Source organism: Varanus komodoensis, unplaced genomic scaffold, assembly GCF_004798865.1.
Source record: "Varanus komodoensis strain SLA01 unplaced genomic scaffold, ASM479886v1 scaffold40, whole genome shotgun sequence".
In the NCBI taxonomy this organism is placed as follows: domain Eukaryota; kingdom Metazoa; phylum Chordata; class Lepidosauria; order Squamata; family Varanidae; genus Varanus; species Varanus komodoensis.
In genome coordinates, this window is record NW_025335942.1 from 372,822 (window position 1) to 517,000 (window position 144,179).

Genomic DNA, 144,179 nt, shown 5'->3' on the forward strand with positions numbered 1-144,179 from the left:
AATTTTGTTCTGAAATGTGGCGTAGAATCATCCTGATGCCATGCTGAAATGAAACACGGAACTACTTGACCACTACTACACTGGGCCTGGCACTTTTTTCTGCATTGCGATTCCTCACTCAATGGTACTTCGCAGGTGCTTATACAACATTACTGTCCTCCAGGGCGTCTTCCATCCTTTGCAACCATCTCCATGGCATTTTTTTGGTCAAGGAAAGAGTTCATTTCTTGGGAAACAGCCTGGAATGATGACCTCATGCATTTGCGCAATTCTGCTATACTGCAATGCCATCTCCTGGCATGTAATGGAGCATACAGAAAGGTGGAGAAAGGAAAAACCCCCGGGAGGGTGTGTGTGTGTGGGGGGGGGGGGGGAAGCAAGACTGGGGCAAGTCTTCACTGCAAGAATCTGGATGAAGAGGACTTGCAAATTTAAGGCTTCTGGTGTCCTTGATTTATATGCAACCCCACAGAAGCCATTCTCTTGTTGAATAATCCCATACTTTCCCCAGAATGCATATAAAGGAATGGCCCCCTTCAGGGAAAGGGTTAAGTAGTAGCATAATAAAGCCTTAACAAATGTTCAGCACACTCTGGTTTTGAAACTGCACTAAGAAATACCAATGGTAGGGAAGCCACTAGCAAATTGAAGTTGGAGGGAAATTAAGATGTTAAAACCTGTAACATGGGAAAACACTACAAAAATACTATTAAATCAATTATCTTCTCCTTTGCTAGGGAATCTTTCTATGGAACCAAATGACTGTCTTTGCAACAGGTCTTTCCCCTGCCTAATATTCTAGCATTCAACACTGTTTCTGACTAAAATCTCTGATGAATTCGTGCCACCTGTCCACACCCCACACACATATTTACTGACCATCATCAGCAAATCTATGGTTGCTTACTGCATGACATAATTTCTGCTTTCAAATTACAAAATATCTTCCTTTTATTCCAGGGTTTTAAATAAATGCCCCCTCTAAATGCTTAAAGCAGCGAGGGAAAAAACCCTCCATTGTTCAGAGTTTGAAATGGATAACTCCTAATTAGGATTAGTCCAGATTTCCATTCAAGAAGGGCTTTTTAACAAGGTATTATTTAGCTTTAACTGGCAGCAAATGTAGTCGTCATTTCTTTTTTGCCTGTGAATCACTAAAATGATAATTTCCTTTAGGTTCTACATTTGTCTGGAAAGTAAAGCCGACCAATCCTGCAGTGCAGACGGGTTGGATTTGAGCTGCTTTAGGGCACTTACCCTAAGACTTCCGTAAAAGCACATGCATGTTTTGGATAAAGCAGACCAACAGCTTGAAAGCAAACAGGAACTCCCACGTCAGTGTTTCGCACTGGGGAATCTGCCTGCTGACATGATCATAGAACCCAGGGTCCTGTTTGTTACCAATTCTATTATTATGATGTTGTGCTTATATCCTGCCCTTTCCCCCTGTAAAGAACCCAAGGCAGCTCTCGTAGCTGCATTTTACTCACTCCAACCAACCTGTGAGGCAGGTTGGGCTGAGAGACAGTGGCTGGCCCAGTTACCCATCTGGACCCATGACTGGAGCCAGAGCTGCCAGGTCCCCACCAGGATGCCCTTACTACTGTACAACACTCACTCTCTTGCGCTGGACAGTGAGTCTGTAAAGGATGACAGGCAGAAGCATGGGCCTACGGAGTAGCCCTCTGCCTGGGAAGGAGCTTCCACAAAGCACTGGGATCCAAAAGAACTGCCCTGCATGGATCCACTAAGGTGCTGCAACCAAGCCACCAGAGTTTTGTTTCCTGGACCAAAACTTTTCTGGATGCAGCATCTCAACTTCACACGCTTGTTTAAAGACCTCCACAGTGAAGTGGTTCTCAGTACAAGAATCCTTATTTCTGAGCGAGCATGCGTCACCCTGAAAAGCCTCAACTAATTCTCTCACCCGTTTACATAAATCCTCTTGGCTTTAGCGTTCTCTCTCACTCTCTCTGTGTGTGTGTGTGAGAGAGAGAGAGGGAGGGAGAACCTCTTGAAGAATTTCTGGTCCCTTTCCTAGTCAAGGCCATTAATTGGGGCAAAGTCAGAAGGCTGCAAAAATAGACAGATTCTTCTTTGCCTATCAAGCCATCTAGAAGCTCATTAAAGAAAAAATATTATCTTACAAAGCCACAAATATTGATCAATCTTTAGGGCTTTTGTGCCTCTGCATATTGCATATTTGTACAGTATTTGCATATTGAAGGAGCAGAGGAAAACTACCTGCGTGCCTTAAGCATCTGACCCATCAAGGTGCAGCAAACTAACCATCCTGATCTATTTTTAATGTCTGAACATCACTTCAAGGCAAGCCTTGCAGAGGAGCTGCTGGGCCTACTAGAATTAAATTAGTCTTTCAAAGACAAAATAATCCAGAAGTCAATTGTATCTTTATATGAGCAGGTACTATATATTATTCTCTATATTACAGAAATGTATATAGCTGTGAAGGTACAAATTAGGGCCTTGATCCCAAATATGCCTGCATACATAAATAGGTGAAGTGCATACTTAAATGACTCTTGCTTGAGCTGTAGCAACTTCATGGATACTTTACAAATACTGTTTCTGGGTTCAGAAACAGGGAGAAGCCTTCTAGTCAGCCAGTATTTGGCTACAAAATGTCTGTATCACTGAAAAGCAGAATTAGCATCCTGTATTTGCAAGCTATAGCTAGTTCAGCACAAATGGAGCAAATTCAACAAGACTTGCCAGTGTCTGATGCAGCTTGGTCACTGTTCATTATCTTCAAAAATGAAGCTTCTCTTCCCCTGGAATTCAAGCACCTTTTTTCTTAAACAAGAACATGTCTGAATCACATTCACATGGACAAGACACAAAAACAGTATTTCATCATTTCAGCCAGCCGCATCACCAAGTTGCTTCCTTAGCCAAACATCCAGCTAGTGAATATATCTTCCAGTTTTTCCTGTTTTAAACCCAAAAGAATTACAGCATACATTTCTAATGACATACCAAAATGAACATCATGAGAAAGTGACTCTTCTCAATTTATTTCAAAAGAAATGGAAATAAAGAGTTTGACCATGCTAGAGAAATCAATATTGCCATAGTGCTGAAAAATTAGCAACATTTGTCAACATGTGAGTTTGCACATGTGCTCAGACACACAGAGAAAAGGATATATAATACATACATGACCACATGTATGTGTACACACACTGTAAATTACCCAGTATTGATTTCATCCAGTATATTTCTTTAAGGAACAGAAAGAGCCTTCTGTCTGAATCCATGACATCTTCCTTTGCTGCCGTTGTCATTTATCAGCTGCCTGTTTTAGCTGAGAGCCACTCAGAAGGAATATGAAGAGAGCCAAGGCTCCCTCATACCTCCTGCAGTAGGTTGCTGGCAAAATCCACTGTTACAACCATTGTTGCCTACACACACACACACACACACACACCTCTCTTGCCTTTTGGGTTGGCAACTGAGGGGCTTTTTTCTTCCACCAAAGGCCACATTGAGCCCTGCAAACTGCTCTTGCTGATCCCCATCCTAAATGGGTTCGCACAATCCTCACTGGTTACGAAAATACACCCCACCCCCCCACCCCCACACACACCATATTCCATCAGCATTTGTGCAAAACATGGCACTATCCTTGCAGAGCTGCCACACTGGCCAGTACAGTCCACTTCTTTGTAGCTATGTTTCGGCACCCAAGCAAACGTTTTTCGTATTAGAAATTCGTTCGTTTTTACTCAGCTTTGGAATAGAAAGAAACATATTGCAGCCTAAAATAAATTACACGTAATGTACAATATATATATTTATACACATTCACATGTATATACACACATATATTGATATAGGATTGCAATTTTAAAGATTTCATCTGATCTAAGCTATCTGCTCCCAAAATCTAGAAAATAGCTTTGTGCAAAATTAAATAAAATTATCTCACTGTTCTAAAGCTTGTAGAAAAATATATTCTGGCTAACGAAACCTTGCAATGTTTCCTTTCAAGACACTTCCTCTTATGATCAAGATGAGGTCATAGCGCATGGTCAAATTAAGCTTCTACATGGGCTCTGGGGGTCCACGCGCCTGCATGGAAAATGCTGGTACTCCCAATTCAGCACTGCAGCACAGAGTCAGGAAAGCAGGACAGAGCACCGCATGTCCGCGTCATCCGCAGGAAGCTGCTTTGCCAGTGTCCTGGTTGGTGCTTGTCCCTGCGGGGTATCTACCCGGGAAATCAGTGAGCGCTGAAGTCCTGGGCAAGCAGACTGTGGCATCAAGTGATGGTGCACAGGTGCATCCAGACACAAGGTGAGGCCGAGCGGCCGCAGCCAGCCCAGCTGGATGGACCAGGAGTCCCTTTCGTGACAGAGAGCCCCTCCTGCAGCACTGCGTGGTACTTGCTTCTGGGCAACCATCGTCCAGTGTAGGCGTGGACAGAGCATTCTGTGTTGGCAAAATGTTGAAGCGACATACCCTGCATGGAGTTATCTACGTTAAAGGAATATACCATGCTATTCTCTGCACATTGGCATGTATCTCGTAGAACAGATGATACAAACAGCTATATTTGTTTTTTAAAAATTGATTAGAACTTTGGTTTCAGTATCAGGTTTTTTTTTGTCATGATACAACCCTGGAAACAACTGTTTCCATCACAACTCAACCACAGTATCCTACACAGCACTGAACATGGCAACAAAAGCCTATCAAAGAAAGGGTTTACACTGGACACTAGTATTCTTTATAAAGCTTCTAATTTAAATATCCACCACTGGTTCAGAAAATAGTTGTAAGGTTAGTGTAGTACAGATAACAGTTCACAGTTGACCCACCAGAAAATAGAGAGAAGACTATTTTATCTCTTGGGGGACATAAGCAAGCTAAACAGAAGTCTTGTTCTGGATTTATCATGGTCTATTTAATATATTCCACATTTACTCTTTCTTGACCACTGTCTCAGTTTTTTCTTTTGTACACAATACATTACACTGAATGAACAAGAAAGGCGAAACTCAGGAATCCTTCATGAGACAGGTCAACTGAACCAAGTAGTTTTCAAGCACATAAAATAAAGCTAATGTTGTTTTTTTTTCAAATGTTGCATTTTTAATCTTTCATTAATAATAATAATAAAAAAGGAACTTGTGTGTGTGTGTGTGTGTGTTGGAGTAGGTGGGTGGGGGAGCAATGGAGGAGGTGAAAGGACGGCAGAAGAATCCATGAATAAACAGAGGACTTTGGGTTGACCCATGGAGATTGTCCGGAGACTGGAGGGTCCCTCTGCTGTGTAGCAGCCACATCTTCCAAGTTTGGAGTGAGAGAAGAAATTCAGTGGAAGAAAAACAAAAAGCAGAGAGTGTTCCTTAAGCTGCTGATCCGGGCCAGCATACTTAGTATGCTAGGGAATTCATTACCTGAAACCTTTGGAATCAAGGCCTCTTTATTAAAAATAAACAAGAAGGTATGAGAGAAGAAATTTGCTTTCAGTTGTCCCTGCAGCAGTCATCTCCCGCTTGTTAGTTATTCTCTTCTCTCATTTCTACGATGTCCGTCATTTCCTCTGTCTGAGGGATGTCAGTCATTGCGGAGTCTTCCCCTTCTGCTGCCGTCTCGTTGTCATTCCTCTTCTTTTTCTAGGTTGAAAAACAGAGCATTGTGGGAGACGGCCCGCAGTCCTCCTGGATCTCCTTAAAGCAAGCTGATGAAACACTCCAGAAATGCTCAGACCTAATCTCGCTGGACTAGGAAGCCTCTTCTGAGCTGCATCATTCCACAATCAGCCCACACATCGTGTTGTGTGAGCTCCCCCCGTCGTCTTTTGCATGAGACGGCCTCCTCCCTGGCAATCTAGATGCATTCATCTACGCCAGCTTCCTGTTTCCAGATCACCTTGCTGTGTTTGGCTCAGTGGGGGAAGAGATGAAGGAAACTGGGAGCTGCTTTAGGCAAGCAGACAAACTGTCGGGGGCACACGGATGTGATGAACTTCATGTGCTGTCTGACCCTCACACGACTGATTAGAATGCTCCAGTTCCACAAACAAATGTCGGGGAGAAGGCCAGACTAAAAAAGAAATCCCTTCTTCCTGATGGCAACTTACTTCTTTTACATGCCAGGGGATTACTATATGGAAAAATCTTCTGCATCTACACTTCCCCAATACGAGCAAGCAAGCAAGCAAGCAAGCAAGCAAGCAAACAAAAACACCAGCAACCAAGTTTCAAGCAGAATTCACATTAACAACGTTGGAATGCAAGCCTTATCTCCAATACCCAGTGCGTTTCTCCACACACACACCGATCTCTTTATAAATACTGTTTCTTACCTGTTTTTGATAGACGTAACACGCTGCAATCGCAACCATAGTTGATTCCCCTACAAAGCCTGCTAGAAGAGATCCTACTCCCAGGGTAGCTCCATGGACTCTACAACATCAGAAGGGGGAAAAAAACACACAACTGCTCTTTGATCCTCTCTTTCCTGTGCCCATACATAAACCTTAGCCCTCATGTGCTGCTACGTAAAGAGTATTAACATGATAAAGGCCAGATGTTCTTAGCATTGTAAACTAATGCTGTGCAGTGCAAGCTGAACTGCTTGGTCACCTGTGGCCATGCCCTCCCTGTGCCCTGTGGTGTCACAGAGCGCGGATTGTGAGCCACATGGCCGTGACAGTGAGAGGTTGCCTCATACTTACTCAAGACCTGGGCAAGCGGGGCCATGAAAGGAGAGGGAGCTGTGGGGGCAGGTGGCTCATCTGGGGACGCGAGTGGCCGCATTTGTGTCAGGCAGAAATTGCAGCCTTACTGTAGCCCAGGTAGATTACGGTACACAGCTGAGGTCCTATGCACCGGTTTTGTCCCTGCGTCACCTTTACACGTCAACTTCTGAGATGGGGGCCCCGAAACCTCTGCCTCCCCTCAAACCCACCCTCACAAAGCGCAAGGCTGCTTTGTAGGGATTGCACGTGGACAAGGAAGGCTGTGCTTCCATGCAAGGACAGTCGGTGCATCGCTGTCCCGCGGGTGGGTGGTGGCCTGAGACGATACGGGACGGGACAAAAAGTGTGACTCACCCCATGTAGGGCAGCACGATCAGGCTGGTGATGAGGACAATGATCCTCAGAACAGAGCTGGGCGCCAGCACGCAGGTCTTCTTCAGGGTCATCAGCCACCCTGTCAGGTGTGCCCTCACCGTGACTGTGAGAAGAGCACAGGAGGAGCGATCAGATACGGGCAGCGAGAGCCGGGATACAGTTCGGGAGCTGCCCAGGAAAACAAATAACTTCTGGCGGCTTTAGATATCACGTTGTGGCTCAGGGTCCGTGGCTTACATGAGCAAGTTCCCAGTGGGGGTATCACTAATAGTTACAGATAGTCCATGTAATTTATCAAATAACATTTCTGAGGTGTCCACACATTAGGTAAGCAACTGGCGGTGCCACCTCCCATTCACAGCAATGCCTGGTCATAATCCGAAAGACAGGCATGAACAAAGCCCATGTCCTTCTAATGCTGAACAGGACAATTAATCTCATTTGTCCCTCCCCCCACAAAAGGTCACCCAGGTCTTTTAAAACTGGCCTTCTTCAGTTTCCTTAGCCCTTGTGTGATTTATTGGCTTTATCTTTTTCTTTCTTGGCAGAAATATTATTCACTTCTGGGATTATATTTCAGTATATATTTTATTCAAATTTTGTGAGCCATTGAGAAAACTTACAAAGATACATCTAATAAGACAATAATTCCAAACAGTACTGTTTTAATGAACAGTAATTCATTAAAAATCCACTCATACAGAAGAATACACATCAGAGTCAAAAGCTTTGGCCTACTTCCTCCTTTTCTGGGACTTTTTCAGTGAGGCAACCCACCACCCACAAGCTGAACCATAAAGGAAGTTTCCTGCCCTGTCTGTCTTAACCAGGCCCAAGAGTTGTTTCTCGGTGAGGCTGCACCAGGTGTAGGAAAAGCACCAATTGGCAGCAGTATCGCTTTGTTCATACCTGTCTCCACCTGACCTTGGCCAGGTGTTCATACAGAGTGGATAAGGAGCCAACAGGGATACTTAGGATCAACGCACAGTTTGCTGGACTGTTCCCTCCCTCCCCTTTCTCCATACCTGGAACTGGGAAAAAGGAGAAGATACGAAGAGGGATGACACAGAGCTCTGCAAAGGCGAAGTCGACTCCAATTATGTCTACTAAAATCTTCTCCGACACATTAGGGGTCCAAAACATCACAAAACAGAGCTGGAAAAGGAGAACCGGAAAAGAAACATTAAAAACTGAGAACTGTTTCATACCCCTCATTTTAGCATAATTTGGAAAATCATGCGCTCCCCTTGATGGTTTGTCTAATGCCTGCCTAGAAGCCATTGCACACTTTAGACCCCCTCAAGGTGCCCTCCCTGCAGAATTCAGTCTTTTAGGACATCTCCCTGTTCCAGACAGCGCATTTTTCTTAGCTCCAAGGAACAGCAACCAGCTCCTGCCCCTTGCCTTGCCTTGCCTTGCCTTGCCAGCTCTGCCAAAACAACTGCTCCACACAGATCTCACAGCTTACTATAATCCCAATCCTAAACCATCTTAGCACCATATGGCCAGGGTGCTTATACTCATGGGGGAGGGGGCTATCTGTGGCTACGAGCCTTGCTGGCAGGGTGCCACCCCTTCCACCAGAAGTGGCATGCCTGCATGCAGCAGCTGCTGGCGACGCTGGGCAGGCAGAGGTCTTATACCCACCCTGTCAGAGAGATCCTGTGGAAAGCTAGTCTGCCACCACCTGGATGGGGCGCTGGACTAGACGGACCATCGGTTAGCTCTAGCGTGGCTCTTCTTGTGGTCTTATGCCAATTTTGTGCTTCTTGAACAAACTCCCCCTCTCCACACTGTCTTTTGGGAGGCAGCGTGAAACCCACGTGATGTGCAGAAGAAGTTTGCCGTGTGGCACGGGGTCTGCTGTTCAACCAGGAAGATGTTAGCACAAGCCACTGGGCTAACTGCCTAAGCTGGCACTTATTTCCAGGTGCCTTGCTGAACTGGAAAAGGGATTCCTTGATTTCTGGAAGACAGAAAGTTCCGCTTGGAACTGCTGGTCTGCAGTGAACTTTGTGGAGCTCCATAATTCAATGAAGGTTAACCCTTTGTTGCCATACACTCAGAAATGTATTCTGTAGATGAATCGTTAAGGCCAGCTCAGGGGATGGTGCCTCTCTCAGCCAACCTGCCCATTCAGTATTGGTGAAGTCCTACTGGATTGGCTTTTGTATGAAGTGGGTGACCAAATTCAAATGGAACCTGCTTAGCTTTTGTTAACGAAAATGTTGGCTTAAGCCCATCTACCAAGGTTAATGGTGTTCTGCCCAGAGAGGAGAGAAGCCATAAAACTGCAAAGCACAAGAAGAGCCCTGCTGGATCAGAACAAGGGTCTGTCTAGCTGCAATCTGCTTGCCCGGCAGCTCACAGGGTCCCACAAGCAGGGCATGGGCGTAGCAGCACCCTTTGCCACGTCCCCACAACCGGTTTCCACAGGCATAAACAAAGCAGTGATCTGGGCAGGGGCGCTTCGCAAAAACAGTGACAGGAGTTCCAGGTCGTACAACAACAACAATACAGCAGCAGCTTGGGCCCAGACTATGGCCTGAAGGCACCTCTGGCATCCACCAGGTTGAAGCCAAATGGGTCTGGGACACCAGCACATAGTCCCCTTGAGTTCCACAATGGGAGAACAATGGGATATAAACATAATAAATACATTAGAGCAACAGTAACTCTGTAAAATATTCCTGTAGAACTATACGTGACTTTAAACATTCGTTATGCACTTTGTTGGAACATCACACACATACTCACAAAAATAAATGTGGATGTTTAGACCCATCAGCACAGAGACGCTCACAAGTGAAAACGTGCCAGGTAAGTACTGCTGCGACTCATAAATGCTGCATGAGGAGAGAGTGTTTCTCCCATCGAGACCCCACTCTGCCTGCAAGAACCTCTGGGAAGCATGGGACAGTCTGGGGAGGCTGAGAAATACTGGGAATGTGTGGGTCAGTGACACGGCTGGGCCTTCCATGAGATGAGCTGAATCTCCTGCCCCAGGCAGAGTATCTGGAGGCCCAGTGGCTCCCATACACCCTGCTGCTGGGAGGGCCGTGGGCCCCCGATGCTGCCAGTGCAAACCGAGGCACAGGACAGGTGGCCACTTGGAGGGTCCTGCTGGCCACTGTCTTGCTATTGGACAGCAGCTATTGCCATTGTGGAGAGCAACTGCGACCACCCACGATATTCCTCAGCCTGAGTGAGGCATCGGTCGGAGTGAGGCATCGGTCGGTAGCCGCTGCCTCACAGCAGCAGGAGTGCCCAATCGGCTGCCTAGCTTAGACTGAAAAATAGGGCAGGGAGCAGCCTGGCCTCTCACTTGGAGGGGTCTTTCGTAAAGAGAGGAGTGGTGGCCTGGGAGACTGCCTCTGCTGCTTGACCACAGGCGGTTTCCGGGGCCACCTCCCCACCAAAGCTGCTCTCTCATGGAGGACTCCCTGGAGTGAGGGCTTGAGGGGAGGCAGGCAGAGGAGGCAGGTAGCCAAGGGGTGAAGGTGACTGTGGTTTACATCCGTCTTCTTCCCACCTCCCGCTGTGTGCCAGCTTGTGCTATCCCCTGTCCCCATTTGTGGTGACGGCGGCTCCCGTGTTGCACTCCATTCAGCCGTTCACCCTCACGAGCAGGTGGTCTTGTGTCAGCCCTGCCCAGTGAACTTCATGACCGGGAATTTGAACCCACTGATGAAATACACCATGCCAGCCAGATGTGCGCACGCGCACACACACACACAGACACACACACACAAATCCACTATTCTCTTTTTCATGAAGGATAAAGCTCTCAATGCATACCACATATTACCTCCGGCTTCCAAAGCACTGTTCCTTATCCTGTCCACTCTGGTTGCTGGGGAATATTGCCCGGAGGTGCTACAAAAGCACCCCTCTCCTGCCCGTGGGCTTCCTGCTGGACTCAGTCGGCTACTGTGCAAAGAACATGCAGAACCGGACAGGCCTTTGGCGTGAAACACCATGGCCCTGCTTCTGTTTTGCTACCACTTTCCCTTGACCATCCAACCCTTTAAACAAAGGCAGTGTACTTCTCCCTTATTGCAGGATGGATAACCTGAGACCTTAAAGCTGACCCTGCTTTTAAGAGCAGAAACTAAATTTCTGAGAACTTCAGCAGTTAATACAACTTGAGCTCATAAAGTCCTAATTAAAAGCTTCTTTGGAAAGGACTATCATTTTATTATGCTAGAAGTGATAAGTGATTAAAATAAGTTCAGGGTTTTATACAAAAGCTGGCCTTTTTATTGCTTTAATTCTTGGAAGTTATTTATTACGGCTGAAGACATCTTAGAGATTGCATTTTGGGGATGTCAAAAAGAGCTATGATTTTTGCAGAAATATTGCACAGAGATTAAAACGTACTATATGGGAGAATTAAGAAGAGTCTGCTTGCCATGAGAAGTTGACTTCTGTATCAAAGGCAATTCCCTGCCTGCATAAAGAGATGCATTCACACACCTGGATGGGATGGTGTAATGTGGTGTTCTGCAACAGCAGGGGGTTGGGCCCCCGTGGCCCCTTCCAACTCTACTATTCTATGATTCTATGACCTAGAGAGAACGGTACACTTTTTGTTTGATTGGGAGGGGATAATGTACTGTTCACCTCTCCTTTATATGTGTATCTGTTATCACTATATATTTGGAAGTGGCAAAACTCCACTGACTTTAATATCTTGCTACAAAAGCTCAAGCGGATCTATTGCCAAATGATGTCTACATTATTTGGGAAATCAGACTAAAATGGCTTTCTTCTTTCACGAAATATAAATGCCAGCTAATCTACACTATACAAATGTAGCTCCCAGTGAACTCGTCCCCTGTTCCTTATAAATACAACATATAACTCTGCTTATTGCATGTAACAGGAAGAAATGCACTGTCTTCTGCTTGAAATGTGGATCTGCATGTTTATCCTAAAATAATTTATTTATTTAGTAAAACATTTTTTAATATTAAACATTAAAACGTAATCTAACCAGTTTGTTGCTTTAAAGAAAACTGTGCACAGTAAACTGGCAGTTATGCAACTCAGCAAACCTACTGGCTGTAAACTTCAAAGCAGAGAGATTAGGAATATTTGGAAGTTGGCGGGCAGAACTGGATTATGGAAGTCTTGCATAAAGGTCAACAATCTGGAAGAACCACAGAGACAGTTTGCCACAAGAGTTTTCAGCACCGTCTGGTTCAGAAAGAAAAGGCCAAATGCACAATACTCTAAGCACGTATTTTTAAAAAGCCGTTGTCAAAAAAGTTAGAGGGGGCCACATCTGAATCCGATGTGAAGGAACGGGGTTCCCGCTTTGCTCCCCATGCATTTTCCCCACCAAGAATCCTCCCACAGTGGAAAACTGCTCCTGAAAATGCTATTTTGAGCAAGCTAGTTGTTTAGAGTAGACGTTAAAGAGAGGAGAAACGGTGTGAGGAGAATGGGATTAATTCCCGTTCAATGGGGCCCTGATCCAGACTGAGGCCTCACACGGCTCCTTTATCCAAAAAGTTAAAGGGGCCAGTGCTAAGCACACTTCCACTTGAGAATCTAATCCAGACAAAGACCTACCCTGCTGGGAATTCAGATCGTAATCCCAGACAGGTATTTGCACGTGTCTATAAGAAGGGGACAGCAGAGGTTGAGGTGGCTGGATGGAGTCACTGAAGCAGTCGGCGTGAGCTTGAGTGGACTCCGGGGGACGGTGGAGGACAAGAAGGCCTGGAGGAGTGTTGTCCATGGGGTCGCAATGGGTTGGACACGACTTCGCGACTAGCAACAACAACAACCAACAACAAATATACAATATAGCCAGCACTTCTCATTTGTGCATGGCCAAGTTAAGATCATCCGCATGCCCTTGCCTGTGCCTTCCCGTCTTTACAAGTCAGGTGGACAGACCAAGGGTGGCCTACCCCAATTCTACAGAATTTAAGAAACAGCCCCCTCCCCCTAATTAGTTAAGGCTGCAATCTTACATATGGTTAGAAAGGAAAATACAGCTGGCAGGGGAATGCTAGGGGCTGTAGCGCTTTTTTCGGCTGGAATAGGCATGGAATTGCGATCTTGCACCCCCACCCCGTACACCAGTTTCGTTCGGGGAGCTGCTGCTGCTTTCGCAGGAAGAAATCCAGATACAGAGCAACACACTGTCATCGCTATTATTAATTCCTTCAATTTAAAGAGAGTGACAGAATAACAGGGAGGCAGTCTTCCATTTCAAAGGTTAAAATAAACTAGTCAGATTTTTTAAAATGCATCCAGCACTGTCTTGCCCAGAGAACATAATGTACCGAACAAGCAATGCCAGAAGATGCCACAGGTGGCAACCTGTCCAGGACACATCCCTGTCAAGTCAACTTGTACATCTGCCTCAAACACAACATCACAAAAGGTCTTAAAGGCACTGGGCTGCCCAGTTCTGCTGCCTTCTATTTATATCTTTTCAGGATCAGAGTAAAGAAGGAACACAGGAAGCTGCCAAATATCAAGTTAGTTCACTGTCCATCAAGTGCAGGATGATTAAGAATTTCATGTAGGGGTGGGGGCGGGGGCGAAAACTCCACAAATTTCACTGGTTTGCCCCTGCAGATTTTGTTTTGCTTCAACACTTTGACAGCAACTTGATCTGTAGTGAGTCAGTCCCATATTCAGAGTCTGTATTATTTTATAATGGCAGCAAATTATAAAAAGGGGAAATCCTGACATTTATGGAAATAGGGTAACATAGATTTTTAGGGGGTTTTTTTAACAGAGTTTAAATAACCAAAAACCATTTTTCCATGTGTTTAGATTTGTGCAAATAGGTTCATAATTTTGTTTTCAGTATTTTTTAACTGCTGGTCTTTTTCAAGTCTGCCGGTCCACTATGTATTCCCATTGAAAAAGTCCTTGTCTGTTCCATCCTTTCCTCATCCGATCTCCTTTAGGCCAGGGGGGCCATGTTCTGCACTTGTCAAGGAACTTACCAATGTCATAGGTATGTGAGGGGCTGCCACGCAGAGGTGGCTAAAGGCCTGTTTTCCACTGCAGAGGAGGACAGGATGCGTTCTAATGGAGAAAGTTCAGGGAACCAAGATCTAGGGTGGATGCCAGGAAGTACTTCCTGATGGTTAGGACCCCGAGGGTATGGAATGGGCTTCCACGGGAGGTGACTGAAGCCCCATTGCTGAGGTTGTTCAAGGATAGGCTAGATGTGCACATGATAGGCTCCAGGGGTCAGACTAGATGGCCCAGGAGACCCCTTCTGACTCGCGCTGTTTATGCTTTCTCCACGTCTGGCCTCGACTTGCCAGTGGACTCTCCTGCCTTGCCTTGTGTGCGTGACTGCGCTCGCTTGGAAAATGCGGCAAGCCAGCCCTGCCACATGTTCGTTCTGCCCAGTGGGGGCCCCTGGCCCACCTGCGCTGCTGGCAGGGGGAAAAAGAAAGCCCCCCACAGAGAGCTGCTCCCATTCCGTTCAGATGCTCGGGGCAACAAAAAGCCAGAGGGATCCATGCATCTTTTAGTAAATCGCCGCTTCCTAATAAACATGCGGAACTTTCCTTGCGACTTAATTAGCCGCTGGTGCGTTCCATTTCTTCAGCAGCGAAACTGGGCTTGTGCTGTAGGTGGTCTCCCCCTAAAATGCCCAATGGAAGACGCACACATTAAAACGGCACTAACTTGTGTGAGTGTGCCCCTTTTCCACAGCTTAAGCCATTTCTGATCAAACGGCACTTAGAACTGTCGAAGATCGCGCAGTGCAATGGAGACGACTCGGGTTAGTCAATTAACTCACTGAAATGTACGCCAGACAACCCTCTGCAGGCAGCATTCGGATGCAGACCTCTAAGAGAAATAACCCGATCATATGTGGCAATGAAAACTTGAGATCTCAGGAACCGAGGCCGAGTGGCACCCCATGGCTGCTCCACACCCTCTCCTGCATTTTTGCTGGTGAAAAATGCAGGCCGCCTGAACTGTTCACAACAGGCCGCTTCCTCATTCAGCGTGTCTGGAAATTATTCAACAAAGGGGATTCTTTGGTGGGAACGTGAGGGGTGGGCCCACAGGAAGCATTTCAATGATCCCATCACCACACAAAAGCCAAAATTGCAGGATACTTCAATTATCTAAGCAGCAGGAGGAAGCTGAAATCTAATGTCAGGTGGGGGAGATACCCATGTGCCACAGTGCCCCCAACTTATCTGGGGCAGTTCCTGTATTATGGTACCTGTCCCTGAGGAATCACTGCCCCCCATTTTTCTGGGGGTGGGGGGTTCCTTTGTTAAAAATGCTTAGGTACGCCTACGTGCAGCCAAGCAAACTCCCTTCCCTTCTGACCTCACTCTACTGCCTATTCCAAAAAGTTAATGTTGTTGCAACCTTCTATACAGGCATCCCCAGGTTACGTACGAGAACTGTTTCTGGGAAAGCAGAAAATGGTCTTTAAGATGAATCCGTATGCAAGTCAGATTGTGTATAGTTGCCCCTCCACACTCAGCACAGGACCACCTGGAAGTGGAAAACCCATGAATATCTCTAGGTCTTCCCACCTGCAAGCTCACCAGTGCCTCCTCTTCGCAGCAGGAAAACGCTGGAGAAATTCCCCTCTCCAGATGGGCAGGGCTGGAAGGTGTGCTTTGGAGGTCTCCCTCTCTCCCCTTTTGCTTTCCCTCGCTCTGTGGTGATGAGAGGGGTGCCGTCTCTCACACAGTACAGTTTGCTCAGGTAGATAATCAGATGTTAAGGCTGGAGGACTTGGGAATTTCAAGGTTACCTGGTGAAGTTTATCAGGTGGAATGTGAGAACCAGCCTCTCTTGGAGAGAGAGGGAAATTTTTCAGAACTAGAATGGGTGGTGACATGGATGAGTTTCCTGACCCAATCAAATGATGGCAAAAGAAGGAAGAAGGGGAATTACGAAGTGTCTGGCATTCCTGCCGTTCCACCCACGGGCAGCAGCTGCCACCCTGAAGACGGAGCCAGAAGTTTTGTGGATAAGGAAAGGAGGAGGGGAAGTTTCGGTTTCCGCAATTCAACTCTTTACATGGGCAGATGCTTCTCCCACCACTCCAGCACTCTTGATTCATACTGCTCTGTAACCAGTTAAGTTTCAATAAAAGGAACTGCCCTTCTCAAGTTTCCTTTTGAGTCTGCTGAAACAAGGGGACAGAGGGACTTGGCGGGCCCACAATGGTCAGCGGGAGAAGAAAAACAGGAGAACAAGCTGGGATGCAGTGGACGCCCTTCTCGAGTTCCTCAAAGATTATAATGCCCAGCAGGATGCACAGGAGCGCTGCTGCTAGGAGGTGAAGGGGCCAGCCTCTTGCGCTATCGCTTGGCAGCATATAAAGGGCAGACTAAATAAAGAAGAGACGACATTCTTTTCCAGGCTTGTCTGGCTTGACTGCCAATGTTTGAGTGACCAGAGGTACAGACATTCGGGGCTCTGCAACGCCACTAGAAGGGTGGAACAGCTGCAAGACTGAAAACCACTGTGAGCCATTGGTCACGAAGGGGGGCGCCTTTGGCATCACGGCCTCTGCTCCCCAGCGATGCCTTCCCGTTCGGGAGCTTGGTCTGAGTGAGGACCTGCATTGCAGTGTGCCTGGCATGACGGTTACCCAGCCCTGGCTAAAGACTTATCTGGGGCCATCAGCATTCTGCTCTAGATCATTGATTCATGAGATTTCCCAGGAGAGCTAAGAATGGGTGTTCTTCACACTCCTTCAACAGATGAAGCTGTAACTGGTGAGAAAGCTTAGCGGGAAAAGTCGATGTATTAGCATATGCCTTCTTCCAAGGTTTTCTTGCACTAGCAGTTTCATTTAGAGGCCATAAAGACCTCAAGCAGATAAAAAGCAGCTGTTAGACTTAAGGATAAATGAAAGGCCCAACTAATTAATCAGATTAATGAGACTTTTGATTAAGAACATGCACCGACTCACTTTGAGCAATTTATTTTTAGAAGCGAGGCTCTGTACACAGCTGAGCCATCGTCACTCAACTTAAAGAGGAGGAAATGAAGAGATCAATGTTGTGAGAAAGGATTCAGCTGGTATCTTTTTAATAAGACATTTTGTGTTATTCAGCTATGCTATAACAAAGGCAGAGTCTCAGCAATCAATGCCTACAGCAGGAACGCGCAACTCTGCGGGTCCCTTTTAATACTGTTAAAATCTCAAGAGGGCTATTGCCGCTTTCCCCCAAAAGATTTCAGGGATCATGAACTTTTCTCTCTGGGCTGGATGCCACCCTCAGGGGCTACCCAGTTTGCAAGCTTCTTTTATGGTTATTTCTGATCAGTTATCCAAGATAAAGAGGGTATTTCAAGGCATTTGAACTTTAAATAGCCTACTCTGAGCTGAGCAGTGCTTTGCGGGCATGAAAGCTGCTGTCCTTGGGCTTATGGCTGAGTCAATGAGCACAGCGTTATGTTGCGGTCTTGGCAGGAAAAGTGCCCAAATTAGTAAGAATTACCTCTGGCTCTCTTCACTTTGCTTCCTCTGCCCTTGGCTCCACCTACAGCAGGAATGGAGTCCCCAAGATGAATCCTAAATTGGAATGTGGCCCCAGGGCTGAAAGGATCTCGTGGATCCCTACCCAGGATCTCAAGGTTGTGTACTGGAGACATATAGGACAGTACTAGAGATGTATGCAAACGCTGTCCTCAATGGCAGCACTCGTGTTTTGCGTGTGAATTGTCCCGGGCTGAATCCCTGCCTAGCCAGGTAGGGCTAGGAGAGGCTGTTTCCTGAAAGCACTGTAGGCAGCAGTGACGAATGGTCTGACTTGGTGTGAAGCAGTTTCCTAGACTGCAGCCTCAGCGCTTGCTAAGGGGAGGACACACAAGAATAAGCCAACCTGTATCCAAAGTCCGTGGGAGCTGAACGTTAGGTGCCGATGGCAAGTGGAAAGGAGGAAGGCCCCAGCCTGAAAAGAGGGAGCTCCAACAGCGACTCCTTGTTCCAACTGTTTGAGGAGACCCATCCCTTTCGGCATATCTGCAAGCTCTCCACCTTGCCAAACGCACCCTTCTTCTGTTACTTCTAACGGCCAAAGGAACAGGTTTCTTTCATGCCCAGCAATCTTACCTGCCAATCTCTGTCGTCCCAGAATTCATCCAGGTAATGAGATATCGCTTCCTCCACAATATTTCAGGTAAAACAGCAGGGCAACCTGAGTGCCACCCGGAGATCAGTTCCCAAGATCAGCTCCCATCTCTTTCATATTGCTGAATGCTGTTCTCCCCCTGCTGTACTGACTGGGGCCGTGCAGGGGCTCAGCCGAACCCCGAACAGGTGCAATTCGCTTTGGAGAGACTTGGCGCTTGTTCGGGGCAAAGCGGGTGTCCTCCAAAGTGGCCCAAACCAAAGCAAGCCCCTCCCTTCCTCCTCCTCAAAAGCTTCAGGACTGATTTGGAGGGAGTTTTTTAGGGGGGATGTAGGGAGACAATGTGTCTGCCACTATCAATGCATTTTTGCTTCCCACTCCAAGTTCTGCATGGAAGGACAACTCCAGGGGAGTGGAGGAAGAAAAGCAGCGTCAGCTCCTGGTGCCATGGCCTCCGAGCGCTATAGGATCTGAGCTCAGCTGGCTCCACATTTTCTTGCCGACTGCCTGGCACAGAGGAAGGGGGTGTCTGACAGCCACTCACAAGGGGTCACCCGCTATTTGGGTGGTGAGAAACGGGGGAAGGATACGCCCTCTCAGCTTGGAAAAAAAATATGGGGAAAGAACCTTTGGATAGGGTTTCATAGCAGCATGAAGCCTTACTCTAGGACAGTGTGTGTGTGAAACACAGTTGCACAATTCTCCAGAAAAGGGGGCATCCCTAACAGAAAACACACAAATTCGTCTCTCCCCACTTCTTCAAGGGCAGATTTGTATGTTCACGGACACCTACCGCTGGACCAAATACAAGGTGAGCTGCAGTGCGTGGCAGCCTCCCTAAATGAACAGCCAAACTGCTCCTGCAAATCAGCAGGGAGACATGGGAAGTCCCAGATCTACCAAAGGAAAACTCCCGACTTGGAACTGGATATCTTTCAAAGTGGATCAGCCAAACTGTCGTGCCGAGCGACTCAGAGGAATCGTTAGCACACATAAGAGAACAAGAAGCTCCCAGTGAGAGACAGGCTTTAGAGCAAGAAGTTTTCTACTTAGTGCCCAAGGCACAAACACCCCCCGCCCGCCACCTGACTCTGGTGAAGTTTTTATACAAGTTCCTCGTAACGTTCATGAGCCGGCCGTGGGAGAGTCCGTTGCCATGGAGAATGCCCAGCTGAGAAGACTTCGGGGCCTGGGCCAATTAGAAGAGAGGCAAAGTCCAAGAAGGAGGGAGAGGAGTTTATCTAGCCCCCAGGGGAAGGTCCGTTCCCGTCGGGTTAAGAGTACGTCATAAATCTGAGATAGGTCAGAAAGGAGGGGGCAACTGTGTTGCTGAGAACTACCATCAACTGCTCCTGTATTATCCATTGCCTGCTTATCTTTGGAGTATTTAGACTAAAAGGCTTTTAACCTTCATGGCCTGTACCTGTGTGAGTAATTAGAAAGAGTGCTCCGGCCTCACGACACAAACTGGGCTGCCTTCTCAAATGCCCAACTGGGCTTCTGTCTTGGGGACACGGGGCATCCCGGCCTGCAGCCACGTGTCCTTCCTATGTCTAGCATCCATCTGCAGCGAGCGGCAGCAAACTCCAGGACTAGAAAGCAGAAGGGCCAAAACCAGGAGTTTGAACAGGAGCAAACTCTCACTATGCTAGTTTCTTCCAGGCACATCAGACTCCTGGTGAATACACAGAAAATCTGCTTTCACCTCTCAAAACCCCAACATGTGACTCCACAATGAGCAAAAACAAACAGGGAAATGAGTGATGGCTGAACTAGGCACAGTCAGCAGATCCTCAGCAGTGATTCTGTGCAGGTCTTATGCAAACACCAACCATTCCTAGCACTGGGAGAGGAAAGAATACACGGATGCTGCCGCTCGGAGAGGCTCTCTCCAGGACCAAAACCGTCTGCACGTTAATACGCTCTGCTTCGCACCAGCTCAGTTACCATGGACTGAGGATGAAAAAGGCCCCGTGATTTCTGTGCTTTTGCAGTACCCAATATGTACACAGTGCTTTTGGAACGCTCAAAGTACTTTGTATAAACAATCTCTACAGCAGCCCTTTAAAGTGGGCTAGCACAGGAAAAACGTGTGGTGCAGCAGTTTGAGCGTGCGGCTGTGGTTTGGGAGATCTAGGTCTAATTGTTCACTTGGTCATGAGGGTTTGCACCTTGCAAGAGGAAAAAGGCAGGATATAAACATAATATGAATTATCATCACCACCACCACCACGGATGTCATTTTATTATAATTACGCTGCATTTATAGCCTGCCTCTTCTCCTCTTGTGAGGAGCCCACTGTGACCTAGAATGTTGGACTGGAAGACTGGGGTTCTCGTCCTCTCTTAGCATGAAGCTCATGGGGCGACTGTGCACCAATCAGATTCTCAGCCCAACCTACCTCACAGGGCTGTTGTGAGAATAAAATGGAGAGAAGCAGGAAGGATTATGTAAGCTACCTTGGTTTACTTGCAGGAAAAAGGGTGGGATATGAATGTAATCAATCTATCCATTCTTACCAGATCCAGGCATGGTCACTCTCTCCCTTCCTAATGGATATATACCCCGCAACACACACACACACACACACACACACACAACTCTGCACGCAAGCGTAAATACAGATACACTCATGTGCACATAGTGCCATTTTCCCAGTGTAAGTCCCGTGCTGATGCGATGAGGCAGCAGAACAATGGCCAGTGCTCTAGCTGACCCCAGCGTTCCGGGTCCATGGAGCCCACGATTGCAGTGCTGGGGCAGGGACTCTCTGGGCAACCACCGCCTCTCAGCCTAACCCACCTTACAGAGCTGCTCCAAGGGTAAACTGGGTGTGTGCAATGGGGGAGGCCAGGGGCAGAACCATGCAGGTCACTCTGTGCAACTCGGAGCAAGAGAAGAAAAAAAATAAATGCAATCAGTTCAGACATACAGCAGCATCGGCGGCAAGATGACGGACTCCTTACCGTTAGTGACAGCGCCATGCAGACAAAGGTGAACTTTTTGATATGTGTTGCACTGACGGTGCTGTTTGTGTTCACCATTTTATTGCTGGGATTATTCTAGGAAGAAAGAAGAACAGGGAAGCAGCATTAATTTCTTGAAGGGCAGCCATGTTCGTTTCCAGCAGCCAAAAAAAAAACCCATTAAATTGACTGCAATCCTATCTCCACTTCCCTGAGAACAAGCCCTGTCAACTTCAGTGGGATTCAGTGTGAACCATAAAGCTGTTCCACTGACAGGAATGGAAAGGAAGTACATCCTATATGCTCGCAGAAGTCTATTTGCCCTGTCCCACAGTGAGGGCCTTAAATGCATGCAGGCGGTTGGACCTCACAGCTAAAGGACAGATCAGAGACACTTAGCAGACCAAGAATTCAGGAGTTTTGCACTGAAACGCAAAGCACTTTACAGCATCAAAAGTGACAGCACTGAGGTTTGGGTGGCCATACACTGCCAGCTGAGTGCGACTTCTGATGAGAACTCATAAAGAGAAGGAAGATATTTTTCCATGTCAACAACCAGAGTACAGACTGACTCAGAGTTCATTAACCTGCTCTGTTTGTCCAAAGCCTGAACTCCCCAACCTCTTAACAGGAGTTTAAATAAGCAAAGACTGCAGCTTGAGGGAGGAAGATGCTGCTGCAGATGCTCGGCACACAACAAACGTGTGTTTGTTTTGCAACTCCTACTCCCAGAAATAGAAGGGTACAGCTGATCCAGATCACCAATTCCTGACTCATTACTTCTCCAATTAGCAAAGGAAGTAACTTGTGGAAAACTGAGCCCGGAACACCTGGTTTTTATTCAGTCTAATGATTTGTACACAAGCTAAGTGACTGGATGTTCTGTCCTGTGCAGAGATTCTGCTTATCGCTATGTAAGCATCAGCCTCCACCCCCGCTCCCCTGAACCATCCTCCATCTGTACGTATAAAAGGTAGAAAGCATGCAAAGAAGCAAGATGAAGTGGAATCTCCTATAGGAAATCTACGTACCGGAGCTGGTAAAGGCCAAAAACACATCTTTTAAACGATTTGCAATGGGTAGCCCAATTTAAAGCAGCAAATTGAACTCTTCCTTACTCACCACTGACTTAGAAAAAATGCATTATTTTTATCCAAATAATATGAGGTTGATAATGCAGGGCACAAAAGAGGTAAAAAGCTAACCACTTGGGTTCTTTGCTGGTAGAATGGGCCTCATGGGAAACTCACCTGTCCAGTGCTGGCTTCCATGGCCCCTTACAGACCAATCATCAATGGCATTGTGCAACCTCCTCTGATGATGTACAGGAGACAGACCCTCTGTTGCTCCCCATGACTGGCTAGTTTAAGCGAACGAAGAGGCTAGCTCTCAGGAACATACTTGGGGAGGTGTCTGTCAATCAGCACATGAGTGATAAAGGGCACAGAAAGGTGCTAAAGGACCAGCCTCTCTTCTCCATAGCTCAGTTTTCCATCTAATCTTCTACCATGGTTAGCACTGGCACAGGATTGCTTTGCTATCCTATTCCGGGCTGGGCAAGAATGCACCAGTACAAATTTAGCATTCCAGTAAGACTGCAGGACACAGTTTTCGCCTGCAATCACTCATGCAACAAACGGCTCCCTGAAGGGCAGACACCTGACATGCAAGATCAGAGGATTCCAGGAAGCCCTCCCAAGGAAGACCACACTGCTGGTGGCACCACGACAGTGTGGAGCTAGATGCCAACCTTCTGGCATGTGGCTTCCCTTGGACTGCTCAAGAGATGAAAAAGATGAACTGGAAGATAGGCGAAGTGGGGTAAACATCAGAAGGACACACTGTCTGTACAGCAGGGACTGCAAAACCTTGCAGGTTCATCTCATTTCTTGCAAATGTCACACTGTGATACAACCAGACTGTTCAGAGAACACACTTGGTGAGGATGCATTCGAAAGGGAATCTATGGGGTTGCTCGTCACAGAAAACAAACTCACCTTATCAAAAGCAGGATAAACAGCTCGAATCTCCGTCAACCAGCCATATGGCATGTGTCCCACTGGATATGTAGCTGTCAGAATTGCCACTGCCTAAGCCAGGAGGAGAAAAGAAAAATAACAGGTCAAACTCTCAGGGAAGCCCATTTGACTTGCCTCTTGCCCAGTGTTCTGGTAATCCCGCCGCAGTCACAGCAGCAGCATTTCTGCGAGTCAGGCAAGCAACTAGAATATGGCTAAGACTAGTAAGTCTTTTCCTTTCAGTTGCAGGAAGGGTCTGATGCAGGACTGGAGAGCACCTGGTCCACCTGTTGTTCCCGGACTGCAATTCTCATGAGTCCATCCAATATAGCGAATGCCAAGGAATGATGGATAGCTCAACAACTGGAGGCCGTTTCCCTCCACTTGCTCTGATGAAAACAGATCATTTCAAAAGAGGTATTAGGGTACATCTGGGTGTCCCCCCCCCCATTTTTCCAGTCATCTGATGAACCTTCCTGCTTTTGAGGACCACAGAGCACTGAAATATGCCACTGCTTCATTCACCAAGGAGCGATAAGCACCATCAGGTAATACAAAACTATTACTCAGTAAAAAGATTGTGCCTCGGCGAAGGGAGGGAACCACAGGAAAAGTGCCAAAGGCTGGTGCACAGTGGCCTCATTCAAAGCTAGGACTGAAGTGTGAGTTCAAGTGGAAGAATGAGCTACAGTGAACCTTGGACTCCCATGCACTGTAGGAACAAGGTAGCCACGGCTAGTGGAAATATGCCAACTTCAAACTAGGTTTTACAAAGCTGGCTTGTTTCAGCTACCCATAGTGAAGTTAACCACAGTTTAGATTTGCATGACACGCTAAGCTGTGATTTATCCAAAAAGACAATGGAAACTTCTGAACTCCCCCGGCACACAATAGAAGTTCACTTTCACGCAGCTCTAAGGCTAAATTCGGCCAGCAACTGTGTGTAGTGAGGACTGGAGCCCGTATGAACTGGAAAGGTACTGAATGTTTATTTCTTTATTTAAGCTTTTCTATCGTGTTCATGCAGTGAAAAAGCTCTCTGGACAAATGTTGCCCCACAGTATGGGGACAATGATGCCACAGCTGCTGCTTGCTTGGGATCATCCACAAAAACTACTTTTGCAGTCATGTGCAGCCCATGGCTGGAAACACACGGGATCTCTACCTGGGTCAAATAAGGGAGCTGCTCCGGCGATCAGGCAATGAGCCTAGGAACTTGGTGGGCAGAAGTGAGGACGCTACAGCGCCGCAACAACCCTGAGCAGTAAGATCCCCCACAGATGCCAGCGTGTGCACCTGCATCGCAGCAAGACTGTCAGGACTGGAAGCCCCAAGGTGCTTTCAAAATAGGGAACGTGTCCTCGGATGGAGGGGTCAAGAGGGCCAGCACCCGAGACATGCACCCACTCCTTTAGATTTTAGGGATACGCAAGAGACTCAGCCTTCTGGGTTCTGTCTTGCTTCTCCACACTTGTGCCAACCCAATCTGATGAGACTTGAAAATGCTCTCAAAACAGGCCGTGATTTGCACAGGTTGGTTGGTTATTAAAAGCTCAGGAAGCAGGGGCAAGTTGCGGAGCCTGAAATTTGCACAGATTTGTATAAATTTATCATTTATTTCCTGAGTTTAAAAAACAAACTAGGGCAAACCAGACTAAAAGTACTGGGAAATCCATCCAAGTCAAATGGAACTCATTTCCCAGCATCCCACATTCCTTTTAGGTATCCCTTCATTGTACTGAAATTGCTTTGACAACCATTCTGGATTGTCCTCCCACCTTGTGGTGGGGCGGGGAGGAGGTCAGTATCTTACTCTCCTCTTGCAAACGTGCTGGGGCGTTTCCAGTCTATGAATTTCTGTAGACTAGTTAAAAAAAAGCCACTCCTGAAAGAGCAGCACAGTCCTCCAAAGCAGTGGCAAAGCACCCTCCATGGGCCCCTTCTTTCCCTGAGCCTCTTTTCTCCCCACCATTGTCACTTGCTGCATTTCTTTCTTATCTTCGCTGCTTGACAAGGAGAGAAACCAGAGAAACTCTACTCTTTCCACAGCAAGAGTAGAGAGAACAGGTTGCAATGCAGAAGAGGAACAAGTCCCGGGTGGGGAGGGAGGGGGGGCTGCCTGTGGAGCTTAAGCAGGGGCCTGGTCCTGCCTATCCTTGACTCCAGGCCTTCAAGTAAACCTATTGACTCAGTGAAGATTACTCACCGGTATGTGTTTTTCCCCCTCTCTTACTGTTACTTTTTTTATTGCTCCCCTTCTACTGTAAAATGATTGTGGTTTTTTTATGGCATTTTAGGAATGACCATTATTGCATCTGTATGTTAAACAATGAAAAACAGTCGCTAAGACATGAAAAGAGTCTCAAAAAGGTTGAGAGATAACTTAATATTCTAGTTAGACACCCTGAAGCTAGAAAATAAACTGAAAGAAAAAGTGTTAGCCCACCATTAATGTTAGAGTTCACTTTAGATTAGAATTTGAACTCATGAATTTGAACAGATGCTGCATTGCAACACCTGGGTAAAACTATTTGTTTATTCTAAATATTTCCAAACCAACTGTCACTAAGGCTAGTTTGAGAACAATTTATGCAAGTAAAATGTCAAGCGACTGAACAGCAGAACAAGACAACTACGGATACCCTCTTGGCACCACACTACAGGTCGCTCCAAAAAGGGAAGGGGGCCCGAGGTGCAGGGGGGCCATGGCATACCTCCAATCGCCTGATCAAGGCAAGAACGTCAGAAGGGTCCCCTCTGCACTTGCAAACCTAAGCAAACTTGAGCCAACCTAACTGCCTGGCAAGAAAATGCAGGAACCGCGCAGAGCAGAGCAACTCATTGCTTTTCAGAGATGTCCTTTCTCCTCCTGCCAAGATCAAGGACTACTGGCAGCACCCTGCATGGGAATCTGCCGGCCTGCTTGCTGGAAACACTTCCCTGCCATTGGTGCAGGCAGCCAAAGCTTTCTTGTTCTGCAGCGATGCTTTCAGAAATGGAAGCAAAAACAACAAAAGAGCCACGGGCACGAATGAAGTCAGCTCTCAGCTGATAGCACGAGAAGCTTTCGCTTTCAAGGAAATATATTCTCTGCACCGAGCGGCTCGAACAGTGTTGGGGGGGTATGCATGGGCTGCACTCATCTTGGCCGAAAAGGGCAAACCATGCAATTAGGCCTTTCCAGAAGCCTGTCCTTTGAGGACAAGCTATGTGAGTCTTCTCTGTCCTTCTTCTGATGCTGCTTTCAAGTATACCCAAACACATACATTAACGCCCCCGCCCCCCCCGATCGCTGTCCCATTATCTCATCCATGCAACCTCCAGCACTACTCAGTCTTAACAGCAGTCCCATAATGGATCTGAGTTTTCACCAGAGAGAACCAACCACTCAACCTATTTCTCTGTGGGATGGATCACGTTTGTGAGGCCGCCTAGAGTTCCGGGAAGCAGCTGTGTGCAGGTCACTTCCTTCTAGCCACAGCCTGTTTTTAACCCTGATGCTTAATCACACGCATTTCAAGACTGGAAGCTCTGTCACCTTCCCAATTAAGATATCCCCACTATTAAGAAGTACATACTCCAGCAGGTGAGATTTTGTGTATCAGACCAAAATGCTCTTCAGGAGCGTTGCCTCGGCTAAGGGCAGGCCTACACAGTCCTTTCCCCTGTGTGTGCCCTACATTTGCTTTGCTGTCTTGGCCAATTTAATTTAAAATGGTTCACTCTGACAGAAACAAGCTTTCCGGAGGCTCAGGAAGAGATTTTTCACTGTCCTGTAATGAGATTCTTTCAGGCTGGAGATGCCAAGGACCGCAGCAACGATCTTTTGCATGAAAAGGTGTGTTCTGTGACAAGCGCAGCTCCCACGCATGCAAGGAGCACCTCGGGGCAGCCCGGCTGGTGTGGTGCTGCAGCCTCCCCCTCAGGTGGGCTGGTCACGTCAGCCGCCCACACGGGCCTTACACGTGCTGGAGGAAAGCACTGCATTTCCTGAGCTGACAGCACAGCGAATACCCAAAGAAACGGCAAGCTGAACCCACTGCAATGAGAGAGGAGATTGACTGAGACTGTATGGAGGGCCTTCTTTGAAAAAGAAAAGGTCTCCATCGAATCCCAGCAAAGCTCTGCAGCAAGAGAGGCAGGTGTGACCGTCCCAGGTTGGCTTCTGCAGAATCTGCATGGACTGAAGTGGGCTGGGATGCCCCGCTACTCCTGCCTGCATTAGATGTGAGACTGTCCCACCTTTTTGCAAAAGAGGCAACTGAGCTCAGTCTAGCTTGAAGCAACGCCAAGCAGAGGAAGAACTTCCCAATGCAATCACAACGGTGGTTGAAGAAGAACTGGGTCTCAGTGGGAGCCCTGTCCGCATGCTGGGAGTGCCTAGGGCCGGGCTCCCACCAAATACTAATTAATCCGCTTTGGAAAATTCCCGAATCAATTCCACGCATGTGCATGAAGGAGGACAATTTTGTTTTACAGGAGACTGGATCCAGGAATTCCTTCTGAGAGCTGTGGGCCGCTTCAGCTCAAGCAAGAGGAAGGGTTTGAGTCCTTCTGATTCCCTGCTCTACTGGCCTCTCTCCACACTGTTCTCTAGGGTGCGTGGGCCCCCAGAATCGCCTTTTTGGAGGGGGCAGTGGGGACTACGGCAGGGGAAAAGCCTGGCTTGCTCCCTAGCAGGAACACTGCTAGCCATTCTCTGACTCTCACACAGGAACATCACCCTGTTTTAATGGAGAATCAGACCCCAAATGAATATTGTGCATCTTCTATAGCGTCTGAGCTTATGAAATATTCTGTTCAAAACCTGAGAAACTGAAAAGTACAGTCATGCTCAGCAAAGGGCCAAACTAAGCATGAACAGCACTTCTGTCTCTTTTAATTGGCAGGCAACCTCACAGGGTGCAATCCACAGTAGCAGCAGGAGAGAGGAGAGGTTTGAAATTATACCTCTCAGTGGGCTTTCCAATTATGCGGAAAAGGATGTGGGGCTCCCTTTAGCTTTTCCCCATGGGAGAAAAGTAGATTGAGGAAAGAGTCTTTGAGGTGACCAATGACTGGAGAAGAAAGGATATTCTATCCTTCCTCCACTCAGCCTGGAAACCTGAGGAGGAGGTTTCCAATTTAAAAAATAGCACAGAAAAAGTAGCACAGGACTCAAAATACTGGACCAGTTTCCATGTCCAGACAGACTGCCATGGGTTAATTTACCCATGAAAACTGCTGCATTAAGCCAGATGCCCCCAGAAGCCAGGTTTGCACAGTGCCTGAAGGCACTTGGCTTGCTGCTGCCACGCGAACCAAGGTGGCAAGGGTTGTTTAAGCGCTAGACAACCCTCAGTGAACCCCTGCCAACTGGATTTGCACAATGCAACAAGCCAGGCCAAGCCGGGTGCTCATGCAAAAACAGCACAGGCAGGCACCCAGCACAGTGCAACACCCCTTGTGGGTAAATTAAGCCACGGGGCAGTCACTTGGCCGGTTTGGCCCTCGGTCACGGCAAGTACAAGAGAAGAGCTGCAATGACAAAAGCCAGCAGAAAACATGCTCAGGTTCCAAAACAATTCCATTCAAAATTCTGTAAGGGTCCTTTGGCGTATTCTAAAACCTTGGAGAAAAATAGGAGAAGATGCCCCTGTGAAGAAGCAGCTGGATGCGCTGTGTCTCTGAAGAAAATACAGGTGGGCAATCCGGTTTTCCCGGAGGGACTCATACCTCTGTGGCTGCAGAGCTGCCGCCCAGGTCCCGGGATACGAAGAGGTTGACGATCGGCCGGCTGATCCTCTGAGTGGCCAAAATCAAGGCCAAAGGCCACCAGAAGCTCAGCATCTTCCTTACTGTTGCATCTCCCTGAAAGTAGAGTGAAAACAGACCGCCCTTGTGAATGAACCTATCAGAGCACAGGCAACAGAATAGCTGAATCATGTCTTTTCCAGATGCTAGTGAAGGTGTGAGCGAGGCGGCAATCCAAGTGTGTACAAAAGCCCATCAAAAGCCGATTGGTCAGAATGGGGTTGAAGGTTCTCAACATAGTAAACTAAACATCTGGAGAAGGAGCATTAATTTATTAATTATATTTATGTCCCACCAAACAATGGCTTATACAATCCCCCTCTTCTCCATGTTGCCCTCACAACAACCCTGCAGGTGGGTTAGGCTGAAGCCACTCAGTGAGATTCATGGGCAAGAGGTGATTAGACCCTGGATCCCCCAAGCCCCAGTCCAACATTCGAGCCGCCACCACCATCTTCATCTCTATACTGCCTGCAGCCAAAGCTCTTTGGGCAGTGTACAACCACACATAAAAACAATAAAATACAATCGATAAAACCAGTAAGAATTAAAAATTAATTTAAAACAACATAAAAGAACATTAAAAGACAACTGTAATGCAATTAAAAAGACCTGCCCGACAGAGACAGATAGCTGGCTAATCATATCAGGCCCCTTGGAGGTCTTTAAAGGCCTCCGGAAAGAGGGCTGTCTCGACCCGGTGCCGAAAAGATGGCAAATTCGTCACCGTGAAGCTGCACTGGCTCTCACTGGGCATTTAAAGTAACAGGAAAACAGCTGACACAAGGCAGGGCGGCCACTGCGGATCCGTGCAGTGCTGGCAGAACTTAAAGAGCGAGCTGTTTCAGAGCCTAACCACTGTTCTGCCAGTCCCTCAAACATCTGTACGCACTTCTTTGTCTGCATCCTAGGGATGCCGGAGAATTCCGTCTGGGCAGGTTTTTCCGTTATGGCCAACCAAATAGTGTTAATTCCATTTGTTCCAAGCAGGGTCAGTACACGGATTTCTTTTCGGATTTTGTTTTAATGCCACTTTGCAATCTGTACATGTCCCTGTCCAAGTCTCAGGAAAGGGTGGGAAAAGTAGAAGACACAGCAGCCATCAGGCCCAGAAAAAAATTGCGAGGGTTTCATTGCAAAGGGAGAGGCATATTTATTTATTTCATTTCTATACTGCCTCAGAGCCAAAGCTCTCTGGGTGGTTTATAACAATCCTTTAAAAACTACAATAAAAATATAATAAAATACCTTAAAATCATAAAAAATAATTGTCTAAAACAGGTAAAAGAGACAACTGCAAAGAATGACTTTGCTATTATTATTATTATTTATTAATATTATGAGCCACGCCCCCTCCTTTCATAATCTGAAGGCTTTGTTTTCACTTTAGCAGCTTGCCTTCAGACAGCGCTCAAGTTAGCACACAGTAATACATTAACCTCTTTATCTTCTCTTGGTCAATGTTCACGGCTCACACCTACTGCACTCTGACAAACTTGGCAAGGATTTTAATTTTGGATGTTTATATGTATGTAAGTGTGTAAGGGAGTGTTATAGCTAATGGGGCAGACTAAAAATCTAATAAATCAATCAATAAGTGCAGACTTGCGAAAGACCATTAAAAAATACAATTTGGCAAATTATTATTTGTGCCCCCAAAAGCAAAAATCAACCCCCCCAAACACACACACACACACACACACAAATACACACACACAAATCACTGCTTATTCTGCTATGTGCCAGAATGGAAATAATGTGCTGAAATGAAACAGAGCTACACCTGAGGGAACTGTAGACTCTTTTGTCCTTCCCCACAAAAACTCAAGACTTTCTGCAGTAAGCAAAAAAGGCCAAAGACATCTTAGGAAAACCCAGAAGGATGACAAATAGATGACGACAACATGCGGGAGCTGCAGGAAACACAAATGAGTGGACTGGCCTCTGGAACCAGGCGCCTGGGCTAACCGACCGGCCTACGAGTCGCCTACAGGGCAGGTGGTTCCTTTCAGCTTTCCATGCACCATAAGTCACTTGCCTCCATGGATGAAGGCCAACTGGGCCAACAAGAGGGGCCAGCAAAATATCACTTCCTGGCTGAGAGCGCGAGGCTTTCTTGGCAAGGCTGACCTCTCGCCACATGTACCAATGCATGAAAACGTCATACCCCCATCTCCGGCCCACTGCTGTCTGGGATAATTTCGTGTATGTTTCTGTAGTAGCCCAGGCATAAGGTGGTGCATCGGACGAGTGCCCCCATGTACAAGGACAGGATGGGGATCAGGAGAGGCTCCCTGCACTCCAAGTGGCTGTGCAGCAGAATGGCGACAAAAACAACCTGGGGAGGAAAGAAAAGGGGCACTTTAGGGAAACAGCGGTCTGACTTACTGCTCTCAGAATCGAAACCGCTCCGGATCTAGTCGGTACTGAAAATTCGCTGTGCTTGCTGCTTTCTGACCAGCGCACCAGAAGCAATTTAGAGCAAAATGTAATAATGCATAACTATTCATATGATTACCTTCCATTTATATCCTTTATCCTTCTTGCGGGGACGAAAGACAGCTCACCCACCCACTCGATTTTAGACTGGGCCGAGTCCATGACTGGCCCAAAGTCACCCAGAGAGCTACACGGCTGGCTGGGGACGAGGACTCAGAACTCCTGAGGTCAGAGTCCAACACTCACCTCCCTGAAGTTTAGCACATAGCACAACATTCCTGATCTTGCATTATAAAAATGCAATTGAAGATTTTGATCCAGGTTGCTCAAACAAGTGTGTCAAAAAGTTGACACTTTATTTAGGGAAGATCTTGTGAGCTCATTCACCAGGAGCAAATTAAATTAAATTAAATTTAAAAAATTAAATTAAAAATTAAAAATTAAATTAAATTAAAAGTTAAATTAAAAATTAAAAATTAAACTAAATTATTGCTCACAGTGAGATTTCTGTGGGCCCAGAAGTCCTGGGGAGTCAATAGGAAAATAAAAAGAAGGAAACAAATGTATACACCAGCGCAAATCAACAGATCTCATCTTGTATGCATCCCTTTGAAATGTTGTAACTGCTGGCAAATGGCACTTCCAATACTGAACAAAATTCAGTGACAAATGTCAAAGGCAAGCATTAAATTAGGATGATTTAATGGCAAGAAACCCTCAAAACACAAGGAACAAGAGAGGTTTTTCTTTTGAATAATGCTTTTTTAGAGAATACCTGGTAACCAGTCCGTTAGTTTTGCATGTATCAATTTTTAATCTGTCTCCAAGCATAAATTGGACTGAAGTATCAACTACTTAAATTGGACTGAAGTATCATCATTATGATAAGAACAGAGAAATTGCTGATTAGGAATGTTTTCTCCAGAGAATTGAAATTGCTAAAACTGCCGTTTTAGGAGTCTGAAATTTAAAATGTTTTGAGAAAGGATTCACACAACTGTTTTCAAGATATTTGTCTTCCAAAATCTGGTAACTTACACTTCTGCCTCAAAGCTTTAACCTGACCTCTTAGAATAAGAGTGAGAAAAGGGGATGAGTGAAGAATCTGGTTTAGAGGTGGGAATCTGTTGGCTTTCCTCAGCTCGAACACTCCAGACTCTGGACCACTTTCTCTCTGCCCCTAGTCCAGCCAATGCCTGCCAATTGCATGGGTGTCCAGCAGGGAGCAAGTTCAACATATGTGACTTGTGAGCTTTACTTAATTATCAAATTTTGCCCAAAGAATTGCATACTTAGTGCAAAAAAGCCATTCATGCTGCTAAGTGTTCACGGACTTGTTCTCATCTCATCTGACTTCCTGGCCAAGGCCAAGCGTGGGAAGCAAGTCCGGTGAGCACAAGGGAGACGGAGTCCAGTCTGATCTCTGCATCCCTAAGACTCTCCTGTCATAACTTGTCCACCTAGAAACAGTTGTTTGAACTGGGAGAGGGGGCAAAATATACTCCAAAGAATAATGTTAAGTTTAGCATAGGAAGACAAAGTCCGCAGTGAATACAAAGACATCCATTCCATCTCCCTCACTACCCAACATTTATTTATCCAATCTTTGCTTATTATTAGATTTGTTTCCTGCTTTTTTCTTACAATGAGCTCAAAGCAGCTTACACAGTTCACTCATGTTTTGTTACGACAGAAAGAGAGAGGGTTTCAGAATCCTAGTTTCAACCCTATTTCAAGGGAGTCCCATATCTATGTATAAGTTTCTAAACACTGCAGCCTGGTTTACATGTAATGACAGCCACAATTTTTTAAATTTTAGGTTGTCATCGACAAGGCAACACACTTATCTCGACATGCAAACCAGTAATTCTGGTTTAATTAATTAATTAATTACATTTGTACCCTACCCATTGGCCAAATGACTCCAGGCGGCTTGTCTCTCCCTCAACAAGTCAGAGAAAGAACTCACGGTTTGTTCTCTGGCTTGTCAGGGCATGCAAGACGTGCCAAAATGCCTGATTCTTGCTTCATGCAAAACAAACCCCAACCAAAAGGTTGCTGGGTTGCTTAACTGCTCCCTCCTGCAGCAAAAGCCTGCCTTGTCCAAGACAGCCCACAGTTAAAAGAAAAGCTGCCATCAAATTGGCCAAAACATTCCAAGCACAGGTATGGTGCAGGTTTGGCTAAGCCCTTTCTCTGGTAGAAATAGTTGGAACTAGAATTAGTCTTACCTGAGCAATAACATCTGAGATGGAGGCACATCCCACCAGGAAACTGTATTTGTGTTTCAGAAGGATGCCCGCATGGGTCCAAGCCTGAAAGGACCAAAAAATAAAGTGCATGACAGTCTAAAAAACCAAGATACCTTTTAAACTTTAACATGCCTCTGAGAATAATGTAATTTGCAAAGGTCCAGTATTTGGTGGAATGGCCCTAGTGTTAGAAACCCATTTGAAGCCTCTTCTCCCACATCCAGCGCTTTTGACCCAAAGGAACCCAAACCTGGACCCAATTTATGTGTTATGAGTTTGGGGGGGTGGGACACAGGGCATAATGTGGCTTCTGAATCCAACATGTTTTCACAGACCAGGCACTGGTCCACAAAAGGTTCTTGGAATACAGTTCCCAACATTCCTTTCATGACCAGTGGTAAGGAACACTTACGTTGGGAAAGGATATGTGACAGGCAGAAGAAATTAGCCCTATGCCTGCTCTGATGCAAAGCAAACATGGAGAGGAGGGCCATGGGCTGGCACAAAAGTCATGAGTGAGACCCTTTGAAAGGGGCTCCAGAGTAGAAAAGGCCTTTGAATGCACTTGTGGAGCCTTTTTCAGACTTTTGCTCTCCTCACAGGAAGGTCTAATGGGCAGCCGCACATGCAGAGATGTTGGACTGCATTTTCTTGGGAAGCTCTCAAGCCTAATAACTACTTATTCAAGAAGTGACAGAAAGTGAGTTGTTTTTTAAATGAAAGACCTGACTGAACATTTTGTGGAACTGAGACAGCCTAGTCAGAGGCGCGGTTAAAATACGATTCTGAATGGAACATATGAAAGGGAGTTTGGCAGCAGGAGCCAGTGACGTGGCCTGCCTGGACCCATGCCTGGGCCAGAAGAGGCCATCGCTGAATGCAGGGCCCCAGTGCGCTTCCGCAGGTTTTCCAGCAGGAAGGGCAGCTAAGAAAGCGAAAAGCTCACCATGGCATCCATGAAAGGGAAGGCCGCAAGATAAAGGAAGGCCTTGCGCGTCTTGCTTCCCACTGAGTCATCCACATGATGTAACTTGTTAATAATGTAGTACCCCAAATCACTGTATGCTGCAGAAAGAAGAGGAAGAAGAGGAGTAACAAAGCAACAATAAAGACCGCAATTAAAAAGACAACTCTTTTTAAAAATCAAGTGGTTAATGCTAAGATTTTTATCATGAATAAAGAGATGGGAGTGACTCATAGCATCCCCTTGATGGCACAGCTTCCATGCTGAAATTACTTATAAGCAAGCCAACTTACTAATAAAATGAACTCATGTACTAGCATTAACTTGTTTTAAATGGCATCAACTTCAGCTATGCTGATTCAATTAATGTTAGTCGTTGCCTAGCAAAATTAATTTAAGGTGGAATCCCATGTTTGTTTGGAAGGGAAAGAGCCTCCCTGGGCATGCTGGGAGCCATAGGCCATGCCTCTTTCTAAAGACTGATCGGATTGCATCCTTCTGAATGCTAAGCCTTGGAATGCTTATTCCACGGCTATGTCCACCCAACCCCAACTCTCCCTCTCCCCCCTGCCCACCCCATTTGGAACAGTTTGTTTAAGACTGTGCTCACACCCGTCACTGCCCCACTCTTTCCCCCCTTGCTCCCTACGGCAGGATGTGGACTGCCCCACCTGCTTCTTTAGTCTCTTCTCAGCTCATTCCTCTCTCTAGCTCTCCTCCTCCTCCAGTGGCTCTTTCTCAGCCCTGCTTTTCAAGCCCTCCCCTTCGCTTTCTCCCACCACAACTCCCAGCCTGGTTCCTTCACGTCCTCCATTTCTAGCACGTTAAATCACCGAAACAGCAAAAAGGTAGAAAGCAATGGGGCTACATGGCCAGGTGGATTTTCCCAGATACTAGCATTCGACACATTATTGCGGGGCATTGGAACACCTGAGGAGTGAAAACAGCCCAGCGCTCAGTGTTTCTACCCTATTCCCTATGTAGACAGTGCTTGTCCTATGCACAAAAGGGTACATTTTCCTGGGAAATGTTGGTAGCTCCTTACAAGCACCAGAAAAGCCAAGAAACTGTGAATTGTCAGCTTGTTAGCTACCCTTACTAGAGATCCACAAAGGAAATGCACATTGCAACAGAAGCCGGAAGCCCCTGAATGACCCCACAGTGCCTGCCGTCCCACCCAGCCTCCTGTCCTTCTGAATTATCCAAGAACTGCAGCGGGGAGGGGGAAAGGAGGGCCCCTGGCTTTGTGCCTGGAGGGAAAGACAAAGCCTGCCCCTGCCCCAAGTCTGGGTTCTTCTCCTCTGTTTGCTGGGATTTGAAGGCGCTCATCATAAGCAGTAAAGCTCCTTCATGCAGCCTTGAGTGGCATCAAACTACCACACAAAGTGAAGGAATTACTCATTCTGCTGTGAAGGCGTTTTAAAGCACCAAGCTTACAGGATTCGTGTCCTGTAAGTACTAGAGATACACACACACGTGTCAAACAAAAGCTACACTGCTCTTGTTAACATCTACATCCTCATCCTCACTCCACGGACAGACCTTTCCCATGTCATGTCTGGAGAGAGGAGAGTCAATATTATGCAACAAGCTTTTTTTAATAAAGCTTTAGCCATTATATTAGAAAAAGGGGGAAATATTTTCTTGCTTCATCTCTTTTGCTATTTGATAATAAATTCAAAACAAAGGTCTTTGAGATTTGTTTGACTATTTCTTAAATAAACGCTTTTATAAACACAAAGGCAATTACAGCCTAAGAGTTCAAGGACTCTTTGAACCCAGGTGACTTTTGCTAATACATCATCAAAAGAAAGGCCTACTTAATAGGATATTATGTTTGCTTTCAAAGATCTTATCAAGTAATTCAATATTGATCCTATATTGACTCATCTCCACAAGCAACTGTGAGCAAAGGTTGCATTTTCATGCCTCATGTCCATACTCCAGGTGCTAATTTTTAAAATCAACCACTGAATGCTTACATAATGGAAAGCCAGGATTTCAAAAGCAGCACAAAGCCTAAGGGCTGCATTAGCTAATCTTCTTGAACTAATGCAACGTACAGTGTTCATGTACATGTTAGCTCCCAACTAATTTCACTGCATAATTTAAATAATGTTAAGGCTACAATCCTATACCCACTTCCCTGGGTATAGTAAGGTATACCTTCAGTGTACTGTACTGAACCCCACTGGATTTACATAGGGCTGCACCGAAAGGCATGCCAGGGCACAACACTGGAATCTTCTGATATGTGAGAGGTGCGCTTTCCTTCCCCCAAGCAACTTAGCACCACGTAAGGCTTGTGCACTATCTAAGAATACTATGATTATGCAAGAACGCGGCTTACAGCAAAGTTAGAAAGTATTAGCACAGCCATTTTAATGACATGGTACGTGGCTTGCATCATTCTGAGAAGAAGATGCAGACAGAGAATCTAATCACACACAACTTCATGTCGCCTTGGCACCTAAACTCAAAACTAGTATTTGGGACGTAAACCTACTTACAGGGCATTATGCTATTTATGAGCGCTTGGATATGAATGCCCACCCCAGAGAAGCGTGCCTGGCAGCAACTCTGCCCGCTTTTGGGGGTTGGGCAAATACCTTTTAAAAACATTCTTCCAAGCTGTATAGGGGATTTCATGCCCATTTTGTTTACAAGAGATAACAGGGCTGGCAGGTACAGAGTATTTTGGATAGCATTCATTTAGAAGGGTCGCCATAAGACAGAGACAACTTGATTGCATGGGCCAACAACAAGACTGTGCATTTTAATGTGAGTTACCGAGGGCAAGGACCATTACTGGTCTCTGGTTTGCAGAATGCTTACATTGTCTTGCTCCCAGGAAGAGAAACTTCAGAGTAGCCTCAAATGAATTTAAACAGTGTCATTTGAGGGCACTGAAGACCAAAACATTTGGAGATCTATCTTTTGCTTGCCTTAGACTGAAAGTCCAAATATACATCCTATATTTATATTTTATTATATGTACAATGTACAGTTACTGTAGCCACTCTAGAAATAATAAGATTACATTTTGATACTTCTGATGGATTAGCCCCATGTATGTACACACACATAGCCACCCACAAGACGAATTATTAGATATTAAAATCCTTTACTCCCTATAGGTGAGGAATGGCACAGCCATACAATTAATGTGTCCATATTATGCATTCATATTTTGAATTATTATTGAGATCACACTATGAGAAAAGGAAATTCTAAATTGATGACACTTCATCATAGCTTTCCTGAACTCATGACTGAAGAAAGAATGCAATCACTGTTCTAGCATTAAAATAAACTCATAATTTTTGTGTTATTTTAGTACAATGATCTGTTTCACGTCCTAGGGCAGGACAGAAATCCAAAACAAATAAGCAAACCCTACGTGTATTTAAGGTTGTGCTATCAATCTTTCACAAAGTTCTTTGGCAGTTGTGCTGCATGCTTACTGTTAAGGTTGGCTTGAGACTGGCTGTGGGGAAGTTTTGAAACCCTATCACAAGAGATGGGCTGGGTGCTTGTGTGGACTGCAGGTGCCATCAGTCAACAATCCAATCAAGTTCTAAAAGCCCAAAGAGGTCCACTCACCAGACCTTTCCCAGTTCCCTCGAAACTTACAATGATCGTGCCCAAAAGCAGGCAATTTTCAGAACACAGAGAAGAAATGGATCCCTGGGATACAGTTCCAACAGCAATGGGAAGGGATGCTTACCTATCAAGGTGTGAAATACAGCAGCCACCGCACCAGCCACCACCATGCACAAAACTGCCTTGGTTCTGTCTCTCTTACTGTTCACAAACACCAGCCCCACATTCTTGAAGTCACTCATTGGACCTGTGAAAAACTTCATGAGTGAGTACGCCAACCCATAGCTGGCTAGCATTTCTACGGCATCTTCCTTAACAGCTGCGATACCTCTGTTCAAGGCCTAAGGAGAAGAACAAGGCAAAACAAGAGAAAGGAAGAGAACTTAATATGTGCCGTGCATCTTTGACAACTCAAAATGACATTTTGACATAGTATATTATTTATCTGGCAGTAGAATTATTAACAGGCCACATTTAACCATAACTTGAGTATTCCTAATATATAGTAGTTGAATAGAGCTATCACAGAGAGCCAAGGTCCATATTAAAAGAAAAAATCAAAAGTAAACAAAAATACAAAAGGAACAAAGGCTAAAACTACTGAGCTTTAGGTATGAATATATATCAATTGATTCATTCACTCAGTATTTGATATGTAATTTTATAAAAAGTAAAAAATTGTAACATTTCAACTCTGTAAAAGAGCTCTATTCACAGCAGAAGGTTCTGTGCATGGAGCCAATATAGTTGCAGATTAATAGGTGCTCTTGCTGAACTAAGGGGTGATGATGTTCCACTCCCATGTGGCACCACTCAAAGTTGCAGGTGACTGGCCCTGGTCTGGAGCCTGTTAAGTCTGAAAAACAGAACTGCAGATATATCTGCAGATATATATAGTGGCTACACTATAGCCAAGCCCAGAAGCTGTAGTCCCTCCAGCATTCCTCCACCTGGTGCCCTCCAGAGGTTTTGGATTTCCACCGCCAGCAGGGCCGATGGTCCAGAATGCTGAGAGTCCAAACAACTGGAGGACACCAGGGTGGAGAAAGCTGATGTGAAATCACACCAGCCTATCGAAGTAGCCAGCTGGTCTGAAGTGAAATTGGTCTGTTGTCCCCTGAAAAATTTCCTGATCTACAAAATTAATGATTACCAAGTGTACCGCATATGGATCAATTTCTATCTAGTGTGCATCTTCTCTTTTGTTTTATCAGAGCATTTTAATTGCTGAAGTATGTCCATCATATTTTATTCTATTTTGTGAACTGCCTTGTTGATCTTAAAAGCAGAATATCAAATAAAGCATCAGTCAGTCAGTCTACAAGAACTGCAAAGCCAGTGTCTCCTTCCCTTAAGCTGTGTGTGTATGTGTTTTTGTGTGTGTGTTTCTCCTGGGAACCTCGCTAGACACACACATTCTTTGCCTTAAAACAAAAGAATCAGGGCATCCTTTATACTCCTAAGGGGCAATTTTGTATTCTTTCTCCCTTACATTTTCTGCTCGTATGAAGATTTTTCGTGGCCACAATTCCAAGCAGGGGAAATGATAGATTCAAAGCAACTTTTCTGTAGTCCGTGTCCTAAGACATCACTTGACACTTGCTAACAAAGCTATGTTACCTGTACTCACAAGCTGCCGGTACAGGCATTTCCACCCCTTCAGAAACATGATTCATCGTCAACGTATAAAGAGGGAAAGTGGATTTATTGCCAGCAGGGTGGCAGCTTGACACTGGATTCCATGTTCATCTGATACAGCCCCTTTCGCCTCAGTAGTAGCCTGACTGACGCACAAGACAGGAAGCACCAAAGCACCCAGGGCTTGAGGGAAAACTACCGATCCTAAAAACCATGTTTCGCCAACGGCTGCAAAAGGAGTGCCACTGCACAGGGAGAGGGAAACCCTGTGATGCAATGGAAGGAAGTAGCAAGCACTCATTCGACCATTTCTGTATAATGGCCACAGAAGAGTGGCTAGAGATGTTGCTTCTCTCACCTCGGACTGCCCCGAGTGTCAGAAAAGTTAGTCTGCGAACACTACGGCAATTGTCCTCCCTTGCTTACCAGGAGATTTCTTTTTCCCTTAAGGTATACCTGTTCTACATAGAAATGATAAACATTTGTAGTATTTTTTACTTTTAAAAACAGCATTTAAGCAGAATGGACATGCTTAAGTTTGAAAATGTTGAACGATAGGTAAGCATCTCTCTCTCCGTTTCTCACACACACTGTAAAATTACATAATTAAACTGTGCACTAAGGGGGTTTGGGACAGACACAAGAAAGTAAACACTAACATTCATGCAACTAATCACGCAGCTTTCATAATTTGATGAAACATGGCCAAGGAACACGTGTTTAGAGTTGGTTCTGAAATGCAGCTCATTTACAGTTCATGGAGGATGGGTCCATCAAAACAAATTAACTCTGGCAGCTGTATGGAACCTGCAACTTCTGAGTCATTACATGTGGAAACAAACAACACAGAAGGCTTCTTGCCTTCACCTTGCTTGTAAGCTTCTTCTAATGCATCTAGCTGACCACTGGGAATCTGTATATTATTCTAGCTGGACCCTCAGTTTGGTCTAGCAGAACCATCCTTAAGTTCTTTGGCTAAGCACTCATAATGAGAGTCTGTCTCAACTCAGTTGTTCCACTGAGGAGGAACAGCTGGTTGGATGAATTACTGGAGGGTTGGTACAGTAAAAACAATGACACCATGCAGATGTTGGTTTCCCAGTGGATGATCGCTGCAGAAAACATGAATGTCAGTTGCTTAGCTTAATTAACAACCCCCAGACAAACCAAATATTTTGACCGATGGGCTCAGCCTTTCCCTTTTTAAAGCCATAGAAGAGGGGCTAACAAATCAGAATTTCCAAATGGCCATTTGGTGGACCAACCCATTGTCTTAAATATATCATTCTACTACAGATTTTTACAAGCAACTAATAAAATCCTTTGCATGGAAGGATGCCCAAAGTACGAAGGTAATCCTTGTCAAAAGATGCATCCCTTAATGTCGTGTCTCTCAGACCAGCCACTGGATCATCAGTTCTTATACTGCACTGCTACTATAGTTCTGCCTTTAATGAGAAACCGCCTAAGGGAAAAACCAAGAGTCACTCAGCAACTTCCCTTTATTCAATAAACTTATCATACCGGTCAAAAGTTCAAGGAGGAAATTGTGCCAAAGCACCATACTGAAAGCCAAAACTCATTTCTGACTAGCTAACTACACTGAGTGAGAAAACAAAGACTCTTTCCAGTGCCTTTAAGCCCTGAACCAAGTTTGAAAGTGATATATATGGATGTGATGCCCTTTGCCTGATTCAGCAGGGGAGGTGGATGGGTGATAGACACACACTGCAGTGGAAAGGAAGTGGCGGATATCCACATCTGACAAAATGATGCAACCAGAGTGACTCACACGAATTTGGGACTTATTCTTGAGAGGCAAGGAAGGTATTACAGAATTAAAGTCAAACAAACAAACAGAAAAATAAATAAGAAATGTTATCTTGGATGGATACCAAGAGACTGGTAGATGCAGAAGATGAGTTAATACAGTCCAAAACAGGGAAGGAGCACATTTGTACATTTATTTGAGTGTTCATCAAAAAGCTCCAAAGTCCCGTTCTCAGCAACTCCACTTAACAGGCCCTCCAGGAGCCAAATTGGTCAAGGCATCCATCTGAAAGCACAATGGACCCCAGCGAAGGAGAACAAGATTTTATTTTTTTATTTTTGGCAGTGGGGGGAGATCTGGCAAATGAGAACTTCTGGGCAATGAAGAGAAATGCTGTACTCGGTGAAGCTCCCCTTTCACCAACTCCCCCATAAAGACGACTTTTAAAAAAGGAACATGTAAGATAACACACCATTTAATAGACTAAAGTCACTGCACACAGAAGAATAGATTTACAATTTCCTTTTCTGTTTCTTAATTTCACTGAAACTAGCAGAAACTTGCAGATCTGAATTCATGCTTCTGTGCTTTTCCATTTTTCTATACACACTAACTAAAAATAATTAAATTTTGGGACCCAGGTTGGATGACACAAACTCATTTGATGACACAGATTGAAGAAATTATGCAGTTATTGTCTGGGAAGAATGCCCAGCCAGCCAGCCAGGAAAAATACGTATGCCAGGAAAAATTAACGTGGCAAACATCTTCTTTTGCCATTGCCAAAAATAAAATATTGCCCCAACACAATGACTAAGTTTGAAGAATAGCCTTTTGACCCTAGCATAAACTGGAAATAAGGCTAACTTGTTATTTATGACAAAATTATCAGATAGGATTCCCACATATTTTGCTGTGAGACATTCAAATTGAAGAACCTTAATCCACCATGATGGAAAACTCTAGAAAACTTCACTATTCCCAGGAAGGGTCATGAAGACAGCATATAAAAGAATGGTCTGCTCTAAACCTTCTTTATGATACACTGCATTGGAACCATAATTATATCCACTTCTCTGATAACAGAACTTTGTTGCCTTCATGTTTTCCATTGTTAGGTGCAAACCTAAAACTTAAGTATAAACAAAATGTAATGAGCAAAGTACCCCCAGGAAAGCGGCTTTAAATGCAAATATGGCTCCATGCACTGCTATGAAGAAACAGGCCCAGCAACTGGCTATTTTCCTGCATTACTTTGGCACTGTAGTTTTATCTTTTCAGTGGCTGTGCTGTGAAAACCTTCCTCAGGCTCAACGTAAGTATCTAGTCTATAGCTGGCGAACTCTTCAAGTGTTCTAAATTCCCAGGAAATACAACCATTCTCACAGGACGATTCTCCTGGTGGAAAGAAAGGACAATGGACAGCATCAATGCATGTGGTGTTGCGTTAAGAGTGCAGGACTGGGGCTCAGGAGACCTGGGTTCGAGTCCCCGCTCAGCCACGGAGCCCACTGGGTGACTCTGGGCCGGTCACAGACTCTCAGACCAACCCACCACACAGGGTGGTTGTTGTGAGGATAACACTGAGAGGAGGAGAATGAATTAGCTATTTTGAGATCCTTGAAGAGAAAAGGGCAGGATATAGATCTAATTAATTAATTAATTAATTAATTAATATATGTTACTTTTTAAAACAATCCTAGATATGATTGGCAACTTCAAAATGAATTGCAAGTCTAGCAACATGCCATTTCCTGTATTTTAAGACTATTTTTATCAGCTGCGATCCCTTTTCTGTATACTTTTTCGAGCAGACGTCTCGAGTTTATTAAAGCTCCAGACTATTACTGAACTCCAAAAACCTTTTCCTACTGAGCACATTACACCCACAGGCTAGGCTGTGGTTTTCACGAAGAAGACGATTAAATAAAGTCTCCATAGGACACAGCAGGTGCCTTCAGCACAGTCAGACAGTGCATGATGCCTCCAGGCCAATCAACCAAAATGGGAAACTCTCTGACACAGATGTCTGGGTCCCTTCCTTCCTTCATTGTGAGTTCTACCACTCATACTCAGTCACGATCCACCAGATGTTCCGTCAATCTGGAAGAATCAAATGCAGGATGTGGATGGACGCCATGTGGTTTTAGATTATCCAATAATCTGTGTAGACACGACACTGTATATTTCATTTAGGCATATGCTCCTTATTGGAAAAAATGGATGGAAATGAATCACTTTTCTTGGGAATGGAATCGGCATGCACCACTTGAGTCCCATGAAGCAGAACACCAGGTACATATGGTGGCCCAGTTTGTGGCCCTCCTATTTCTCATGCATTTGGCTGTACATCCATGGCCTAACTTCACCTTTCTCAGCTTGGTGTCATCCAAATACTTTGCACTGTGACCACCAGCATGCCTGACTATTGACCACAGTGGCTGGGGCTGGTGGGAGAACATGTCCAGAACATCTGGAGGCCACCAGGTTGAGTATCGCTGGCACAGATGAACTGAACATGCTGGCCAGTACCTCAAAGGGCAGTGATCCACTGTATTCATTTTATGCATTGGTTCTGCAGTCTACAAGACGGACACCATACCCATCAGAAGGATGGGCACTCAGCTAGTAAACAGTAGCAGCACCGGGCTATAAATGGCACATTAGAGGCAGAGTGGTAAATGGCTCTTTCATTATAGTGGAAACCTACATAGGTTTCCTCAGAAGTAAATCCCACATTCAGCAGGACTTACTTATAATGGGTAGAAGAGAAGCCTTAAGCCATTTTATTAGTCACCCCTGTAGTTTCCTGTCATTAATCAGAGCACATCAACATAATCATAGCTTTCTGAACATTTAATTTAAAATTGTTCTTACCCAATAATTTTACAGGCATTTAGCAAAAAGCATTTAGCATCTGCATAAACAACCACAGCCTCTTCCTCAGAGACAAGATACAACCATACTCTGATTATCTTTCATCCCAAGGAAAACCATCTTCACTGCTTTATACTGCCCTTACACGGGGTCTTGTCTGCAGGGCTTGTGGGGATGGCTGGGGTGCCACACATGGAGGGTACAGGCCTTGCCTCCGCTCCATGAAACACAGAAACAGAGCGAGTCAGAAGGGGCCTCCCAGGCCATTTAGTCTGACCTCCGGCACCAGCCGGCTCCGCTCACGACATGCCCACCATGTGCATGTCCAGCCTATCATGCTTCAGGAGTGCCTGCCTTTCTGATCAACTCAGGGTACAATCCAACCTTGCAAACTTGGAGAATCTGAGGCACTTTAACCCTGGACAGGACAGGAGGAGCGCAGATCCGGTGACAGGTTGATTTTGGCCTTCTGGTGGCAGTGCTTCAGATGGGGAGGGAAGGAGGCCTGAGTACCACCAGGATACACCACATCCTGGCAGACGGAGTCTCTTCCCCTCCTGCAACACCCTCTTCATTCCTCATTCAAGGCTGCTCTTATAAGCTTGGGAAAGCATCTGGTGCAGTTCTTGCTGTACCAGCTTGTGCTTGCTTGCTCTCTCTCTCTCACTCTGTGTGTGTGTGTGCATGTGGCACCCTAGCTCTGAGGTTGGAGCCCTTTTCCAACCCTGGATCTGCGAATCCAAAGTGTCTGATGGTTCGCTAGATACGGCCCCCTAGCAGCCACAGAATTGCTCTGCCCCTGGTTCTCCCATGCACCAAGAAACTATTCTTACAAGGGTTTGGGGTAGGCATCCCAAAAGCAGACACCTGTTTGCTTTTTAAAATTATTTTAAAGACAAGTCAAAATTTGACCTGTAATGTACCAAGAACATTAGTTATTATGATATTCATAATATGCATAAGCTGCTTTTTCACACTTTAGTATTAAATATACAATAAATGCAAAAAGCAAAAGTCACCCTGCCAGACTCTAAAAAACACCTGTGAGAAGTCTCCTTATGAGATCCCTGAGAAAGAGAGAGCCAGTGTGGCGTAGTGGGTAAGAGCTGGGACTGGGACTCAGGCGATCCGGGTTCGAGTCCCCACTCGGCCATGGAGCCAATTGGGGGACTTTGGGCCAGTCACAGACTCTCAGCCCAACCTACCCCACAGGGTTGTTGTTGTGGGGAGAAGATGGAGGAGGAGAATGATGTAAGCTGCCTTGAGCCCTTTGTAGGAAAATGGCAGGCTATAAATCAGGGAAGAAAAAAAAAGATGTACAAGTTGGGTTGCCATCTTTTAATAGATGGAACTCTCTAGTCCAGGGGTCCTCAAACTTTTTCAACAGGGGGCCACTTGAAAGGCAGCAGCAGTGGGCGTGGGCCGGCGAGGCGGCGGTGGGCGCAGGCAGGAAAGGTGGGTGTGATCGCGGCCATCTCCCCCCAGCACGATCGTGATCGTGCCCGTCTTCCCTGCACGAGCATGACCATGATGGTGGTCCATCTGTGCCGGCTCAGAGCTTTTGGACTCGCTCAGAGATCGTTTTCTCTGAACGAGTCCAAAAGCTCTGAGGTGCGCCGGATAAATCAGCATGGTGGGCTGGATCCGGCCCACGGGCCGTAGTTTGAGGACCCATGCTCTAGTCCTTCACAGCACCTGAGCTCAACAGCATACAAAGGATCCACTGTGATCACAGAATCACCATGGATATACAGTTGCTTGGTTGGAGAATCAGGGCCATGAGGAAGGCTACCCTTGCACTACCTGGAATGATTCCAAGAGCAACCAATTCCTATTAGGCTAGAAGCTATTCCTGCAAACACAAGAATAGCCTTGGATCCTGCCTAATTCCTAGTGGCAATTGTCATCCTGTATTATATTGCACTGGAATTTTATGCACCTTCCATTGAACTATACACTCCACTGAAAAGAGCAGGATTTACTTCTGAATAAGCGGACATAAGAACAAACTGTGTGAGTTTACATGACCAAAAAGCTAGCCATTATGCATTGTCTGTCTTAGACGAACTCACCCTTGTTGCATTTTGTTTTTAAATGCATAATCGTTGCCCTTTCCAGAAGCGCCGTGCATGCATGTATCACAAATGTGCGCGCGAACGCACACACAAGCAAAAGACAAGACTGGTAAGAGCTGACCCAGCCACTCCCTTTTACCTTCATAAAAAATATGAACAGATTTCACTGATAAATACTGTGAGCACTCCTGAGATATGAACACTCAGTTAAAACTATGAACTGGTGGGAGAAACCCTTAATATAAAAGTCATATAACGTAACCATGACCAGCTTAGTTTACCAGCTTCAGTATATTCATTGCTGCATCCACCCATTCTAACCTTGCTTAGGCTGCAAGTACAATGAACCAATCTCTTTAATTGGCTCAGCGGTTTGTCCTGCCTCTTGGTTATTATTAAGCTTCTCCTAGAGATGGATTTTCCCCTCTGAGTCATCGCTAACACTCCAGTGTGTTTTTCCTGAAACACTTCTGCACTGTTCGATCCTTGTTTGGCTAGTGTGGGAAATGGGGGAAGGCAGCAGCTTATCCCTGATTGATTGTACAAAGAAGTTTTGTTAGGTGTGGAGCCACAAGTTTAGCTCATGTCTTCGTACTCTGCGGCAAGGATGAAAGGTCCCAGCTCATCATTTCCAAAAGCTCAACCCCTCAAGTGCATCAAAATACACAGAGGGGTGCACACACAAAATAAATTATCTCCTCAAATTCTTGGTTTCCAACACTGCCCCGCAGCCCTGCTTTCAATTTTTATTTTCCACTTTTACGTTTTTAAATCAGTCTTCCCCAGCTGGCACCCTCAGAGTGCTGGACTACAATTCCCATTATTGCCAGCCAGCATGGGCAATGTTGGTTGGGGGATAATAAGGAAGGCAGTTTTAAATTTGCAAAATACAAGATACAACTTCTGCACAGAAAATGGATATAATAAAAAGAAAAGCAGGCATGCCATACAGAAGCAAGAAACAATTTCTTAGATCCCACACAAATCAGGTGCAAGGGAAAGTCAGAGCACATGGTTTGGCAGCAAAAGTTTAATTCGTGGCATCTGCTGATGGGGTGCATGTTGTATCCAATGTTTGTTTTATTTAAATTCTGCCTATTTCAATGGGTCTCTTTAAGTACAGCTGCCCAGGGTGGGGAAAAACTTAAAAGTGATGCCAGTCTGCCCAGACAGGCCTTCCCACCCCCACTGCTCTTGTTATTTTCTACCCCCACTTTTAAGCTGATAGAATCTAAAATTGCACAGTAATGAATGGGACAGATCAATCTCATTCAGAAATTCTGCTCAGGCCTCTGTGGTTCTCCTGACATGATATCTTAGCACATCCACTGGCTGAGATGATGAAACCGATGCATGCAGCCTGCCTAGCTAATCTCTCCTGGCAATCTACTTCCATAAACCCGCCAGGAAATTAAACCTTTCTTTTCTACTCTTGGTATGAATTCTGCACCCACTCACAAGGAGTGCAGGTCGACCCAAAAATATTTGTTCTGAATAGTCTGAACTTCTGAAGGCCGTTGTACAATCGGTTTTAAGAAGACAAATGCCCAGCAAGTGGTGTGACAGTTGCATCCATAATTGGAATGTAGTTGAGGCGGTCTTTTTGCCCAGGTCAGAGTGGGATCAGAAGCAGAAGGTTATGCTTTCTGCCCTTATTATGGAAGAGAGGGGAACATTTCATCCTTGCTCATGCCACCCTAAAATTTCCAAAGCACCTCCCCCTTTTGCACCCTATTTACAGAGCAGCAAAATCATGGGGGTAGTGTGGATTCCAGCTTGGTGCCAGACTCAGCTAGCAAGTTTCTTTGGCCGAGTAGCAGTATGGATCTCAGATATTTATAGTAGCTTTTAAAAAATACTTAGGACCAACAGTTCATTCTACAAGGCACTTATTAAAGTCATTTTCATTTAAGCTCTAGGATTTTCATAATGACATTGTTTTAAACTTCCTGGATAATTGGTGGGTTTCCATCTTTTATTCATATCTTTGGAAGTGAGAAGAGCATCTGAGATGCTCTTGGCTAAGTGGTAGCTTCGGCTACATCAGATCTGCCCAACTGTGTAAGCCCCCAAATGGAATGCAGCTCCCAGACAAATATGGCAGACTCAAAAACCACCAGTCTTCCTGTCTGGGACCGTCTGGCACCTGGCAGCTGTACAGACCTGGTCTAGCTGAGGACAGGCTTTGCCATCTGGATCTTGATTACAGGTGCAGGCACCTTGGGTGCTTCCTTTCAATACTTCTATTCGCTTTGCATGCTCTTCTAAAAGCCAAGCTTATAACATGCATTGTTTTTAACTTCCTACATGCACAAGGTATGTTCTCTTAAGAGCTGACTGTTAAGAACATCCATCCATCATGCAGCTCAGAAGTTACACGTGTGAGGTCCTGGGAATAATCCAATTATTTATTAAATAAGTTATTTCTATTCTGCCTTTCTAGTACTTCCGCACTATTCAGAATGGCTTACAACAACTTCAAATCAGAAGGTTATAAAACACAATTAACTTCAGAGAAACAATGAAATACGATGAAATAAAGCCTGGGTGGAAAGCCCAGGTAGCACCAGCACTTGGAATATTGGTCTGAGACTCAGGAGACCTGGGTTCTAGTCCCTCCTTAGACATGCCGCTCACCGGGTGACTCTGGGCAAGTAAGTCTAGTTTTCAGCCTAATTTACCTTGCAGGGTTGTTGTGTGGAGAAAATGAAGTGGAAGACGGTTATCTAAGTCCTTGTAAAAAAGTGGTGGGATATAAATATTATTATTTATAATAATATTATACATATTATTTCCTCTGTAATAAATATTACAGAGGAAATAAAAAGGCTATCACCTTTACATAAACCAGTGGACAACTAGGATAGAAATCCCTGGCCATTCAGCAATGACACCCAGAGGTGGACCCACGTGTGATCAAGGAAAGTCACAGCGCTGGTGTAGCCACAGGGAAAGTCTCGCCTCAACCAGGCCTCCGCTCTGGGTGGAGAGCCAAGAACAGGCTCGCCTTCTGCTCTTCAGGAGTGAGCAAAATGGCATGTGAGCTCGATTTCACAAGCTCAGGCAGCAGGGTTAGGAAAGAGCAACTCTCAATAAGCACTGGTATTTCTGGCCAGACTGATGGATGTCTGCACTCAGGACTGGACAGTTTCATATGCTCCCAAGCTTTCTTTTCCTTTTGGGAAGTGCCTGATGAATTGACAGAGCACCCCCATCTGGTGTCTTTACTGGTTTCCAGGGACTGTCCACCCTACCCACTAACCATATTTGGTAGTGTATCAATTACCTGCAGTGATCTGGCTAACCATGGGAAGCGCTCAAAATGCTGCCTTTTCAGAGAGGATGGCACAGGTCCAGACCCTGGCAACTCTGGTCTGGAGCATCTGTGGGAGCAGGCCTGGAAGAGAGACCTCTGCCTCTGGTTTCCAGCAGCTGCTGCTGGCTATCAGTGGTCTGGATGCAGGTAAGGCGGAGGCAGGTCTGCGGGCACCATAATACGAAACACCAAGCCCTGGCTTGAAAGGCAGCGCTGCTCAAGCTGCATCACCACAGGGCCAGCTGCAGCCTGGCCTGTAACTCCACAGCCACTGCTGTGCAGGCCACTTTGATGCAACAAGGCCCTTTAATCCTCCTTTACTGCCCAGCCAGATCAGGTGGATGCACCTGAGTCAGAAATCCAAAAATAACAGCTTACTGAGGCGAGGCAGATGGTCGGTCCCTTTTAACTCTTGCACTGTTGAAGCAAGAATGTCTTGAAACATTTTTCTTCTCTGCATTTAATTTTTAAACAAGCATGAATATGAGCATGATTAATAAATAACAGATTAATTAGTCACTTGCAGAGTAACAATGTCACAGGATCAGACTGGGACATGTTCAGGAACCTAAATGGACTATAAAAGTTAAAGGTAAATCTAGTTAAAATGAGACACAGGAGAACATCACCCAGAATGCTGTTTGCATAGATACTAAATATCATTTCTGCTTCATTGAGCTGGAAAATATTTTTCTCACGAACAAACACACCGAACAACACATGAGTCCATCACAGGACAATGAACGATTCAATTTAAGCAAGGATAGCAACAAGTTACAGGTTAGTTCTCCTGTCCTGTGAAGAACTTCCAAAAGTGCTCCTCGTGTGCATGGTCTTTAAGAATTGCAGTCCCAGCACATGTGTCTCTTCTGGGAGCACAAATATCTCTAAAGCGCGGGTGGATTGCACAACTGCACTTGTGCCTAGTCAAAGAAAATCACCATTTATAGATAAGCAACCTGTTTTTGTTCTCTGCATTCCCACATACAGGGACCTGACTAGCTAATATACAAGGAAAGGAGTGAAGGTATCCCTCGGAAAACTAGTTGTGAAGGACAGCTTTGCGTGGTGCAGTCTTGCCCATGGGTTGAAGATGCAGCATTGGATGAAAATGAATGTGTGGGCCAAGCTGTAACTTGGTTACAAGCCGTAACTGTGTCCCAGAGTATGGTCTGAAGGCACAGAAGACACCCACCATGTTGCATGAAGCTAAGCAGGTCTGGTGCTGGCCTGAGCTTGGAGAGAGACCACCTGGGAACTGCATGTAGCCACCTGAAGCCCCACAGTGGGAGAACGGTGGGATATAAATTATACATAAATAAACATGCATAGATAGGTGATGGGTTTACCTGCTGAAGAAGCAAGCAATACAGCCATTCCTCTGAAAGAGTTACCCTTGATTTCTATTCGGACAAGTTCAGCTGACAGTTTCACAGAGAAGAGGCCAACTGTGACAGCAAGCCACAAAGTAAGATTTGAAGATCAACTGCCAGATCTTTCTTAATGCCTACAACTTCAATGTTCTTACAGAATTTTTCCTCAGGTAGAAGGTCAGTGCTTTATGTACATTTCAAGTTTGCCCTGAACTTGCAAGGGTCATCCTAAATATAGGAATGTGCAACACTGGGCATTCCCTTCTGTTTAAGGCTGATGGGATCTCACAGCATTTCCATTCTAGTGAGGAGTAATGCACTGGATCAGGGTTTTCTTTCCCAAATTCCAGGAAAAAGGTGACATTTTAGCCTTCAACCATTTGTGCAAATTATAATTTGTGCAAAATCAGAGTGCGGGGAGAGGAACCTTGAAAGCTACAAAAACATGGTTGTAACTGTTTAAAAATGAGCCTGATGAGAGGATGAAATTGACGCATTCTTTGCTAACCAGATTAGCTGGCTCTGCTAAGCTGAACAAGATAGCCGCAGTGGGGATGAAACTGATAGGCAAATTTACTAGAAAGGAATATCCCTTTGAAACACTGCATAACCGACAAGCAGGCCTTCAATTGTGTGGGCCTCCACAAGACCACCATTTTTTAAAGTATTTCTCCATTTATTTCTCCATTCTTCAAGCTCCTCTCCCCTCAAAATTGTTCATATTAGGCAAATGACAGAATCCACAAATTCGCTCCACTCACCACAGATCAAATTGATGCCAGCAGAGGAGAAACAAGACAAAATCCTCAGGGCCACACTGGAAAAATGCATCATGTTTTCACTTCCCAATTGGAATTATCATAAAACCCTCCCTGTGCACCAAGAGGAATGCCAAAGGAATGGTGCTCTATCAGAACTGGAAATCAGACACCATCCTCTGGAAAAAGCCAGGAGGAGCCCACACTAGAATCGTGCTCCTATGCAAACAAGCTGCCCGGAGACCTCTCTCTGTTGAGCGGTATAAAAATGAAACAAAATAAATGCATCCATACAAAGAAAAGTTCAATTGTGTTAGGAATGAAAAGGAAAGTTATTCCTGGCACACATTCTAAGGTCAGGCAGATGCAGAGTCTGCAAGTGACGTCTGGGAACGAGAATTCTCAGAGGCTGAAACCGAGGAAGGGCCACCCCACCCCCCACAAGCCGTTCAGGCGATTGCTGAAAGGGGCCAGGATTTACTGCTGCAGGATGGGGGCCAGAGAGAAAAATTCCTGCAGCCGGCTGAGCTTGGCATGCCTCTTGACCCCATGACGGGACGTCGGGAGAGACAGGCCAACTAACCATGTGGACAGCGACAGCAGAGAAGAGGCCTTTCTGTCTCCAAAAAGGGCACTCCAGAGGGAGGGTGCCCAGGGGAACGCAAAAGGAGGATGCTCCAAAGTAGTTGCAAACCGGGTTCAACAAACTGCTTTGTGCAGGCTGAGAGACTCCTCCTTCCTTGGTTGTGCTCACTGGAAGTACTTTGGAGAATAAAGAGCTTTTGCCACAGGACAGCCTGTGTTTGAGAAGTGCGAAGGAGGGGAACCTGGCTCACAACAGATAGTACGACAGTGCACACCTGCCTGATGCACTGGCTACATGCCAGTCTTTAATACGAGGTGGCAAAGATCACAGAAGGCCCTGGGCTCAAAGGTTTTGCACATAAGCTCAGAGGTAACCAAGAATAAAATCCAGGCTTATTGTGTGGTTTGATGAATATGCATTAAGAAGGCCCTTCAGTGAGGAAAAAACAGGCATCCCTCAACCAGAGGTTGAAAGGCAAAAATAGTTGCCCCATACGCATGCACTGAAAAAAGAATGACCCAACAGAATGAAAAGAACTCGAGTTACGCTGGTTGACATAAAGGGCAAAGCAAATCTGTGTACATGTTAAGAATTTCCTACAAGAGTAGCAGACTTTCTAGTGTTAAGAAGAACTGCCAAAAAGATTTGAAGATTGCTGTTAAGAGTTGGATTCCTTGTGTTTTGAATATATTTTGCAAATGTCAGGGCATAAGACCCTACTCTGGTGTTTCACAGGAAATCTGATTGGAAGGTAGATCCTTCTGAGGTCTGGTTGGGCTGCAGAAATCACAAATGGAATGTCTGATCATTGTTAGGGAGACCAAAGGAGCTCATTGGGGTGGCAGTGACAAGATCTGCCCCGAGGCTTCGGCGAATGGGGCAGCATAGAAGTTCCATCCGAAAGAAAGAAAGAAAGAAAGAAAGAAAGAAAGAAAGAAAGAAAGAAGGAAAGAAAGATCCCTTGGATAAGGTTCTCTCCTGTTTCTCACAAGAAGGCAGGTCAGACATCTTGGCTGATCTCCCCAAACACACTCAGAGATGTACCAGGAGTACCTTATGCCCTTATCCATGATCTACACAATACAATGTAGAACCCATTTGTTATTATGACAACACCACGACAACACCATCTGTCTTGTACATCCAGCCACTTGTGGGGACATCTCTTTGTCCAAGGAATTATGCAGCTCCCCCATCAATGCTTTACACCAAGAATATTTGAAGCATCCCTAATCTCAGCCTAAGGAAGTGTTGCTTGGGATGCACTTCCGGGCAATATGCCTTTTGCATTTAGTTTCTTTCCTATTTCAACTCATTACATTATTCTCCTAATTATTCTTGATGAAAAGCAGGAGGGAATGACAAAAGCCCGCAGCCTGTAAATCCCTGTTAAGAGGACTGTTTTGTGTTTCATGCACTGCTTCTTTCCTAGGCAAACTAACGATGCATCATGGAATACCACCAAGGCAGTGGGATGCCACGCTGCATTCAGCTAAGAGCAGTTCCAGTATTCGAAGCATCTCTTTCAGCCACCATGTGAGCGGGTTCCCAGAATCAATACTAAATTTGCATTCTGATGTGTTATATTTTCTTTACCCACATAAACAAGTTAGCAATTATACCTGTGCAGCAGTCTATTAAGGTGTGAAAACGGCAACAAAATGAGATGTCTCTAGTGGGAAAGATTCACATTTCAAAATTCTAGAAAAAGAAAACACCACAAATGTATTCCAGTGGAAAACAGCCTTCTCCCCTGACTGGGTAGCAAGAGAACTGCAGTACCTTTTTACTTCATCCATTCCCTCTCTCTATCACTACCATTTCCACAGAGAATAAAGCCTGCTGTAGTGCTTGCCTTCTTGACCTATTTTTCCCCCCACCCCCATTGGTAGGAGCAGTCAATATCTCCGTTGGAGGGATTCTTTTTCCAGTAACCATCAACTACCCTATAAGCACACTGTTTACTTCTTACCAACACTAATTTGTTCCCATAAAACAGCAGGGTCAAGCAGTGCATCTTGCAGCTTTCAGAGCATTATGGGTTTTTTGTTCAAGCAATGGTTTCCAGGTTTTCTTTTTATAGATGTTTATCTGTCTGTCTTGCTCTATATTATGGCTATGCCCTCCTCCTCCTCCTTGGCTTATGAGGTCTCAACACCCACACAGCAAGGGTCTGGCAGTGTGGCAGTCTTTCGGGTGAAACCCATTCAGAAAGGGAAAGATCTTAATTACACATCTTCCTTTTCCGATAATAGAGGAGCTTTGGGTCTAACCATACAGCTACAGCAGTGTGCTCTTATTCCCTCTCTTATGGAGACCTACTGTGCCTGTTCACAGCCCCTTCTACTGTACAATTAAATGTCCTTCTGCTTTTCTGTTCTGCCATTCACTCTTTTGCAAACAATCCTAATGCCCCAATGTACCAAACTGCCAATTACATAGTTATTCATACCAACAATACACACGTTTATCAGGAGGACACTACATCTTGATCTGCTTAAGATAAAGTATCATAGAATAGTAGAGCTGAAAGGAGCTATGAAGGCCATCAGGTCCAACCCCCTGCTGGTGCAGGACACCAAGTTACACCATCCCACTCAGATGGCTGTCCAGTTTCTTTTTGCATGTCTCCAGGGTGGGAGAGCCCACCACCTCTCCAGGCAGCTGGTTCCACTGTCCTATTGCTCTGACGTGTGTGTTTGGGCAAGTCACTGATGTATTGCTTTTATGCCTGGGTTGTAATTCTTGTTTCCGCTTAAGTGAAAGCATTTAGATGGATTCAAGCAAGCTAGCTGTGAAGCTCAGGCATAAGAAAAGGCTGGTAGCACTGGAAAACAAAGCCTATTATGACTTTCTCAAAAATTAGATCATGAGCTCCTTGGAGGATGGAGCAGTATCTATATTCAGGTCAGGGAAGGGTGGAACAGAATAAAATTATAAGTTGTTGGGTTTTTTTTAAATGGTGCAGCTTACATTCTTTGTCCTTAGGAACAATCTGGTGTGAGGACAAGAGGGAAGGGTCCAAATCGGGTTAAAAAAACCCCCAGGGGCAATGGCAACTACACAATGAGAAATGGCACTTCGGCAGCACAAGATGCTTTCCCCCCTCCACATAAGTGACTAATGTGACTGGTTCCTTCTCACAATTACATCATTGTCTCCCAAGGCTCAGGTCACCGGGGGGGGGGGGGGGATGGGATGGTTGGAGTGACAGAATCATGTGTCCCCAAGCTCTGAAAGACTAACATGAGTGAGTACTTACTCTCACTCCTCCTCATTAACATCCACACTGAATATAACCATAGCTACTTTACAGGGAGCCCATCGGGAGCAGAGATGGCTGTCAAGGTAGGAAGCTGATTCAGACTGTCGTACAGCATTCCCAATAGAGCTTAATAGCAAAACAACCTCAGTGCTCCAAAGGAAGGGTCTCCAAGTCTTTTCAGGGCACGTCTTTGAAGAAAGGAAATTAAATTCCGACTCCTAAACACTGCCAGACAGACAGTCTGCAAAGCAAACCTCTTTTCTTTTCCAGGATTAAATACCTAAATGGAGTTTCCTGCTAACTAAGAAGAAACATGGCCCAGAGTTGTTTCAAAATAATGCAGAGCTTGTCTGCACATTACAGTTGATAAACAAAGTATCCTTGGCATTGCTGTGAAATACGGAGCTTTTATATTGTCAAGTTTGGGGGTGTACAAAAGGGTTTACATGTGTTGTCTTTTTGGCTTTCTCATAACCATCCCATGAGGCAGGTCAATATTATTATTCCCATAGTTCAGAATGGAGTCTGAAAGCAAAACATACCGGCTTGTTTAAGCCACCACAGCAAGATCTGATCTTTGGCCTTTCAAGTTCACAGTTGAGTCTCCTGACTAGTGGCCATTCTGGCACACCAGATCTCATGCTCTGTTTCTAATCAAAAAATCAGTTAATTACCACATATCTCTTCTGAACAGCCACTAGTGTCAGTGGTGAGCTAAGCCTCCACTAGTTACCATGAGGTACCCATAGCTCATGGAAGGCGTAACAATACATGCTATGGCAAACAGTGGTAATATAAGTGATCAATACTGCAGTATTAAAACTGAGTTAGCCTTTTCCTTAATGCCGCATGCAGTGATTTCCCCAGCCAACTGAACCTGGAATGCCAAAAAGATGCCACTGCATTCTGCACCTTCTGGGATTGTCCAACTGTGTGCATGTCTTTCTGGGAATGTGGGTATAAAAAATGTCCTCTGAGCCCGGTGAAGTTTGAGAACAGGTGCAAATTTGTTTTGAGAAATCAGCCTGGGTTACTTCTGAATGCAGAGGTGCTAACTTAATTAAATCAACTACTTTTCCTAGAACATCATGCTCCTCAGTAATCAACCTCTTTTTAGACCGCAACAGTGTCCATGGTGACACTCAACCAGGTTTGAGTCAACCTGTCAAAGGGATACTGAACTACAAAAGACCACAGATGCTGGCTAGCATTGTTCTGAAGCCTAATTCAGCATTACTTTCTCCGATAAACTCTTTCTTGCAGATGCAAAAATCCTTGAGTGATTTAGCCACATGCCCTTCCATAATAATGGGTGGAAAGCCAATGCTCTTCTCCAGATGCCTCTGCTATCAGTTGGTGACCAAAGCTTGGACAATTTTGGTTGTGGTACCTATTCCTCATGAGGTCTAACTCATGACTTCTTTGTTATCCTTTAGGCACATGGTTAAAACCTTTCTGTTCAGCCAGTTAGAGACATTTGCTGATTTTTATTTGTTTTGACTTTTAACTCATTTTAACTTAAACATGCCATTGTCCTGAAATCCAGTTGACGTAGTAAGGCACCTACATTTTAAAAATACATAAATAAATGTAAATAAATAAGTGGCTCAGAAATGTAATTTTTCTACACAGTTTCTCTGTTCTGTTCCTTCCTTAAGTTACATCACAAACATCTGCATTGACACCACTCTACAGAAGATTTTTTTGGTCTCTATTAGGCATACATACTTCATAATTTTGTGGAATATGGCAGCCTTAGTTTTGTTTGCAGAACACTCTAACCTCAAAACCCTTCATACAGAAGTGGAGCTACATTAATGTGTTGGTTCGCTTGTTTTGAGGAGTTGGACAAAAAAAATAATAGTCTGATTACTTCTCTACTGTTTGAAGATAGCAAGAAATAATAGTAAGGGGAGTCACTCTTTTGATGAATGCAGGAGTAGAGGAACAAACTGAAAAACAAAATCAATCTTTTTATTTGGACTTGTGAGTAATCAACACTGAAGACAGGTTTTCCACAAAGGATGTTCTCTTGGTTTGTGTGGCCAGGATGTTTGCCACCAACACGAAGGTGGAGTTAAATAAGAATTTGCTCTGAGGCTTTTGTGGTAGATTAATGTGTTTTCTAATTTTAATTTTTTTTTACTGGGTAAAACGCTTCAGTTCCTCCAGACTTGGGCAAGCCAGCATTCATATTTTTCTGTTGTTTATGCCAACTCAGCCCAGACGGAAAGGATGCCTTCTTCTAAGAGTCTTTCATTGACCTTGCCTTATGAATCAAAGAGGTTCTGGCTTTGCCTCTTGCAAAGATGTTATGTGTCAGAGTGAACCACTAAAGCCACAGTGATTTTTTTTGTCAGGGCTGGGGCTTTATCTGTAAAATGAAGGACCTTGATTTAATAAGGAATTTTATTTTTTGTTATTATTTAACAAGAAATAAATTGAAGCACAGGTTTACAGAAATGTTATTTCTTCTCTGATGGGTTCCAGAAGAGCAACTTCAAGAATACACTCTCCAGAGAAGTTCACCTGGTGCTGACATTATATTCTTTTGGGCATCAGGTGAAAACCTTTTTATTTTCCTCTCATTTTAATGTTTACTTGATTTTAAATGGGGTTCTATTATCTTAAATTGTTGAATGCTGTGATGTTTTGTTTTATTCCATTCTTTTTTACTGTAAGCCATCCCGAGATGCTAGTGGTGGACAGGTTAGAAAAACTTTTAATAAAACAAACAAACTTAATATTCTTATTTTAGGGTTCAATCCACCCACCAACGTTAATTTTCAAGTGCCACCGATTTCAGTGATAGATACTGAAATAAATGAGGTTTAGGGTATTTCTGACAGCCAGAGGGAGTAAAAACATCTCCCCCAGAAAGCCCTTCTGTCTATAGAATATTCCACAAGCTTACAGCTGGCCAAAAGACCTGGCACAGGGTGACACAGCAACTGGGCAAAGGTAACTTGGGTTTTGCTAAACCCAAAACCCAACCACCCACTGTGAGGGCCTCGGATTGCCAGGCTAAAGGTCCAGTAAAAGTGTCCAGTAAAGTTGCTCCGGCTGGGGTGAGCTGCCCCACCATCTCATGACCCCGTTAGACTGTCCAGCCATGCAGTCCTATGGCCTCTTGCAATCATATGGGATGATGAGTCCTGGTTCTGAGGTCCCCCTTTCTTGGAGCTGGAACTCTGAAGGCCAAGTCCTGCCCCGCCCCCCACAGCCAGCACAGAAAGAACCACACCAGCTGCCTCCCCACTCGGTTACAAGTGGGCCTTAAAGGGGGTCAAAGGGGAGCACTGCGGAACAGGGAGGGGAGGAGTCTGGGGCCACCTGAGCTGATCCTAACCTGTGCCCCAGCCGCCTTTCCTCCCCCTGCCTGACACTAACCTAAATGGCCCAAAGCAGCCATCTAGAGAAGACATGACGCACAGCTGGTAGCAGAGACACCCACTGCCACACCTGGGCCCTGCCACTGGATATGTACAAGACTCCCATTTGGAAGGCCGTGAGTATCTCCGGGGTGGGGGATCTCCAGTTGCAAAGGTAAGCCCTACTGAATTCAGTGGAGCTTACTCTCAAGTAACTGGGTACATAACTACAACCTTAAAAGCACTCAGTGACCATGGATGTTGGCGACAACCCTGCCCACAGTTTAACAAAATCCTGCTGAAGTCAACTGGCCTCAAGCAACCCCATTGTCTTGTGTCCTTTAATGCAAACCATGAAGGTGGTTGTTGTAGGCATGGAAACAATTTAGACAAACAGAGAGGCAAATGATGCATAATTTGGAGGAAATTTCCTGCTAGCTGAATATCTGAGATTCCTGGATTTAAAAATAAAAACATGCACATGCACAGAGCATGACAGAAGGTAAGAAAAGTGGGTTTTCAAATGGCTTCTGAAAGCTGCTGGGAAAGTTAAAAATTCACTCTGAAACAAGAAATTGTGTTGTGCGGTGGGCTCTGATTCACGTTCACCTGGCCTTAGTCCAACTCAGGCCAGTGGTGTTTACTGCCACATAGGTATACGTGGGGCTGCTGCCCTAGACTTCCAAAATACAAGCATTTGCACACTCTAAGAACAGAAGGTCTGCATATCCTTCAACTTTTCACAAATGAAAATAGCAGCACCCTTCTCAACACCTCTTTTCATATTAACAAAAATTGCCTGATGCCCATTTCCAGGAAGTATTTTGGGTTTTACTAGAATCCTATCTGTAGCACACTTATATTTAAACAACTCTGAGAACAGAATCTGTTGAAGAAAGTAAGTTTAGTACACATGGGTACCCTGTAAGGACATTTTTAAAAAGAGGTATCTAAAAACTTTCCTAAATGCAACATGGTTAAAACTATGTGAATTTGCTGTATGTTCATTGTTTTCCTAAGGAAACTAAATGTGATAAACTTTAGGTCTCTGAGGAAGCCCTACTGAGAACTAGATTATAGATACCAACCCCAATCACAATGCTGCTAAGTCACTAATGAGTATGTTTTTTAAAGTGAGAAAGAATAAATCTCCAAAAACAACACCTCCTTAATTGGTTGAGAAAACAAAACTTCTAACACTCTCTAGAAAGACCCACATAACCTCTGTAAAGAACTGATAGGTATTCCTAACACGGTGCAGCAAGAGACACCATAAAATAAAGAGTTTAGCCATGATCTTAGGCATAAAATGATGCTCAGCCCACAGCCGCCTTACATTCTAAACTGTTTATGGAGATTGGAAATTCTATAAAGTTGGTCAGCTCTTGCTACAGGTCAGCTTTAAGCCACAAAGCAGGTCCTTCAAATGCACCAAACACTTAAAGAAATCAACCCTGACCCAGAATGAGCTGAAAAGTAGAGATCCGCTATTGAAGTCAAAGAAGTGCTGCTGGGTGGGGTGGAAAAGAGGGTCTTGACCGGCTCCCAGGGCGTATAATACAGATCTCTTACGAAGTTTCCTCTGTGCAGAACAAGCGATAGCCTCCGTCTACCCTATCTGTACCTCACCCTTTCCTCCAAGGAGCCTAAGGCAGCAAACATGGGCCTCCTTCTCTCCATTCTACTGATGTCGGAGCCATCATATAGAGGTAACCAGGTTACCTTTTAAAAGTTTAATATATTTCAAAAAAAAAAATTAAAAAACCCAGGAACTGGAAAGCTTTACACACCCCTATTCCTTGCTCAAGAGACATGAACATCTTCCAAGCACCAACCACAGGTCAAACTTTCATGTTGTCTCAAACACAACATTTTTCTTCAGCAGAAAAATGAATGGCATGGTCTTGGTTCATTCCCTGCCAACAGTTAGACATTTAAACAAACAAACAAATGAGCAAATCAACAATTCCAGGCCTGCTGCTTTGGGTAAAGGCGTAACAGTTTGAGCTGAAGTCCGGAAAAGCACCATCACTGATAGCACACGCCTGAGCTAGCTGATATACTAAGGGCATACCAAGGCAGTGGTTTTCAACCTTTCCACAGCTAGGAACCAGCGAAAACAGGAAAGCCACCTCGAGGCCCACTGAGGCAGAAACAAAAAGCACCATACACATAATACAACATTCTGTGTATTCGTTTCCAAACACAGAACCAGAAAAATGAAAAATCTCCAAAACAACCAGAAACTGAGCAACAAAAAATGACAACAAAAGACCAAAATCGGCACAGCGTGGCTCTCACTGAGTGGTCTCTGCTCTCCCCCCTGCCCCCGCCCCCACAGCACTGGTGCACCCTCTCGTAAATGCAATGCCAACTGAGGAAGAGGTGGTGGGGCGCAGCCAGCCCCTGAGCCAGTCTGCAGCAAGCGGGATGCAGCCTTCCCATGGACTGGCAGGAAAGCTGCAGACCAGCGCCAGTCCACGGACAGGTGGTTAAAAACCACTGCACTGAGACTCCAGGGCTCTCGAGCTGGGCTGTTTTCTGGCTTGTTATGTGGACCACAATGTATTGGCCCGTGGTCCTGCACCGCTCTCTGTTGGGGATCATGCCTACAGGCCTGCATGGCTCTTCCACTCTCATCCTTACCTGCCCAGCCCACCTTGTCTGTTAGCACCTAACACAGAAAGAAGCGGAGTACTGTCTTCTGTTTGGTCCGCCTCTGCCTTGCTGGCGCTGGCTGCCCCCCGATGGGCTTTGACTCCTTATGCCCTCCAACTTCTGCAACCTTTTACATCCTGCTCCATGGCAAGGCACTGGGGCCTCAATCTGGTCACAGGAAAATTACTCCCTGCAACATCCGAGAGCTCAGACAGATGCAATTCATTTGAGCTTTGTTGAGCTGCAATACCAGTTGGATCATGGTCAAATAAGGAACCCAAGGGGAACCCACGGCACAAACTGTTGGGTGGGCACAGGACAGGAATACCAACATCCCTGAGTGCCAACATTCTCTGCCTTGCTTAAGGTATACAAAACTGCCTCCCTTCTAGGCTTTCTGTAATGCTTGTGGCTTGGGGGATTCTGGGGAAAATGCCCTGGAGCTGCCTCTTTTTCAGACATGCAGAAATATTTACCTATCAGTTTTCCAACAATGAGCACGGTAAATACAACCCAGAGTTCAGTGGTAAACCACAAACCATCTCTCTCTACTTTTTCTGTTATAAACTGGATGGTTTTAAGTGTTTCGAGAAATTTTTAAGTTATCAAAAGTGCCTTAGCAGATTGGGACACAAATATGTTCCTCGCCTGAAGCTTTCACTATATAATCTGTCTTCTGCTTTGTGTCTGAAGTGCTCCTGCATTAAACCACATTCTTAATTTGCCCTCTGCCGCTTCTCCCGGCTCTGTGTCACCATAGCAACAGGAAGTCTGAACATATTCCTAGCACGTAAGGTAGGTGTTCAGCAGCTATCCCTCATCTTCTTCCTTCTTCGTCAAGAAAGGAATTCAGGCAGCATTGCGCAAGACCTATGATGTTGACCGTCCAACTCGAGGCATGACATTCTCCTATGTGGGAACACTGAAATGCCTTAGATCCCCAAACCCCTGCTTTTCCACTAGGAAGCCTACACTGGGCACAGACTGTCCTGTCAATCAGGAAAGCAACCACAAATGAATTGAAGAGGCAGCCAATTAATGTTTTTAATTCGGAAAACAGTGGACTTCTGTGAAACCCTGCCTTGGTGCACTTTTCTTGCTGTGCTAAGCAGGGCTGGTAAGCAACAGTGCCAAAGAGAGAGGCAAACACGGACCACGTTTTGGGTGGGGGAGCATTTCATGTGCAGGACTGTGGCTGACTCAGGAAACAACAGATGGGGAACTAAATGCTTTTGCTCTTTAGCAGCGGGCTGCAAAGCTTATTTGCTAATAACACAGGAGACCTAAGAACAGGATCACCTGTGTTAAAAAAAGACCCTCCCCCCTCCTAATTTTAACCAGATGGATGGGAAAGGAGGGTGGGTAACTTTTTGGCATGAGAAGTGTCCTCATACTGGTTTGCCCTCTAATCCCAGATGTTAAGGAACATCATGTTCCTCCAAGGGCTTTTGCAAGAAATTGACCCTGTTTAAGATCAACTATGGCTTTCAAGACATTCTTAAAGATGCTGTCTATAAGATTCGAGAAGTGTTTACTAGGATAACCATCACAAGGCATTTTGCTCCCTGAAGTGGAATCCAGACGGCATCTCTCATCAATGCTTTAAAAGTCTCGCTGCATCACTGGAGGAACTAATTCTTCCTTTCATCTATCCCCATCGCCACCTCACCATCTCCCAAGGCAGGTCACTTAGCCCTGATGAACAGCAGGCCCACCCTGATCGAAAGGATGCCCATGGGAGCCTGCAAGATTTTAAAAAGCAGCTTGCTTGGAGTATACAGAGCAGAAAGGTGGCTGACAGGGAAAGGCCGATATGTGCATAACCCTTCCCACCAATTCGCAAACAGCTTTTCGTTTAACATAAAACTGTTCAGGCTTTATCACACTTATCTGCATGGAGCATGCTGTTTGTCCCAGACTGATACCCAAAGCAGACTCGCTGCCATCTTTCCTTTCCGCTGAGTGTGAGCAAGTGTGGGGCAGACAGTGAGGTATGCATGCTGTGGGAAATGGCCTTCAGGAGGGGAAACGTCTGCATTCACACACATCATTGGGAAAAGGTGGCAACTCAAGCTTTAGAAGTGGGAGAAGGCTAAAGATGGCTCTGTAAAAGATGGGTTTTTGTTTCGCTTCCAATTCCATCTTCTCCAGGATGCTTTCTTTCCCGGGATCTCTAAAAAAGGTCTGAAACCCTCCTTCAAACCTTGTGCTTTTCCGGGGCTAGGCTTGCAGGATGGATCTTTTCCATACAGAGGATGCGGAACCAAGAAGAGTGAGGCTTGTGCAAAACTGAAGCCACCATCTGCTCTCAAATTCTGAATGTCACTTAGCAAAGCACAGCAAAAAACAGACGCTTTATAGATGGGTTGAAGAACAGATGCTGTTCGTTCTCATTTCAGCCTGCCCATGTTTGCATTAGATGGTTTCTTTTCTCTGCTCACAGCATCCCCCCCACCCCGCCAGTGTCCTCCACCCCTGAGCAAAGGTGTATGCCTTATTTTAGTGCCTGCGTCACCCAAATGCAAGAAAGGGGTGTGTGGTAGCATGACGCAGCAAAACAACATAAAAACAAGGCAAGATGGATGAGGCTAAGCCTACACAATGACAAAAATAACTTCTTTTTCTTTTACAGAAAATAATCACCTCTCCCACACCAGCTGAGAAAGCATAAAAACTGAGAGTCAATTCTGGCTTCTTGTGAAAAGGCTTCTTGTAAAAAAAAGAAGTATTTGTGTGTGTGCATGTGTGCCTTCCCACAGTTAAAGCTACATTGGGTGTATTGCAATGTACCCTTCAGAGTACAAGAGAAGTTACCATACTACAAGTCTCCTAAAGCTTTGCCCAAGTCCTTCCAAAGATGGCATAGCTCTGTTTTGGGCTGTACCATTTCACAATGCAAGTAGTGGATCATGTGCTGAACATTCCTTCTGAAATGAGAATGAATAAATGCCTACATGCAGGTAACTAGAGGCCTCCCAGATGCATTAACTTTTTTCCCATGGGACACCCCTTCTGCGGAATGAAGTGGTACAGCCCAAAGAGGAGTTTACAACCTCAGTGGGGAGCTCCCATGGTGTTGGGATTTGTTCTTCCTTTATTAATTTATGTTTTCGTTATTAGCAGTTGTAATTTGGGGTCTCTCCATGCTACATCAGGACCATTGCTCTAGAGGAGGGGGCTTATACTTTCCCCCTGTGCAGTTACTCATACGCCAATCAATGTTTTTCCCTGTGGGGCAAATTACAGCTTCACAAGTGGACAATTTGAATTATGGATTCTGCATGACAATATCTCTCTCCTAGCAGATCCCTCCTGTTTTCTGAAGGAGGTTAAAAAATATATCCAGTGCACATCTGACATTCACAATCAAATTTACATGCTGACTTCATGCTGATTCCGGCTGTAAAACCTACACCCTCCATGTGCAATATATGGCGGCTATAAAAATGTCAATTCCAGAATTAGCTCATGAATTAAAGAGGACTATGAACAGTGTTGTTAGCTGAACTCTATTCTACTAAGTGCACATGAAGAAAAGAGGGAAGTTAATTAGCATTTGCAGGGAAGAAACAAAAGGCACAAGGATGCTCCTAGACCAGGGGCGTTGCACATGCTGTCCAATATCTGGAGGGCCACTGCTACTCATATTCTAGACAGAGGGCTAGCTAGACTGTGTTACATTCATTCCATCTATGCTTCATGGATTATCAGATGCCTTTCAGTGCACTTGCTGACAGAATTGGATTTCTGAAAAGGATGCACAAGAATTTCATTCCACTTGTACTAATCCATATTACCACAAATCCCCCAAGCGCTCCCCCAAAATCAAAACTGATCCGTAAGTTCATAGAATCCATTCAGCTCAGAAATCCAAGCACATGTGAATCTGCTACAGATTTCTCCAACATCCCTATTCCCAGCAGCATCCTTTCTTTATTGTGAGACAGAAACTGGCGATTTCACATTAACAGACGGGATAACTAGAATGCTTACAGAAGGGCAGGGAATGCAGCAAAATCCACCAGCAAAAGAACAAAGCAGTATTATTGCCTTTGTTTTAGCTCAGTGTATGTCCAAAACCCCTCCATGCTCTCTCCTTACACAAACCCAAGAAATGCAGACTTGCAGAAAGGGGCCCATGTAACAAATGAGTTATTCATCTCCACGTGTTGTGTAGGAATTGCATTTGCTCCAGTTATACCGCTTACTGCAAGCACATCAAGCTGCCTCAGACGACAGGTCAACCCAGCATGGGCAACATGTATGAATAATGGGTAAGGTTTATAAAAATGTGACAATGCTCACTCCTACTGATCTGACACAGAAGCCCCACCTATGTCCTGGAGGGTACCTTCTATCAAAGAGCAGTATGTACCAACCCTGGATCTGACCCAAGGAAGGCCCAGATCCCCCCCTCCACTTTTCAAACATTGACCTGCCAAGGAAAAGCAAAGTTATGAGTTATCTTTGCATGCAAAATAAAAAAAGGGGGGGTCCTTGTTTTCCCCCTTCACAACAGGATCCTCAGGCTTTTGCTTGTTCCCCCTCACGATATGTCCCAATTCCCTCAAACTTTTGCACCCACTCCTTAGACTCTACATGGAAAGTGGGAAAGTACCCACTTTTTGCTCTGACAGCTGTCTAAATAGGTGGGGGGTTTGCTTTTTTGAAAGCAAACAGGCAAGGCAAAACAGCAGAGCTTGAGCAGGAAAGTATATACCTGAAATCTGAGATCTGGAGCATTTTTTAATGGGAAAGCACTTCTAGTGTGCCAGCAGAGCACTTTAGAGGAGCTGTCGTTGGCTGTCACTTTGGTGATCATGAAATGTGATCTCCAAATGTGATCTTTAGGGAAAGGGGGGAAAAACTTAAAAGGGAAAAGATCGGGTTTCAAATGGAGGGTGGGGGGAGACTTGCAGCAGAGGAGAAAGGGCAGCTCTAACCGTTGTGTCCCCTGGGAAAGGATATGGAGAACCAACAGAGAAGGGGGAAAACAACCTACAGTGAGCCCAACCATCCCCCAAGTGCACCATGGGTTGTTCTTCCAAGAGCCAACCCCATGGCCTGTTGCCATGGTGATGTCTGAGCCCAGCCATAGAGTTTCCAAGGTTTTGATCAGGCATTTTGCAAAGCAACATGTAACATCAGGCTGCCAAAACTGATTAAATGGCAGCACAATGAAGAGGATATTTCTGTGACTAACAAGCTAATTGTGATTAAAAAAAATTATGCTACGAAACTCTACTGATCAAGGCTTCCGTTGTTAATTATTGATAGGCCTTAACTGAAACTCAGTGCGGTGTAACACTCGGCACAGAGGAGGGAGTTCCAGGCTCAATTCACCACAGCCATGACGCTGTGACCTGAGACATCTTTGACTCAGCATATTCAGCCTCACAAGATTGCACTGCAAATACAAAAGGGAGAGCAATTCCCGCACACTCATCCAAGGTAATCCGGGGTAAAAGTATTTTTAAAACATACAACTCGCAACAGGCAGTTGCATCTAGATTGTCTTATCTCTAAGGTACTCTATGAAAACAACATGAGAGATGACATAGAATTTTGCTTCTTTGCAAATCACATAATGTATGGAGTTCACTGCCACGAGCTGGAAAAGGAAATAGCAAAGGGCCAGACAAATTCGAGGAGGGTAGGTCTATCAGCCCTATTACCCACATAGAATCTCCCTGCTCAGACAGCAAAGTGGCAGAGGCGACCACTCCCTCTGATGCATTTGTCCATTCAAACCTTGGACTGGAGGAACCTTTGGACAAGCAGAACTCTTCCTCAGCCTATCCCCTTCCATACCCATGCCATCACTGGGAGGAAGCGATTCCCAGAGTATGAGAGTGGGCCCCATAATGGACTGGTTATGCCCCTCCACATGCTGCATGGCAATTGCATTTGCTGCAGCCACAGCATTAATGGTATGCCACACTCACACACCCTCTCCTGGAAAATGAGCATCTCCTGGTACTGGGTGACATTGGAGAACGGACTAAGACGCTCACGCACACAGTCAGGGTATTCTGGGAGCCACTCCACCTTCCTTCCATGCTAGGTGAGCAGTGGCATAACAGTAGCTAGAACAAATACAATTGCCATGTAAAGTGTACAACAGCGTGTCGGTCTGCCTTATCACCACATGAAGACACACCCTGGATACAGAATGGGGCCAAGGGCCAAAGGAGAGGAAGAAGTGGGTTCTTAGGAACTGAAAGGGGAACTTGGATCAACCCAAGTTGATCATTCAAGCAGGGCAGAACTGACATTCTGTATTCCCCAAACATTCTCCTCAAACTCTGCACATGACGGCAGAGATAAGGAGGCACAAAGACTGGCACGTTGGACTTCACACCCCAAAAGGATGACCCTGAAAGACATGCAAGAGGTACCCAGTGAAGATGCACATATTTCTCATGGTACCAAGAAAGAATTCTAAAGATTTTTTCACTGATACCCAATGTGTTTTCTCACTTCTTTTCTATATAAAGGAACTCTGAACGTGGGGAAGACTTCCTAGGAAAGCTCTCACCAGAGGGTCTCTGGCGTTTTATGCCTCTGTTTAATCCCAGCCTCTGTTTCTCCTCCGTTTCTCCTCCGTTTCTCCTGACAGGTTACGGGTCACAGGTTCCTTTTGTATGCTTTCGTTTGCTCACAAGTATATTGTTACTTACTACTTTTATGCCATTGTTCACTCCTCTGCTGTTGAATGGATTAAATTAGAATTTGAGATCAATTCAGGTAAATAGACAGGCTTGATATATAGTTGGCTCTGGAAAGGCAAAGTGTCAGCTCTTTGGTTATGCAGAACCTAGAAGGGTGGCTGCTCCACCATTGAGCCCAGGCAAAAACACCAGAGGCTCTGAAATTCAGTGGCCTGGCCTCCATTTTTAAGTAAGTTCTAGCTAAACACAACTGCAGCTACTACTGTGAAGGCTAGGCCTGGACACAATTCCAGCCAGCTACTTCCAATTCCAAAAGGCTTGAATGGGAAATTCTTTGCTGTGAGGGTGGAAATGAAGCATTAGGCCAAATGTGGCCATATTCACCACCATCATGTTAGGGTGGCAGGTGAGCTACAGGGGACAATGTACCTGGAAAAAGGTGAAATGAGCCACTGTGCATACAGGCTAATCCTGAAACTCTCCAAAACAAAATACCCAGCGGGTAAGGAGAACCACCCTGGGCTGGTGCAGAATTCTCTTGAAGGAGTGGAAACAGCAGATAAAAAGGCAAAGAGCATAATATCCTTGTTTTGCAGGGAGTGAAAACATAGTCAAGCAAATTACATTTCTGTTACTTTGCTTCTTCATAGATAAGGGAATGCACAAACAAGATATATATGTTTATTGTTTCTCTGCTGGAGATAAAACTGGACAGAAGCACAAAAGGCCCAGTGTATTTGCTTCTTTGCTTCACGGTTGATAAAGAGCCAAGGCAAGCCACAAGGGGCTTTGGGAATGCAGGCAACCTTAAAAAATTAATAACAGTTCTGTAAACCAGGGGAAGAAAGAATATGGTCTGAGGCCAAAGAATGCTTAGTATTTCTGTTTGTGTCCAAATTTCAAATGACGGAGTGGTGAAATTATCACAGACTTCTTTAATTTAAAACAAAACAACAGGTTTTATTGAAACTACATCACTGTTATGCTTATAAGCATCCATAATGAGATCCCCTCAGATCCCAGAAGTTGTGGATCTGAATCCCGTTTGGTTTTTTCACTGAAATCTTGCCCATATTTCAATTCATCAGACTGAAATGGTCTATTGTGACTGAAAAGAGATTGTGCTTCCTTTTGAAGTAGAGAAATTGATACAGTTTGTTTAAATGAATGACCAGAAATTTTCATGACTATTCACTTTAACCAATGCCAATTGCAGAAGTAGAAAAAAGCTGCAGTTAAGGAAAGCACTGACACTTAGCTCACAAGTACCTCTAAAAAAATCCCTTTCTGTGCAATCAGCAAGTATCCTAAATTAAATTATGCAAGGCGAAGAAAAACATTTTGCACTTTTTGTTATCATACAAATTCACAATTAGATGAAATACGCAGGAAGAATTCTGCAAATTGTTTGGTCAAATCTTGTTCGGACATCCATTTTGAAGCTGGCATTATGGAAGCATGTTGTATCATAACTGCAACAACAAATGCATTTTAAGTCACCCCCTGACAAATAAGAGGGAACAACAACCTAAGTACTGTGTTAACTGACTTCCAGTTGCTCGTTCTAAAAAGAGAGCGGCATTTGTTTGTGCCAAGCATTCCTTCCATTTGTGCCAGGTACTCCAACTGAATTATGTAGCAGCAAACACCTGTCAGATTTAGCCAGGCCTAATTCAACAGCATTTGATGTGAAGTCAACAAAACCTATAACCTTATGTTCAAGGTTTATTTGTTTTGCCCAAATCTGTTTTAAAAAAACCAAAGGCAAAATGGTCATTGTCCTAGTTCCCTGGTTCCAAGCATTCTAATATTCCTCAGGCAGCATCACTGAAGGGGCAGCTCAGAGATGCGTGAAAGCAACAACTCTTGTGAGTATTTTCTATGTAGCATAACTCTAGTGCATTAAAATGCAGCCTAAAACTGATTCATCCAAAACATAATGAAAGGTTCAATGAGGTTATAACTCTATTGATAACTCTCAAACCACCATCTTGTAATTTCTTTCTTTTTTTTCCTAGCCCAACTAATACAAGATAAATGTAGCACATGAACAGGTGGGGGAGAGAGAGAAACAACTATTTTCTAATTGCAAAAAACATTCTTGCTAGCTCACCTTGAGAGAGCAGGAGTGGCTATTTACATGTCTGACTGCAAATACAAACAAACTCAACCCCGGATTTCTATGCCCCTCTCTATTCTTACAGCCCCAAAGCACTGCACTTTGCAAATTTCATTCTAACGTAAAATATACTGGTCCTATCATAAGATAATTTTGTTAACTACACAGAGACCTTCAGCTATTGGGTGGCATAAAAATGAAATAAATAAATAAATATTTATTGTGGCTAGCCCAAGGAGATGGTTATATATTGTAAATACAGAATTTAAAATACAATAATCCCATACAGAGCTTTGTAAGTCCCCTGCATATCTGGCAGGACACAATACTCTTAATCATTACATACAATGGCTATTTTCATGCACAAAAGGGAACCTCTAGATTGTGTGGAGTATTATGTATTTACTAGTATACTTACCGTATTTACACCCCACCTTTTTCTCACAAGGAACCCCAAGTGACTTACAACCAACCCTGAGAGAAGGGATGGGCCCAAGGTCATCCAGTGAGCGTCACAGCTGAGCAAGTACCAGAGCCCAGATCTCCCAAATCCCAAGCCAACACTCCAACCACTCATCGCACTGACTTTCCACTTCACAGAGTCCGGTTTTCCTGCAATTTAGGGATGCTCCATATACACATCCCCTTGAGCTACCCATCAAAATGCAGCAGAAAGATATTTTATTGTCCCCCACCCCCTTTTCTTTTGTGAAAAGAAAAAATACCAAGCAAAAGATGGCAAAATACAGGAAATTGCAAATGGGCACCCCCATAAAATTCCAATAATCAATAATCAGGCAGGGTTATGACAGAACAAAAGCCCTGTTCAAAAGAACCCTTGATAAGGTCACTCTCCTAAAGTGACCTTGTAGCTCTCCATGATCCTTTGTGGTGCAACTTTGTCTAAATCCACTGTTTAATAATCATTAATCAAAATGCAATACCATAAATTGAAATTCACTTTCTTACATGAGGGTATTTTCTATGCCGCTGCTTTGTTTATCATGATTTATTTTTAGAATATCAGCTAACATGAACACAGTCATCTCTAAAAGTTCTATCTGGGGATCTGGAAGTGGTAAGATTAGACAGTCTTTGAAAATAATGTAATCACGCTTGAATACATAAATATGAAACCTTATGCTACGTCCTCACTCCGGGTATGTCTCCAGTGCCAGCAGCCAACGGAATGAAGCCCGAAGCGGCAGGAAACAATCAGTGTGATGGCCTCAGAATCTGACATGCATTTCCCTGCATGTTTCAGGGTCTCACTCAACAAAAGATGCTGCCGGATGTGTATGCAGTTCCATTCTTACCTTACATTGCGCTGTATTAAAACACAGATTTTGCTTCTGTGATTTAATTCTACTGGCTTTGCATGACTTACAGAAAGCCTGATTGGAACGCTTTCCCTTTCATATCTGAACATTGCTGTTTTAAAGCTGCAAGTGTGCAATTAGGTTCTCACTTCACTGCCACAGTCAAATGCCATTAAAATTTCAAGATGTACTGCTATCTGCATGTTCATCAAGCAGTTCTTCTCCGATTAGTCTTCATTTGTCAGTTCATGCCAGAGCTTTTGAGTGCTTTTTTATGATGCTGAGTCACTTGCCTTTAAGATCCCCTGCAATGCAATGAATCAATTTAAGACTAATCCCATAGCAATAGAAAAAGTAAGTTATCATCAGGTTAATCCTAAACAGAATTCTTGTATTGCACAGAAATATAAAGACAGGTGCCTCATTAGTGAAAATGAGGGCTGATTCTTGCCTTCAGGCTGAAAAACACTGAGAAGTCCCTGTGGGTAATGCTACTATTTGAAAAGATTTACACATATCTGCTTGGAATGGATGTGAAATAAGGACAGTCAGATCACATGTGCTCAGAATCACATAGCAGCTGGGTTAGTAAAATGACTCCAGTGGAGCCTGGAGATGAAGACTGGAAAATGGATGCGTTCATTTCTGTTTTAGATTACTAAGAATTTAGCGTGGCTTTTGACAACCTGATGATGCCTTCCAGGTATTTCAGACCAACCCCCATCAGCCTGAGCAAGGGTGGCAAATGGGCAAGGAGTTTGAGAGTTCTCATCCAACAACAACAAGGGCATCAGGTTGGAGAAGGGTGATTCAGAATGTTACCTAAATCCTAAACTGTGATTAATCCAAATCCCACAAAGTACTAGTTTCACTCAACACTGGTTAGGCCTCACCTGGAACACTGTCCAATTCTGGGCACCACCATTTAACAAAGATGCAGAAAAGCTGGAAAGGGTTCAGAGGAGGGTAACAAGGATGACCCAGAGACTGGAAACAAAGCTCTATGAGGAGAGACTGAAAGAACTGAGCATGTTTAGCCTCGAGAAGGCTCAGGAGAGATATGATAGCGCTCTTCAAGCACTTGGAAGGCTGTCACAAAGGGGAAGGACAGGATCTCTTCTCAATCATGCCAGAGTGTAGGACACAGAATAATGGGCTCAAGTGATAATAGCCAGATAGGTATCTGGAAGAATCTATTGACAGTTAGAGCAGTACAACAATGGAACCAATTATCTAGGGAGTCTGTGGGCTCTCTCACACTAGAGGCATTCAAGATACATCTCAGAGGAATAGTTTACGTTGCAGTCCTGCACCAAGCAAGCAGGAGGTTGAACTTGATGGCCCTCTGGCCCCTTCCAACTCTACCATTCTGTGATTCTATGACCTTTACTATGGTTAAAACAAGCCAGCTCAATAAACTTATTCTGAAATTGGCCTGTCTCAGCAAACAATAATCAAGATTAATCGCAATCTGTTATTGTGTTCATACTGCATGTTAAACTGTGGTTAGTAATTTAGGGAGGAATTCTATGCATGTTTAGACAGGAAAAAAACTCCTTCAATTCCGATGTTGGCAGTGGTTTTGTCCAAACTTGTGTAAGACTGTATCCTGAAAGAAGGTCACACCCTAACACTTTCCAGTAAAAGAAAGGATATGCAATCTGACTATAACTTCAGCAGGGAGAACAAAACTGGCCTTCAATATTCAGGGAATAACAGACTTGTGTGAAATGTTATTCTCTCTCCAAAGGTTATTAATCAATGACCCTATTCTCTGTGTCACTGGAAAATCATCAAGTGAGAAACAAAGGGTTGTTCTCTTCGCTTGCTGCAGCACTTTGTCATGCTGAAATGGTGGCCACCTCTAAGCTGCCTTTCTGGAACTTCCCCCCAAATACATTTTTCTAGATGTTGTATCTGTTCAGCACATGATTCAAGTGGCTAAACTAAGGTGGGTTGTTTTCCCTCTGCAGTTACTTTGATGTCAGCCCTTCGTTTCCATTAGAGTCACTAGACTAGCAGGGCCTGTCATCTCTGCTTCCACCTTTAATGGTCCAGAATGGGCAATAAAGCACTTAAATCATATAAGCAATTTAATGATTAACAATAATAGTAATCATCAGCAGATTTCCCACATCACCACCGTTGGTGTGTCTGTCCTGCTGGAATACAAGGCTGGAATTTACTCCACCCCAGCACAGAAAATGTCAGGGCATGTTAATGTTATTTCTACTTAAGCTGCAGCACCTGTTTTCGACCACAGTATGGGATCATGAACATCTGATGAGAAATTAAGATGGATGGCCAGCCAGTTGCCAAGCATGAATTTCAGACATTTGAAGGGCATCTTCAAACTGAGTTAGGGCTTTGCATTAGTCTTCTTTACTTCACCAAGTAGCAGCTTCTCCAGCAATACCAAGAGATTCTTCTTCAGCAATATCAGGCACAATGTACAATTCAGGGTTTTTTTCAAAGTTTCAAAAGTTATTCTGAAATCAGGATTGGTTTCTCAAGATTACATGGCATCATTGCCTGCCCTCATGAAGATGAGAGGCATCTCTGAAGGCCATTCATAAAGGCCTTCAAAGATAAACATCACACAGGGAAAGATACCTGGCCTGTATTCTTAAGCCTCTCGGGAGAGCTGAGGGTTCTTCTGAGCTCTCATGGAACTCTCCTTCCAGGCTTCCTTAAATTGTATTAGGATCCAAGATACCATTACCCATCTATATCCCTGTAAAGTATGCAACACATCTTCGTTTCTAACCAGCCTTCTGACTACATGTATGACTTGCAGAGATTTTAACCAGCTAGTATTTGTTAACCCCAACAAGGGGTTTCCCTATAAATTAATTCAGCTATAAATTAATTCTTTGATTTTAGAGATGAACCCAGAGCCAACCTGTATAATACTCTTTAAAGCTTTTCCTGCAAATTCAAATTAAGAATCTAGCTGAATTCACTGGACTATTGAGTTGACTGGCAGTTTGGTTTCTCCAGTTTTCACACTGCACTGCAATTCCCTCCCAGCCAACAGGTGTATCCAACTGTTAAATGTATTGTGACATGCCACCTGAGGTAACAAAAAAGTATTTGGTTGGACGAATTAAACACATCGCATCGCATTGCAATGCAGAAAGATAGCAACAACAAAACAAAATAATGTGAAGTGATCTGATAAGGTCATTTTAGCGGCTGTCAGTGATTAAAAGGCATCTGTTCTCAATGCCTGCAAATTTTACATCCTTTATATAGGTAAGTATTTTACTGATACAGTATGTCACTGCCCACTGTCCACATGTCAAAAGTCTGCGAGCTTCTTGTGTTATCTTTTTGCCTTCTTTTTCTTTTCTACCTCTTTCAGGGGCTTGTCCAATATTATTCACCTTTCAATACAAGGAAGTAGCTATTGAGCACATCCTGTTTTCATATTTACACTTTTTCTTCACCTTAGAATCAGTCTGGGGCTTAATGATCTTGGCCGTGCTGGTGCATGACCGAGGCTGAGGGAGAGAGAAGGAAGAAGTGTACGCTTGCTGATTCTCCTTAACTGTTCAGCTGCTTTCATTACCACTGATTGTGGGATCCTTCTAGGTCACTGGGCATAAAGGGTACCACTTAATGCCGATTTCACTCCCACTAGTTGAGGAGGCATTCAAAGAAAGTGATGCTGAGCGGCTACCACTCTGCCTTATCTGATTTTTCCTGTGGTGCAACGCACAACCAGTGCAAAGTGGCAGAAGTGGCTCACATGGGTCAGAATTAGAGATGGGTGAGAAATACACCCTGTCAAGCTTGTTTAAATGGATCTACCCAATCTGGACCTCCCTGAAGCAAATGGGGAAACAGACGCAGTTGAGTTGTGTTTTTATACTTCTGTGATTTTCTGGACCAATGGTTGCCTTTTTTTAGGCCGCCGTGTCAGGATGCAGACGATATCACTAAATAACAAAAAGATACATTCTTTGCTGTTCAAGCATTGCTATTTCTTGATTCGCTATAGCTGCACCATGGCAAAACAGCAGGCACTACAGCCACGGGTCACAGTTACCGTGTCAAAAGAAACACAGACCTGCTGCAGCAGGTATTTCTGCAGACAGATCTTGGTGAAGCTTTTCCCTTCTTTTCCTGGGAATGTTTTGTTATCAGCAGAGCCCCTATCTTTGTCCAACTGCCTTCTTGGTCAAAAGCATCTGAGCTCTTCTGCAAAAACAGCAGTTAACTTCTTCTCTATAGTGATTATATAATCTTTTATAAACGTTCATGAAATGATGTGACTTGTTTTTAGAGCGCTTTACATTTGTTCAGCACCAGTTAATAACTCCACCCAGACCATCTTTGTTTCTCCTGGTCATCAAATTAGCTGAATAACTATTCAGCAATATCAAGCTCAGGGCCTGATGCAGTTAAACAAGCCCATTCTTGCAGTGCAATCTTCTACATATCTATTCTGAAATAAGCCCGATTGAAGTCAATGGCATTTGTTCCCAGGTAGATGGGTATGATTACAACCATCTAGGCATGTTTACTCAGAAGTAAGTCCTACTATGTTCAACGAGGACTTATTCCCAGGTAAGCATACACAGACTTGCACTAAGTTGTACTGCCTTCCACTGAATCTGAGGCTTTAAAACATGTTGAACTCTGGCAGGTTGATGCCCTTTATTTCTTGAAAAGGCAACTCAGAGTTTATACTCTAGATAACTAGTAACCACAGGTGAATTAATCGATTCCAAGATTACACCTCTGCAACCCTCCCTAAATTATGATGGAAAAATTGTGATGGAAAATCACTTGTTAGATAATTTTTATACACCAGTTATCTAAGCAGTACCTCCATTCTCAGAAGAGCTTGCTAGAATAGTCACATAATCACTGGATAAAATCCATGTAAGTCCTACCTTAGACCTGGAGTTGATCCATTACAATGAATAGGACTTAAGATAGCCCATTTATTTCAGTGCGTCTATGCTAAGTAGGGCTTATGTTGAATATTGCCTCCTGGTGTCACAGAATGATAATGCCAAGTTACCATATTTTTCGCTCTATAAGACGCATCTGACCATAAGACGCACCTAGTTTTTAGAGGAGGAAAACAAGAAAAAAATATTCTGAATCAAATGGTTTACTAAACTATTTAATAAACTATAACAGAATACAGTAAAACCGTATTTCAACCTTGTAAAGTGAACAGCAGTCAACAGTGGCATTAAGAACCATCATAACTGTCATTAACAAAAGAGAGACTTTAAAGTTCGAGTACTCTTCTAGTTTTCGTTGAACCCATAGAACTCATCATCACTAGAGTCAGAATTTATGAAGCTCTGTTGCTCACAATCACTGACATCACTTTCTTAGTCAGTAGTGGAATTATTGAAGAAATCCACAATCTACACCAGTTATACAAGAGCTGCTGCAGACAATTCAATAACAAATCTAAAAAAGCCAGTAATGTCCATGCTGCCCTACTAGTAAATAATAGAAAAAAAACTTCTGACAAAAAATGAGATATTGTACAGTAAATCAAATACACAGTGGACTAAGTAGCCTTTGAAGAATAAACTTCATACACGAAGGTAATGCTGTTCAAATATCCACTGATCCTAAAAAAAATGTGTCTGATCAACTAACAGGTAACTGATCCGTGGAAAGCTTCCTGATAATCACAGGCACATTCCCCATCACTTCCCCATGGGCTTCATTAAAAGACGGGCTGCCATTTGAAAACACACACTGACCTGTGATTAACAGCTCTCACCTGCGCCGGAGGAGGGGGGCGGAGCAGGGCGCGCCGAGCGTGTGCCGGCCAGGTGGTGCCACGTGGGGCCGGCAGCATGCCGGCAGTGGTCTTCCGGGTGGCATAGCAGTGGCAGGTGTTCAGGGGCGGTGGGGGTGAGCAATCCATCTCTCCGTGCGGCCAGCGGGTTAAAGCCCGCGGCTCCTCCTCCTCCGCATGCCTCCCCCTGAGCAGCACAGCTCTCACCTGTGCCGGGTGGGGGGGGGGCAGAGCAGCGTGCGCCGAGCGCGTGCCGGCCAGGTGGTGTCACTTGGTGCAGGCGGGCCGGCAGCGTCCTGGGCGTCAGGCACACACACATTCGATCTATAAGACGCACAGACATTTCCCCTTACTTTTGAGGGGGAAAAAAGTGTGTCTTATACAGCGAAAAATACGGTAAATCTTGCTTTATCAGAACATTTCTGTTCAAATAAATCGGTACTTCATTCCTGGCCATTTTGCATTCTGCAGTGGGAGAACCTGGATGTGGCAACTTAAGGAGTTTTCCCATTATTTCCAACCCTGACTGATCACAAGTCACTAAGCAAAATTCTTCCTCCAAAACCAACTTTTTGAAAGAAAGAGGATTTTCTTCTACTGGGGCAAAGACTGTCTCCTTACTGGATTCAGTGCACCTGCTGAAGGGACCTGGGACTGGGGTGGATCTTACACAGCCAAAGTAACACTAGAGTGGCTTAAAAACAAGAACCTGAGTGTCCAAGAATGACTGAGAAAGCCCAGGCCTCAATTCAACTGAGAGTCTGTGGCTGTTGCTGAAAGTGGCTGTTCACCAACGGTGACCACCCAGCCTGACCGAGAAGGAGCAGCTTTGCCAGGAAGAACGGACAAATGTTGCAGGATCCAGATGTGCAAAGCTGACAGGGACTTACCCAAGAAGGCTCACAGCTGAAATTTCTGCCAAACAAGATTCTACCAAATCTTGAGTGGAGGGAGGGGTAGAAACACAATGCAACCAACAAGTACCCGTTTCTTTTTGTTTGCTTTTGTGCCACAGTAGAAATATTTTGGACCTGGCCAGTGAACAGGATCATACGAACATCAAGTAGTCACAATGTCAATTAAATCAATTTCAGTTCCAGGTTTGTAAGTTTTCACAAAGTGTGAGGAAGTCAAAGGGCAGTGAATACTTCTGCAAGGCACTGTAACAAGATGTCCACGTTAAGCTACTGCCTTGAAAAGTGAGTGCAGTTGAAAAGATCTCACAGAGAGTCACAGATTTGCACCTAGGATGAGAGCAGTGTGGTGCAGTGGTTAGGAGTGCAGGACTATGACTCAAGAGCTCTGAATTCTAGTCCCTCCTTAGCCATGAGGTTCCCTGGGTGGCTTTGGGCCAGTCACAGACTCTCAGCCCAACCTACCTCACACTCTTGTTGCTGTAAGGATAAGACCAAGAGGAGGAGAATTACATACACTGCCTTGAGTGCCTTGAAAGAAAAAAAGTGGGATATAAATATAATGTAATAAATATTTAAAAATATACCACAGCACTCCCTCTATAGCCAATTTTTGCTGTAGATGGTCCTCACTGCAGAAATCTCAGCAGAAACATTTTAAGTCCAAACCTGCAAGACCTTGTAAAACCTCAAGCCACATGTGAACCAGCCCGTAATTCTTTCTTCGTGCACAGCTTCAGAAGGCCTTCAGAAAAGAGTTTCTCACACCCAGAACACATTTGATGACATGTTTATCTAGGTATTACTGCAGGTGTAACAACAGGATGATGCCTCCTTAATTGCATGTTTGCCTGATTGGGTGAGAGGCCTGACCAGAGGTGGAAGAGCAACACTGCTGAATTTGCTCCGGTCTTCCCCGTTCTTATGCTTCTTCTTCCTCACTGGCACATTCTATGTGCTTTCACTGTATTCTGCTCCCTACATAATAACCCCTTTGTTCTGCAAAGACTGTGATGACTACAGTATTCTTTTTTTTTTTAACAAACTCTGCACAAAGTTTGAGTAGCTTGAGTTAGTGACTCCTTTCCAATTCCAAGGTATCCTTTTCTCCTTTTTTTCCTGTCCTCTTTTTCAGTGAAAGGGTTTCCTCTTCAATTCAGCAAAGGAAATGGCACCTTTCCCTCTTATCTCACCAAGACAATTCTTGAGGGGGAAAACATGATTGAGAGGTGTAACTGGAGTACCTCATGTTGTGCTCTTGTTGAGTATCTTGAACAATTCGAGAAAAAGCAAACGTCTGTTCAGAGAAATGGATGGAGTTCTGTCAATGCAAGATACGCAATGCATTATCTGGACGTAGACCTATTTCTTTATACTTTGGAGTGACTGTCATGAAGTTTAGGTCTTGAAGCATCAGCATTAACCATCTGCTATGAATGGAAATTTTCCATGTGAAACACAACTATTATTTGTGGAGTTTCATGTCAATAACATCCCAAACTAACTGCTATTAATTTCCAAGCTCACCCTAAGATTTACATGCAGTTGTATGTAACCTTGATGTAGCTACCTAGTCCTCTGAATGGGGAACCTTGACTGACCAAACAGTTTTGAAAGTAGATTAACATCGCTGTGGAAGGGCAGAAAAGGACATGCAATGCAGAATTGAAGAGACCAAAGGCCTGCTAAAATTATTGGGAAACGCTATAGTTTCAGCAGTTTCCTTCTGGAACGTTAGCTGTTGCCTGCTGCTCTATCAAACCAAAACCCAAATCGACAGGAGGTGTCCCCATGGAATGCAAATATAAGTTTGGAGGACTAGAAGACTAAACATTAAACTCTCTCTCCTTGCGCTCTCAAAGCTGATAAGGTTTCCCAACCACTGATATTTGCACAACAAAAATGCATCATTAATTGCCTTCATGCATGTCTACTTCGGTCCTACAGCATCTTGACAGCAAAAAAGGGTTGCCTGCTACTGCTATAAGTCCAGCATAGGAGAAACTAAGGCAAGAAGTGAAGTGGAACGCAGGGCAGGGCAGGGCAGGGCAGGGCAGGGCAGATGGACGACCCCAGCTCTGTGTAATGAGCCATGGCCCTGCAGAGGTTTACAGCTATCACTGCTATGCCAGACAGGGCTATGGGAAGACGACCATCACGCTGAAACTGTTAATTTATTATTATTGTATTTATAGATTTGAATATATATAGCCGAGATGGTACCAGTTTTTAAATTATTAATTGTATTTTTTATGAATGTTGTGAGCTGCCCCGAGGCTTTGTTGCGATGGGGGCGGCATAGAAATGCTTTAAACAAATAAACAAACAAACAAACAAACTCTTTTAATTAAAGGTCAGTCAAAGATGAGGCTCTCAGGGCCTTGGATGGAATGCTTATGCAAGAGCAAGATGGGAGGATGAGGAGGAGAAGGTTGGAGACAAACAGCACACTGACATCTCACACTTATCTTGCGATCAGCCAATCCTCCAAAAATCCCTTTTCTCCAGAGCTGATAAACCCCTCAAGCACATAATAAAGGGCGATGTTTGTCCCCAGATGCACAGATCTTGCACAAATTGGATTACTGCACTGAAATAAGCTATGCCATTCCATTCCTATTCTCCAGGTCATGGGATGCATCCCGTTCATTCTGCATAATTGCTGCTTCTTTCTCTGCAATATAAATGCCTGGTAGCTTGGGGTCATCTCCCTATCATAGGTCTTGATTAAACTACTGAATAAAATAGGCCCTCTAGGCCTCCCCGAGGTGCTTCTCTCAACTAGAGTCTAAAGAAAGCCTGCATAGATTCTTTTAAAGATGCATTGCCTCCTGCAACTTACAGTATCTGCACTGATAGCTTTTCTGGGTCTTGTTTCTGATGCAATACCTGATGCATCAAGTGCTTTGCTAAAACCCAAATAGCATTTATCTGCTGCACATCCCCCGGGTCCAGAAATCTAATTATGCCCTCAGAAACTCCCAGCATTATTCTGTCATGCTGGCAACGAGACCACCAAGCAGCATGACAAAACAGGAAAAGTGAAAGAAAAGTTAAACACAACAGCAATGACACAGCAAACATTTGAAACTTGTTTTGGACACCCGATTAGCATGTGAACCTGAACAGATAAGGTAGGCTGTGATACAGGATTCAGTGGCATTCTCTGTGTCTCTCCTGTGTGATTGTCCTTCCACAGCTCTATCATTCGGCCAGCCAGGGGGAGGAAGCATTCTCCTTTGAATTTCAGCCACTGGCCTCATCCCCTTGCTGCCATCCAGGATGCCCCCCCCCCCCACCGCACACGCATTCCTGCTCCCACTCATTCTTCTCCCAAACTCTAACAGAGGTCCACTTGTCTCTCTTCTCCAGCATCAGCAGGGAGGGCGGCCTGCAGCAGGGGCCGAGCCAACCTCCCCAGTTCTGGGTGGGAGAACACGCTGCAGTTCAAGAGAGCGCCTGAGTGTTGCTGCCCAGCTCCCACATAACCCAAAACTGTAAGCAAACTTTTTGAAACCGATGGATTTGAAACACAATATATCATATTCTCATGACAAAGGGGTGGTGGACTTCCATGAATGGACAACTGAAGCCCCTAATGCAACTCACAATGCTTTTGCAGGTTTAAGCAGGCTGAAGAAAAGGTGCTTGGTGGCACTTCCGACGGACCATTACCTAGGGCTGATGGACCACTATTCCATGCTTCTATGAACTCTAGTTTCTCTGTGCAGAACGATCCTGCTGTCAGTATACAGCCAAGACTGCTCAATCATATTTGTTAATTTTCAATACATTTTTCTCCTGTGCCACCAGTTCTTCCTCTGTCTTCCTCTTTATTCTATTTTAGTATCTCCTTTTCTTTATCTTTAGTTTTCTTTTTTACCCTTCTGCTTCTGTACTTTTCTATGGCTTTAGATTTGATCGTTCTGTTGAAATATGCTGTCTCAAAATCTTTTCTTAAATATTAACATCTTTCTCCAGCAAAAGTGCAGAGTGGATGCTTCCCCTGCGCACCTGCTGGGAGGACTCTGCTGCTGCTCCTTCTCCAGCTGGGAAGTGAAGTGTCCACTGCCAGGTGGCTACAAAAGGAGCATACCAACTATCTGCCAGCTGATAGCTAGAACATCCATTTTAAATTTGTGGTTAGCAATGACATCTTTCCATGTTCAGTCTGAAGCATGCAAAGAGGCCCTGCTTCTCATCTTTAAAAATAACCCTAGCTGCACAGCAAAGTACCAATGCAGACTGACCCTCTTCACCTACTCTTCAGTAAACATGAAGAGCAAACGATGACTGCTAAAACAATGCCTGTTTTGGCCCGTAACACTCTCCTATGTTGCTGGAGGAGGCAGCAATAGTAGCAACCAGGTCAACGGGCAGGTGCAAAGGATTCATTTGTTTGGCACACAGCTACAAACATGAAAGCCAGGCTCACAGTGCAATGCAATCTCTTTTTAGATGGCTTGCTTCAACCCGGGGCTGATCAACTTTCCTTTGCAGCAGCACAAGCTGGGCTCCTTTCGGCTTCCTTTGGACAAAGAGGGCAGGTTGTACGTGCAAAGAAGGTGTATCCTTGGCCAGAAGTACCACGCACCACTGAGGCCTGCTCCTCTGCTGCATGGGGGGGAATCGGGTTCTTCAGACTAACTGGAACATACTCATTGCCCAGACAAGTGTAAAAAAGAAGGTGGCCTGATTATGGAGCGATTATTCCATGGCTGAAACAGGAGATGGAAGGCAGGAAGGATGATGCCCTATTTCTGACTGATGCTATCAAGCAATTTCAGTAACCCAATTAACCTCTCTGTACTACATCAGTTCTTACTGCTGCCATAAAGGTACAGAAGCCTCCATGAATCCCACAGGTTCCTGCAAAATATCTAATGCCTATAGGAGGACGGCAAATGAGGTTATAAATGGAAAAGCACTTTGAGCAAAAAGAATGGAAAACTCAAGCTCTGCTGTCTGAAAAGGGTCTGACCCATAAAAGGCTTTGAGGAGGGAGCAACCAATATACGTAAATGGCCAGAGAATACTTTTGGATATAATACTAAGAGTCTTGTTATTCCTCCTTGGGAGAAGTTTTAAAAAATATTTATGCTACAAACATACAGTCTCCCAACCAGCAAATATTCAAGTGGTCACAAATGTTATGGAGAGGAGAGGAGAGTTTTCCTGCCAGAACTCAGTGGGGTGACTGTGTGGAATAACCTGGTACTTAAGGCGCAGCCCTTTTGTACGCTTAGAAAGAAAAAAGGCCCCCAACTCTGGGCAGGGCATGCTGGGAGCTGCGTACCTTCTCTCTGCCTGAGCACTCAAATCACTGCACATGCACTGATTGTTCCTTAGGTGATGCAGGATATTTAGCCTGAGCGTGAGCATCGCTATTTTCCAAGCAGGGCCATCCAAGCACGGCGTCCATCATCAGTGTCTGAGCCACGAAGCAGGTGAATTGTGACAGCCCTGGGTCCTCGGATTGCGAAGGTCATTTTTCTCACCACTGACTGCGTGCTTTGCTCTACCTGCTGCGGAAAATTTGCCCAGTGCAGCCCATGTCGTACTTTCTCCCTCACCCACCGTTAGGTTTTCTCTCCAGCAGCTGTGCGATCTTCACCACAACCGGCTGACCAGTCACTCCTGGATGCCACGCCAGCCACGGTTCACTGGTGGATGTTTCCCACTCCTTCCTCTTCCCCACACCCTGAAGGAACCTTACAAGAGACAAGCGCCAGTCCCCGGGCACCTGAACCCCTCCGCCTCCTCCGGCAGCCCCGATCGCAGCAGCTGGCCCACTGCTGGAGCAGACTGCAAGGGGAAGGGTGCCCTGCAGAGAGGAAGGGGGCCAGCACCTGGCTCAGGGACACCCAGGAACCCCATATGGCTCCCCCCAAGCCCTGTAGCGGAAGGACTTGGAGAAGTATTACCTCAAGAGTCAGTGTGAAGTGGTGCTGAGCGCACTGGCCAGGAGAACGGGAAAATCCAGGTTCTAGTTCCCACTTTAGTTCTAGCCAGGTCGAGATTCTCAGCCTAGCCTGCCTCACAGGGCCATTGTTGTGAGGATAAAATTGGGGTGGACCATGTAAGCCCCCTTGGGTTCCTCGCAAGAGGAACAGAGGCAGGATAAAAATGTAATGCAATGATGAAGATTATAATAACATAAAAGAAATGGTTCATTCTTAAGCAGTCTCGTGAACAAGGGTAGAATTTTCTATATTTCCCACAGGGGTATATCTTCCCCTGAAGTTAAAAAAAGCAATTCGATCGAGAATTGCAGCTGATACAAGGGAATTATGATAGACAGATCATTATCTCACTAAATGTGAGAATATTTCAAAACTCTTGCACAAACTTTGGGCACAGCTGGAACTTAGGTTGGAAATACAAGCAATACTATGCATGCAGCCCCTAGTGATTGCTTGCTCTCTCTTCCGTTAAATTCTAGCTATTTTCCCCTAATGTTGACCTTAGTGACCTTTGCTTTGAAGGCTCAGATCTAGGTGATTAATTATTAGCAAGCGGGATTCAAACATGGCAGCTAACTAATTCCTTTGAGGATTCAACAGCTAATAACAACTATAGCAACTCAGCAAGTGAAATAAAGATTATCCTCTTGGGAAAATAACTATGAACAGTCCAATCCACATAAACACAACAAATAATGTATATGCCAGTAAGAGGCCTCCCTAATTAAACATTTACATTTCATTCATATATATATATTGACCTTCAGCAATTTTTCCAGGGCAGTTTACAAAGATAGGATGTTTTTAAGAATTTAAATAATTTAAATGGAACCAAAAAGATAGAAATGTTGGGTAAAGTTGGGAAGTAAATGTTGATAAATGTCCATACTAGGGAAGTGCCCATTTTCCAAGCTCTACTGGACACGGAAGATATGCAACTGCACTCAGAAACACAGTGGCATCTACTGTACTCTTTAAGTACGGCTGCAATGTGCTCAAACTGACCAGCCACCATTGGTGGCCTCGGAGTTATACTCTGAACTAAACTACCATTACCGAATAGTCTTGAAAGGCCAGCTCATGCATGATGTGTCACTGCAGTCAATCCTACATACTACCAGGCCCCCATCCCTGTTGCCAGTAAAGATGGGAAATCCTTGTTTCCCCACACTTGCTTTCTGTAGAGCTCAAGCAAAACCCTAACCAGCCCTCCCATTTTTTAAAATTCTTAGTCTCTGTTAAGCTAAGGCCTCAAGGCTGAAAAACTGTATCTGCGTTGAAAATATATTCTCCACAAACTCAACAAATCCAGTAAAGGCTCCTTGTTTCGACATGATCATGTGTCAGGCCATGAAAGCTAATGGATGCCCATCATGCCACTTCTGCCATTTTCAGGGAAGCATGCAACTCTCTCTTAAGTTTCCTTGTAAATCTGGAAGTAACAGAGGAAACGTGTGCTTTTCTCCAGCAATGAAAGACATGCCTTTTCTTTCCAGCCAAACCCAAGACCAGCCAGAACAAAGGTACCAGGGCCCACCAGCAGGTGCCCTTGCCTTAACTTAAAGAGGGATGGAGGACAACCATTACTGTCTGCCCCCAACCACTTTTCACCCATATCATTGCCCTGACATCCAGCTGCCAGTTTTCCCAGGGGCAGGTCCTCCCTATTCCATAGAAAGGCTAACTCCTCCAACTCAGCATTATGTGCTCTTTCTGAAAAGTCTAATATTTCAGCTCCGGCAGCAAATCCACACTTCAAATTTAAGCAAGGTTTCTGATTGGTTACCTGTAACAGAACTCAGCTAATAATCCATGGGAACTATAATTTTGCAGAAAAAAGAAGGTAAGAACCAACATTCATGCTTCTTAAGCCAGTTTGACACCTTGATCCCTGTGTTTGGCTCGGCACTGGGACAGATCATGTCTTAACGCTTTCCCTTTCGTTATGGCCTCTTTTTGTCCCAGTCCCACTAGAAACCCGCCAAAGAACATACATTGTGGTGCTTCCCAGAGACACATGACCTACAGGTATCAGTGAAGCGGCTGCCAATGATCTCCCTCCAGAAGTGCTGCCAAAGAAGGACCTCCTACTGTCTTGAAAAAGCTTGTTTGTAGAATAAACATCTTCATAGGGCTGGACAACCTCTCCTTGATGATATTTTAAGAGCACATTACAATGCTGGAATCAAGCCTAGGCACCAAGCATTATCTTACTAGCCTCTTGAAAGAAGCCAAGGATGCAAATAGAGAAAAGTCGTCATGCTTTAGTGGCTAGAAAGAAAAGGACTGCAATGAAATGAGAGCCCATCAATTCAACATGTATAAATCATATGATCTATGTGCTCATAACATGTTCATTGCAGGACACATTTTTTCAGGATGGAGGTGGGAGAAGCTGGAAGGCTATTCACACAATGGGTCATGCAAGAGAAATTCTATGATTCAAGCTCATTGCACACACTGGAATGGGCACTTTTATCTTGTGTTCCTAGTTTAACACACGTGTGCACTTGCAAGAATGACTTTCCATGCCTGAGCGACACCACATGATCGTTCCTCAACCTATCTTGCCAATATCAGCATGGAGATGGATTTCCACTGAGCCCGTCTATCGAGCAACCACTGTGGTGCACAGACCTCGCGGCCTCCTCCGTCAAGAGGAGCTCCTGTTGTGGGAACACCTCCTGTTGCAGGCAAAACCAAAGGAAAGGCCAGGATATCCCTCCGAGGCCACATGCACCGCCGCTTTGACGGCAAAGTGCTTCATGGTGGGAGCAGCGGAGACAGCTGGGCATGCCTTATCCCATTGCTCCTTTGATTTACTTTTATCACCCTGTTATTACAGAAAAGCCCTGACAGATCAGACTTATTTTACATGAGATATCTTTTATGAGACCGGTGCCCCCAGGTCACAGCAATTTTTGTGCAGCTGCTCTGGCTTGTTGCAAGGTGCTGTCGAAATAGTATTTTTAGATTCTTGATTTTTAATGGGTGTGCATACTTCTGCGTTACACTTGCCAATACTTTATATATTGTTTTATTGTATTTTATATTGGTCTCCTTTGTGCTGGTCCATCAGCAAAACACAATATGCGAGAATGGCCAGCTTTTGTGCAGCTGCTGTGGAGCCACATAAATGAGACTTAGGGTATCGGTGAATTGTAATAATTTCCTGTGTGGGAAAGCTGCACCAGGCAGCCTTTCTAAAAGAGGAGGGTGGGATCAACAACAGAAAGCACTACCAAAGCAATGCTATGCATTCCCAGTTTATGTCATGCTGATAAGACAACACAAACCTGTCACAACAAAAGCAAGCTGTGCAGGCCAGAAATCAAGGCACTTCCATGAAAATCAGCCAAAGGATAAATACATTGGGCACGCATGAGCTGATAGCTCTGCAAATCCCCAAGATAATATTTGAAACTTAGCCTGATAACCTACCCTCCCATGTCCTCAGAATCTTCACTGGATTTATCTTTCTGCCTTTGCCTCATTTTGAAAACTGTATCAACAGATCGACAGATAGCATGTATGGTTAAGGTTTCTCTGAATAATTGAATAATCTAAGCCATTGGAAAAGTGCCATCTTTCAGCTCTCTTACAGACAGTTCGCTTTTATTTCTGCTCGAAGTTCTGTTGTAGTTGGTAGGCATCCTGAGAGTTATGGGTAACAGAGGTGGTTGGCCTGAATAGCTTTGGTACATTCACTGAAAAAAAGGCTAAAGATCAAATGCTCTAAAACGGTTGAAACAACCTGTTATGCTAAAGATTATATTTGAGACTAAATTCATCCAGATTGGAGGCCAGGGCGCGCTGCAACCTCTGATGCAAGAAGCGACTGAGCCAGCTGTGAGACTGCAAAGGCAACAGCTGGTTTCTCTGACTTTCTTTATCAATACAGCACTAGCTGCAGTTCGAATGATGGAGGAGGCAACCCACCCAGGGAAATGAGAAGCTGGTAAGAAGAGATAGATTTTGCTAACACAGATCCATCTATCCATATTAGCTAACAAACATACTTAATTAATGGCTGGAAGTACAAGTGTCTCAGCCAACTCCAGCTTATTAAACCCCATCTAATCTTCTCCTCTACAAAATGGCATTAAGTGGTACGGTTTGCAGCACCGAAGGTGGGCGGGGGGGGGGGTTGCCTGACCCTGAAAAAACACTTCCAAGGTGGCTTTCACCCAGCTGGGATTGTGGGAAATACTGGTCCGGATCACTTCTTCTGGGGAAAGTGGCTGTGGAGAACTTCAGTGGGAAAGTTAAGCACCCCTCCTTTCTCCTTCCCGACGCTGCTTTACAGACCTGGGTTGAACCAGGAGAGTCCTCGATAATTAGAGAAAGGCAAACAACTGATCCCTGCCAAATTTCTTCTTGCTACAATCACATTCACCTGGGCTGAGCAGTACTTCATCATTTTAGCTAAAGCAACAAGAGCCTGGCAAATGTTTCAGTTTTATGGTGCCACAAAACTCTCTGTAGTTTTTCCTGTAAGGGACAAACATGGCCGGACGTAATTTTAGCTGCTGCCAGCAGTACTGACAAGAAAAGCCACCAGGGAGAAATACACAGTTCTACCCTGTGGCACAATTTCTTTCTTTTTTAAACTGACAGTGGGGAAACACTGAACCAGCCTGACAATAGATTTGAGACAGAAACAAGAACACACATCTTCATCCAATGCATGATGGCTCCAGTGCTGATGTCCACTGAAAGCTATGGTGAAACCTCAAGCTTTGGAAGCAGCTGGGAGCAACAGCAGGAGGGAACTATTGACCTCACATCCTGCATATGGGCATCCTACAGGCATCCGGATGGTGATCATAGGAAACAAGAATGCTGAGTCAGGCCTTTCAGCTGATTCAGCAGGGCTCTTCTTATGCAACCATCTGTGCAAATAAAGTTAGGCTTAGTCAGCATGCCCATGCATTCCTTTCAGCTGCACTATTTCAGGAGAGATTGGGGAATGTTTGGCAAAAATGCTCTTGGTATCCCACTCCACCCTTCTTTTTGCATTGCACTTCTACTTTGCAGGGATGAGGCCAAAGCACACACCCTAGCTGTGGCCAGTCCCTGAACTAATCCAGTCAAGCGAGTCCCAGGAAAACAAAGTGATTTCCAAGGAGGAACAACGTCATGTCTGGGCTCCCAAATCCAACAGCACACTGAAATCCTAATCCTGCACTCACAAAGCAGCAGCAACACAACATGACGTGGGTTGTCCCAAGAATGATGGGGGTGGGGGCAGATCTACTCTCCCAGCAAGAATAATCATTTTAGATGCATCACGTGGTTTAGGGGGTCTACTGGGAACTGGAACGGGGACAACTCCATTATGCACCATCCCAAACAAACTGTCATCACCACTCTGCTTGCTTGCTTGCTTGCACGGAGGTGGCGCCGCAAGTGGCCCCTGACAAAGGAAGGAGGACCGTTACTCCCGCAAACCACATGGTGAGCCACCAAAGCCGGACAGAGCTCCAAGCGTTCACAGCCTAGAGAAATAATCCAAGAAGATTCAATTCTTTCATTATTACATGCACTGCTAAGTAGTACAATTGTGCAATGCGCTGAGAATGGCCAAACAGTGCTTCTCTGTATCTACAGTAATGCACCTCACTGTTGGCAAAACACTTGTTTTATTTATAGAAACTCCTGCCACTGCAGGTTCATCAGGTGCCTGCTCTACTGCGTTTTAGGCACTTGAGGAAAACTTTTCTCTTTTGATACACCTATGGTACTACTTAAACTATTTATTGACAACACCAGCTTTAATTTAAATTTTATTTATTAATTTTACTAATTTGCATTTTGTTTGTATACACTGCATCTTTTCTAGTTTATTATACCTTTTAACTGCATTGTATTAATGTTATTATTGATTTTGATTGTAATGGCTGCCAAGAGAGCATAATGCTAATGAGGCAGCTTTTATAAAAATCGAATAAAAACAGGCAAGCAAGCGAGCATCTCCTCCATGGACATCTGGAGGGTCGGTTCTGGACATCTGGGGGGAGACAGGTTCCCAACCCAAGGTTTCCCTCAAAACACCAAGGAAGTGCCAACTTGTGAAACCCGGAGGTTCCATGTGCATTCATATCGGGTTTTTTCCTCTCATGTGGAGCTCAGCAAGGCTTTCCTTACTGCATGCTATCCTCACTGCATTAGCAGGTCAGTCTGAGAGCTGGGGAGTGGCTCAAAGTCCCCCAGTGAGCTACATGGCCAAGTGGGGACCAGCTCCTGGACCTCCCGGTCCAGCACCCCAAGCACCACACCAGGCAGGCTCTGCACAGTCATCAAGGTCAAGAGCTGTTCGCAGGTTATGGTTTTGTCTAATGCCGTGTTTCAATCCACGTGCACCCCTGCCCAATGCCACAGCTTTCATCTGATTTTTATAAGGCACCCCTTGAGGATTATTTATATTTATATCCCACCTTTCTCCCATTGTGGCACTCAAGGAGTTCTGTGTGGTTCCCTGGTGGTCTCCCCTCCAAGCTCAGGCCCGCCCCAGACCTGCTTAGCTTCAATATGGTAGATACCCTATGTGCCTTCAGGCCATACTCTGATGTCACTAACTGGACCAAGGTAGCCCTGTTGCCCAGGTGCCCAAAAGGATGTTGTGGCAGCTGAAAGCATCTCAGCAACGAGGTTTGGCTAGAGTTTACTGCAAAAGGTCTACCTTAGACAGAAGAGAGTCTTGAGACTCAGCCTAACCTACCTCACAGGGTCATTTTTGTAAGGATAAAAATGGGGTAGAGGAGAACTATTTACACCATCTTGGGGTCCTTGCAAGGAAAAAAGGCAGATAAGCATGCAATGCAATACTAAAGCTCTTGCTTCCTCAATGTAAGCTTCAGCAGGGGTATCACAACCTTTTCAAATGGACTGCTGGGATGGGGAGAACATATGAAAGCCAGAAAACCTCCAGATGATCGGGAGAAGAGAATGTGGCCAGGGAAAGAGGGCAAGGCCATGTGGAGAACCCCAAAAGGGAGATCGGGACTCCAGGAAAGCTAGTTTGGGCTCAAAGCGCTGAGGTGTGAAAGCACGGCCTACCCTATAGTCTTATGATTCAGAGTAAAAGCAAACGCCCAAGATGAGATTTAACTGGTGCTTACAAGATGAGAAAGGGGGGTCCCAAACCGAGCAAGATGTGAGAAAAGGTGAGTACAGCAAGAACTGGGCCAACTCCTAGTGCTGGCACAATTTACAGAGCCATCTCTTTTCCCACCCTTGGCCGAATTCCCCCTCCACCAGGCATTTTATCAGAAGACACAGCAACAGAGTGCGGCATTACAGCTCTCGAGTACAAGCAGGCCAAAGGAAATGTACGCTGGTGTCCTAGTTGCACATTAACAAAAAGCCCCATTCCACTATTTCAAAGGATAAGATGGCAAGGAACTCTTCACTCCTTAGAGGATTGCAATGAGCACCTGCAAAGTTCATTATCTTATTATTCCAAGTGACAAAGAAAGATTATTTTCCCAGCTTTAAGAAAGCCACAGGGGATGTTAAAAATATCAATAAGGCCGTGTAAGTGAAGTGACCTTAATTACAGCAAACAAGCATCACTGCAGCTGGCAGCTACTTCAGTTTAGCAGAGGGTTGGAGCAGCGCTTCCCCGACAGCAGGGGGCCGAATGAAAAATGGACACACATTTCTGATCCCAAAAGATGTACATGCAGAGGAGGAATGTCGCAGTCAGGCTTCTGGGCCAAATCCAGCCCTCCGGAGACTATCCCTACATCTTGGGGTAAAAATTCTATCGCATCACTAAGTGGTTCCTGTCCTGAATTTCCCACCATTCAACTTCCATGGATGACACCACATTCTAGCAGCCTGCAAGGAGAAAAAATGTTTCCCCATCCACCTTGTCCACAGCATATGCATTTTTAAACACATCTATCACATCCTCCTTTTCTGCAGCCCTCTCAGTGCCAAACCAGCCATCCTTTCAGCCCTGACAAGACAGTCTTTTATGCAAAAGGCCTTTAAAGATTTACCTGGTTACCAAGTGAAGCAATTATCCAGGTGATTCTCTTCCTTTGCAGGGTCTTTTTTTAACTATGCTTTTTTTAGTTATTTTGCATTAGTTTTAAATGAAATGTAATGTTGCTTTGTTTTTATGGTATTGGTGTTGTATTGTTTTTATGCATTATTGTAAACCCCCCAGAGAGCTTCAGCTATGGGGAGATAGAGAAATCTGCTGCTTCTTGGTCTAACCTAAAAAGCCCCAAATGTAATGCTTTCCTAAAGGAGGGCTGAGTCCAGCTGCTTAATTGTTTTAAGTGGTAATCTTATGCAAGTTTATTAAGAAGAAAGTTGTATTACTCCCAGCATTCCTCAGTCAGATGTGCTAAACATGCATAAACATGCATAAGACGACACTCTTAGTACCCATTTTCTGCACTCCACCAGCTCTACAAAAATCCTATTTCATTTTTATGTATTATAATAGCCAAGCTCTCTACCACAACCCCAGCATCTTTTTCTTGGGCAGTCACCAGCCCAGCACCCATCAGTATATATATAAAATCAGGGCTTTTTTGTCCCATGTGTATCATTTTAAAGTTTGCTTAAATTGAATTGCATTTGACATTTTAATGCCTATTTTATTAAAGGGGGAGATTATTTTAAATAAAATAAATAGTCCCTCATTTGGTCAGTATCCCAACTTTCTATTCTGTTTACCTGTGCCTGCTTCTTCACTTTCATTTACATTAGTCACAATAACTAATTTCTAAGTTTCTTTTCCTATTCAAAACTGTAGCTACTTTCCACAGTAGCTAATCCATCAATATTTCTGAGTACTCAAATACCAAACAGTTGAGTTCTGAGCAAAATACTAGGATTTCAGATGCTTACAGATTCATTCCATAATGCCTTCCTGAAAACTATTTCAATTCAAGAGGAAGAGAGCCATTCTTAGCTCTTTATTTATAGGTTTTATCACATAACTTCTTTTTCAGGTTTCACTCTCCAAATGAAGCTTATTTATAGCACTGATTAAACATTCTCAGAACAAATAATGATGAAGATGATGATGATGTTTCATTACGATAATGATCATCTCAAATATAAAATGTAATCCTTTGGATCCGTGATTCCCAAAGGGGGCGATACCACCCCCTGGGAGCAGTGGAAAGATCCAGAGAGGTGGAGACTGGTTGCTTTAAATTTGCATTAGAGCAACAGACCTAATAAAAGAAGGAGGAATGGGGACACTAGGCTTGTCACCCAAGAGGAAAGGGGGCAGCAGCCCGAAAAGATTGGGGACCACTGATCTAGGTGTTTTCAGTAACAACAGACACTAAGCAATTAGATTGGTACCTTTGTTAGCGCAGTATCTGGTGGCGAAAGAAACACGAAAGCCTCCAAGTTAACAGACATTATCCATCAGCCAAATCTAAAAGGTTACATGCCTTAAAGTTCAACTTTAAGGTAAAATGGAACCATCACTGATTGTAACCATGCTTAATTAGACATAAGCCTTACTTTAAGAAAAATATTTAGCACATTTGAATTCCTATTTAAACTAACTGCTGATAGTTTTATTCTTAAATCAGTTATGGCTACACTCCTAAGAATGGTTGCTTGGAAGCAGTCCTGAGTTTAACAGTAATTAAGTCATGATTTTTCAGAGGACTTGCTTCTAGGAAAGTATTTCTAGGAGTGTGGCCTTAATCAATCCAGATGCAAAAGAAACAGAGTGTTGTCCTTGAACTCAGGAGATCAGGAACTCTAGTCCCCATTCACTCCTGAAACAAACTGGATGGCTTTGGGCCAGTCACAGACTCAGCCTAGCCTACCTCACAGGGCTGCTCTTATGGGGATAAGATGGAGAAGAACTTGTAAGCCCCTTTGGCTCCTTGCAAGATGAAGAAAGGTGGGGTATAAATACAAAGTAACAATAACAACAGCCACAGTAAAATGTACCATTTGGGAATTTCTCTCTACTTTTCTGCAGGGCTTACACTGCCCCTTGACGTCCAAATACTGTTAAGCTGATGTGCCTTTGACCCTCCTGGCCCACTTCTTCCCTACTTGGTTTTACGGTGTCTTGAATATTCTGCCAGTCTTAATCTAACCATTTCCCTCCTTTTCCTTCCTCAAAGCCCGCCTGGGTCGTTCATTACAGGGCCCCTGCCTGCAGCCACCATCCTCGGCCAGCAACCCTCTTCTGTGGGCCTTGCACAGCAGTCATAAGCCACCCCCCAAGACCCTTCCCAGCGTCCTTCCCAGCGTTGCCACCAGAAGTTTAGGACTCCCAGGGCGGACTCCCTGCATGCAAGGGGGACCTCAAGAGGACACCATCCCAAGGTTAAAAATTACCCCTGATTTTAAAGCCCTAATATCAATGGAATCATCCAACCTCCAGTGTGTGAACCTACAACCAAGACTGAGCCAAATTACACAACTCAGACCCTCCAGGGGCTTTTTTCTTAATTATAATTCATCTGACATTTCAGGGCTATGGCATTACCAAATTTTGAAATTCAAGAAAAAAAATACGGTGGGTGGTGAAAAGTTTTGTGACAGAAAACATGGGCACAGTTTCGACACCCAAATGATAAAATATGTTTTGGCAGCTGTCAAGAAACACATCCTTTTTTAAATCAAGGAATATCACGCGACTTCTACAAGTGTTGCATTTGTGCCCCCACCAATGCTATGGTCTGGAGGCCCTGCTTTTGTTCCACTGCATGTATGGCTGACCACAGGCCACACGCTACCCTTTGCCAACGTCTTTATGGCTGTGGCGGAGCTCCTCCCTCCCTACTGGCCAGCCAAGTGGAGCTGAAGAGCATGGCACCCTTCTGCTGAAGCAGTGTCAGCAGCGTGTGTGCGCGTGTGTGTGTGTGTGTTTGGGGTGGGGAGCAGCTAACCCCATCTCGGGAACCCTATCGTGCAGCCCTACACTACCGCCCAGCTGAACGGCGCTGCAACTATTTCTCTAAACAGGAATAGCAGAATTGAGGGAGCAAGAAGTTGAAAAATAAACCTTGGATTGGTGAGTCATTGCACTTGCTGCCAGAGCAACTCAGGATGTATGTCTGCCTGTCTCACATGGAAAGTATTATCTACCTTAAGGATGATTGTTTTTGTAACCTGCTTCGCTTCCCTTTGAAGCATGTTTACAGTTGTTAGGTTGCAGCAGGAAAACAAAAAAATGTTTCAGTTCTGCCAAATGAGATTTAGGTGCACTTTTACAATGACAAGTGCCTAAATGACTTACATGAAGAAATACATATAAAAAATATTCTGGTATTTATTTTAAACACTGCTATTGCATTAACCCCTTCCTCCCCAGATGATGAACCCAGGAATGTGTACTTTGGTGCTATACAGTGTACCATTTTTAATCCCGCTGTTTCCTCCTCCTTCAAAATTACTCAAGATCTGTTCACACAAATCAGTTAGACAACTGTGCCTATTACCGATCATCTATCATTTTATAATCCCAACTGAGCAGGCAAACAGATGGATTTTCTCCACTTTCAATGCTTCCATTATATGTGAAGCGGTGATTCTAATCCACGTTAGAAACAAAGATTGCAAGCCTATACCCACTTATCTAGAGCTGCGCTTTGTTGGACTCAACAGGTCTTACTTCCACATAGAGAGGCAGAAAATTAAACTGTGAGACATGAAACCCACGAGGGCAGCGGCTATTGCTCTGGAGGGATTGATTTGCAGTACGACGTTGTGTTCTTGTGTGCTTCCTCATTCTCAATATGTGCGACAGCAGAGCTCAGTCCCACCGCACCTCCAAAACTCCATGCCTCCTAAGGACCCTGGTCTCTCCAACCATTCATTTTCAGGTGCTGACCAGCAACTGAATATGACCCACCTGGGAGGCACTGATAAGCCAGTTTGGCTTTGTTATGTCATGGATGCTCATTGCCCAGGAAGCAGTTTCCTGCAGCCTAGCTCAGTCTCTGTCTCTGTGTGTGTGTCTCTCTCTCTCACACACACACAATTTAGCAGGCACACACACAGGCTACACACCAACACAGCACTCTCACATTTTAAATAATGCAAATAACCAGGGGCCTCAGCAAATCTGAACGCTTTCAGTGAACACACTGGCCCACCAAGGAATAGAAGGCCGGCTTTGCTAGCCAGTATACCTGGAACAGAGGGGCAAACAGGTAAACAACCCAAGCACTTTGATGACCATATGATGTGCATGTTTTCAAACACGTGTCACCTTTGTACTTTACTTTGTGTGTGTGCGTGCACATGCACATATGCTAAAACTTTTAGAGGAATGTATACACATCTGCCCAATGGGAAGCCCCAGTAAGTTCAGTGAGGCTTACTCATGAGTAAGGTCTGCAGTGTTAGCTGTACTCTTTGAAGCACCTCTGAAAGGCTGACCTGGTGGATCCGTGGGCTGAGAGCACGGGGATCGCTCCCACTCCTGTGACTGCAGTGAATTCACTGGCTCTACTAAGAATATTCATCTTGGTCCTCAGCACAGGAACCAAAAGAGCTGACTGGTGTTGTCAAAGTTGTGCATTACTTCAGGCTACAAAAAAATGACTCTTCTACTGGAGGTACTAGATCTCAGCTTGCAGCTAGAAAAGCAGAGGCAGGGCAGACGTTAAAATTGGGGATTTTAAAGGACCAGCACGCTATTACAGTCCCCTCTGTGGATGACAGTGCACACACGTCCTAACAAGGCAGGCCTCACTCTTCAGAGATGGGCTTCAGCTGCATTATCCTTTCTGCAGGTTACTTCTCCACCCACCAACACACCCTTTCCTAATGTTACTATAGAGCATCTTCAGTCATCCAAGGGCAGCTGAACAGAAGCAGTAAGAGCAGGGACTGGCACCTTCCCACTGCTGCCCCTTCTTCTGCAGCTAAAAGGGTTTATATCATTGCCTTTTTTTCCTGTGATGACACAAGCAAGGTAGGGCATGAGTAGCAAAAATCTACATAGTGGGGAGGAAAGTTTGGAACCTTCTGTCCCGACCACCCACATCTTTCAGCTTGCTTCTGAGAAGATTCATGAAGTCTGAGCTGTGAGTGAATGTAATAAACTGTTTTTTCTGGGGGAGTGGCTCAGCAGCGTGAGAAGCCACCTCCCTACCAAGAATTACTTAGGCCAAAGAGTGATAATGCACCACCCCAGAAGCCCGGCCAAGCACAGGTGTTCCATTAAATGTCCGTATAGGCAAGCATTACTTAATGGCTTTCCAATTGCATAATCCTCCTGCACCCCGTAAGCGGCTTTCCTAGTCTCTACTGCATCCTCAACGGTGCTGCTACCTAGCATGGCGAGCACATACAAAAAAACCGAAAGAGGCATGGCTGCATCTTTACTCAAGACACAGCGAAGTGCATGGCTGGTTAGAGTGGGAATTTTCTGCTCTGAACAGTTTCCCCAGCGGGTCAGGGATGCTTCCTCCCACCGCCTAAGCACCTCAAGTCTCCCTGGCTGCCTCTTGCATTCTTCCCCAAAACTGGATCCCTGAAACCCATTCTGAGGACTAAGCCCGCTCGCCTAGCGCTGGCCTGCCCCTCGCCGCTTGCACGTTCTGGAAAAAGCAAGCCGGCTCCGCTCTGACATTCAAACGCCCAGCCGGTGCTTTGTACCTAAAAGCGGCCAGTGATTCCGGGCACCCTGGGAAAAGGAGCGCGCGGCGCGCTTTGTCATCACTCAGCATTAGGGAGCCTAAAAATAGCCCGGCACAGCAGCACCGTGGCAACCTTGTGGGCTACTTGCATCGCTCGGCGATGGCTTCCTTTCCGAGGGAGCACCTAGAAAAGAGTTTCAAAGGAAGAGAGAACGCGCGAGGGAGGCTGTCCGGCCCGGGACGGCCCCTTACCTGCTCCCCGAAGTCGATGGCTATGTTGGTGATGCCCAGAGGGACCAAGAAGCGGATCAGGGGCCAGTAGTTAGTGAGCGCCGGAAATTTCACCATAGTCCCAGCTCTGCGGTGACCCCAAGCGCATCTGCTGCAGCAGGCAGGCAGGCGGGGAGGCGGCGAGGGCGAAGAGAGGAACGGGAAGCGAGCCCCTTTATGCACGCGGCTTCGGGCTGTGCCGGCGGAGGAGGCGCTGCAGCAGGCGCGGGCGGCAGCTGGCGGCGGGCTCCTCTCGCGCCGGGCTCCTCTCCGGTCTGGCGCGTGCCGTGTTTGCGCTGCTGCCTTTAGCCAGAAATCCCAAAGACCAAGTCCATCCCTGCCGCCGCCGCTGTTCCTGCCCTCCTCCCACACAGCCCTGCTCTGCCGCTGGTGGAAAAAAAAAGAGGAGGGACGCCGGCACCACCACCATCGCCGCCGCCAGAAATTTCTAGGGGCGCGTCTTCCATCCTCGCAGCCCCGAGGGCAATCCGAGCGGCGGGGGGGGGGGCGCCCCAGACCCACAGCCCTGATCTGCGGGCGCCTTGGCCCGGTTCAGCCGAGGCTAGCCGGCCACAGGAAGACGGTGGGGGGGCGCAAAAACACAAACAAACCGCACATCCCCGGCGCGGAGAGGAGACAGGATCCGCCCTCCTCCGCCTCCTCTTCTTCCTCCGCCTCTTCTTTCCCGAGGATGTGGAGGCAGTGGGCGCGGGCGCGCGGAGCTGGCCGCCGGTGGACCGGCCGCCGGAGCCCAGGCTGGGAAAGCGGCCAGCAGGCCCGTTTCGCGATGCTGAAGTGCGAGGCTTGCTCTGCCGGCGGCGGCCCGGCGCGCACGTGGCCTGCCTGGACGCGGCCGCTTTCTGGCGGCCTTTCCCTCGGCCGGGCTTGCTTCGCCCTCCGCGGCAAGAGAAGCAGAGGAAGAGGAACGGGCAAGAGAGGCTGCTCCCCGCGCTGCTCCGCCTAACGCCCGAGCCGGGCACAGCAGCAGCCCCTAGCTGCGGGCTGGCTGGCTGGCTGGCTGGCGGCGGCCGCGACGCGCCCAGGCCGAGCCCTGCTGGAGAGGAGCCGGGCCGGGCCGGGCCGGGCCGAGCCGAGCGCGGGGCTGCCGCGTGGCCCTGGGAAAGCCGATAAGGAAGGCGCTGGCCCGGCCCGCTTTGGTCTCCGATGGCAGGGCTTGCACAAGCCTCGAACCTCGCGCACGCGGAGGCGCGCATTCGCGGAGGCCTCGTTCCCTCTGGTATATTCAAGAAAGTGCCCGAATCCCTTCCCCCGCAAGCGATGCTTTAGGGGCCTGGCATCGCATCTGATTATAAGTACGTACACTGCATTTATATCACACCTTTCTTCCTCTCGGGAGGGACCCAAAGCAGCATACATAGCTCCATTTTATTGTTAGGTAAAAAGACCCTGAGGTTCTTCCCCGAGAGGATCCAAGCCGTTAGAGGCTCTGGAGGAGGAGGCTGGACACGAGTTTAGGGACCACCCACCCAGTGAGATTCATGGCCTAGCGGGGGCTTTAACTCAGATCTCCCGGGTTCCCAGTCCAGCACTCTCACCACTACACCCGGTTATTAAGCCAAATGTAAAACGTGTTTTTAATATCACCTGTGCACCAGGCTCATTCTAGGTACACCCCAGGTTGGTAGATGCATTTGGAATATGCAACCCCTAGGGGGAGACTGTGCCGTGTTGTCTAAACCCACCAACTGGGAGTTACGCAAGGGTTGAACAACCCTCAGTTCGTTGTGCTGACTGGGTATCCTCTATTACAGGTTACTCTCAGGTATTCTCAGGCTGGTATTCTAATCTGACCCTGTGAGCTTGTCAATATCTCTTCCTGCAGTGCCATCACACCCTCCAGCTTCTGCAAAACATTTGGAGAAAACAATCTCGCCAGCAAGCCACCGCTGGGCACGAGCACGGCAAGGTGCCAGCTTGCTCACGAGGAGGTCATTTTGGACTCGATCTCCTCCCAAGCAAGCTGGCGCCTCACCCCCCCCCCCCCCCCCCCCATGTGCATCACTGGCACCTGTCAACTGCCCCCCTTGAGAAAAAGTCTGTGGGGCTTACTTCAGAAGTAACATTCTTAAGATCACGGTGCATGCTTTATCACTTTGAGATTATGAAGAGAACTTTAGGTTGGAGGACAACCTTTCAGGCTTGTAAATTAAGCGTTGGATATACATTTTATGTAAATAAACCAGGTGTATGATTCACTACCTTAATCTATTTGAGGAGTGAAACACAAATTGGAACAGAATTCTGATGACTGAAATTCTAGTGATTTCTATGCCACTTTCGGTTTTAGGACCATTTTGATGTTGGGCACTAGCTGTTCTCTCAGCAGTTACAGTTTCCTGGCAATTCTGCTTGCAAATGGAGGGTCGTTGCACTAATTCCCCACATTTTCAAGCACAGCACTTTGTTACAAAGCACAAAGAGAACACAGCTCTGTGCTTGCATGCCAGGACCAGAAAACACCAGTGCAATGGCTGGGGAAAACGTTTTCCGTCAGTGAGAATGGAGAACTTAACTCTTTTTCAGGGGTGGCCCAAGCCCAAGTAAATGCATTTTGCCCACCACTTTGCAAGTCAAGATACTTTGGCATCTGATACACCAAATCTGACAAGCTGGCTTTCCTACTGGTAAAAGCAACAATTTACTTCCCTTTGTGACATCAAATACCTGCCTGGGATAGCTTCATCACTGGCCAAATGGCAGAATTCGTCCCTGACCTTCTTCCCACCCACAGCTGTTTTAATTAATTATTTTCCCCTCCAGCTTTGGAACCAAAAGCAAGCCCACCTGAAGGGGAAAAACACTGGAATGGGAGCATTTGCAGAGGAAAATCTGCAAACACAAGGAGTAAGAATCCCTCCCACCTGCTAGTACTCCTAGTAAATACTCCCTCACCCTACCCCAGTTATCTCAGCAAACATGTTTTGGGAACGCCTAACAATCCACCAAAAATACCATGAAGGATTTTAGATATTCAACTAAAAATGTGATGGGTTGTGGGTAGTCCCTGGAAAGTGAAACAGGAACTATTGCAGCTCCATCTTATTTTTGCACAAGACAATTAAATAATTGTTGCTTTGCAAAAATGGTGCTGGTGGACTTACATGCAAAGAGATTAGGTTCCTCTTTTTCCACAGTAAAAGGGTGATAACATGATTAATTTATTTGTGTGGGGCTCAAAGGCAAGGACAGTTGCTAAACCAAAATACAACTGGTATTTGCATTTGAGTGTTGTCATTAGTCAATGTTCCAGACCTTGTTTGTTATAATATAGATAAGGTTGTTTTTGTAATCCTTTCTGTATTGGAATCTGAAAGTCTTATCTAAGGAATGAATAACCTGGATTGCTTTTAAAAAAGAAAAATCCCTCTAAATTCTCTAGAGGAATGTTTATTTCCTAATAGAAAGAGCACTGGACTTTTAATTTCAAAAGTGGGACAACATGGCCCAGCCCATAGCAAATAAGTTGTGCTTAAGTCCTTTAAATCAATGGATTGAGTTAAGTTGCAAACAACCTAAATTCTGCCAGTTTTCAAGGTACTTACACAAAGTTAACTTTCTCAGGACTGGGACCAAAGTATTGATTGATCCATGTGATAGTACTAACTGGAACCCAATTGAAATGTGTATGCAGAAGGAAGGTGTTTATAATAGTTTATACCAGAAAAATGTAATCATATGGAAGTTCAAGATGTTTCAGGATCTTTCGGAAGGAAGTTTCCCTGCTGGATGTATTTTCCATTTCTTAAGCAGGATGTCAAGAGACTGGGTCGATCCTTCCAGGCCTGGCCTTGTCCTGAGTCGTTCAGCTTTCCTGGGCCTGCCCTGGTTCCTCTGTGCACATTTCTTGGTGCACGTAGCTTTCGTATATACCAGACATCCATACACAGCTCATGGGGCCAGGAAACTGCAGAATATTACTCATGGTTCCTCTTCCAATCTTGGAGGCTGCTTCGCAGGAGTAAGGCATAAGCAAGGCTTGTAGGGCAGTGTGGGAAATGCTTTCTGCGTGGCCTGTTGGAACATGCAGATAGCATGAAGTGTCTTCCAGGTACTGCAACTGTGTTCTAAGAGGACTTGACTCTCAGGAACAGACAATATCAATGTTTAATCACCATCTCAGGAGAGCAAAGATCTGTTATTCCTTTCAACCAATTTATATAAGCATTTTAGCAGAGAAATGTGCATATTAATGGGTTGTGCTAAATCTGTAGCAAAATGACCATCTGAATGCACCATCTCAAAACCTTAACATGATTCATTGCATCCCTGTACGTTTAATAGGTAACCATGCTTTTGTTGTTACGTACGATCCAGTCAACTTGCAGGCCCTCCAAAATGTCCTATACATGATAGCCCTGTTCAGACACTGGCTTGCATTATGGAGTCAATCCAGGTAACTTCATAAAACAATCCTGTTTTGTCTTGTCAGAGACACTGCAAAACAGAAACTTTTCTGTTTACAGCTGTCAAAAAAGTGCTTGCATAAAAGATTTTGCATAGATCTTTCTGGAGTACCTAAGGGACTGGAGAAGTGTGGAAAAGGTGAGGGGGCATGAGATCATCAGAGCAATACTAAAAACTAGAGGATCACAAAGGGAAGATATATTTGCCATTTTTTTGTAAGTAAAGATCTCTTTGCAGCTTTGCTTTTCTCTTGACAGCTTGTTTTTTTGACAGCTATCAAATGAAAAGTAAAGTAACAGATTAACCTGTTGGTAGCCTCATTTTATCAATGTCCAGAGATGTTGCTTCTTGCACTTTGACAAAAAGTACTTACTAAGGTATTAACCAGACAAGACAGCATTTTGGTTGGTTCAAGGTATACTCTTGTATACCTCCAAAATACCAACTAGAAAATAATTAAACATTATGAGAATATTTGTGCATGTTTCTGGTATCTTAAAAAAGACAAATCAGTGATAGCTGCTCTAGTGTGCTACTTGGACACTTTAGTGGGGCTATCTTTGGTTGGCATCTCAAACGGGCTTCAGAAACTCTCTGGGCACAGTCTTCTGCCCTTGAAGACTGTTTGGAAGCTGCAGCTGGAGCAACACACTCCAGCCGGACTAACAACAAGAACCGGATGGTCTGAACCTTTCACACCAATTCTGGCCTGCTTCCATTGGCTGCCTATATGCTCCCAAGCTCAATTCAAGGTGCTGGTTTTAACAAATAAAGGCCCGCATGGCTTGGGACCTCAATTCCTGATGGAATGCCTCTCCCAATCTCATTTTTCCCGGGCCCTACAGTCTTCATCTGGAGCCTTCCCCTGATTGCCACCTCCACCTGGTGGCGCACCTGGTGCCAACTTTGTCATCTTTTTGGCATCAGGTTAAAACTGCCCTCTGTTCCCATGCGTTTAATGGTATGTGATGGTTTATGTCTCTTGTTCTAATCAGGTCCATTTTTAATGAAAATGTTTTAGGTATTAAACTGTTTTATAGTTTTTATATCGGGATTTTTAGCTGTTGTAAATCTGCACATTGCAATTTTATACCATGTTTGATTGTGTTCTATTTTTATTATAACTTTTGTACTTCTTTAATTGTGAACTGCCCAGAGAGCTTCTGCTACTGGGCACTATAGAACTGAAAATAAGTAAATAAACAGAAAAGGGAAGGGCGATGGTGGTGGCAGCTGCGAAAGGGTTGTGAAAGCCAGCTGGTGATGGCCTTGCCAAAGAACCGCTTGGGAATCAGTGGAGCCGCTCTCATTGGTACAGTTGCCATGCCATGAGGATCCAGTCGATGTGTTTTATCTCCCTGCCTCAATTACTCTGTGTGTAGAGCTGTTTTTCTGCGCCAAGGACTTCCTTCAAGATGATTCTGCAGGCTTTGGAGGACCATAGAAACTCAGCCCTGTGAACAGTGTATAATTATAATTATATAATTATAATCAAGCTTACCAGGTTATTGAGACATGCTAATCCTTCTAAACCCTCAAATTAATGAGGGTGGAATCCGGTACCAAACATGCGCTTTATATGGGCAATAACCCACCAGGCCTGTTTGATCAGCCAGCCTTGTGAGATCTATAGGGTTTCCAGAGGATTGCGTAGGAGTGTTTATATGCGCAGCAGCCTACAGTGCCTGATCTTCTGAAGGTTACCCACTATATTGCCTGGCAAACCCTTCCCTAATCTTAAGGGAACAGGCTGTGCTGCACAGCAAGGAGCCGTGGTCTGAAGCAAACGCCAGGGAACCCGTGCACACATATTAAAACACTTTCAAGTGCCACAGCAGCCTCTGGATTTTGTCAGGCTCTCCTGACCTGATCTACAAAAATGGACCTGAATGAAAAACTGGAAAGTACAAAAAGAAAGGGTGGGTACTGAGAGGAACGAAGGAGAGTATCATGCTCCACCCAAAATGTAGTCCTACCTCAGAAACAGCCCTGTGATAGAGCAAGACTGCAAAACTGGGGGTGTGCCAAGAAAAAAAGAGCTTGCCATTGGCCTAAGGCTGCCTGCCAGGGACTGCAAAAAGAAAGACAAAGGGGAATTACCTGGCAGGTCACAACACATGGCTGAGCAGACCACAAATTATGTGTACTTACAGTAGAACAGTGTTGGATGGAAGAAAACTGGGGACTTCCCCACGCTGGCTGATGCAAACAGCAAATGTCTCACTTGAAGTCATAAGCAAGGCAATCTGTCTGAGTGTACTTTTAACATATATTTCCATAAGGAAGACAGGAAAGCAGTCTAGTATGCCAGGTTCTCAAAGATGACTTCATTTAGTGCCCTAATCTGTTAAGACATCAGCACACAGCAAAGGTTGCTTTGCCCTTCATTTCCATCATAAGCCCGTTTCCTGTATGGGTGTTTCCAGCACTGATGCTGGAAAAGAGCGCTGCGCCCTGCCGTTACCTTCCACTTGCACTGTGGTCGCATATGGAATCCCCAAATTTGGTGAATCTTGAAATCAGCACAATGTTGGCAGCCGGGACTCTCCAAAAGCTCAGACACACTACTGAGTGCACTAGCAAATTAGGTGCTTTTTTCCCATCATCATGGTATATGCCTGTAAACCCCAGAGTAGGCCCATTGAAATAAATAGCTTCTTCAGGCATTTCCTAATTTATTGGGGATAATCAGCATTCATTCATATGTTCAGTAACTGCCAAATTCTGGGCAGTCCCCCCCCCCCCGCAGCAGTCTGCCTGGGGCCTATGCGAATATCTTTCTTTATTTTCTATATTGTTGTTAACTTAAAAAACAACCAATAACATATCCAAGAAGAACCGATCAATATTTACAGGTAATGAACAAATTCAACCTTGATTGTCAGCATTTACACATGAATGCCAACTTCCACCAATGTTTGAGTCTTCACTGTAACCACTAACACACACACACACCCCCTAGGAATGAATCACTCAGTTCATTATAGCCAAATCCAAGCAGGTCTTAAGCTATACTGATGTATATTTGTATTGTCTTGGTCAGGCCTTTAACTTTAGTTAATTATACTTACCTGTAAATAAGCTCTAAGTTGATTGAATATGTTCTTTAGGCTATGTTAGGATCTCAAACGGCCATCTGACTGGTACTACACTCTTTCTGGGTTGTTAAACCCAGGTTTAGCACTGTAGGTTTTTCTTGTTCACAATTGTCTTGGATTTTCATCTGATCCCATGTTGCTTAACGCTGCTTGTTATCTTTTTAATTTTGCACTGTACTTTATTTTAATGTGTGTTTTTATTTTCTGAGCCTTAGAAATAACCTTTTGTTATAGGGTTGCCTATGAATATTTCATGGGTAAGCACGGAAATATGAAGTTAGTGCAGCAGGTCATTCTTCCAGGGGCCCTGTGGTGGAAAAAGTCCTTGCTCCCACTTTGGATGAATTTCCACTTCCGTATATTAGCGTGTTTCTTTATCTGCCTTTGAAGGCAAAGCCCTACACAAGATGGCTTGCCTAACAAGAAACAGATAAAAGGCACATTAAGACCAAGGACTTCATCAGCTAACAGTAGCCCAGAATGAATTTAAAAGCGTCCGCAAGTGAAAGCACAGCCGTGCAGGATTCGGCAGTGCTGCTGCAGTGGTTCCAATCCGGCTGAGCATTCCCAGGTGGTAGTCCTGGAGAGGACTTCTCAGTCTCATGGCCTCTCTGGCCTGTGGAATCCGTTGGGGTGCCATTTTATCCCCTGTGCTGCTGAGCAATGGCATCGGATGGGCCATATGTGACCGGACTTCCCAGAGAGCTGGGCTCACAGCTCCCACCATGGCTTGCCACTGGCTCCTGGGGATGTTGGGCCAGTCTCCCTCACCCTGCAGGCTGTGCAGTGGAAGTTGTCATCACATTCAGAATGGGAGGAGGGTTGGGGTTAGGGGAGCTGAACCAGGTTGCCCAGTGAAGCTTCTTTCTCACACCGAGTGAACGTGGGAGGCCATCTCGAAGGGTTTCCAGGAAGGGAGGTAGAGCAGATGCACGGCCAGGCCTTGCGCTTGGTAAGGAGGTGTCAGGAGAGACCAGGGCTCCCTTGTTCTTGCCATATTGGGTGGAGCCAGGAGCCTGGCTGAAAGGGTGGGGAGGGGGTCTGAGGAGATGTTTCCAGCTTGGACTCAGCCCTTTACATGAGCAGAGGCTTCTCTTGTCAGCTTTGGTAAAGGGTTTTAGAGTTAAACTGTTCTGTTGGTGGAGCCTCAAAACAAGAACTGCATCTCAAAGGATTATCTTTAGTGGTGGAACCTGAGCAAAGGAGGGAAGGGACCAGCTCATGCCAGGATGCCAGCCTGAAGGTGGCCCATAATAGTCTTAGTAAAAATATGCAAACAGGCAGCAGCATAGATTAAAATACTAAGCCCTTTGTGTAACTTTAGTTACCATTTTTAAAAGGCCCTCAGGAGGAGGTCACCTCAGCGATATCCGTGCTGCAGTGGGCATGGAGTTCCACAACCTGGAAAGGTGGCTGCCATCCCTAGCAAACCTTTATCACACAGAGATAATGCATGTCCACAGCTTTTCGCCTGAATGTCCCTGCCAGACAATCCAGTGATTTCTACACTAACATGGTCTCCACCCTCCTCACTCAGTCCTCCCCTGTTGGCTTGTATCCCATCAGCCACTCTACCTGAAATCCAATCCCATCCTGCAGCTGCTGCCACACCTTCCAGGGGATTCTGTGGTAGCTGTGGAAACCACAGTGCTGCGTTCTGAGAACCAGAGAAACCATGGTGAAGCTTGGAAACCATAGAAAGAGGCTTGCTCCTTATCATGGTTTCTAAAAACCAAGTGTACTAAATGCTGAAACATCACAAAAGGGTTCAGATGACATAACAGACCATCCTGTGCAAGAAACCACCATGGCTTGCCATGTCATGCAAACCAGCTACTGTCTTGTAAACTGCCCAGAGAGCTTCAACTAATCAGCATTTTAAAGTAATTCCCAGTGAGATCAAAGCAGCTTACCGCCAGGCAAGTAGAACAGAACTGCTGCTGAGATAATCAAGACTTGTTTGGGATACCGTATTCCTATTTTAAACTTTACTTTCAAGAATTTAACCAGCATGTAACTACTAACTCTAGCTTCTTGAACACCACCACCATTTCGTATATAATCATTCAGTGAAAATATGGGTAAAACCAAAAGCGCAGCTACTGTCTCTTTTTTGAGGATGTTCACAAAGCTAAGGCAGGTTCATCTGGAATTTTGGTACTTCAAGCTGTTCTCATTTGCTATACTGCTGGGCCAGGCCATGTAAAAAACCTGTATAATGCCCAGTACTTGATCCACATTATGTGGCAGTATCAGGAGACAAACACAATCTCATGCTGTGTCCAGGATTTAGGAGTCAAGCCAACTGTGATGCTTAGGTCTGAAAATACCATGTTTAAGGACATTCAAACCATGAAGTAGGTATTATTTTTCCTTTCCTCTTAATTTGTTGTGTTGTTTGATGCTCATGTTTGTCCTGAAATAGATTTCAGCTCTCAAAAGCAGACAGGCCTTGAATTACCTAAACTAGTCAGCTTGGTCTAAATCTCAACCCACACACTTCAGGGAAAAGGTAAAATATTTGCATTCCTTAAAAGAAAAGTTTCAAACTATCTTTCCCTGCCCTCCTGCTCCAATCTGTTAATGCCTGTGCCCAATTACATGTAGGTTAAGTAACTCTTGAAGATATTCAGGGAAATAAGGTTGCTTACCTGTAACTAATATTTTTTGCGTGGTCATCGGCTCTGTGTCTGCATGTGGTCTGTTGTTGGGAAGACGTTCCTAGCTAAGCTGCTTTTGGTGGGAGCACCACCTCTCAGTCCCCCAGCATATATGGGTGGGGCGCCTGCCATTTCCCCCAACTTTTCCAACAGTCATTTTGGGTGCCTTGGGCCATTCTTTGTAGTGCTTTTCCTAGATACCTCAGACCACTTTATCGATCTCTTCTTGACCTTATTACTTGCTTTTAGCTCATTTCTTTGTACCCAAATTTTTCCTTACCCTATTCAGACAAACAAACCAACCAACCCCCCACCCCCTTCTATTGGCCTCTCTTCCTTGAATCTGCTTTGACTCTCCCCTTCTTTTCTACTTTCTCTCGCCCAGGGCCCTCACGGAAATGTGTGCGGCACGGCATGCAAATGCCCCCAAATGATAGGCATTCTCTCCGCCTGTTTTTCTTGGGTGAAGATCACGGGGTGAATTCCTGCCCTCGTTGCAAGGCTTTCACCCGGCAAGCTTGGAAAAGCCAAGCAGGCCAGCTGAAAACTGAGAGGTAGAGCCATGCTCTTAGGGCCATCAGTCGGTCACTGCGGCCCCACCAGGGTGCCCCTCTGCATCAACTCTTGAGGGTGTTCAGGAACACAACGGTGCCTCCTTTTTATTAGAACTTATCAAGATTCACAAGTAATTCTCAGGCCAGAGATCTGAAGCACACACACATGCATGTGACACAACACAGAACCCAGCCATGTTTTCAAAGGGAGCAGAGGATGTTGAAAGGACAAGATGTAGTTTAAGATGGTGGTGGAGGGCTCCCCCTGCAGACCTGAATGAGGGTAGGAGCCGAACAAAAGATGTTGGATTACACAGAAGGTGCTACTTTAGCAAATGCCCTTTGACATTTCCCTTGGCAAAAGTGGAGATAAAGAGCCCCTGGAAGCATGAGGGGCTGCCATGTGAATTGGAAGCACGGTTGCCTCCTTCACGTAAAAGAGGGCTGACCCAAGGCAAATGGCTGCTGGAGGCAAAAGTCAAAATGGTGCTCGCAACAGCATTTCCACGTTCAGCCGCTGACTTTACTGATTGGGCCTTCCTTGAGCCGGGGTGACATGGAAGCAGCTGACTAGTTTAGAGGGCCGGGGCAGTTTGGTGGCACCCACAGGCTGCGCTCTAAGGGAGGATGGTGTGGGGAGCTGCAGCTGCCCCCAAGCCCTCTCAATCTACCTCCGCTTCTTGCACAACAAAAAGCGTGTGGAAAAACAAGTGAAACTTGAGCCTGCCCCTGCATTTTGCCATTGCCACCCTGAGCAATTCTCTCTCTGCCCATCTCACTTCTGGTATTGGCACCAGGTGGTCGAAAAACTGCTTTAAAGTAGCAATGTTCCACAAAATAAGGTGAGATGGCCAGTTTGATTACCCCACCTCCTGGTACTCCTTTTTGTGAATGTAGAAGACCACACTGCCCAAAACATACATGTGATTGCCCAGCATGACCAGTTTGGCTCCAGTTTCACGAGCACAGTAGGTGCCAAATTTGCTGGTGTCACTTAGCAGCCAAAGGACTGGATAAGGGTCCCCCAAGACATGTTTTTGACTATTTTTCTCCAGTGCCATAATTCGGTAACAGAGATGTGTATGGAAAAAAAGCAAAGGGTACTAAACACAGCGAACTGTGAATCTTCTTCAGATATCTTTGAAATAACACAGCAGTGTTAGAAGGATTGTTTTTCCAGCGTGCTTAACATTTATTGCCAAAAGCAAGAAGCATGAAAGCAAATTAATTCTGCAAGGACTGTAAATTTTACAGTGCCACTTTAAGAGAAACAAATTCTTCACAAATGTTGTCCTGTATTACTGACTAATTAGAAGAGGCATACATCTTTTTTTCAGTGTGTCTGAGAACCATCATAAAAAGAGGCAGACTTAGCCTTGAAAATATTCCTTTGGGTATCTAAAGGATCTCAAAATGTTCTAAGAGCAGAATCTGAGAATTAGGCTGAAGGCATAAGGAACATCAGGAATCAGGCTGCAGAAAGTAGCTGCATTTTTGAAGAATGTATGGCAATTACAGTTTGGTTAAACAACAACAACAACCACCTTAATTTAGCTCCCGACACAAACAAGCAGGTATGAAGGACAACAGAAATTATTGTGCTCCTGGTAAAGCAGTCTGCCCGAGAAACAATTGAGTTGGAGGTTAAACCTGCTCCCTTATTACCTCAGCCATTTAAAGTAAAATCTCTTAATTCCCTCTCATAGCAAACTCGGGTGGTTGAGTGCCAGCAGGAATCGAGCCAAAAATGAGGCTACCGAAACAAAAGAAAGAGGGTGGTGGAAGCATGCTTGGGTGAGTTCCGAGTTATAAGTTTTAAAAAATTAACAAAAAATTCTCCTAAGGGGTTAGGAATATCCAAACGCAGCTGGAGTCTGGGAGCCATGCAGCCCCCACAAAATGGAAAACTGAGAAGGGGAGGAGGAAGCAAAGGGGCTTGGCCCCCATAATACCTGCGGAGTGGAGGCAGAGGCCTTCACAACCTGCCAGCGTGCGGGGCGGTTCTGGTTCGGGGCTGGTTTGGGCGTTGGGTTTTCTATTCGGGCTATTGTGGGTGCACTATTGTTATTTTACTGTTCTTGATATTGTTGCATTATTTGTTTTGACATCATTGATACTTGATTTTGTTTGCTGTTTGACATTGTTCTTTGATATTGTTGCATTTTTCATTTTGATTCATCATATTATGTATTACTTATTTTGGATTCTAGTATACTGTTTTATTATGTATTTAGAGACTGAATTTGTATGCCACCCAGAGAGCCCAAAGGGCTATGGGGAAGGATAGAAATGTGAACTGAACTGAAATTAAGATGTTCTGGAAGAGGGCATGCTTGAATGGAAGCCTGACAGAAGAATCCCTGTGGGCGGCGGTGTGACAACGTACTGCAACTTTCTGTTGCAGATTCTTCTTGTGTCTGCATGTTTCCCACCTGAACTCTATTTCTTGGCTTTGTCAGAATGTGCCAAAACACTGGAAACAGCTTTTTCTATGTATAAATACTTAATAAACAGTAAACGAAATACTTAATAAACAGTAAACGGAGAGCCAGGGTGCTGCAGTGCTTGAGAGTGCGAGACTGGGACTCAGGTAATCCAGTCCCTACTCAGTTGTGGAGCCAACTGAGTGACTTTAAGCCGAGCACAGACTTTCAGCCTGACCTACCTCACAGGGCTGTTGTTGCAGGGATAAGACTTGGGGAAGGAGAATTACGTAAGCTGCCCTCAGTTCCTCAGAAGGAAAAAAAGGTGGGATATGAGAGAGAGCACACGCGAGAGCAGAAATAAGATTCTGGATCTATGTAACGCCATTGGCCCAAAGGAGTTTATGTTGGTTCTCACTTGCATCTGTAGCTGTCCGCTTGTGAGAGAGGATATTTGTATTTTGGAATTAACATGAGAGAAAAGGTTGGACCCCTCCCTCTGGACCACGGCACAATCCAATCCTCTCTCCACACACACTCACCTGCTTGTAGTAAAGAACAGGTATCAAGAGACCCAACTATGGATCGCTGGGGTCTGTAATTTGTTCCTAAGTAAACCTTAAGATGTGACAGTTACAAATGCCATGTCTCCACAGAAGAAAGGGGGAGAAACCCATCCTACACCTAGTTATATGTTTTGGCCAGTGCTGATGTTACGCTTCTACAACAGATGGGAAATGTAAAGTCTGACTTGAGCATCCCTGGCGGAAACTACTCTGCTGCTTGGCAATCATCTTCCAGTCTGACCACAGTTCCTTCTCCAGATCAAGGGTAGACCAGCATGCCCGTCTAGACCAGGGTGGTGGGCAGACAGCATCCTTTCCAGGAAGGTATCAGGCAGAAGTGACTGCTCTCTGGTCCCAACTAAGAGTCTGAGGTAACTCATTTTTCCAGAAGGAGTCACTCACTGTATCTAGGCTCACAGCATTTTCTGCAAATCTAATTTTAATGCACATCTCCTTGAAAGGACTTTGAGGTTTCTCTTCAGTTTCAGCAGAGGCTACTGATTGGTAATCCTTCAAGAAATCTTCTTTGAGTCAGGGTCTCCTGAGAGGAAGATGGACTTTGTACTTTCTGAGATACTGGTTCTTTTAAAGGACAGCACATTGAGCAATTCGCATAAATACTTGTGTACATGTGCTTTCCTCCAGTGCAAACATACATGCTTAGAGAGAAAGCCGGACAGGCACACTGCAACCGAAATGCATGGAAGGAGGTGGTTTGTATGGAGTGAATCCAATCTGAAAAGACGTTGCACACAAGGGAAAAGGGATGGGTGGGGCACGGGGGACAATCTCTCCCTCATTTATACTAGGGTGCAGGGTCATCCAATGATGCTGATTGGTGAGTAATTCAAGACAGGGAAAGGGGACTCCTTTTTCACACAGTGCATAGTTGAACCGTGGAATTCACTTACACAGGGTGCAGTGATGGCCATCAATTTGCACAGCTTTATAAGGGGATGGGACACATCCATGGACGACAGAGTTAGCACTGCCGACTTGTCCTAATAGCTATATGCTACCTCCAGCATCATTCTCCAGTTGCTGGGGAACAATGGTACTTGTGGGTTTTTGGTGGGCAGCTGGCCAGCCACCGTGTGAATTTAGTGTTGAACTAGGTGAAACCTTGGCCTGATCCAGCGTGCCCTTTGCTTATGTTCTTAATTAACTCTGTTCTTAATTAACTTATATTCTTAATTAACTGAAACTGCGCCTCTGAATTCACACTGGGTGGGTTTGCAAGCCACAGCAGTTTCTTGCATAGGTTGGTCTGTCATGTCATGGCATATCAGCATGGTAAATTGTGTTTTAGAAACCACAATAAGGAACAACTGTCTGTTCGATGGTTTCCATGCTTCCTCATGGCTTCTCTGATCATCCAAATCCAGCATCATGGTTTCTACGGTGCTGCAATGCAGCAACCACAGAGTCCCCTGGAAAGAGTAGCTGCTGCTGTTGGAGCTGCTCAGCCACCCAGCATGGGATTGAATTCCAGGCACGGTGCCTGATGGGATACGTGCCAACAGCAGGAGGACTGAGGATGGAAATCACATTTGCATAGAAACCACTTAATGGCCTATCGGGCCCTTACAAGGACTCCAAACATGCACCCCACAAGGTCACTTGCTGTGATGCATGAGCCCGCTCCTTGTTCTGACTGAGAACAAGAACAACCAAAGCTAAGTGGAGCCAGCCAACCCACGGGAGCATTTGAAGAAGCCTTAGCATAAGCCGATTCACATTAGCATTTTTAATTTTTGCATTTATTGCCACATATGGAAGATTCTTAAACTTTAGACCTTTTCCTGTCATATTGTCAACAGTGTGGTAACAAATACGTTTTTAACACACACACACGTGCTAGTGATTTTACGTCTCTGGGCCAGCCTGTCTAAAGGGAGAAAGAGGCAACTAAGGAATTTGCCCCAATTCCCACCCCCAAAACCAGGTCCCACCCCAGCTCAGCTCCTGTGTGTACCAGAGTCCCTCCCCTGCCATAATTACCACCAGTGCTCCATTCATGCGCAGATCAGTCGGCAGACTGATCACCAGAGTCCCACTCATTGCAGAAGGCGGCAGAAAGATCCGCAGCACTGAATCTCCTCCAGGCCCCATCAACCTTCCGGGAAGTCCTACCTCTAGGCAACAAGATGGCAACACTTCATTGCAGTTTTCCAACAACTGTGCACCCTTCAGACCAGAGTAAGACTTTTTGGCAATGGCTAGAAAAGGCCGGTACCATAATTAAAGCTGCCCCCCCCCCCCTCCATGCTATGGCCCTTATCAGTGCTTACTTTGGAGTAAGGAAGACAGAGATGTAGCTGCTGGCTATGTACATCTTTAACATGTTCTAAAGTTTAGTTTGTTGCTGTTGCTATGTGCCATCACATCATCTCTGACTTATGGTCAACCTATGAATGAAAGTCCCAGGGTTGGAATGACCCCTCCAGCACCCACAGAGTTCCTCTCATGTGTGACCAAGTCCTACAAGCCAAGCGAAAATCCCTGAATGCTCATGGACTCCTGATGGCACAACTGGCGACCTTCCTCATCAGGAGCAGCTGCAGGATATGAAAACAATGTGCTGGACTGGGGTGTGCCAGGCGCCATTCCTGGTGGCCAGAATTCTTCTCTGTTTGCTGGTGGTGGTGGTGGAGGGGGCAGCATGCATGGGAAAGGGGTACTGCTTGTGTGGCGCAGGGGCTTGATTCCTGGCAACACCCCCCCCCCACCAAGAATGCTGGGCACTCCTACCGAGCACTTGGCTCAAGGCTGCTGCAAAGCAGACCAATTCTGGGAGCAGCCCAGGGAATCTGATGGATTCCCACCCACAAATGGATTCCTCACACATCCCTGGACAACCCTGCTCAGCTCTTGTAAATCCGTGGCTGTGGCTTCCTTTATGAAGTCATCTCATATTTCATCTCCCTTGCCTTCCTCTGTCTCTGACTGCCTAACATGACTTCCTTCTCCAGTGAGTCTTGCCTTCTTAGGATGTGCCCCAAGTGTGAAAGCCACAGTTTTGTCCCTTTTTCTTCTAGGAAAAGTTCCAGCTTGATTTGCTCTAGGACTCGAGTTGAGCAGCCAGCCCTTTATAGGATGGGTTCAGTTTGGCTTGTGGCAAATTCTATAGGCCTGTGTTAGACGGGTCCACTATCTCCTGCAGTACAGACAGTTCAAGCAACCAGGTGTCTGTGCATCGTAAAGGTGTCTGTGCAATTCCGAATCCATCAGGGTAGAATTTGCCTTCGGTTCTTCACCAGCAAGCACATCCTGCCTGAGGTCACGCAGTGCATTCTCTGAGTCAAGTTGAACGAGTTCAGGTTTTGAATATATGTTTTTGAAATTGGTCCTTGGTTTGCTTTCCTTCCTCTTAGGGATGTGCATGTCTTCTCATTTGGCTAGGAAAAACAAACAACACAAGGACAGAAGTTGGACTTCATTTACAGCCAATGTGGTTTTGTTAACTGCAGTGCTGCTGACCAAGGTCAAGCAAAAACGGATTTGGATGGGATCCATGCCCTAGATTTACAGGAATACCTTAAATAATTTCAAAAATGAAATAAACAGTCTCCCCATTGAAGAAAGGGGGCTGTGCCCACAAGCAGGTGTGTTTGCATTGATCCTAGAATGGCCACTAACACATTGCTGAGAAAAAAGGAAATGTATCACCAAAAAAGGGCACCAATTTGTATAGGATTTGCATATGTTAATTTATACACAGAGATGCAAATTTAGAAACTGTCCCATGATTTAAATAGAAATACAATACAACTCTTTATAGTGGGGAAGGCTGACTAGGTGACCATATCTATCTGCTCTCTGTTCACTGTTGACTGTGGATTGGAAGTTTCTCCTCTGTAATATGGTTCTTTATCTTTAAACTGGACTTGGACAGGATAGCCTATCAAATAGAGGAGCCCTTCAAGCAGGCAGCTCTGCAAATCAGAGGACTGCCTGCTTTAGGACACCTGGACACCTGATCCCGGAGAGGGATGCACATGCATGCAGAAAGACACACCTGCAACGTTTTGATGGAGCAGACAATTGGGAGAGGTGCACTTCCATGCCGGAAGGTGGAAGAACATATATTTGATGGAAACTAGTATTGATTAATTATATTTCTTGGACCTGTGCATAACTCAGAGGGGCTCCCTAGAGTCTGTCATGCATGCCTTAACCAGCCCGCGCAGCTTCAACAACACGATGGCATCTGCTCCTCCCACAGCATTTGGGGCCCCTGCCGCAAAATATCAACAAGCAGTAAGAACACGACAGCATATGAAAACAGAAGAAGCAGCAGCTGTGTGAGTGGCAAGACAGCACTCAAAGGGAGAACGCCGCTTGCTGCTTTTATTTGCTTGTTTTGCTGCTTGGTGGAAGGCCTGCAGGAGCTCTCGTGAAACAGCAAGGAAGCTTAGCCAGGAAGGAGCAAAATGGCACCACCTACCTTCCCACCCAACACAGCTCTTCCAGTGATTATAAAGCTGTATATGACCAGCCTATCTGAAAGCCCAAATTCTTCCATTCAAGGCTGTCCGGGTTCTGAGCTGCTTCGGGGAGGCCCTTCTCTTAATCCCACAGCCAGTGGTGTACATTTTGTGGGATGCGCTGGAAGGCCTTCCCCGTGACCACTCCCAAGCGGCACTCGCTGCCTAAACGAAGCTCGCCTGTTCCTCTCTGTTGACCTGCTAACAAGCAATTGTGTTTTTCAACAACACAATATAACAATAACAAGTGAACTGCTCTCTCTCTCTCTCTCTCCTCTGTGTGTGTTTACTTAATTTACTCTAATGTTATATGTTAATTAAGTTTGCACTTTCTACCCTTATGTTATCATTAGCTGCTTTGAGCATCCTTTTCTGTAGAAAGGTGTGATACAGATGTAATAAGGAAATAAAAATAAATAGCGATCTCTCTCCCTTTCTTTCTCATACATATGCTTTCTTTCATTCACACCTAAAAAGAGGCCTGCTAGATAAGAAGTCCACTATATGGCTTTCAACCAGTGGCTCTCCGGAAAACCTACAAGCAGGCGGATGTCCCCCAGCATGGCCTCTGCACCTGAGCTGTCATGACAGGTAACCATTGAGAGACATTTCCTCCATGAATTTGTCTGATCCTCTTTCAAATACATCTATAAGATCATGGGGAAAGTGTGTGTGGAGATGGAGGAGAGGGGGTTTCACTTTAGAGTGAATGACCTCGAAACAGAACTCGGGGAAGGACTATGCAGCTATAGGGCTGCCCAGATTCTTCCACAAAAGCTCTTGTTTCCCATTGAATTCTATGGCACAACCTATTGCTTCTGCCAGAGGCAGTAATGGGTAGAAAGGTAACTACTGAGAGTTTTGTTTTATTCCTTCGTCCTACCCAACACGTAAAATGTGCTGGTTTCCAGCAACGTAAAGAAAAATCAAACAAAACAATCTTAAAAACCTCTAGAGAATCTCTAATGTGCAGAACAGTTTTTAGAATGGTTTATTTTGAGACAGCTCTGCCCTCCTGGCTTGCTTATGGGGACAGGTTTTCCACTTCAGAACACTTTATAATGGTAAATGACATCACTCTTCAGAAATGGCAAACATGGCTTCCTTATCAACGATTCCAGTATCACAAGCTGGCTTGGGCATCCCACTATTGTCTCAGTTGTTCTTAGAGTTCTGTACATCAATTATTAACAGGATGTTTGATGTTCCTGGGTACATGAAGTGGCACAATCAATAGCAATTATTCCTTTTTGTGACTTTCCTCTTTTGCACAGAGTTCCTTTTGACATTGTGCTCTCTTGTATTCTTTGAAAGTAGGAGCGACAGAGAAATCAGCACCCTTTTTCTGGATTTATGTCGCTTCCTCAATTTAAAGTCTCCCCACAAATATACAGAAAGAATCGCAAAGCATTTGCAACGTGTTGATCTGCCAGAGAAAATACCCAGAGTTGCTGTCACCAGACTGTAAATATTTTTCAAGACGGTGTATGGAGGACAGACCATATATGGCTTTTCTTGTCTATGTTTCATTTCTAAGCCATCCTTTAGTCTACCTAACCATTCCTGAAAGAATAATTTCCAAAATCATAACAACGGAAGGGAAGTATGTGGCATGTGGGAAGGGTAAAAACGCATACTACTAAAGGCCCACAATCCAATAATTCTTTTCCTATCATTGTAAAATGACAAAGCCTACATCACTATGGAATTATCCAGAGGCCAAGCTCAGAAACCTTTTCATTTCCATATAACGTGGTTTCTGCCTAATTGTTATATTCCATGTAGTTGTATCATAACTGGATTTAAGAAAACAACAACAACCAAGAGAGTTGGCTGATCTTGATCTTGTCTGTTCTTTTTCTGTTGACGAAACTGAGGAGGGATTGGGTTGTTTTGCTTCCACTCGAGCTGCCATGTCATTCCGTTAGCGAATAAACCTTTGTGCTTTGGCAGTGCAAGTTGAAGTTTTTTTCCTTTTTAGCTGAGCAGAGTTTGAACTACTGAAGCTTTTATTCTGAGGTAGAAAAAACAAGACCTGCTTGTTTCCTTAGCTTTCTCCATTAAGGAGTAATGCACGCTTTACCATAGCAACACTGGCATGGGAAGCAACCACAGAGCCAGCCTCGCCCATATGATCCATTTCCTTTGAACATTACATGGGAGTGACCATGCCATAGTGGGATTCTGTATCCTGCTGGTAATATATGAACCATCCCTGAATCAGCTCCGGAAGTGGCATCCGAACCTCTGTTGCACAAAGGACCTTATCCCGTAACTATTTGTTTGTGAAGGAGCCCGCATATGTCTGCTACACAACCGCTCAGTGAAGTAGTAAAGAAGTTTTCCCTAAATGGGTGCCCTCCATTTTCTTTTTGGATCACAGTTCTTAGAATTCCTTCCCATTGGCCACCTCATTGAAATCCAAAACCAGGCAGAGGAATGCTTTAGCAGAGGACTCTCTAGGTAGTTTCCGAAGCAAGCCCATACCAGATATGGCAAATCGAGTCCACACAGTTAACTCTTGAGCAACCAGAGTGCATCCTAGATACAACCAACTTTCTGTGAGGGAATGAAGGCCAATAAGATGCTCTTCCAGTATGCTTGTAGGCAATTGTTGTTCACACTGAGAAACCCCTGAAGCATCCAACATTATGTAAGATGAAAGGGAGGTGGGGAGGCGAGGCGAAGGTGAAGAGAGGCCTTTCTTTTTCAAATCAAAAGGAAATGTCTGTTTACCAGTTTTGCGTACATGCTGCTACACTTTGCTGTTAAAGTTTTATTGATTAAATTCAAACACAATAGTCAACCATTTTATCAGGCCAGTGGCTTGTTCCATTGGACATTAAAAGGACATATACAATAGGAATTGATGTTGGTTTAATTATACCATTTTAGTTGCCCATCTAAAGGATCCTGGAAGTTGTAATTTAAATAAAGAACTGGGAAACGTATTAAGAGATCCTGCTGTACCCCAACCAGGAAACACTGTTCCCTGTGATCGCCAAATCTACACGACTCTGGTGCGCCCACAGTAGGAGTACTGTGCCCAGTTCTGGGCTTCACATTGTAAGCTAGCTTAGAATCAGTTCAGCACAGGATTGCAAGAATGGTAGCCGGGTTGGGAGGGATGACACCTGAGAAGAGACTGAGGGAACTGGGTCTTTTCAGCGTGGAGAAGAGGAGACTCCGAGGGGATCTTTTAACGACTTCTAGGTATGTGGAGGAGGGCCGTGACCTGTTTTCCCCGGCAGAGGGGGGCAGGACACATTCCAATGGGGCAAAGCTCAAGGAACCAGGCTTCAGATTGGATGCCAGGAAGTACTTCCTGATGGTCAGGACTGCTAGGATGTGGAATGGGCTTCCACAGGAGCTGGTTGAGGCCCCATTAGAGAGAGCGTTCAGGGAAAGATTGGGCAACCGCATATTGGGGGTTACATGAGAGGAGCTGCCTGGACATCTTGGTATTCTGAGGTGCTGAGAGCAACAAAGTGAGCACAATTGACAAAAAACTTTGAATGGATGTGATTAAGCAAGGTCTGGTTCCAGAGGCCATTTCGTGCCCATGGCAGTAGCCTAGACAGTTTGCTTCTTTCCCATCCCTAACATCTGCAGCATGTCAGATAGCAAAGCCACTGGGAGTGGTGAGGAACCTTCTTCATGTAAACCCAGAAAGTTAACTGGTAGGACCCTTGAGGCCCACTATGCCCAATTGGCTTTTCATGTTATAGACAAACCATCCTGGCTTGGATGTCGTTTCTCAGAGGTGAATATGGCCAGGTGGATACACCTTGACATTTTGGTATAGACACTTTTCAGGTTGTGCAATCTGGGGATGTGGACAAGCTGTTTGGAGTCCTGTAGCTCCTCCTCAGATCCTTTTCCTTCCTGATAATTGAAACTCGCTAGGTTTGAGCAGTCAGGTTGGACCTCAGAAGTTGTCAATGCCTCTTTGAGAGAGCAAATGGCTCCTACTGCTCAGAATGCAGTTCAGCCTTCACTGAAGAAACCTACTGTTTTTGATAAATTTCACCCACTGTCCAGTTAAGCATTCCTGAACAAAGTGCTGGAGCAAGTGGTGGCAAGCTCAACTCCAGGCAGTTTTGGGTGGAACAGATTGTTTTGATCTGTCCCAGCCTGCTTTCCAGCCTAGTTATGGGACCAAAACCACCTTGGTTAGGCCACGGAATGGACTGAGAGAGTACAACTTTGTTGGTTCTCCAGGACCTCTCAGCATTTCTGATACCCTTGACCAAGACATTCTCCTGGATTGTCTTTCCAGGATGGAACTTGGAGGCATGCTGTTATGGTGGTTCCAATCCTTCAGATCCAGAAATGGGTGCTGAGGGACTGCTGCACCACTTTGGGGGCACTGGAGTGCCTCAGAGTTCTTTTAACATGCCCTTTAACATCTGCATGAAACCCAGGGGAGAAATTATCCAGATGTTTGGCCTCTCCTTTCCATCTGTGTATACCAGAAAGGCTATGGAAATTTTGAACCAATTTTTAAAAACATGGATGAGCACAAACAAGCTGAAGTTTAACCCAGATAAGATAGAATCATAGAATAGTAGAGTTGGAAGGAGCCATGAAGGTCAATGGGGTATGGGGACTGAAAAGTCTAGTATGGATGGAGGTTTGCAACATCGTAGATGGGATTGCTCTCTCACTGAGACCAATTATGTAATTTGGGGACTTTTCTGAACTTGGAGCAGGCGGTGTCATGGCTAAGAGTGCATGAAAAGCGTGATATCTGCTGCTTGTCAGTGAGTTTGTTTGGTTTTGTATTAAGGATTACTTGAAGAGAAGAATCATTACTGATGTTTTGCATTTTAATTTATCTAGCTAAGGCATTAAGTAGATAATTAGGTAAGGTGAATGGGTCTGTTCAATGCAACAAGCAACCACAGAGAACTGTTTGAGGGATGCATGTAATACAAAAGCATTCACAGAAATTCTGAGAGCATTTTTCCTAATGAATGGTCTCTAAAAGCATACATAAAAAGATAGATTTGCCATCTCCCAGAGGGCAGGGGCTCCTCCTGGATGAAGTGTGAGAGGGTCATGGTGCAGGGAACTGAGGAAGGAAGGTGGGGATCTCAATCTGGGGTGGAGGCAGGAGTCCCACCTGCTGGCAGAAAGCGACTGTCGGGAAAAACTCTGTGAAGACCTCTTGTGAAAGGTAAGAGATTCATACCAAACCCAAGAATTACAGATACTGCTTAAAATGGGACAGATAATTGGGCAGGCATTTACCTGATCATATCTGCATATATATATATATATGGGCAATGTGTATCACAACATCCTTCTGAAATAATTTAACTGAAAATTATGTCCATATCTTTGTGATTTGGTATTTGTCACTGAGAACAATGATATAAACGCAGATCGTATTTATTTCCTTCATTTTCACGGGGCTGCTTTGTTGATGCATTCAATGCTTTACAGTTTGTAATAATGTCTTACGATCGAAGGGATGCATTATCAAATGAGAAAAGGATGAGGAACATGAGGACGAGCTCTTCAAAACTTTTGCATAATGACCTGGTGGCCTGGTCAGGATCCTTAGGAATAGTTCTGGGATGGGCAGAGCTAGATGGCCAAGTCCAAGGGTTTCACAGCTTAATCTCTCCCTCTGATGAAGCCAGTGGTGGATGCTCTTATTCTTCTTGCAGCCAGAGAGAACTGGAGCTGAACAGCAGCAATTATAACAGACACCACTTATAACAAATGCTACTAGATTGGACACTGTTGGGGGGGAACATTGGGGTTTTCAAAGAACACTTATGGCAAGATGTGTTGGATTTATTTTGTTTTTAATGGCCCAAGTGGTCCAACTTTCACAGAAAATTAACAGATTGGGTCACAAAAATAAAAGTTGGGCAATTATGACCTGTTTAATGCTGACATAAATATATACCATATAACAAAGAAGGTAAGATAAACAGTGCTATAGTAGTAATGTTTTTTCCACTATTGTGAAAAGCATTTCAAAAGTATTACAAGCCTGAGAAGACAATATAGACAAATAATAGCCATTTATCAAAATATCTGCATCACCTAAATTTTATTTGATGATTGGTTTATTTAATTGTTGGTCTGGGATACTCATTGTTGCTGTGCTTTAAACTCATTTCAAATGTTAGTCTGGTTCTCCCATAACACTAACCCATGCTTTGGGTTGTTGAACCATGGGTGGGTATAATGTGTGAATGCAAACCATGAACAATCCAGAAAAAAAAATCCCCATATTTTGTTGTTTGGTTGCAAAATGTGTGTTGTTTAAACCATGGATTCTCATGTATGAACTCAGAACCATGGATTATTTGTGGGTTGTCTTACCAAGCTGCAGAGATAGGCAAGAGCAGTTTAAAAAATACAAATAGAAACAGTTTCTCTACGTCCCTATACTCTAGCATCGCACAGGCATTTGGGATACAGGAAGGAAGCAGGTGAAGGTGTAGAAGACAAACAGCCCAGGAAATGAGAAAACAAACCACAGGTTGTTCTGTTGTCTGCCAGACAAACCCTGGGTACAGCAACAACTCATGGTTAAAATAATTTTATCTATGTTATATTTTATTGGACTTTATCTATGTGAGCCGTCCTGAGGCTTTCGCGACAGGATGGCATAGAAATACTTTAAATAAATAAATAAAATAAACTATAGGTTAGTGCTATCTACAAACCAGACTATTGTCACCAATATTTGTTTGTCTTAGAATAAATCAGAATATTTTTTGTTAACTTGATGAATGATTTTGAGTATTAGCCATAATTCTTTCTATACATGATAAACCTTAATCATGTGTGTGGGGAGCCAAATGTCTAAAATGAAAAGAGTTGTGTGTTTTAGAAAGGATTGCAGAAGAAGCAGCCCAAGGTGAATGAGGGCATTAAAGCCCTGGGTGATGGGGGTGGAAATGGAAGTTTAAATTACAAGTTAAATTACTGATTTTATTCCTCTTCTGTCTCCAAGTCAGTGCCAAGGTGAGGTGGTATAGACAGAAGCGACACCACATCCTGAGGACGAGGAGTGAGGGAGTGGTCATGTTGTGTTTGAGTTACCAAGAAAGACGTATTTTCAGTGACTTTGGCTTGGTCGTGTTTCAGAAACCCATTTGGTTTTCTCCCTCTCTATTTTGAAAACCTCAGCTATGAACTTGAAGACCTGGACAGTTTCATCTAGATGGTAAGAAGGCTGTTGGAAGTCAAAAAGCAAATCCTCCTGCGCTTTCTCCTGTTGTTCTCTTTAACATTAGCAATTTTATTCATCAAGAAAGGTCGTCCAATTGCCCTCCAAGTGCTTATTCTTCGGTATTATGGTAGGTAATCAAAGCCATAAGGTTCACCCTGAGTAACTCTGTTCTTCACTTACTTTTTTAATATTAGCATCCCAAAGACACACTTTAGATCGTTCTAAACAAAAACAAATATATGTCTTTAGTAGAGCTGAGTGGAACTTTTTCTTTAAAAATGTGTTAAAATTTGTGGTTGCAGCAAGGGAAAATTAAATCTTTCACTGAACATATACACAAATTTCATGAACATGCTTTCCTGGATTTCGGCAACTCCTGTGCATCAAGCACAACTGCAAGTGTAGAAGACTTTTAAGGGCTGATTTGCACCTGAGATTTGGGTGAAAAATAGAGAAAATATCACAGGAGCTATCTCAAACACAGCTGTCTTCTGCTAACAGTGAAATGTCAATGCAGCTAAATAAATAATGTTTGCCTAGCTATCGTCCCCAGTGCCAGGCACCATTCCATTCCATGTGGCTAAACTGAACAGCCACCTCTCAGCTGTCTGAATTTGTGTTTTCTGCTGGGTATACACTAATGGCAACTGATAAGCAGCTGCCTGTTCCATAGATACCCAGCGAGCCTCTCCTCCTCACATATATACATGCCATTTTAAATCAGGGTCCAACCAACCTAAGATTTTATGGAAAGACAACGAGAGAAAGAACGGGGCTATATCTGTTGTCCAAACCCTACGGCCATTGTATGATACAACTCAAAGCTGAGGGAAATGGGGCAGAGGGGGGTTTATCATGGGGTCATTCCATGATCACCAGTGACATTGTGCTGGGTTTCAAGCAATGCAGCAGAGAAAAAGAACAATCTAATAGAGTTGTGCAAGCAGTTGTGCATCCTGCTTGCACAACCAGTGCACGAGAGTGATGTGCAACCACTTGTGTAATGGAAGGGTTCAGCAGGGCTCTAACTAGCACCATCTGAGTGTTCAATGTGTTTGACAGCTTTCTCCAAAATGGTCCCAATATCCAGAGAGTATCTCTGAACCTGAAAAATAAAACAACATGAAACTGTCCACTTTCATTAAACTACTAGCATTCATTGCAAAAAAGAGTGAGGAAAAAGCTGCAGCAGGGGAAATCCTTTAGCTTTGGGCTGCAACTTGATTGCTAGCAACCAGTCTGCTGAACCCTAAAGACAGTTCTGCTTATGTGTTTTCCTTAGATGGGTGGGATCAGCCTTGGCCACGTTAAGTGACTTCTGGGAATTTCATGTCCAGAATTTCTGCATGGTTTTGCAGAAGCCCCCAGCCTAACCCTGGTTGCTAGTTACCATATGATGGCATGAAGGAGTGCCAGAAGTGAACTTCTGTGGCCCCACGAAAAATGGTTCTTGTTTACATATAGTGTACACCAGTGCTTTTTTTGTAAAAAAAGAAAGAAGTGCCAGAACTCACATCTTGTTAATCTTTTATTTATGGGGTTTTTTTTAAGGGTAATCTTTTATTAGCAGGACCAGTGGTTGAGAATTAATTAGTAATTGTTTTCATTTTTAAATTTGGGGTCACACTTTTACACTAAAAATTAAAAAAAGATTTTCAGTTCACCAATTTTTTTTTAAATAAAGAAATTATTTACCTTTTGCACATAGCCAGTCACTCTGCACACAGCAACACTGTGTAATGAAACATAATGGTCGCTGCCCGCAGTAAGCACTCAGTGCGCGACCACACGACCGATCCCAAGCCGAGCAGCGTCACAAGCCGAGCAGCACCCTCACAACCAGCGCGGGCACACACAAGCAGCCCACAGGCACTATTTTAATTATTTTGCTGCCGACCTGCTACATCCAACAGGGCGATTCAAAATCACGTGGAAAAATCCGTCGAAAAAAGGTGCCGGAACATCGTTCCAGTGCGTTCTATGACAAAAAAACCCCTGACATACACTTAATGTAAATCTATGTATCGGCTTTTATCAAGACAGAGCTTTCCTTAGAAGCAAAAATGGCAAAATTGAGCCTGTCACACTTTGGGCACATCATGAGAAGGCAAGACTATCTGGAGAAGACAGTCACATAAGGGAAAGTTGAAGGGGGAAGAAGAAAAGGAAGACCCAATATAAGACGGACTGACGTCATAAAGGAAGCTGCAGCCTTGCATTTAGAACAGCTAAGCAGGGCGGTCATGGAAAGCCAGTGTGCTGTAGTGGTTAAGAGCATGGGACTGGGACTCAGACGATCTGGGTTAGTGTGCTGTAGTGGTGAAGAGCACGGGACTCGGACAACCTGGGTTCTAGTCCCCGCTCAGCCATGGAGCCAACTGGGGGACTTTGGGCCAGCCACAGACTCTCAGCCCAACCTACCTCACAGGGTGGTTGTTGTGGGGAGAAGATGGAGGAGGAGAATGATGTAAGCTGCCTTGAGCCCTTTGAGGAAAAAGGCGGGATAGAAATCAATCAGTCAATCAATAAATGAAGGCCGTTTTGGAGGGGTTTCACTCATGGGCTCACCATAAGTCAGAGGACAACTTTACAACATACAGTGGTACCTCAGCTCACGAACGTCTCAGTTCATGACCAAATCAGGTCGTGAACAGAAATTGCACAAAAATTTTTCCTCAGATCGCAAACTCCGCATCGGGTGATGATCACGGTCGTGCTGGGGGGCAGGGTGGGGATGGCCGTGACCGGGCCTGCCCCCCCCCCGAGCGTGCCCGCGATCATGCCCCTCTTTCCTGTGATTAAAAACAATATTCACAGAACGGATTAACCTTATTTACATTGAACCTTATGGGGGAATTTGACTTGGTTCACGACCAGTTTGGGTCATGACCAGAGTCCTGGAACGGATTAGGTTCGTGAGCCAAGGTACCACTGTATAACAAAAAGATTTAAATAAATTTTAAAATGAAGAAAAACAAACTGGAGGGGACATTTGCAGAGAGAATCAGCAGGTAGGAAAAGGCTTACACTTCTTCAACTGTCTTAGCAGGAAAGCAAAGGTTTGGAAACTCATGATGTGCTTGCAATGTGGCAATTTCCCATGACGCCATGGGAGCTGGGAAGCCTCTCAATTAGGTCCTGTAACATCCATCCAGGTGGGAGCTCAAGTGATGCCTTGTGGAAGGGTGGGTCCTTCTTTCCCCTTTGACATCCCATCGCCTTGATGTGCATCTCAGGAAGTGAGCTATTCAGAATGCTCTTTCCCCCTCTCAGCTCGTTAGCTATGCACACATTCATTTTAGCCGGAAAGATCTGTTGCCTCCTCAAAAACCTTTCCTTCCCCAGCCCCCATCTTAAAGAGGATGAAACACATTAAAGTACCCACGTAGAAAGATAATCTTTCCTCAAGAAAACTGCTGTCTGGTAATTCCTCCAAGGAGAAAAACAACTATCTAATGAATCAGAAACAGTGTTCTAATTTTACTTAAAGTGTAAAGAGGATCCAGATGTTGATGTAAAGCAGCCCCACCGGAACAAGAGCTTGCGAGGAAATCTTGTCCACATCACTCAGAGGAAACTGGCAAGCTGAAGAGCAGCTCAGGCTGTGTGCTACCAGCATTTCCTGTGAAGTATCAGTGGTAAAAGCTGTGGGACTGGAATCTCCTGTGTGGAAAACAAATGCTCCGCTTGTCCATGGGGAAGGATATAAATGAGTGCCTTACACTTAGGAGTTTGCAGTGATTTTTTTAATGATACGGCTTTAAACCAGAATGCAGCATAACACGTTGAGCTTCATGAAATGCCCCTTTTGGGAAGTGCACGAGCCGTGGGCTGCATGGAACCCACACAATGCCACTGCTCCACACTCCCTGCCCTGGCGTCCAGAGCTTTTTAAAAAACAGAAACCAAGTTGTGCTCTGTAGCAGCTGTGGTGCTACAGGGAATCGTTGTGTTGGCTTTCAAGCTGCATTCATCCATTTTAGCTGCCACAGAGTGCTAAAGAGAGTCACTTTTAGCTTATTTTAATTATTGTGAGTTTCAATAAATCAAAATCAAACAGATAAAAATTAAAATAGGATAATTACAGTTTTCTTACATGCAATTTGAGCAGATCAACTACAAGAGATGCACATGCAATGCATGTATATATTTTTTATAAAGTGAGTTTCATCAAAGGCAGATCAAATGCCCATATATTTGTTCATTTGTAGCTTAAAAGATTGAAAGTGTTGGTAAACCCTTCTCAGCTTGTTGTGTTAGAGAAGGTGGCTGTTTGTCCTTCCATTTTTCTAATATTCATCTATTAACTGTCAAAGGGTTCAGAAAATCAATTTATGCTGGCCTTGCATTAAATTCCAGGAAGCAGGTGGATCATTCAGAAAAACATGCACATTAACCAACGAGCTTCTCTGTTTCAAGTTTATCTTTATTGTTACATCTTCTCCCAAAGAGGCAGCTGTTGGCATTGCCAAACACTTGTCATTCCACCACACCTCCAACAGTTACCGCCTTTTGACAAATCTTTATTTAGAAGATGTGGCATCCAGTATAGATGGAATGTAAGTTTTTGCTGGGTTGGTTGGTTGAAAGGTCGCCGGTTCAAATCTGCACAACAGGGTGAGTTCCCGTTGCTCCGTCCCAGCTCCTGCCAACCTTGCAGTTCGAAAGCATGCAAAAAATGCAAGTAGATAAAAAGGTACCACTCCGGTGGGCAGGTAACAGCGTTCTGTGCACTTCGGTATCTAGTCATGCCGGCCACATGACCACAGAGACTGTCTGCAGACAAATGCTGGCTCCCTCGGCTAGGAAATGGAGATGAGCACCGCCCCCTAGAGTCAGGCATGACTGGACGTAATGTCAAGGGGAAACCTTTACCTTTACCTTTATGATCCACTGAACCTTTTGAGAGGGATTCCATAAAAGGCATCAGCATGAAGAATAAATTTATATTCTCAACAGTTACGCATGAGCCATGAATATCAGGTTCTGTCGATCGCACACACCAGGGGTTCCAAACATAGATCAAATAACCTTCGGAAAAGTGGCTGCCCCTCTCTGGAAGGTCTCCCAAGTAAAAAGAAAGCAGGCAAAAATCCATCCATTCTTGTCCTGGGCACTCAGTCTAAAATTCTGACCCATTTCAGAAATGCTGTGGAAAAGCAAATGTGTTAATGTAGCTAAAATCAATTGCCCTTACATTTTTTCAAAGGTTTTCTTTTTTATTTTCCAAATTTTTATTATTTTCTCTACAGGTTTAAACTAAAAACAGCAATTATTCCTGAGGCATTGGACATGCTGGGTTGACATCTTATTCAAATTACAATTAATAGTCATATTCAATTCTACATATAGTCCCATTTCTCTAACCAATGATAAAAGAGATTCCATGTTTGATAGAAGTATGTATCTCCCTTCTCATTCAGAGACAGTCAGTCTATCCATTTCTGTGCAGTCCAGAATCTTTTTTAGAATCAGCTCTTTGGTCAGTGGTTCTTCATTTCTCCAGTACTGAGCAAGTACAATCCTCACAGCAGTAATTTCATGTAAGATCAAATATATACTTTGTTTATCAGAATCATCAGGAATGATGCCTAATAAAAATACTTCAGGTTTGAATATTAAAGGTTTTTATAGCATTTCCTCAAGCCATTTATGTATTTTAACCCAGGTTTTTTTTTTTTTTTTTTTTTTGCCTTAACACAAGTCCTCCAAAGGTTTTCTCTACACCCAGAGGAAGTTTGGCCCCTGAATCAGTTCCTGGCCATATTTAATGCAATTGGGTCAACCACCCATCTGGATTATTGGCCTCTTGTCCGCTTTTATTAGACCCCACCTGATCTACCAGGCTAATGTAATAACTTATTGCAAACTGTCAGCCAAAATTGTGCTTATTATTTTAATTCTGATATTAATTAATGAAATAGGTTGATCATTTCGCTAGGTAATTATCAGTAGGGGTGATCTTTATTGGGCTTAGGAATTCCGGTCATGTATGCATCACTGAGCGCTGGTGAAAGAAAACCTGATTCAAAGGTATCCAAAAATAAAGCTTTGGAAATAAAAAGCTGGAACATTGAGTTTTATGCTGCTCAATGGAAAATTTATACAGGCCAGGTGATTTCCCTGCTTTCATATTCGTTAATGCTTTTGTGACTTCCTCAATATACCAAAGCACCAAAAAGACCGCCTTTGTGAGGAGTCTTAGCAGGGAAGGTTGTCATGAGAAAAAACCAGCGTCCTACTCTCATACTTCATGAATTTCGTGCTGAGTAGAATGGTTAAAAACAGAGTTTATGTCTTCAGGGGAAGTATGTATCTTGCCATTCTCATCTTAATTGCCCCAAACCAAACCAAACCAAACCAAACCAAACCAAACCAAAACATTAGTGTTTTGTTGCTTGAACTGATGAGCCAAAATCATATTAAGGCCTTTGTCATTTTTCTAATAGGCCTCTCTTAGACAGCAGAAAGGGATTTCTGTCTATTGCGAAAGAATATCATTCAACTCATATTTGATGTGCTGTACCTCCTGGAAAAGTCCTATAGTTGGAGCCATGACTGAGTTGCAATATTTTTCAGACTTTCACTCAAGGGCATTTATCACTTTTTAAAATGTGTTTTTATACAGGTGTGGGTGATCATTTGGTCCCATATAAAGGCTTTGCTGGCCTCCCACTCCATGCAGTTTGATTTGACTGTTAATTTCTCATTCATTTCTAAATACACCTGTAGCTAAGTAGAGATTTGTTTGTTTTTAAGCTCATTGTTTAACAAAGAAGCATTAAAATACCAGTGGCCAGCAGGCCTCAGTGAATTTGTAAATTGTGGGTCTAAGCAAATGGGCATGATCCAAAATTACCAATTTTTCAATCTTATACTCTCTAATTTGGCATGACAAGGATATGGAAACCACAAAGTAATTCAGCTGAAAGCAGTTAGGCTGGATGAAGGACATAAGTTTATACTTTCTCTCAGCTGGGTGCATAACTCTCCAAGGGTCAACCAGGCCATGTTCAACCATGGCAACCTCAATTACAGATTGAACCACTGCTTGTCCAACTCAGGATTTACAATCTTGTTAAAACCCCTACCACCACTATCAAAGGATCATACACAACATCAACACATTTGTTATAACATCCATGAAAGGAAAACTGAAGAATCAGTATTGGGCTCATTTGCATTAATCAAAGCAATTACTTTATCATTGTATTTTCCAACCAAAATCAATACCCTTAAACCAGGATCAATAATAGTCTGTTGAACTGAAAACTAAAGTCATTTACAGATTAGAAAACATAGAAACAGAACAAGTCAGAAGGGGGCTCATGGGCCATCTAGTCTGACCCCTGGCTCCAGCCGGCTCCACTCATGACATGCCTAAATTACTTCCTCTTTAAACCAATGAAAATATCCATTGTATAAACTTTTCCAACCCAGTCTCTTTTCAGCAGGTATCTCTTGGCTGCTATTGAATGAGCTTCATGGACAAAAGCCACACGAATGTCATATTTTTAATTATTGTATTTATAGCTCTGTCATTTTCCAGGAAGCTAAGTTGACTTACAAGTTTTTCTTCTTCATTAATCCTCACATGATAAGCCCTATGAGTGGTTAGGCTGAGAGTCCATGAGTGGCCCAAAGTCACACAGTGCTTCAGGGCCAATTATCTCTTGGGTTCCCAGTCCAACAACCACACTACACCTGTTCTTAGGCTTGGAAAGCATTTTCTTCTGCTTGTTTGCTTCTCCACTCTCTTGACATTCTAAGAAGTCACATTAACGAGGAAAAACAGTAAGTAATAACTATAGCAAGCTAAGTTTAGCTCTTTTAGCATGACTGAGTGCTATGCACTGGCTTTCTTTTTATTCCCTCCCTTCTGTGCCAGTGCAGTCCTGAAATAGCCAGAAAATCACTCTGGGTGCACCAGTTTTAACTACTTTGAACATTATCCTAACCTTATTACAGTTCTTGAATGGGCTTCTTCATCTTGTCAAAGCCTTCATTCTTGCAAAATTTAGTGAGGTCCATTCTTAGACAAGTTTTTCAAGTTTCCTGTGAAAATTGATTAGTAAATAGCATGAAGGAAATTGGTTAGTTAAGAAAAAAATGGTAATAACTCAGGAGAGGAGTTCTGCACACAATCTGAAGGTAAGGATAAGTGGGTACCAATGACTATTTCCAGCAGATCTGTTCATACTGCATGGCAAAGCCCTCTTTACAACTCCTCAGAGTAACATAAATGGCCAGGGGGCCCTCGGAGGAAGAAGCACACCTTGGTTAAAGTGGATCATCAATATGGTAAAATGTAACTGCAGATATTTTCATGTACTCTTGTTTACTTTGATGCTGGTTCCTGCAGAACCGCTGTTGAGTTCAGACGTCATGTAGTCCTTCCCACTGTGAACAACGGCAGGTAGTGAGGTGGTTTGCCATGTGGGCACCTTGTGGCAGGCTGTGCCCCTGCAACCGCTTCTGGCTCCTGGCACCGAAAAGTCAAGGTAGGGTTTGCCCCTTTTCGCTCCCACACCACGCTAAGCTGCCAGTGGGCTTGGTTCCAGCACACTGCCTCCCCAGGCACCAACTTGGATTGCGAAATGCAGGCAAACAAAAACCAATGCAGCTGAGAGAAATAGCAATGGAAGGAGCCGAAATGAGCAGACCAAGCGGAAACACACCCAGACTGATTTCCAGAGTGCATTTCTGGTTTAACAACTCAGACAAGGAGTTGGGTGGAAAGGTGGCGCTCATCAGCACTATACATTACACTTACCTGCCTAAGAGGTAGGGAAACTGTAGCCTTCATTCATATTGTCACAAATTGTGCCATGCTTTTTTGTATTTTTAATTTAATGTTTATATTTTTGATTTATATTATAATTATTTTAACTTACTATTGTAAGCCGCCCCGAGGCTTCGGCGAATGGGGCGGCATAAAAATGTTTTAATAAATAAATAATCTACGCTGGCAAACACTCTTTTCCAACAGCCCAAGAGAATACTCTACACATGGACATCACCAGATGGTCAACACAGAAATCAGATTGACTATGTGCTCTGCAGCCAAAGATGGAGAAGTAAAAACTAGACCAGGAGCTGACTGTGGCTCAGATCATGAGCTTCTGGTTGCAAAATTTAGGCTTAAATTGAAGAAAGCAGGGAAAAGCACTAGGCCACTCAGGTATGACCTAAATCATATCCCTGATGAATATACAGTAGAAGTGACAAATAGATTTAAGCAGGGGTTTTTTTGTGATAGAATGCACCGGAACAGCATTCTGGCACCATTTTTTCCAATGGATTTTACGAAGTGATTTTGAATCGCCTGTCGGCGTAGCCGGTCAACAGCAAACATCATTCACATAGTGCCTGCGGGCTGCTTTTGTGTCCGCACCACCCGGCTTGGGACGCTGCTCAGTTTGGGATTGATGTGTGTGGTCACATGCTGAGTGCTTACTGCCAGCGGCAATGTGAGTTTCAGCACCTTTTTTTTTTTTTACAAAAAAAGCAATGGATTAAAGGAATTAGATCTGATAGAGTGCCTGAAGAACTACGGATGGAGGTTCGCAATATTGTACAAGAGGTAGCAACTAAAACCATCCCAAAGAAAAAGAAATGCAAGAAAGCAAAATGGCTGTCTGAGGAAACTTTGCAAATAGCTGAGGAAAGAAGGGAAGCAAAAGGCAAGGGAGAAAGAGAAAGATACAACCAGTTGAATGCAGAATTCCAGGGAATAGCTAGATCAGAATGCCTTCTTAAATGAACAGTGTAAAGAAATAGAAGAAAAGAATAGAATAGGGAAGACTAGAGATCTCTTCAAGAAAATTGGAGATATGAAGGGAATGATTCATGCAACGATAGGCATCATAAAGGACAAAAATGGCAGGGACCTAACAGAGGCAGAAGAGATTAAGAAGAGGTGGCAAGATTACACAGAAGAACTATACAAGAAAGATCTTAACATCCCTGATAACCATGATGGGGACATAGAACTAGCAGAAGTATAGGCAGAGTTTCAAAGAGGCAGAGGAACTAGAGATCAAATTGCCAACATATGCTGGATCATGGAGAAAGCTAGGGAGTTCTAGAAAAACATCTACTTCTGCTTCATTGATTATGCTAAAGCCTTTGATTATGTGGATCACAACAAATTGTGGCAAGTTCTTAAAGTGATGGGAGTACCAGACCATCTTATTTGTTTCTTGAGAAACCTGTATGCATGTCAAGAAGCAACAGTGAGAACTGGACACGGAACCACTTATTGGTTCAAAATTGGGAAAGGAGTTCGGCAAGTCTGTATACTGTCGCCCTGCCTATTTAACTTATATGCAGAGCACATCATGAGAAAGGCGGGCTAGATGAATCACAAATTAGAATTAAGATTGCTGGGAGAAATAACAACCTCAGATATACAGATGAGACCACTCTCATGGCAGAAAGTGAAGAGGAACTAAAGAGCTTCTTGATGTGGGTGAAGGAGGAGAGCACAAAAGTTGGCTTGAAACTCAACATTAAGAAAACTAAGATCATGGCATCCGGTCCTATCACTTCCTGGCAAATAGATGGGGAAGAAATGGAGGCAGTGACAGATTTTATTTTCTTGGGCTCCAAGATCACCGCAGACAGTGACTGCAGCCAACAAATTGAAAGATACTTGCTCCTTAGACAGCATACTAGAAAGCAGAGACATCACCCTGCCGACAAAAGTGCATATAGTCAAGGCTATGGTTTTCCCAGTTGCAATGTATGGCTGTGAAAGCTGGACCATAAGGAAGACTGAGCACCGAAGAACTGAGGGCTTTGAATTGTGGTTCTGGAGAAGACTCCTGCGAGTCCCTTGGGCTGCAAGGAGATCAAATCAGTCAGTCTTAGAGGAGATCAACCCTGACTGCTCTTTAGAAGGCCAGATAGTGAAGATGAAACTCAAATACTTTGGCCACCTAATGAGAAGGAAGGACTCACTGGAAAAGACCATAATGCTGGGAACAGTTGAGGCCAAAAGAAGAAGGGGACGGCAAAGAGTGAGGTGGCTGGATGGAGTCACTGAAGCAGTCAGTGTGAGCGTAAGTGGAATCCAGAGGACAGGAAGGCCTGGAGGAATGTTGTTCATGGGGTCACAGTGGGTTGGACATGACTTCATGACTAGCAACAAGCCACAATGCCATAAGTGTTCTGCATTTCTGAGAAAGAAGATACTATTTTGAGCCTAGCTTATCTTGACAGTCATAAATTTATTTAAAAAACTATGCTATGGTTCTTTCTGGGGGTCTACCTAGAAAATGTGAGGTCTTCTGCTTGTTTCTCCTTCTGTCTCACTTCAGCAACCACCAAAATGCATTACTAGAAGAGTCTTTCCTCCTGTAGATCGCAAGTTTAGAAAATTGATCTTCCTTCCTTCCTTCCAATCTTCTGAAGAGGATGACTTTATTGACTACATCTTTATGAAAACAAGATTTGTTATGAAATCAGGAGTGGCCACTCTTTTCACCTTATCCAGGAAAGGAAGCAACTTCAGCAACATGGTACTAAGGAACAGCTGCTTTTAAGGTATTTTTTTTAAAAAAAATCAGAGCTGGAATTCTAGACCCTTCCTGGAGTTGGAAGGCAATGGCCACCAAAATCTCATGCTATAAAAGTTGGCTTGACTTATATGCTCTCAAAATGTATGTCCTCTTTGACACAAAGAAGAGTCAAGAAAAAGATTTGGTGCACTAGCTGACCTTTGTTACTCTTCAAAGACACCCCCGTAAAACATGCTACAGTAGTCGGTCGATGAGCTTACGAAAAGTTGGATAGCGATTGCTAGGTTTCTGGTTTTATCTTTTTTTTTCTGGTAGAAAAAAAGGCATTTCGAGCCATTGCTACAACCTAGGTATCCAGTGACAAAATTAGACCCCTGAATCTAGCCATTCTACAAGACTTGCTTTAGCAACAGAGAGGAATACTGTCTGTTACCTCACCTTTTTGCTACCATGTAGGTACAAACTGGTTTAGAAGCTTTTGGTTCTGATGGAAAAGCACAGAGTTGGTGGATACCTCCCAGTAAAATCACAGAGAATTTGAGAAGAATCAAGGGGATAAAATGGACACCTGTGGTGCACTGCAGGATACCCTTGAAGCAGAAAGACAATGGAAAGGCTCATAATAGGAAATACTCTGGAGTCCCTAGGTAGGGAAGGGAGGTTGGCAGCCACACAACATGGTTTCTGCAAAAAACAGGTCCTGCCAGGTGAACCTTGTGGAATTCTACGACAAGGTGGCTGGATGGAGGGAATGTGGTAGATGTGGTTTACCTGGATTTCAGTAAGGCCTTTGACCAAGTGCTGCATGATATCCTGGTTGAGAAATTGAAGAGTTTTGGGATAAACCGATGCACTGTCCAATGGATTAGGACATGGTTAACGAACCAAAACCAGAGGGTAACTATTAGTGGGGAATCATTCAGATGGCAGTCGGTGACAAGCAGGGTCCCCCAGGGCTCTGTCCTGCGACCAATTCTGTTCAAACTTCAGTGACCTGGAAGAGAGGGTGACCAGTCTGCTGATCAAATTTGCAGATGATACTAAAATGGGGGCAGTGGCCACAACTGAGTAACAGGTATTCCGGATCCAGAAGGATATGGACAGACTAGGGAAGTGGGCCGGGGCCAACAGGATGGCGTTCAATGTGGATAAGTGCAAGGTCTTGCACTTGAGGCATTGGAATGGGATAAGTTCCGGTTAGGGGACACGTGGCTGGAGAGCAGCACGTGTGAAAATGATCTCAGGGTGCTGGTCGACTGCAGGCTAAACATGAGCCAGCAGTGGGACACAGTGGCCAAAAGGGTGAACGCCACCCTAGGATGCATGGCCAGAAGCATGGCTTCTAGATCAAGAGAGGTGTTATTGCCACTCCATACAACTCTGGTGCGCCCACAGCTGGAGTATTCTGGAACCCTCATTAGAAGAGGGATATAGCAAGATTGGAATCAGTGCAGCGAAGGGCCACAAGGATGGTGGTTTGTTTGCAGGGTAAGCCATATGACAAGGGGTTGAGGGTACTAGGTCTTTTCAGCCTTGAGGAGACCTGTTAGCAGCATATAGGTATGTGAGGGGGTGTCACGCAGAGGTGGGACATGACCTTTTTCCCTGTGATGGAGGGCAGGATTCATCCCAGTGGAGCAAAGCAATTCAAGGTGGATGCCAGGAAGTACTTGCTGACAGTTAGGACCCCTACAGTATGGAATGGGTTTCCATGGGAAGTGGAGAGGATTCAAGGTTAGGCTGGACATGCACATGGTAGCCATGTCATGGGTGGTGGCAACTGGAGCTGGGGGTCAGACTAGATGACCCAGGAGAACCCTTCTGACTGCTTTTTCTATGTTTCTATTTTTGGAGATATTCTTCCTAGAAAAGAGTGCCACCGTCATAATGCCCTACACTCAATTTTGCTGGATCCTGTAATGATCTAACTGGTTGGATATGACAGATAACTGGGTCACACAACTTTATGTAAGTCACACCAGCACTGCCAGCACTTTTGAATTTTTAATATTTTTTTAAGTGAAGGAGGAAGAGAGAGGGGAGGAGGAAGGGGCATATTAGGAGATTGAAACAGGAAGAAAGAAACAAAAAAAAATGAAGATGTTGAAGGAAAATGACTAAATAATGGTATTACATATTACCAGGCCAAGATGGTGGGGAGAATCTTCCATGTTTGCCTTGTAATGCTAACGGGAACAGAGGCGATAGTTATGTAGGAAAAAAAGTGGGCAAGACAGAGTGATTAATCTGTTCCCTAACTTTCTTCCATGTAATTATCCCCTGGCCCTTTCTAATCTGGGTTTCCCTTGCCAAGCTCTGAAGCCAGCAGAAAGCCCAGCTAGAAATAAACATGGTTTCGGAATATGTCATCCAAGCTAAGGCTGAGTTCCATTCTGTCATCTGTAATAAAAACATGCCAAAAGTAGGTCTAATAAAAGACTAAAGGTTTAAGATTAAAGTTTGATTTCAGTCCTTGAAAAAGATCAACTACGGCAAGAGCGGGCATATGGTGCTGGCCACCAGCTCCCATAAGCCCCAGCAAGAATGACCAATGTCAGGGACCAATGTTGTAGTCCAATAACAACCGAAGGACCAAATTTGCCACTGCTGGACTCTGGTATCCACCTCCAGGTCAGCACACTCCTTATTGATCTTTAGGCATCTGATGAAGCAAACTCTGGCCAACTCTGAGTTTTGTAGCACCTTAAGGATTAATTATCCCATGTATTGTGGCATAATTTATTATGGCACAAATTCTGTACAATACTGTCTGATTCACCAGATGCAGGAGGCATTATGCTTAATTAGCACAAAATGAACCCTTTTTGGACCATCTCCAGCTTCTCCATCCCATCTCCAAGCCTTTCATTTCATTATATCAACAAGCTATGGTGTATCCATTACAATAACCCATATCTTGGATCTTAGTTTTGATCAGTTGTTTGGCATTTTTCCACAGGTTGCATAAAGAACATAAAAAATTAAGATTTTGCAAAACTTATCAGTCTTTTTCTGTTGTATCTTGTTCTTGTCATAGCTCAGAGGATACATTAAAGACAGGCCATCCTTTTTTAATTTAAAAGATGAGGAACTGAATGATAATGGTTTCCTGAAATAGCTTAGCAAAGTATATTCTCTCATGAGGAACTAAGACTGTTAAGTTCGGAAGACACATGGCTATTAGGGGCATTTGAATATACGGAGGAAGAGGCCCCTGCATGCAGAGAAAAATCTGGAGTTGGGTCTTTCAGCTGTCTATGGATTGGATTTTATGGGGCTGAATCCCATTGTTTCTCTGTTACCATTTTATAGAAATCAGGTCTGATAGTTAGCTTTCCACAGAGAAGTATGCAGAGCACTTAAGATATTGCCAGAAAAGGCTGGAAATGCATTACTGAGACAAAAATGGAACCATTCTCCATGAAAATTAGTATGGTTTCGTGGAGATGTATCACTGCAAATCAAGAAACAAATGTTATAAGTTACGTAGAAATGCAATATGTCTCACCAAAGTGGGGAAGACTGTGCCCAAGTCAGTTGTGTGCTTGATTTGCTGACCAGGTGCTAACTATCAACGGGCAGCTCAGAGGTTCCCATTATCCTTTCTCAGGAGACTTTCCTTATCTTTAAACCTGAGTTGGAGTGGACAGCCCCTCAAATATGGGAAACCTACAAAAAGGGACACATAACTGCTCCACAGATATGGGTCCAGAGAAGCCAATGATATCTGTGCAATCTTTTCCCCATCCCCATTTCAGAATAGGATAAGCAGAGCTCTAAAGCAGAAATCCCATAGTGGCCTGGAAAACATAAGCCTTACAAAAGAGTTTTCTGTGCACAGTGTTGAAGAAAGCCTTTTAAAGGGCCCTGAACTTGTGGGAAAAAATGACTCTCCAACACATGCATGGAAGTTGCTGTTATGACTCACTCGTCACATTGATAAACTGCATTAGGTCAAGTGACCAGTCATCTCTATTCCATCAACTGGAAAGGACAGTGTCATCATTTTGTTGCCATAGTTAAAAAATGACAAACTTTCTGCTGATTCTGACAAAACGGTCTCTTGACCTTTGGTGTTATCAGGTCCATAACTGAATGGTGTGAGGGAAGGGGAAACAAAAATGGAAGCCAACACGGCTCTGAAGTAGATTCCTGGCACACTTCCCTGCGTTAGCATACAGCTCCGATTGCCTGAAAGAAGGGGCACATTTATGGACAAATAGCATCTAGAAAGAAGCATGTTTGGTATAGTTAGCTGAGGTAGTTTTCTTAAAGTACATGTATTGGACTCTTGGACTAGGAAATAATTGGATTCATATAAAAAAGCACATCTTCAAACTTGGCCTGAGAATGATTGTATCTACAATACTTTCTGCTGTAAATATTAGAGGGAAAGCATTACTTTACTTTCCCCATGCAGGCCACAGCTGCCATCTTGATTGGCTTTCCTTACTGGGAAATGTGCCAAACTTAATGCGCTCCCCAGAGAGGTCCGCCTGGCGCCGTCGTTATTTGTTTTTCGATGCCAGGCTAAGACCTGTTTATTTAAAACTTATTTTAATTGTTAAATTATTTGAATTAATAGGATTTTAAATTTTTAGCCGAGAATGCACTGGGGGTTTTTTAACATTTTTTTTGTTATATTGTTATTATTTTTATGTATTTATGTATCCTTTGTGAGCCGCCCTGAGGCTTTGTTGCGATGGGGGCGGAATAGACATGTTTTAAATAAATAAATAAATAAATAAATAAATAAATAAATACCGCTGTTATTTATGTGTGTAAAGGGGAATTTTATTTGTTATATTTTTATTCTGCCTTTTTTTTCTGCAAGGAACTCCATTTTACAACAATCCTATGAGGTAGCTTAGACCGAGAATCAGTGACTGTCCCAAAGTCACCTGGTAAACTTCATGACCAGGTGGGAACTAGAACCTGGATCTCTCAAGTCCTGGTCTATCACGCTAACCACTATGATACATTGGCTCCAAATGTATGGCTGCCTTTACGACCGCATCTAACTTAGCCCTCACTCTACTGGGGAAAATCCATGGGCTGTTTTGGGGTTATTTGAGGGTTGCGCCCTCCACAAACAACTCATGCTAGCTGGGTTCAGATACTCGTAAAATGGCAAGCCAAGCGGGGAGGGTCACCAGGGAGATCTGGCTGACGCATAAACTGAATGTGCAGTTTTGGAAATAAGTCCCTATGGACCATTTCCCACGCTGTAATTGTATGGGTGAGTTCCATGGCTGAAGCAGGAAGGGAAAATATGCTTGGGATGGTTTCAAAGCTGGAGAAAATATGTGGAATGGTTAGGCCAGGCTCAACTATGTTCACATTTGAAACAGTGGGATGGCATTTGGTTAATATGGCAAGTGGAGTGTAATGAATGGTGATACTGAATTGTGTCCTTAAGAACTACAATGCCTTTGATTAATGGGGAAGATGAGACTTTGTGCCAAACTAGCCAGGATAGGGCTATATCTCCCAATGCTGTTTTATTTGGTCAAAAGCAGTCTCAAGGAGAGCAGGTGTTTTAGATCTGTGGGTGTGTTGATCCATACAGAACCTGTCTATTTCCTCTTCTCCACTCCTAATTGGGATACCCATAGATTCAAGTTCTTATCTGAAATAATTTTGTTTATTGTTTCAAAATGCCTGGACATAATATGATATTTATACTATAAATCTATAGTAATGTGAATTATCAAGAATAATGAGAAAATGGCTTAAGGAAGCATGTCGTGAGCAGAGCTGGCTATTGTTGGGGTCAGACTAGATGGTCTGAGAGGTCCCTTCTGACTTGCTCTGTTTCTATGTTCCTTTTATGTTTCTGATCAATAAAATAAGACATATACAAATGGCATAGGAATGGCTTAGGATGTCATTCACAAAGCAACCAAAGCTATCCTGGATTGTGTAGCTATGGCAGGTAAAGTTCATATCTAACAGGTGAGTAGCATGGGTCACAGATTCCTCATCAGAACACGAACTGCAGGAAGGGAGGAAGGAGGAAGGAGAAGGAAGGGAGAATGAAAAGGAGGGGATACAGGAAGATAAAATAAGAGAGGTGGAATGTGGGCTCTTGACTCCTCCAAAAGTGGTCTTGAAATGCTTTTGATGTTGATCAGAGATGGAGTCCCACCATATCTCAAGAAGTACTTCAGTTTTATCATAAAGCATGTGAAGGGGCATGTGATTCCACCCCACGTAGTTCACAGTCTTTCTAAGGAAGCAGTCACCAGTCTTTCAGTGTCCCTCCTTGTCTTTCCATTGTGTCCTAAGCACAACCTACACCAATGTCTTCTTCTAAAGAAGGCAAAAGTGTCTCCACTTTTCTACTAGTCAGTGCAAAAAGCGATTTGTCCTTACCGTCAGACTAGATGCCAAGGCAACACACTGGCTGCCTTAAGGTTCAGCAAAACTTCTAAGCTGCGTTCACAGAGTGGAATCTTTCCACAACTGTCTTGTACAGAATCCAGCAGTCCCCTGGGCCTAAGAGGGCCAAATTTACAGAGTTACATCAGAGAGATTGTGTGGGCGAGAGCTAAACCCCACCTTCCCAGCCCTGTAGACTTGGTATAAGTTGTCTACCTCCATATTTTATTTTAACCAAAGAAAACGGTGTTGGGCTCCTCCTCAGTCACGGATTCTATCTAGTTTGCTTCCTTAAAACACTTGTTCATGGAAAGCCACTGCAAAGATGGCTGCATTAAGTTAAGTTTTGGAGGGGATCCTCAGTTCAATAAGATGGTCACTAGCAGTTACTATATACTGGAAATTATTATTTCTCTGGAAGAATGAGTCCCCAAAACATCTAGTGATCTACTATTGTGTTTAAAAAGTCACTCATTTTCACACTAAAAACACAGTATCCTAAAACTCCAGCCTATAGAGATGATTAATAGCACAAGGAAAATTAAATAGAGATCCATTTCCAGAATTACATGAGTCATATAATTCAATGCAATTGCAGCTCGGTGAAATTTGCCATGACAACAGCAGTTGCCTGACCATTCAAATAGGGCTGGATTTAGCTTTTGAGTTAAAGGCTTTGTTTTGTCTGAGCAAGTGGAGTATGTACTTGGGAGCCATTCCGATAGATTCCAAGTTCTGCTGGCTCCAACATCGCCCCTTCCATTGCCATCATTGCTAAAGTGGCTGCTGAGTGAACGGGTGCCAGAGCGGGTGGGGGGCAGGCTCAGAGCCAGTGCACCTGTTTTTGAGGAGAGGTATCTGGACGAATGACCCTTTTCCTTCCCCAGCCCAAAACACCACCAGTGCTGTACATGCAGGCAGCTTCTGCTACCAAGGGGTTTTCATGGGAGGGAATGGTATGAATGCCACAACTGCCAGCCACTCAGCCAGGGATGAGATTAAGCAGGCCACTTGTCACCGCTCCTGAAACTTAAGGGAGAAGGCCATTCTGGTTGGAAGATACACACCCTCTGGACCCAATGTCATCCTCCTAAAAGGATTCTTTAAGCTGTGAGCAGAGGGTCTTCTTTCAGATTAAAGGGTCAGCAGTGGGAAGAAATTGACCTCACAGAACACATTTGCCCTTAAGCAAGCTCCCTTCCTTGCACTAGAGATTTACATTTATTATATCTTAATAGATTGTGAGCATCTCTTAACATATCGCCACGTAAAGCGTACACCAGTGATGTTCAAAGTGCATGGCTTGATGTGCTAAGTAGGTTTGCCAATGCGTGTATCATACTGGGACGGTCTCCTGAGAGCAGGGATTGTGTGCACCTCCCTGTTAAGTGTATTTGTTGTTATGTGCTGTCAAGTCCTCTCTGACTAGTGATGTCCCTCTGGATGAAAGCCCTCTAAAATGTCCACAGCAGCCCAGCTTGGGTTTCTAAATTGCAGGATGTGGCTTCGTTGATGGAGTTGATCCATCTCTTAGTGGGTTGTCTTCGTCTGCTCCCTCTCCCACTTCTTCCGCTTCTTCCGCTTCCGCTGCTTCTGCTTCTTCTGTCTTCTGCCTTGGACTTTCCCAAGCAGTTATGTACTGTTGGCAAATTCAGGTGTGCTTTGGCTAAATTACAAAGCATTCTAGAACAAGTCTTGAGCATACCATGCATGTCCAAAGAAAAGACACTACCCATGATAAGTTGTCGAACAGACCTCCCAGTGGAAGTGGCAGAAGGGCCATGGCTGAGTCATGGTACCAGTATGCTTTGGACATGCATGATCCCAAGTGCAGTTCCACGCATCCCCATTCAGAAGACTCTCAGGCAGCAGAGTTGAGAAAGCATCTTTCTTTGAGACTGTGTCAAGACTCTGGAGTTAAGCAGACCATGGTGTGCATCAGGAGCTAGAATCAGTCTGTAGGTCTGGATGGTACATGAATCATTTTCTGATCTCTTGAAACCTTTGCGAGCAACAACCAAAGGGCCAGTACTCTGGACCAAGACAGAAGTGTGTTTTTCATAGCCAGCTGTGGAGGAGGGTGGAGGCATTTTTGTCAAGAAAACAGTGGGAGGAGAAAGGGTTTTTAAAGAACTCCTTCTGTCCTTTTGCCACATCTTGGACCTGCCTCCCAGTTGTAAATATTTGAACAGATGGGAGAGCTATTCATACACCTCTAGTGTGAGCCAGAAAGCTGGTGTGCTGTGGGGTGGTGTGCTGGTGAGAGTGCTGGACTGGAAACATGGGAGATCCAGGTTCCAGTGCCTGCTCAGC

At 44.6% G+C, this 144,179-nt stretch overlaps 1 protein-coding gene across 2 annotated transcripts; it reads right to left on the minus strand.

Annotated features, from left to right (window-relative positions):
• Nucleotides 1-3,019: 3,019 nt before the first annotated feature.
• Nucleotides 3,020-99,278, minus strand: ANKH (ANKH inorganic pyrophosphate transport regulator). Of its 2 annotated transcripts, none has more exons than XM_044442790.1 (12): nucleotides 98,535-99,278; nucleotides 38,368-38,584; nucleotides 34,623-34,741; nucleotides 33,656-33,739; nucleotides 31,153-31,323; nucleotides 28,908-29,042; nucleotides 23,172-23,264; nucleotides 21,175-21,270; nucleotides 8,131-8,260; nucleotides 7,085-7,208; nucleotides 6,335-6,434; nucleotides 3,020-5,642 (listed from the first exon to the last, which is right to left on the minus strand). In XM_044442790.1, the coding sequence occupies exons 1-12, from the start codon at nucleotides 98,628-98,630 to the stop codon at nucleotides 5,526-5,528; spliced, it is 1,482 nt and encodes a 493-aa protein (XP_044298725.1). In that variant the 5' UTR covers nucleotides 98,631-99,278; the 3' UTR covers nucleotides 3,020-5,525. The 2 variants fall into 2 exon arrangements, with proteins under 2 accessions (XP_044298725.1, XP_044298726.1); XM_044442791.1 differs by lacking the exon at nucleotides 98,535-99,278 and adding an exon at nucleotides 97,078-97,263.
• Between the last annotated feature and the right edge of the window lie 44,901 nt (nucleotides 99,279-144,179).

Bases quoted from the DNA above. Each gene is read 5' to 3' on its own strand.
- ANKH (XM_044442790.1), bottom strand. From the start codon at position 98,630: ATGGTGAAATTTCCGGCGCTCACTAACTACTGGCCCCTGATCCGCTTC. The intron at 8,261-21,174 runs GTAAGGAGTCCG...CTCCTTTTCCAG, and splicing joins GCATGGCGCTGTCACTAACG to CTCTGTTTTGTGATGTTTTG. The intron at 6,435-7,084 runs GTGAGTCACACT...CTGATGTTGTAG, and splicing joins ATCGTGCTGCCCTACATGGG to AGTCCATGGAGCTACCCTGG.